This window comes from Schistocerca piceifrons, chromosome 1 (genome assembly GCF_021461385.2).
Source record: "Schistocerca piceifrons isolate TAMUIC-IGC-003096 chromosome 1, iqSchPice1.1, whole genome shotgun sequence".
In the NCBI taxonomy this organism is placed as follows: Eukaryota; Metazoa; Arthropoda; class Insecta; order Orthoptera; family Acrididae; genus Schistocerca; species Schistocerca piceifrons.
Window position 1 is genome coordinate 121,638,464 of NC_060138.1, and position 132,662 is coordinate 121,771,125.

The 132,662-nt window shown below is 39.1% G+C and overlaps 1 protein-coding gene across 2 annotated transcripts; it reads right to left on the bottom strand.

Moving 5' to 3' along the window:
* Nucleotides 1-17,341: 17,341 nt before the first annotated feature.
* LOC124789185 (1,5-anhydro-D-fructose reductase-like) lies at nt 17,342-76,498 on the bottom strand. Of its 2 annotated transcripts, none has more exons than XM_047256489.1 (8): nt 76,331-76,498; nt 76,022-76,189; nt 55,687-55,890; nt 51,685-51,935; nt 36,895-37,057; nt 27,360-27,457; nt 18,625-18,771; nt 17,342-17,534 (listed from the first exon to the last, which is right to left on the bottom strand). In XM_047256489.1, exons 1-7 carry the CDS (start codon nt 76,391-76,393, stop codon nt 18,639-18,641), a joined length of 1,080 nt encoding a protein of 359 aa, XP_047112445.1. In that variant the 5' UTR covers nt 76,394-76,498; the 3' UTR covers nt 17,342-17,534; nt 18,625-18,638. The 2 variants fall into 2 exon arrangements, with proteins under 2 accessions (XP_047112445.1, XP_047112438.1); XM_047256482.1 differs by having other exon boundaries at nt 17,342-17,521; nt 76,331-76,495.
* Nucleotides 76,499-132,662: the final 56,164 nt, after the last annotated feature.

A 132,662-nucleotide genomic window follows, 5' to 3' on the forward strand; every position in this document is an offset into this window, starting at 1 on the left:
ATGAAACCTTTCCAATGGTTACTTGTAAAGTATGATGAGTTGTCCATCATCAGTATTTCCAGCTTGCCTACTCTTGGTAGATAATTTGCTGTAATTCTTCTGATGATAGTGCACACAGTCTCTGACAGCACAACATAATATTTGACATAGTTGGAGAAAACACTGTATAGAGGAACAACACACATTACACCTCCTTTCCCTTGTGGGTATGATCCAGCCAATCTGCAATCGGCACTATCCTATAGTAACACATCAAAGGCTCTTTGCAGCCATTGACATTTTTCTCAGTGAAGCTGTCTGAGCCACAACAGCAGTTGGCCGCATATGACTATAAACGTCTTGCTGTGTATGAGGTGATAAAATATTTCCACCCCTCCGCTGAAGGGTGTCCCTTTACAGCATTCATTACAACCAACCGCAGACCATAGGTTTCTGCAAAAAGACAGCAGCCAAATTTCCCGTCGGCACTTTCACCCACAAGAATACAATGTACAATTCACAACTGATATATAACATGTGGCAGACATTGACAATATTGTTACCAACTGTCTTAGTTGTTTCTGCACCATTGAAGTCACCCTAGATAACACTGCCCTGCCTTGGCAGCTGCCCAAGCACCTAACCCCACATTTGAAAGACTGTGCAGCTGACCCCAAATTTCGGACTGAGCACCTGATCCCCCAACATCGGACTCACCCTTCAACTGTATGTGATACCAGGTATGGTATCATACATTTGGTGTGATTTCCTCAGGAGTACTGACTGTCCATATGTTCCTAATGAAACATATGCCCCTACGTACCCCGCAACTCCAGCTGGCCAGCTTTTGAACATGCACACAGTTTGTCTCAACCCAACATTCTGGCATCCACAACTGTTGAGTAAGAATACTTCATATGACCCAGGATGCAATGGGATTGGATTGTCTGGGAATGCTCTTACCTCCCTTGTCAATGTGCCAAAGCAGGCTCTCACATCTGCTCTCCAATTGCCTTGTTCACCCAGTTGACTGCCATTTCTCCCATGTCCATGTTGATCTGGTTGGACCCTGTCCACCACCAAATGCCCTCAAGTATATACCTACTGTCATTGACAGGCTCACCTGTTGGTTCGAGGCCACCTTCATGGTGGATGTGGTGGCTACAGCTATTATGGACAATTGGGTCTCACATTTTGGGTGCCCCGACCACAGCTGACATTGGACAACCGTTCACATCAGACCTATTTAAAACATTAGCCACAACATGCGGCACACTAGCTCATTGCACAACCAGTTACCACCCTGCTGCAAACGGCATGGTGGAGAGATTCCACAGAACACTGACAGCTACCCTCACATGCCATAATACAATCTCATTTACCACCCTACTGCTAGTTCGCTTACATTTGTGTGTAGCACACAAAGCCAACCTGGATGCATCAGCCATCAAAATCATTTATGGGCAAACACTTGTCATCCAGAAAGACTTCATCAAGCGCCAGACTACGCTGACCACCAGCTGAGTTCCAACCTTCGCTCAACAGCTCCAAGACTGTAAGGCACACCTTTTTCTGGTACCCCTGTGATGCCATGGCAAGTACGAGTCCTCAGTGCACAAAGAACTCTGCTTGTGCACTCATGTTATGATCCGAGTGGACACCTACCAGCCACCTCTCTGTCAACAGTGTTCCAGTCTACACCTACAGATCAAGAGAGCAGAGAAGATTATTTTCCATCCAGCTCCACAGTAACCGCACCATAGTCTCTGTTGACCTTCTAGAGCTGGCGCGTACACTGGACTTTCCCAGCCAGTGCGCACCATCCAACATTGAGATTGAGCTACCATTGGCTACTGTATACTATACCCTGGCTGCCACCATCTACCTGTCAGCCAACATGTGGGCCTCCGAACTAGGTGTTACACTCTTGCCTCCATCACCCCTACAATGGCAGAGCTCCCCACAATGCCTGCTGCTGCCACAACACAGACATTGGACCCACACACTGCCATCTTACCTTGGTTGTGGGACACTTGCACTACACACCCGCCACCAACCTCTTGACACCAGTTGACTCTCATGTGACAGCACATGATTCATTGCTTCTGCCAGACAGTGGCAGTAGCACACTATGGCATGGAGTATACCTCCGGTGAGGGGCACAGTGAATCACCCGCCTTGTACCACCTTCCCAGGTGCCAGCAGGCTGCAACACATTCCGCAGCCCATCTGACGCCACAATTTAGTTGCAATACTATTATGCCCCCCTTCGTGACTGGCACTGCAACATGTGACTCCCCCCATGCCCAACACCAGATAATGCTCTAGAGACTCCCACATACAATACCACGCGCAGCCATCATTGCACACCTTTGAGTGCTGATTGATACTGGCTGCAGTCACTCCATCCATCAGCCGATCGTCACCTCTCTAGGAGGGAACTATGGGGTGATGCACAAATCCATTTTTGCACTTGCCACCCATCTGATATGACAGACAGGCTACCACCGAGCAGATGACATGTTAACTGGTACGCACAGCATCACAGACAGCACACAGTGTCAAGCAGTCATATATATTGCACCTGTCTCTTTGCCAACCCTGGGGTTTTTACCAAAAAGCCACATGCCAGCAGGAATTCTTCTTGGTGATACTTCCTGCTGAGAGGCCTAGCATGACAGTGGATGCTTTCCCAAGTTTTGTTAATGATTGTAAAACTAAGTTTGTTTGTGTGATATTGAACATTTAATAGTTTACAAAGTGATTAGTTTAGGTCCAAGCCAGAACATGATGAGCGGGTAGGTAGGCTTGGAAAGCATAGCAACACAGCAGCGTGCAGCATTTACCAATGAGAGCCTGGCCGCAGATAAACGAAAGGCTGTAGGTGATATCGTGGGTGCAGAGGAGCACACACCAGGGACTATAATTAAGTGTATGGAGCAGCTGATTACTGCAGTCCACTGAACTGAATTGATGGTGTACATTGCACTCTAAATCTTGTATCAGTTGGGAAATAGACAATGTGGTAACACACCTGTGCACCTGCTGTACTAAGTAGGCCCCTCTATGAACACACTGGACAATGACGATGTTAGAAATTTATGAACTAGGAATAATTAATGACCAAGTGGCCTGATGGGTACTATCCATTGAACAATATTATTCTACAAGCAAGTTTAGTAATATGTGTTAAGGTCAACTAAATACATTGCTCCTGAAAACAAAGAGATCAGTTGCTATAGACACTGCAAGAAACCATTGTCTGATGAGCAGTCTGGAGCATTAATAATATATATTTTTTTGTTTTAGCATTATTTGTTGTATGCCAATGCTGATTTCAGAACTAATGGGATTTTAAAGTTACAACGCTCTCTATGCAGCACCAAACATTTGCTTATTCAAAATTAAGCTCAGATTATTATGTCAGCCTCAAAGTGACCACTTTAACTTATCAATGAGATTCTTTCCTTTAACTGAATATACATATTTTCAATAAAGCAGATAGCACTGCTTTAGTAATTGTAATCACAAATGTGCTGTATGGAACTTTGCAGAAAATAATGTGTCTCAATGCAGGTTACAAGGTGTGAACACAATTGCACAAAATATTTGATGGTGTGTCTGAAGACAAAGTTTACAATCTTTGTTTACATTTCTTTAGTTCCATAAAGGCTCCTGAATACGATATTCTGACACATATTTTGAAATACAAAAATCTAAGGAAAAAAACTGAAATAGGAAATGGCTGAAAATATTGTAAATAATCCAGAACTAACTGATCTTTTTGAATTGTAAAATGTTAGGTACACTACCAGAAGACTATTTTTCATTCGTATCTAATTGGATGCTAATATATCTAAAAACAAAGATGATGTGACTTAGCAAATGAAAGCACTGGCAGGTTAATAGACACACAAACAAACACAAACATACACACAAAATTCTAGCTTTCGCAACCAACGGTTGCTTCATCAGGAAAGAGGGAAGGAGAGGGAAAGACGAAAGGATGTGGGTTTTAAGGGAGAGGGTAATGAGTCATTCCAATCCCGGGAGCGGAAAGACTTACCTTAGGAGGAAAAAAGGACAGGTATACGCTTTATTCCAGTTTGAAAACACCTCTACCTCATGAGGTTTTTTCTCATGTATTTATTTCCTTTGAATATCTACATTTTCACACATTACCCAACCAGATAGTGAGCAACTGCTCATTCTTTTATTTGTTATAGAAGGGAGTTCAAAGTGTTCCTACATCACCACTAGCTATTGTAGCTCTATATATTACATCTATCTCAAACAGGCCAACTCAGACAATATTAATTAAAAATATGCAATGAACATCAGTTCCCTTTGTTCAGTGATACCACTGTCGAACCTAGATATATCAAAGGCCTGTCTATATCAAATATTTTCCCCATTCCTTTCCCTTGGAAGCCCAAAACCTTGATATTTTGTGATAACACATCATTATATCGAAGTTTTTGGAAGGCCTGAGAAGTGCAGATTTCACTTCTATGTATCAAAGTTCAGTTGACAAAAACTCTTTATGTTGAAGTCATCTGTATGTATCAAAGTCTTTGTATGGTAACCCTGTATATTGAAATTTGCACAAACGGAAATCCCAGACCTACCTCTCCCTGCATTGATGCGGGTCAGCTAGATCTGCATCACATTGCAGTTTCCACACCCTCTGTGCAGGTGCAATTTGAGGCAGCATTATATATTAAAAAAGATGCTGTGACTTTCCAAACGAGAAAGCACTGGTAGATAGAAACAATAAAAAACACAAAAACACACACACAAATTTCAAGCTTTCGCAACCCACGGTTGCTTCATCAGGAAAGAGGGAAGGAGAGGGAAAGACGAAAGGATGTGGGTTTTAAGGGATAGGGTAAGGAGTCACTCCAATCCCGGGAGCGGAAAGACTTACCTTAGGGGGAAAAAAGGACAGGTATACACTAGCACACATATCCATCCACACATATACGAAACATTCCACGTGGGAAAAATATATCTAAAAACAAAGATGATGTGACTTACCAAATGAAAGTGCTGGCAGGTCGACAGACACACAAACAAACACACACATACACACAAAATTCAAGCTTTCGCAACAACTGTTGCCTCATCAGGAAAGAGGGAAGGAGAGGGAAAGACGAAAGGATGTAGGTTTTAAGGGAGAGGGTAAGGAGTCATTCCAATCCCGGGAGAGGAAAGACTTACCTTCGGGGGAGAAAGGACGGGTATACACTCGCACACACACACATATCCATCCACACATATACAGGCACAAGCAGACATATTTAAAGACAAAGAGTTTGAGCAGAGATGTCAGTCGAGGCAGAAGTGCAGAGGCAAAGGTGTTATTGAATGACAGGTGAGGTATGAGTGGTGGCAACTTGAAATTAGCGGAGATTGAGGCCTCATACGTCACACGGTTGGACGAGAGGAGTGCACTTTGGAGAAATGACTTTTATAGTGCATGTTGGTAACTTCTTATCGTCCTGGAACATCTCATCGTATAATGCCGGGTTCGTTTGCCCACCCCAAGAGTCGATCAGAAGGAGAAATTCTTTCTTTTGTACGTATGGTTGCCAAGCACTACGCAAGAAGTCCATGAACAATCCCGTTGTTAGTTTACCGGATTTGGAGGATGTAATAACAACGTTGGTGTACTTCTTGGCGTACTCGTCGACTGTCTTCTGTACTCTGGGTCCAAACGTACCTGTGGACTCTTGGAGGCATACAAAAACAAGTGGCAAGACTCGTCCAGACATCGTGATTGAATATTGTGCCGTATACGAATGCGTCACCTTGTTCATGTTGTGTGTGTGTGTGTGTGTGTGTGTGTGTGTGTGTGTGTGTGTGTGTGTGTGTGTGTGTGTGTGTGTGTGTGTGTACATTTGTATTACAAAAAACAAATAATAAAAAACAGTTGCCTGGCGCGAGATTCGATCCGGCGACCTTCGGATTACGAACCCGAGCGCTTACCGCTGCGCCACGACGCTGTAGGAAAGTATTAATCGTAGAGAGTATTTCACCGCAACGGTTTCTTTTAACTGTCAATTTTCTCGACAACGGCTGAGAAGTACATCTTGGTGCTTTGCCACATTGCACCTCTGGCCATGAGCTTTTATTAAGCGCAGTATGAATCGAATCTGAATTTCACAATTGGCGGCCTCCCCTTGTCAGTAAATACTCAACTAAATGAAAAATAGATGACCAGGGTGCTTCATTGAGGAAGGAACTAAGTGTGACTTTAAGTGAGAATCTAGAAACACAGAGTGCAGTTTTAAATGTTCAAAGTCTTAATTTAGATTCAGTGAATACTTAATTAAATAATACATTGGATGTTCAGAATGGAAGTTTAGGATTGCTAAGTGCTAAGGTAGATTCACAAAGTAAAGACTTAAGTAATTTATGTGAAGGCACTGGAAATTTGAAAACTGAATGTGATGCTTTAACTACTAAAGTAGAAAATTTTAAAATAGAAAAGGTGAACTAACTAGTTCTTTAAGCAGACAAATAAATCAACTGTTCACGGACTTATTCAGAAACAGAATGATCAATTTCAGGATTTAACAAAAAAGTTAGAATTTGATATTGAAGATAAATATAATAATGTAGAATCAAAACCTATTGAAAATTTAGAATCTTTAAAAGATGTGTACAATAATGAATACAATAATGTAAAGACAAGGTTTAAGTACTTTGAAAGAAAGTGTAGATCAGCCTAAGGAATTAACGTCGTTTATTCAATCGCAAATTATAGGTGTCAGTGCGCAAGTTCTCGAGTAGGTAATGTAGAATGAATTTCAAAAAGAATATATCTGACTTTGATATTATAAATGTATGTATTTTGGAGGAACCATATGATGAAACGATGGGTCGAAGAGTTGCCGCGAGAGTAACCTCCAGAAACATTTCGACTATTGCTTCTTACAAACTTAGTAATACCAGCAAGGTTACAGACAACTTCTGGATGGAATTCGAACTGATCCAAAACAAAGTAGAGAAAAGTGTATTGTCACCTAATGTTGTGTTACCTAGTGAAGTGGTGATTGTTTTGCAGTGGGGAGACTTTCAAACAAAATTTAACGAGAAGTACTGGTCTGCACTTGCTCAAGTGAACTTAATATCAAATCCATGGGATACGGGCAGAGTTATCTATCCCTCAGGGATGTTAACCCTTGGTGTTAATGGGCGGAATGACGACCATTGGATCCCGAGTTGTTTTTGGTGTTTCTTCTGTAATAAAATTTTCCTGCACTGAATTCCCTTCAAATCTTAAACTATTCTGTAATCTATTCCTAAAATCTAAAACTATGCTATACTGTTAGCACTTAGAAAACTGGATAAGACTGTATAATAAAGACTGGTTTAAGAGAATCACATATAAACAGTGATCTCTAGATGAAATAAATGGAGTAAGAATATTAAGTCTGTGTAAAATATAATGTAATGTGATGAAGTGAGCAACAGTTATACTGTAGTGTATAATTTTCTAGTTTGTATAGAATGTTTTATACCTTTTGTGAGATGTGATGTAGACAGGAGGATTTGTATTGATTTCGAAAGGAGTGAGTAGGGTAGGTAAAAGCATGATTTACACTAACAGATAAATCATGACTAACACAAAACACACATCACACCTTTCAAACAACCCTCACAAACAAGTGTGCCTGATTCTTCACCATTTGCTGTTTCCATAGCGCTGCTAAGATTTTCTTTGTGGGCCTCAAGGGTGACAGGTGGGAATTTCTGTTCTGTAGAAAAAAGATTAAGAAAAGGCAAACCTACGTTTCTAGCATTTGTAGACTTAGAGAATGCTTTTGACAATGTTAACTGGAATACTCTCTTTCAAATTCTGAAGGTGGCAGGGGTAAAATACGGGGAGCGAAAGGCTATTTACAAACCAGATGGCAGTTATAAGAGTCGAGGGGCATGAAAGGGAAGCAGTGGTTAGGCAAGGAGTGAGACAGGGTTGTAGCCTCTCCCCGATGTTATTCAATCTGTATATTGAGCAAGCAGTAAAGGAAACAAAAGAAAAATTTGGAATAGGTATTAAAATTTATGGAGAAGAAGTAAAAACTTTGAGGTTCGCCGATGACATTGTAATTCTGTCAGAGACAGCAAAGGACTTGGAAGAGCTGTTGAACGGAATGGACAGTGTCTTGAAAGGAGGATATAAGATGAACATCAACAAAAGCAAAATGAGGATAATGGAATGTAGTCAAATTAAATCGGGTGATGCTGAGGGAATTAGATTAGGAAATGAGACACTTAAAGTAGTAAAGGAGTTTTGCTATTTAGGGAGTAAAATAACTGATGATGGTCGAAGTAGAGAGGATATAAAATGTAGACTGGCAATGGCAAGGAAATAGTTTCTGAAGAAGAGAAATTTGTTAACATCGAGTATAGATTTAAGTGTCAGGAAGTCGTTTCTGAAAGTATTTGTATGGAGTGTAGCCATGTATGGAAGTGAAATATGGACGATAACTAGTTTGGACAAGAAGAGAATAGAAGCTTTCGAAATAAGGTGCTACAGAAGAATGCTGAAGATAAGGTGGGTAGATCACGTAACTAATGAGGAGGTATTGAATAGGATTGGGGAGAAGAGAAGTTTGTGGCACAACTTGACTAGAAGAAGGGATCGGTTGTTAGGACATGTTTTGAGGCATCAAGGGATCACCAATTTAGCATTGGAGGACAGCGTGGAGGGTAAAAATCGTAGAGGGAGACCAAGAGATGAATACACTAAGCAGATTCAGAAGGATGTAGGTTGCAGTAGGTACTGGGAGATGAAGAAGCTTGCACAGGATAGAGTAGCATGGAGAGCTGCATCAAACCAGTCTCAGGACTGAAGACCACAACAACAACAACAGGAGACAATTTAACATCATACCTCCTCCGGCTTCTCACTCAAGTACTGGTGAGGTATGGATTGTGGGGAAGTGGGGTGGGAAGGGTTTCCTGTCTTTGGGGCTGTCTTCTTTCTCTTCTTCAATCTTAGCAACCACATCTACCTTTTTTCCTTTCTTACTTCTCGTTTGAGGACCTATCTATTTTTCCCTCTTTTCCTTATTCATCTACTAAGATTATAGAAGTTGAGAAGTGGAAGAGAACTCTAAGGTATTAGAAGAGGTACTAAGAAGTGAGAGTAAAGTGTAAAATAGATTTCATTTTACCAGGAAATATTTAATTATAGTGTACATAAAGATGTATACAAGGGCAAGGAACCATGAGGCCTATTCATAAAGGATAAGGGGGGCATACCCGGCATTTGCTAAGGATATAGGGCAGGCATACCTACAGAGAGATAGGATGACCTGTGGCCTGATGAATAGGGATGTTTTATAAAGGGGCGTACCTACCAGAATGGAAGGAGGAAGTGCATTCATAGGGTCAAAAAATGTTCAAATGTGTGTGAAATCTTATGGGACTTAACTGCTAAGGACATCAGTCCCTAAGCTTACACACTACTTAACCTAAATTATCCTAAGGACAAACACACACACCCATGCCCGAGGGAGGACTCGAACCTTCGTCAGGACCAGCCGCACCATAGGGTCAACCCACATGTAAGATATAGGTACTGATCCTAGGGGAAAAGAACAGTATTGTGGCAAAAGTCACACATTTAATAGGAATTATTCTGGTAAGTTTGAATTCTATGTATCACTAGCCTTATTATGTTTTATGTGAGTTTACAAATGGCAAAAAGATAACTTTCAGTTGCCCAGAGTTCCTACAGACATAAACTACGAGCGTCACTCCAAATGAAACGCACACTTTTTTTTTTTTAAAAATCTGTATTTTATTCTACATGTTTGAAAGTTTTACAGTGTGTAGATACATCCTTTAGGAACAATATTTTCATTTCTCTACATAATTTCCATCCTTCTCAACTGCCTTATGCCATCTTGGAACCAGCGCCTGTATACCCGCAAGGTAAAATTCTGGACCAACCTGTTGGAGCCACTGTTTGGCAGTGTGCACAAGGGAGTCATCATCTTCAAACCTTGTTCCACAAAGAGAGTCTTTCAGTTTCCCAAAGAGATGATAGTCACATGGAGCCAGGTCAGGACTGTAAGGCGGCTGTTTCAGTGTTGTCAATCTGAGTTTTGTTAAGCCACTGTCAACATCCTGGGAATTCACCTGGCACAAACCTTTTTAAAGCCAATACTTTCAGTATTCTGCAAACACTTCCTAACCCTATCCCAATGTAGCATAATTCGTTCACTGTGATGCGTCTGTCAGCAGTCACCAATTTGTAAGCTCTGCACATTGTCTGGAGTGTGTGCAGTACGAGGCCTGCCGCTCTAGTGCTTCGAGAATTATCGCATAAATTCTAGAACCACTTGGCCTTCCTCCATCTCGAACACACAATATTTTAAAAAAAGTGTGAGAGAGATGAATCCGACCTATTGCGCATTGCATGTTTGTGTGTGCAGATTTAAAAACACTCACAAGCAAAGTGTGGACGCGGCGGCCGACAAGCACCTGCTGTACAATCCATAGAGTTTCACTGTAGAGAAGAGCATGTGCTACTCTTTGCTGGTTTAGTGACTGCGATGATTGTTAAGGACAAATGAAGAAATGAGATTAGATTTTCATGTAATTCATGTGTTGGACTTGCTAGAAGCAAATATGTTCATATTTTCTGGTGGTTATTAAACTAACCCTGTTGTAAATGTATCTTAATAGAGTCTAATGTTTGACGACTTGGTTGACTTGCATGAGTTTGAATATTTATTTGAGAAACGGTGAATTTGTTTTTGTGGAAGTTGAAATATACTATGACTGAACTAAAAGTATCCTTCAAGTACCAAATTATTTCAAGACTAGAGAGAGAGTCTGATAAATTCCCTTAACCAGCATTATTCTTCGGAGAAGAAGTTTTTGGAGGTCGACGTGGCCGGCTCTCCAGAGAAGAAGATTAGCTGTGCATGCCAAGTAAGTCAACCTATGGAAGAGAGGTGGGAAGTTTGCAATCCAGCTTCACATTGCTTCTTGTCATCTAAAGCGTTAGAAGTTATAAGAGTCAAGGGGCATGAAAGGGAAGCAGTGCTTGTGAAGGGAGTGAGACAGGGTTGTAGCCTATCCCTGATGATATTCAATCTATATACTGAGCAAGCAGTAAAGGAAAACAAAAGAAAAGTTTGGAGTAGGAATTAAAATCCATGGAGAGGAAATAAAAACTTTGAGGTTTGTCGATGACATTGTAATTCTGTCAGAGATAGCAAAGGACCTGGAAGAGCAGTTGAACAGAATAGACAGTATCCTGAATGGAGGATATAAGATGGACATCAACAAAAGCAAAAAGAGGATAATGGAATGTAAATTGGGTGACGCTGAGGGAATTAGATTAGGAAAGGAGACACTTAAAGTAGTAAATGAGTTCTGTTACTTTGGGAAGCAAAATAACTGATGATGTTCAATGTAGAGAGGATATAAAATGTAGACTAGCTATGGCAAGGAAAGCGTTTCTGAAGAAGAGAAATTTGTTAACATCGAGTATAGATTTAAATGTCAGGAAGTCTTTTCTGAAAGTATTTGTATGGAGTGTAGCCATGTATGGAAGTGAAACATGGACGATAAATAGTTTAGACATGAAGAGAATAGAAGCTTTCGAAATGTGGTGCTACAGAAGAATGCTGAAGATTAGATGGTTAGATTATGAACTAATAGGGAGGTACTGAATAGAACTGGGGAGAAGAGGAATTTGTGGCACAACTTGACTAGAAGAAGGGATCAGTTGGTAGGACATGTTCTGAGGCATCAAGGGATCACCAATTTAGCATTGGAGGGCAGCATGGAGGATAAAAATCGTAGAGGGAGACCAAGAGATGAATACACTATGCAGATTCAAGGATGTAGGTGGCAGTAGGTACTTGGAGATGAAGAAGCTTGCACAGTATAGAGTATCACGAAGAGCTGCATCAAACCAGTCTCTGGACTGAAGACAACAACAACAAGAACAACAACAAGCGATATGAAGAAAATGACCAGAACTGTGGCAAAACCACTTGTGGAAATTGCATCATGGTAATGCTCTCGCTCACACCTCAGTGGCTGTTCATGATTTTTAGGCAAAGAACAAAACTTTTAAGTTGTCTCAGTGATTGTATTTGTCAAACAAGCCCCCTGTGGCTTCTTTCTATTCCTGAGGCTGCAGAAAACCATGAAAGGGCATTGTTATGCCACCACTGACGACACAAATCAGAATTACTGAAGGAGCTTAATGCCATAGTGAAAAGGTAGTTCCAGCAGCATTTCCAAGATTGTAAAAATTGCTGGTATCAAAGTGTTACATCTGAGGGGAATTACTTTGAAGGGGACAAAGTTGTTAATAAAAAAGATAGAGATAATTTTAGCAAAACAAAATTTCCCATTACTTTTTGAACTCGCCTCGTACATGTAGTGATGCGAAGATGTGCCTAGGAGAGTGTGTTGCTTGAAGACAAGTCTATACAGACTCTAAGCAGTCTCCTCGTTGCTGGAATGAGAACTTTAGTATTCGTCTCCCGAAATTGGGCTTCCAGAGGAACAACACTGATCCATATCATTTCATGAGACAGATAAGCTTTAAGAAAATATTCTTTGCACTTTAGTTCAATGATGGTTTGATGGCAGATCGCAGTGAAGAGGAACTTCAAGAATTTGTCAGTGATTTAATCGAAGAATTCAGAATTACTTCAATACCTGCTTCTTTTTTCTTAGGTCTGGAAACTGGTCAACAAGAGGCTGGACCTGTATGCTTACATCAAACTCATTACACAAACAGCACTTCAACATGAGGGACTGTAATGCTTTACCTACTCCTGCTATGAAGGACACTGATACAGAAGAAAATCTCATAATGCTGAATTTTCATAGAGACCAGCTGATGTTAGTTAAAAGGATCCTATGATACCTAAAAGGCAAACAAATTATGCACTTATTTCCAAAAGCAGATCTAAAAATTTGATTTTATAATGTTACAGTCATTCTGATCATGGTGGTACAGGGTGATTCACGAAGTTATGCAAATATTTTAGTATGTTATTCTATAAGTAAAACTAAAGAAAAAAAATCCAACAAACATAGGTCCGCATCTTGTGAATCTAATAAAACATGTCCCACACATGTATCTGTAGTAGTTTTTCCAGAACATTCAGGGAAGCAAAGAAGTAATTTCGTAAAATTTGTAATTTATTAACCACTTGGACCAATTTTGTTGTAGACAATTTACTTTTGAAAAAATGATGGTAATAATGTTAACTGAAACTGTGTGAATGTGTTAGATAACCTGCTTTTATTAGTACCATAGCATACATGACTTCATGTTAAACCAGAAAAAACAAAGCTCATTGTTAAGGAAGTGGTATAGTGTACACACAATTTCACAGTACATTCACAATAAATATTCAAATATGTCTCCACTGAGTGCAATGCATTTAGCTGCACTTGTATGAACAGATTTTGTTGCTCATTTCAGTTTCAAAGAGTTGCTCTTAATTTTGTCTATTGTATTGAAAATGCGAGCAAGTAATGCCTCACGTGAATTGACTTTGTTCTCATAAACTATGTCTTTCATCCATCCCCATATACAAAAATCCATTGGATTGCCATGGACATGTAGTACCATGACCAATCCATTTCTGGGGAAAATGTTCATTTAGATGTGCAGTAGTGGCATTGGTGAAATGTGGAGGTGCGCCATCATGTTGAAAATACATTTTCAATCACCTAGCAAGTGGAACATCTTCAAGCAAGTGGGGCATTTCCTCTTGAAGGAATTGTATGTATGTCTGGCCAGTTAGATGTCCTGGGAAAATGAATGGTCCAATAAAGTGTGTGTTGATTATACTACACCACACAGTTATGCTAAATTGGTGCTGGAAATTGTGTTGCACTGTTGCATGTGGGTTTGCTTCAGACCATACGTGCTCGTTATGTAAATTGTTTATATCATCTCGAGTAAACTGCACCTCATCAGTAAATAAAATGTATTTGTGTAGCTGCCAATTAGTATTTAACCAGTTTCACACCTCCAAGTGAAGCACGGATCTCCTGGATGTAAGTGATGCACTATCTGTTTATGGTAAGGATACAGATTATTGTACTTTAGTGTACGCCATGTCTTAGATTGTGAAATGTCTAATCGTTGAGAGATACGTTGTGTACTGGGACCCGGGCAACATTGAACAGCACCCATAATATCCTCATCATCGTCTTAATGTATTGAGAGCTCGTGTTGATTATGAATGATAGGTAGAGAGTCTGTCTCCTGTAACATTTGAAATACTCCTTTGTTGGTTCATGCATTCAGAATCCTCTGAGTTGGATAAAGTACGTGGCATTTGTTAATTGCAGTTGTAGCATTACCATCACATTTGCCATAAATAAACACCATATTGGCATATTCTTCTGTCGTAAATTTGAAAGGCATCCCTATTTCATAAATAATACACAAACTACAACTATGTGGTTTCACTTAAATACACTGTTGTTATTATGTTATTTAACTGAACAATACAAAAAACTAAATCATTTCGAGATTAGGAAATGATTGAAATAACTCACTAATGGTTGCTAACAATGACAAAAAACGTTTCTACATTCATAATGGAAAGTAAACAAATTTACTTGTATAATAATCTTTGCTTCTCTGGTGTTCTGGAAAACTACTGCAGATACACATCTGGGACATGTTTTGTAAGATTTACCTGATCAATAACAACAAAATAAATGGAAATCATGCTTTACTTTAACCTTGTACAATTTTGCGATGCCTTCATATTAGCGAAGTTGCTAAATTTCAGGCAAAATATTTGATTAGCCATAACTCCATTAACTAAACATTTGCAGACCTATGTTAATAGGAACTTTTTTCTTTGGTTTTCCTTCTAGAATAGCATATTAAAATATTTGCATATCTTTGTGAATCACCTTGTATATGCAACACAGCCCAACTCCGATGCAGGCATACAAGTACTCGCATGCATGCAAAGGATCAGTGAGGAATTTGTGCCTTTCTGATGTGTATGCAGTAAATGCAGAAACATGAAGTTGATGACATTGTTACCAAATGCATCCATACAGGACCAATGTGCTGTTATTCTTTTCTTGGTCAAAAGTCTAAGACCAATAGACAGTCACTGGAGCTTGAAGAATGGGTGTGGAGCAGCTTGTATGTCAAAAAACACCACTGTGGAATGGCGCATGACGTGGGGTGCTACTGATTCATGATAACACATGTTCCCACATTGCAAATGTTGTAATGCAGAAGTCATACCAACTCAAGCAGGCAATATTCAAGCACCCGCCCTCCAGTCGTGATCTCTCTCTATGTGATTATCAACACCTTTGGTCCCTTAAAAAGGGCCTTGGAGGGCTGATGATTCATGTCAGACGAGGATGTGCAGCAGGCAGTAACAGACTTTGTTACACAGCAAAACAAGGTGTTCTGCCAAACTGGTATCCTCAATCTGATGCATTGGTGGGATGATTGCCTCAATGCTCATGGCAACGATTCTGGACTGCACGGCCTTCAAACAGAAACTTTTTGATCACCCTTTATGTGTATTTTACATCTTTGGTGTTATTTAATAACTGAAGCCTGTGTATTACTTTTCCAGATGGCAAAGTTCTCACTATTTAATTGTTTGTTTATTTTGCTATCATTGTGTTAAGCCAGTAAATACTCCATTTAAATTCAGATTCAAAGAAATAAACTCTCATACCCATGACAATATTTGATCATAATTTTTCTCTTTGCATTTTGAAGCTTTATAACAAGCTGGTGGCTATTATTTTCACATCTTTTTATTCTAACTGGTCAAAGTCCCTGATAACCATTACACACAAACCTTTGAGGAACCACATTTATTAACAGTGGTAATCATAGTGCCTTTAGCAATGAAAAGGTTGTGACAGAATTCATCAGCTTTTACCCAAAAGGCTGACTGAGTACTGTCATATGCACACTGCATATTTGACATAGTCACTTCAGAAGTGGGCCGGCCAAGAGCTTTTATGAATGATTGCTTACATTATCAAACCAAATGTCTAACTGTGCTGACATCCTTTGCAGCACCACCACAATATTCTTCAGCCTTTCATGAATGTGAGCTGGGGTTTCACCTTAAACATGCAGGAAAGCTATCACTGCTAACTGTCTAATAAACATGTGCTGTGGTAGTACATCTAGGGGGAAAAAACCATCTTTCATCTTTTCCTTACGATCAGGTGAGACGTTTGTGTAAAAACGTTATTCAGGAAGTTAGTATTTAGAGAACTTTCCACGGAGCACACTTTGTGTTGACATATGTACAGAGAGGATGAAAGAAGCATGGGCACAGGGCATCATCAAAGTGCAAAAGTGATCAAGCGTCTCCATCTGCTGTGAAAGGGTCACTTATGCTTTGGCATCATTGCTTGATGGTGTTTTGGAAGGCAGAGAGAAAGAGGCATTGCCTACAATGTCAATGCCCAGAAACAATCAAACAAAGCAGAAGAGAAATGTCACTCTCTTCTGTGATGTTATGTGATTCACTTCGAAAATGTTGATCTAGTTAATATGAGATCTGCTTTGTATATAAATGTTTCACTAGAGCAACAAAATATAGAAGAATTCTTTAAAAGGCAGTTACGTCATTTTGCAGCTTGAATATTATACAGCTCTCTTACAGCTCTCTATTCTGTGCAAATAGAAACGAAGTCACATGGCGAGAGTTGGTGGCACTGCATAACAAGTCCACAGCATCAAGAAACTATGAAAAGGCAACTCTAAGAAAATAGTCAAGGTAAACGTTTATGGGCAGCATCACGGGACAGATCGTTGAAATGTAACAGCTAACTGCTAACACACATGCAAATGTCACCCATCTCTTCTCAAGATGCCAGCATGTTATTGCTGCTGTGTAGAAACATTTATAAATTCCTTCATGATATCTTTAATGCAGTATACTGGCCACTTTTAAAGCTTGAAAGTCTAAGTATAACATTTTAAAATACATCAGCAACCAAGAAACTCCTGTAAACAAAGCACCATTCTGTGATAAGATGCTGTGTTATTTGCAAAGAGAATCATTATCAGGACTGATTAGAAAGAGTCAACAATTTTTCCTTGAACTGTTGGAGGTGAATCTCTGAATAACTCTTTTTTTCTGGTACACTACATGACTTGTCAGATCTAAGAGCAAGAACATGGGTCATGAAGAGAGAGAGCCATTCACTTCTGACTGTGTGCGGCAGTCAATGTGTTAAATTATCGCTTTTACATGAGAGACTGTACTCTGTTTTGTGTAATGTTTCATCAATGAAGAGTGTTATGAAGGTGAAGTGTTCACTTATACTGCACATAACTTTGACAAGGAGATAGGTTTAAAACACTAAACAATTTCTGTACATTTATTTAATGCATCAGAAGAATCATTTATATCTCATTCATTTCTCAACAATTTTATGCCATCTATATATGTCTTGATTTATCTAATCATATAAATACCCTGAGAGAGCGTTCTCGAATGCCTGTCCTGTTATGATCCACTGTGATGAGCTGAAACATAGAACTGAAGTTCTTCATTCAAACATTTGCAAAGTATTCACAATTTTTATCAGTTCTACTTGCATAATTTCATTCAAAAGTTACATATTTGCTAACTTATTACTCACAGAGTGATTATCAAAATCGTTCAAATTGAGGGGAATGAAAGGGAAGCAGTGGTTGGGAAGCGAGTGAGACAGGGTTGTAGCCTCGCCCTGATGTTATTCAATCTGTATATTGAGCAAGCACTGAAGGAAACAAAAGAAAAATTCGGAGTAGGTATTAAAATCCATGGAGAAGATATAAAACCTTGAGGTTCGCCGATGACATTGTAATTCTGTCAGAGACAGCAAAGGACTTGGAAGAGCAGTTGAACGGAATGGATAGCATCTTGAAAGAAGGATATAAGATGGACATCAACAAAAGCAAAACGAGGATAATGGAATGTAGTCGAATTAGGTCGGGAGATGCTGAGGGTATTAGATTAGGAAATGAGACACTTAAAGTAGTAAAGGAGTTTTGCTATTTGGGGAGCAAAATAACTGATGATGGTCGAAGTAGAGAGGATATAAAATGTAGACTGGTAATGGCAAGGAAAGCGTTTCTGAAGAAGATAAATTTGTTAACATCGAGTATAGATTTAAGTGTCAGGAAGTCATTTCTGAAAGTATTCGTATGGAGTGTAGCCATGTATGGAAGTGAAACATGGACGATAAATAGTTTGACCAAGAAGAGAATAGAAGCTTTCGAAATGTGGTGCTACAGAAGAATGCTGAAGATTAGATGGGTAGATCACATAACTAATGAGGAGATATTGAATAGAATTGGGGAGAAGAGAAGTTTGTGGCACAACTTGACTAGAAGAAGGGATTGATTGGTAGGACATGTTCTGAGGCATCAAGGGATCACCAATTTAGCATTGGAGGGCAGCGTGGAGGGTAAAAATCGTAGAGAGAGACCAAGAGATGAATACACTAAGCAGATTCAGAAGGATGTAGGTTGCAGTAGGTACTGGGAGATGAAGAAGCTTGCACAGGATAGAGTAGCATGGAGAGCTGCATCAAACCAGTCTCAGGGCTGAAGACCACAACAACAACAATATTTTTTCTACTTACTTGTACTAAATTTCTCAAACATTTTGCACACAGAGGGCATTAAGTGGCTTAGCCACCTGTTTTTCTTCTGATGAGAAAACGTTGTTGACAGCATTATGAGTATCTTTCTTTGTTCCCTTGAAGGGATACTCAGGATGGTTTTCAACCCTGAAATTGCACAGACTTATTAGAATTAGATCATAACATACAATGTTCATTGTTTAATGATTATAAATAATGAAAGGATTTAAAGTAACATCTTACCATAGAGTTGAGATACTTAGTAGTCAATAAGCATACTGATAACATTGCTAATCTTTTGGGCAGGTCCTTCTTCAGAGATAAGTAGTTAAGAATAAACATACACATACATTGATACATTAACAGTAGATTCAATAAGTTCATACCATTATATCTGGTGAACTGATTTTCAGTTCTTAACACAGTCACAGTAGAACCTTGTATATGATTATAATGTCCTGAGCAGCTATATTGTACTGCACTTCAACTGGGGCTTAGTTAGTTAGTTACTTGTTTCATAGATCAAGTTCATGATAAATGTTATGATGTGGAATGTTTCAATAGAACAAACATAAAACACCTTGTTTGTAATAAAAAGAAGGACAAGACAGATTGTGATCATTGTTTACAGACTGGCAGATAGTGCCACATCTACAAAATGATTACACTTTCAACTCTAAAGGACCAACATTCACTGTGCCACAAAATGTTCATGTTAGTATAGCACCAGGTTGTGAATCCAAGCACTCAGATATTGCAGCATGGAGTTTTACAGGTCTCAGATGCAGTCCTGTGATAATACAGCCCACGCTGCTCACACCTGAGCATGCAGTTGCTCCAGATTGAGGGATGGAGATGGAGTCCTGATGACATGCTTCATGTAACCCCCCATTTTGCGATTGAGGGGAGAGTTGGCGATGTGTATGGTAATGGAAGAGTTTCCACAGCTGCAAAGATATGCTCAGGAAGTGGCAGAAATATGAGGACGAGCATTGTCCTGTTCAAATAGAGCATGGGGGTGGGTGTTCACGAACAGCAAAGCCACCATTTGCAGGACCTCATCCATATACCATCTGGCTGTCATGGAGCCCTTTAGGAACACTAATGGTGTAAAGCGAGCAACATGGGATGCACTATCGCAGGATTACTCTTGAGATCTCTATTACTCTATGCTGTGATGTCTGCACACTTGGATTTACAACCACAGGGGCCTGACACCATACTAACATGAACGGGCACCATACGATATTGCTTCACATGCCATTGCATTAAGCTGGCAGGACCTGTGATGAGAGACCACTCTTCGTGGCGCACCCCCACTGCACCTCCAGATAAAGACCTGCCTCTGAGGCATAAATGGGACTCCTCACTAAAGATGACCTGCTGTCAACCTGCAGGGGCCCGGGGATGGGGGAATGTTAGGTGTGCTCAACGATGAGTTTATCAGCACCCACAATGAAATTTTTAGGAAGGAATTCGGTTGAAATGGAGAAAATGTCAGGCAAGAAATAAAAAGTAATCTGAAATAAAATCGTACTCACTCTCTCCCAATTGATCAGTGAATACCCACACAACTACACTAGCTCACATCATGAAATTGTTAAGATGTTCTAAAACTGTTATGTGAATTGAAACAAGACAAGAGGAAAGCTACAATAAATACCCAGGACTATGTGGCGGGTGATCACTAAGAAGAAGCACGGATGAGCCAACCACCCCAATAACACCTTAAAAACATCACCTTGAAATTTTAAGGAACAAGTGAAACAGTTCACAAAGTTTTCAAAATTTTAACATATTCATTTGATAGTCAGATAAAGTAGGGGTCAAATCTGTTGACAAATGAATTGCCCCCTTTGGTCTGGAAATAAAACACAGACTAGTAAAATGTGGCATCCTGAGATCTATACATGAAGAGCACCACACATTGGAGGGTTCTCTCACCAGAGCTAGAAGCCACACATCATACAGCTGTGGCCTATGTGAAGGTGAATGAGGAGGACCTAATCCTACCTGCATGACAGGAAGAAGGTACAGCAGGACAGCACTGTGAACTTATAAGATGCAGCTTACTGTTGTCATTTACAAGTCACTATTCTTCCCATTGACACATGACTCTGCAAGGTCATAACATGTAACAGCATCACACACTGAAGTATCTGAAGACACGACATGCCTCCTTGGCTGCTACATCCACTTTTTCATTCCCCTAGTACCCATGTGCCCTGGTACCCAGCAGAAAGTCAGCTTCTTCCCCAGTCTGGTGACATCCTGGACTACTTTATCTGCTGGGTGCAGGTGTTGCAGAGGGTGAAGGGCACTCAGAGAATCTGAACAGACAAGGAATTTAGCACTCGAACCACGCTTCTTCTCCTCCAATGCCTGCAAGATCATGCATAATTCTGCATAGCAGATAGTAAAGACTTGAGACAGTTGGATCTTGAAGACATGATCAAGGAAATCAACAGAGCAACAAATGGAGTCCCATGTTTAGAGCCATCCATAAATGCAGCTACATAGTTATGGTGCTCAGCTAAAATGACATAAAATAATGTATTAAAAAATATGCAGGAATGCAACCACGTCACTACCGCAGTAAATCTAAAATTATTCTGGGCCTCTGCAGCTATCAGTGTCGTGACACAAGTCAAGTAGGGCACAACATTATGGGAGTGTGTGTGACAGGCATCATAAGAATCAGCATGCAGCAAACCCTACTTCATGCAACCACCTACCAATGGTACTAGTGCTTATGGGATGTTGCATAGAAGGCAGGACAGAACACTGAATAGCCCCCACCATAACTGTGGGATCTGTTTGCATGTGGTACACAATCTGTTGGTCCTGCCTGCTTGTAGTGCATATTGGATGTCCAGATACTACATGTTATGTGTGCGTTGCCACCAACAACAGCCAGTGGTGGTGTCTGTACGATTGGCATAGCACACAACACAACAATAGGAATACTCAGCCTCTGCAGCCCCACTATACAGCCTATGTTAAACTCTTCTAGCTGGACAATCAGCTGTTGAATGTGTCGCCTGGGCACAGTGCATGTTCAGATGACGCAATAGTGATGCTACCAGCTGTCCTACGGGCTGGCATGGCTGTTTTGGGGCTGACAGATCATTGATTTTTAACCTCATGAATTATAAATCACTTGACAGAGCTGGAAGTTCGAGAGAATTTTATTGGCATATATTTCTGCAAAAGCATGTACATGTATACTGTGAGTTAATCACACATTTCACAAGTGACTAAGAATGTTACAAGGTATAAAACTTTGCTTCCACCATTTGCCGATAGGTGGCGACAATGGTAAGTAGCGGTTGAAAGAAACAGATTGCAGACATCAGGCAATTTGCTTGGATCTTGGTCAACATAACCTCATTCAAACATTAGTCAATTTGTCTCTGCATTATAAAGTTGTTCTTGATTGAAAATGTTAGTTTACAAGCCTAATTCTCGTCATTTGCAGGAGGTGTTATTGTTTTGTTTCAGTTGAAAAAAAAAGAGCGGCTGAGTCTCATTGAATGCTCTCAAGTACATATGGTAAGGATGCTATTAGTGAAAGAACATGTCATGGGTGGTTTCAACACTTCAAGAACGGTGATTTTAATGTCATAGCATAGTGGTGGAAGAGAGAATGTTTTCGAAGATGCAGTATTGGTAACATTGCTGAGTGAAGACTCGCAGCAAACTCAAGAAGACTGGCATGATTAGTGGCAGTGACACAGCAAGCCATTTCAAAACGTCTCAAGGCTATGGGCATTATTCAGAAAGAAGGAACTTGGATCCCGTGTGAGCTGAAGCCAACAGACGTTGAATGGCGTTTGTGTGTTTGTGAACAGTTGCTTCAGAGGCAAAACTGGAAGGGATTTCTGCATTGCTTTTTGACGGGGACGAAAAATGGGTTCATTACGATAACCCTAAACGCAAAAAATCATGGGGATATCCTGTCCATGCTTCTATGTTAATGGCGAAACTGAATATTCATGGCCCCAAGATGATGCTCTGCATTTGGTGGGACCAGTTCGGCATCGTGTACTATGAGGTGTTAAAACCAAGTGAAACAATCACAGGTGCTCGTTATTGAACACAATTAATGGATTTGAGCAGAGCATTAAGCAATACAGCGAGAGGCACAATAAAGTAATTTTGCAGCACAACAACACTCGACCCCACGTTGCAAAAGAGGTCAAAACGTACTTGGAAATGGTGAAAATGGGAAGTCCTACCCCACCTGCCATATTCTTCAGACATTGCTCCCTCTGATTATCACCTGTTTAGATCAATGGTGCATGGTCTGGCTGACCAACACTTTCGATCTCATGAAGAAGTCACAAATTGGATGGATTTGTGGATTGCTTCAAAAGATGAACAATTTTTTCGACACGGGATTTGTACACTACGCGAAAGATGGGAGAAAGTAGTGGCCAGCAATGGAAAATACTTTGAATGATACTTGTGTAACAAATTTGTTCCATTAAAGCCTCAAATGTTGAAAAAAAATGGTGGAATCAAAGTTGTACACCTTGTACATATTATAGAGCCATAACTTTTTAGTGTCTTATTGGAAATTTTGTCCTCCCTACACAAACTTTGTTTTTGGAATGATTATGATCTCCCTTTTTTCAAATGGGGATGTGAGAATGTGAGGTTAATTTTTAATTCACTGAATGTCTGCTGCATTGCTTCATCAGTGCACTGTTTTACAGTCTCTTCTGGGCTATTTGCACCAATTTTCTTACCTATTTTTAAAAAGTAATTATAAAAAATATCTGCTATACATGAATCTCCCTTTACAATGTTACCACTCTCTTTAAAAGAAATATTACTTCTCTGTCTCACTTTTAACAGTACTCGATATTAATTTTATTACTTGAACTGTCAATTTCTGACAAGGTGTGCATACTCCTGGATGTTTTTCTGCAATTTTCGTAATACATTACGGTACTGTTTATAATAAGTAAGTATTTCTGCGTGATTAGTTGTTCTGAATATTTTGTGCATGCCATTTTTTTTCTTTGTGAAGAGACTGTTATGTTCGTAGCAATCCTAGGTTTCTTCAGTGACTTGCCATCAATGCATTTAATTACCTCCTTGGGAAAACTACTTTCGAAAATGGATACCAACTTTTTAAGAAATATGTTTAATTTAGAGTTAGCATTAGACTCAGTGTAAACTTACTCCAGTCAGAATTCTTAAGCTTTCTTTAAAAATCTTCTATAGTTCAGCCCTTAATCAGCCTCTTTGATTTCTTAGGGTATTTCTGAACTACAAACAGAGCTATCTGATTGTGATCTGGCAATCTGTTTACTACCAGCTAGGCATGTGTCACTTTAAATCCTACTTGTTGAATTAATACATTATCTACACTGAAGTACCAAAGAAACTGGTATAGGCATGCGTATTCAAATACAGAGATACATAAACAGGCAGAATACAGCACTGCGGTCGGCAACACCTATATAAGACAACAAGCATCTGGCGCAATTGTTAGGTCTGTTACTGCTGCTACAATGGCAGGTTATCAACATTTAAGTGAGTTTGAATGTGGTGTTCTAGTCGGCAAGTGAGCGATGGGACATAGCATCACCAAGATAGTGATGAAGTGGGAATTTTCCCAAATGATCATTTCACGAGTGTACCATGAATATCCTGCAAGAACGGGACTTACGATGAGTGAAGAGAATCATTCAATGTGACAGAAGTGCAACCCTTCTACAAATTGCTACAGATTTCAATGCTGGGCCATCAACAAGTTTCAGTGTGTGAACCTTTCAATGAAACATCATTGATATGGGCTTTTGGAGCTGAAGGCCCACTCGTGTACCCTTATTCCAGCTCAGTTACACTATGTCAGCGATTGCTGCGCAAACAAATTCTCCATGTACGCGTGCACCACCATTACTCTACCACGCAAACATAGAGGTTACACTCGTCTGGTGTGAGACGTTCCCTGGGGTGTCCACCGGGGGCCGAACCGCACAATAACCCTGGGTTCGGTGTGGGGCAGCGGAGGGGTGAAGTGGACTGCGGTAGTCACCGTGGGGTTGTGGACCACTGCGGCTGCGGTGGGGACGGAGCCTCTCCGTTGTTTCTAGGTCCCCGGTTAACATACCCTTGATGACTGCACGACACAAAGCTTTATGCCTTGCCTGGGCCTGTCAACACCAACATTGGACTGTTGATGACTGGAAACATTATGTCAGGTCAGATGAGTCTCATTTCAAATTGTATGGAGTGGATGGATGTGTACAGATACAGATAAACCTCATGAATCCATGGACTCTGCATGTCAGCAGGGAACCATTCAAACTAATGGAGGCTCTGTAACAGTGTGGAGATTGTGCAGCTGGAGTCATATGGGACACCTGATGTGTCCAGACACAACTCTGAGAGGCAGGGGCCTTACACAATATTACGCAGGTGTACCAGTTTCTTTTGCTCTTCAGCATATAACGACAGTAGTGACTGTCTTGAGCAACTTGCCTAGGGTAATTTATGACTGCTATCAAATCTATAAGTGGCTAGAAGTACCTCTGGTTACTTTTCCTCTCAGATTCCTTCAAGAATCACCCCAAATTAACACCCCCCCCCCCCCCTTCTGTCTGACACATTGTATTGGATGCAGTGGGTGAGCGGAGAAAGGAGGTGAGAAGAAGCAGAAAGGGTTGGAGGGAAAGGTGGCTGATGGCTGAAGGGGATGGCAGGTGGGTGTGGCGTAGAGGAAACAAGTGAATGATGAGACTATGGGAGCAGAGAGCTCAGCACAGAGTAAGTAGGAGTTGGATGTGGCAGGCAATGAAGTGAAGGAGTGGACTGAGAGGGGAAGATAGAACAGAGGAAGATGAAGACTTTGTAGAGGAGAGTATGAGTGTAGAATATGTGAAGCATGTTGCATGGGAACAGTGTTGGATGATGGTGTGGGACAAGAGCTAGAAGAATTTGAAGCCAGGTGGTTTGCAGGATTGATGGATATGTCAGAAGGACAATTCCCATTTATTTAATGTAGAGAAGCTGGTACTGGAGGGCTTAGATCCAGCCTCCAGATAATAGGTTGTGAATCAAACATTGAAGTTAAGCGTTATGTGCTCAGCACCATATTCACCACTGGATGGTCGCTGATGGCCAATTTGGCTGTGGTCATTCATAATCCATGCTATCTGCCCCCCCTCTTTCCCAAAAGAAGTTGCTCTGTACTGCATGGATAGTGATTCTCCTTACAACACATGCTTCAGTGCCACCATCCTGTTGGCCTCAGTCTCTGTAGCCCCACTCACATGTCCTCTTCCAGCCTGTCTACATGACACTCCCATACCCGCTCCACACATTCTATGCTCTCACACTCCTCTGTTTTATTTCCCCCTCTTGATCTACTCCTCCACCTCATCACTTTATCACGGGCCACACACATCTCACCATACTCGAAACAAGTAGAGCTTATGGATGCCACATTACTATTCCATACCCTTATGCTTTTCTCTCCTAGTAGTCAGCCACCCTTCCCTCCATCATGCTCAAAGCCTCTTTTCTCCCACCGCCCATTCCACCTGACACAACATGTCACCCAGATGAGCTACAGTCCCAATAAAGGGTGACCAGTGTACCCCTTTACACATGCAATTACTGCATTGTAATTTTAATAACACCTACACTTATTTGCCCAAAAGTCTGTATGCACACCACCATTATCCCTATACAGCTTGATATATCTCCATGTCCTCACCACTTTAACAGCTAAGCCCATTTTCATGTGGAGTTGCAATGAGCTCCTGCTAATTCCAAGTTCTGGAACACTCTTTCTGGTCAACTTGCAAGGTGAATGCTTCACTGACACACCAACTTCAGCACATTTCCCTTTGAGTTGATGGATGACTGGAGTGGGGAGCATCCAAATCACTTCCTAGGCAAAAATATTTATTCTCCCACATCATCAAAGACCTGTGACCTTGTGGTTCTTCACCAAACTGTTCACAAAACCTGTCAATTTTTGTCATACTTCTGTTCATGGACCCATGTGCTTGTTACTAAGTGCCTCTCCAAAAGTGAAGTCACTGCTATCTGCAATTGTTCTTACCAAATACAGAAAGGTGAACAATGAACTAATCAGTGCACAGACTTTATTCTCCTCCCTGGGAAGTTGTGTAGCATTTATGCGGCAATTACGTTATAAATTACTTGAGAACCACTGTTGCCATAACGGTGATCAGAATGAGCAGTTCAAATCTTATATATATTACTATCTCATCATGTCAGATACTTTTAGTTCAGGTGAAAAAGGACTGTCGGGCCATGTTTTACATTGTAGTCAGTCGGAATGAAGTAGCTGTCAATGTGTATTTTGTAATAATAAGCTCTGAAAAATAACACTGTCCAAAAGTTTAGCAATGTTTTGTTTGTGCGGCTGTTGGCTGTTCCATGCCTCCGGTTCTATAGCTCATTACTAGCCTTAATGGTCCCATGGTTATTGTACTACCATAGTGTTTCATAGTTTCTATCTTGAGGAAGAACACTTCGAAATGGGGAACAACTTTCCAGATAAATATCATCAAAGAGATAAACAACTTTTATAGATGACACTGATAACTAGAATTAATGATATTGTCTATACTCTATTTAGGCTTAAAAGGCTACATGCTAGCATAAAAGCTGCTGCCTCTTTACATACAGGCTGTGACACTGTGTGATATTTGAAAAAGTTTTCACAATCAGGTAGCGTAAAGACATACCCTTTGAAGAAGCCAAAATCCAAAATACGTCCTTGTTCTCCATGGTCCAAGTTGTTTAATATTTCCATCTCTTCTGGTGTTAATTCAAAATCGAATATCTGCGAAGGATAACATAACAACAAGCTTTTGTTTAAGTAGGTAAAGTATAGCAATGTAAGTATATATTTCAAGATAAACAGAAAAACAAAGCAGAGAATGTTAAAGATAAAAGTACAGTTAGTGATTACTGGTTGATATTAGAACATTTTTTCCTGAGCAAATATATTTTGAAAACTGTAGATACACTTCAGATAGTCTAGTTGATGGATTTTTTCACTTTACAGGACTGGAAATGCTAGTATAATGCCTGACACCAAATTTAGTAATGCTTACAATCATTAAAGTTTCTATTAATGTTCCACACCAAAAAAACAACAGTCAGTGACTGAGAAAGACTTTAAATGACAAAATTCTGTTAATTAGGGAAAGAATAGATTGCTGCCCACCACGTAGAGGAGAAGTTGAGTTGTGGACAGGCACAACAAAAGGACTGCTATACATTTTAGCTTTCAGTCAAAAGGCCTTCTTCTGAAGTAGAAAGCACACACACGTTCATACAACTACAACTCACACATGTGTGACCACTGCCTCTGGCCACAGCAGCCTGTGTCTGGAGCACTGAAGCCATCAAAATAAAAGGTGATTCATGTTTTGTTTAGCTACCTTTCAATGAACTACTTATATTTTGCAAAAATGTGAGATTCACTAAAGTGTAGTAATGTGCATACTTTTTTACAATTATTGTCAGCAAACCATTATGAGATACAGTTTTAGAAACCACAAATGGCAATTGAATAATGACTGCCTGAATCTAAGACAACAGAATCATTAAATAAGAGATTCATCATGTGCAAGCGACGCAGAACATTTTGATGTATTAGAGAAGTTTATTGTGGTGGTATAATACTCACCAACTGATGTCCACCATTCACTATCAAACACACTGATTATGCATTTTATGAACTTTGCATGTACCAGACCAAGCTGAATCAATAAACAGTACACAAACCAGTCAATTAGCCTGGGGAAGTTGCTGGCACATAACCTACGCAGTATCACAGCACAACTGCAGGCAGACTGCTTATGCATACAGACTGACCTACTGGGGACTACATGGCACTGGCTTTGTGAGATACTACTTCATGCTAACTTTTGTGCCAGTTTATTCTAGGACAGTATCTGACAGGTGACTGTAACAGCTGAGAGAGGTGCAGTGGATATCAAAGACAGAATCAGTTTCAATGACGGTACCAGCTCATGTAGATGTAACTAACAGATTTGTTCACAACAGGGAAAATATCAGTCCAATGTGGAGAACAGGACTGGCTGCCTTGATTAATAACTTGTACAAGAACATGAATAACAAATTTGAAAGCTTAAACAATGATTTAAACAAGGTGGTCTGAGGCATAGGATGAACAGTTTGAATATCTGAACCAAGTGATTAAAGAGTTCAGAGGAAACGAATTTTAATGATGCTGACAACAAGCAAGAAGATGTGAACGGAGTGTTTCCTACACTCATAAGAAGAACAGAGAAGAAATTTAAACTATTGAGTTTCTAATATCAAAAGACAAAGGGAAGCAGCTGCATCCAGCTTCATAAAATTAAAGCAAACAATGGATATTAATGATGCGAGAAAAGACAAATTGTTTAACAAGGACCATGTCTTTCAACAACAAATAAAGAAACTGGAAAAAGTTGCAGAGTTGTCACTGGACAACACAGCGTTAGGAAGATGATGGTAGCTGAATCAACACCCATTTCCATTGGGCTTCATGAAGATGCACTACACAACTAAGTCCAAGATCTAATGACAGGATGAGGATACATATTTTTGTGATACGAGAACTTTCAATCATGTTGGGCAAGAGGAATACACCATATGGGGCTGTAGAACAATAGAAACTTCAGGTTGGAATATCAACAATGCAAGGAAAAGACAGATTGCTACTTACCATAAAGATGACACATTAAGTTGCACACAAGCACAATTAAAAGATACTTACCTTTAGCTTTTGGCCACAGCCTTCATAAGAAGAAGGAAGAGAAGCACACACACACATTCATTCATGCAAGCAAGCACACGTCAAGCACATATGACCGTCATCTCTGGCAGCTTGGACGAGAATGTAACTATCACATAGAATGGACTGCTTCTTCCATTCCACATGACAGTTGTATTCTGGCCCAAGGTGCTGGAGGTGGCAGTCATATGTGCATGAGGTCTGCTGGCTTGTGTGAATGAATGTGTGTGTGTTTCACTTTCTTTTTCTGACAAATGCTTTGGCTGAAATCTAATGCCTAAGGGTCTTTTCACTGTGCCTGTATCCCACTTTACATGTCATCTTTATGCTAAGTAGCAATCTATCTTCTCTTTACATTTTAGATATATACATAATTCTGTAAACTATTTACTGATGAGAATAAGCGTCAAGGAAATGGGAGCATGTAGCTGATCACGATGAGTCGACAGCCTGAATACTAAGCTATTAGAATTTACACTGTAATGCAGGTATTGACCACTCTAGAGCAGAAAAAGTAAATGATCTTAGTGCCACAATTGGGTAATTAATCATTTTTCCTTTCACAGCAATCTGTGCACTAATACCAATGTAAAGTTATATGATCTGAGCAAAACTCGTGATGCCAACATGCCGCCACTATGTTCAGAGGTAACTGCACACCAAATAGATCAAATGCCACAGCAATACTTTAAGCCTCCATCTGAAATCTGTGTCTCACTGTAATGTGGTTTTGTTCTTTCAGTTTAATATTCAACTTGGATTCGTATTTAGTGAAACTGATGTCCAAGCTTTCAGTTTAACAGGCAGTGGGAAGGACAAATGGAATAGGAAGCTGGATCATGAGTTATGAGTCTGTGGGGAGTCCTACACTACTCAATAAAAACCTGTAACAAGAAAGCAGCAAAGCATGCACCAACAAATGAGGTTAACATAAATTTCTGTGACATCAGATCACATTTCAATTAAAGATGTCATAAATACTGCCAGGCCATCTCAAACCTAATCTCTGGGTAGGACAAAGTTTTTCTGACTTTGACAGTGCTACAGAAAAATTTGTGGACACTTAGAGGCTTGCTATTAGCCATGATTCATGACTGAATCACTAAAGAAGATACAAGAGTCATTTATTACAAGAAAAGCCATAGTGACATCCTTCAGAAGGAGAAGCAGTTTATTCTGAACTGAGGAATCACTGTCCATCAAGAGCAATAAGCATGCTCGCCTTCTGAAGTAACTTTGAGTGAAGTGAAGAAAAAGGACATTCACTTTATTTTTGAATTTTTAGGAATGAACACTAGAGTTTTATAACAGCATTATAAGTGCCTAATAACTTTTATGGGCTTCACAACTCAACAAGATCACAAAACTTTTATATGACTTTCAAAAATTGTAAAGTAATTGGATCTAAGTTTTTCAAAATTGTTACTTTACATGAAAATATGCATCATTCTCAACAGTTAACAAAAGAATAAATAAGGATCTTGTTTACACAGCTTTTTCCATTCTCTGGGAAAAAAAAGGTTTTTGGTATCTAGATAAATCAGGTTTTTCCACTCTGCATTTACTCTCAGGTACCTCAATGAAAAAAAAGCTTGTGGGAAACAAATGAGTTGGACTTGTACTGAAAGGGCAAGGAGGCGATAAGATAATAAAAGTTATTCTTCACATGTTTTAAACTGCACATGATAAAAGACAAGAAAGATATGATAAAGACTTGTTTCAAGAAAGTAGATGCAGCTCCTTCATCTTTTGCCCAGTGTCATTCCATGTGAAATCAACCAATAAAAAAATAAACTTTAATCTTAATGATATAGAATTTTGTAATACTCCCTTTTTCAGAAAAGTTCCAGGAAAGGTCTTTTTTATTTCTGAGTTTGCAATACTAAAAAGGAACAAATGTTGTTCCTATGTTACCTTCTATTGGGGGTGGGGGAGTCCTGAGGTGCAGATCAATAGCAGGGGCTTCTCATTCAAGGAAATTGAAGGACTACTCAATGATTGCAAAGCTTCAGTAGGAGGGGCTATAATCAATGCTCATCATAGCGAAGAGGATTTGACAACGCAAACTGAATATGAAGGTCCTCCATCACTGTCACGCAGAGGGCCACTGACAAGATCTAAATCTAGTATGATGTAGTTGGTTCCTATTTCTCCAGGAGAGGGGAGAAATGGCATGTGTTGTGCTGCATGTATAGTGGAGTACTTGTTGGCATCACCACATGGTGTGCTACGGGTAGCCAGTTCAGATCTTATTACCAGCAAATAATTGTTACTCAGTATTTCTCATTTCTAGAAAATTCTCAAAATTTCTTGTACTTGTAGTGCTTGCATATCCTGGAATATTTGATATTTGTATAAACAGCACCACTCTCCGTTCAGGAGGCAGCTCTGTTCTCTCTACATTTCAGTGTTTTTAATAAATGTGCTTTCAACACTAACAGGTGTTGTACTTCATTGATGACTCTGGTTTTGGATTTGGACTTGATTGTATATATAATGTGACAATATTACTCTTGCTACTTATCAAAAGTAATTATTATTGTAACATAAATTCTTAGAAGGTGACTACTGACTTAATTAATTTGCGTGTGGTTGTATGGTAATTTATTAATGCTTTCCATTCATAAACGGGATTATTGACTGGATACAGTATACAGTAATTGATATATTTTATGTGGAGAGATTCTTGCAATTTTTAGGATGATAATTTTGACAGATCTGAGAGTGTACAGCCTACAGATTCTGAATGCTTAAAAATCACTCTTGTTGTTGTGATCTTCAGCCCAAAGACTGGTTTGATGCAGCTTTCCACACTGCTCTATCCTGTGCAAGCCTTCTTCATCTCCAAATAACTACTGCAAACTCCATCTTTCTGAATCTGCTTGCTGTACTTATCTCTTGGTATTTACCTCTTGGTCTCCCTCTACAATTTTTACCTCTCACTTTTCCCTCCAGCACTACACTGATGATTCCTTGGTGTCTCAGAATGTGTCCTATCAAATGATCCCTTCTTTTGGTCAAGTGTGCCACAAATTTCTTGCCTCTTCAATTCTATTTAGTACTACCTCCTCATTAGTTATGTGATCGATCAATAATATTCAACACTCTTCTGTAGCACCACATTTTGAAAGCTTCTATTCTCTTTTTATCTAAACTGTTTTTTATTGTACATGTTTCACTATTAAACATGCTATCAGGTGAAAAATGAGTATAAACAGAGGTCACGAAAGTATATTACAAGGCAGATCAAAGTTGCTTGGGTGTACATACTCAGACATACAAAGAGGCACTGATGCAGCCTGTGGATAGCCAGTTTTGTAATACTAAATTTCAGTAGGGAAGGGATAAAGCTGGCTTCATGAATAAAAATAGCACAGCTGACCATTTGAAAGTCATGAATGAAATTATACAGAACGTTGCAGTGAGTAGGAATTACCATTTTGCCTGGATTCAAAATTTTGCCTGAGAAAGCTATTCACTCAGTCCCAACACAATCTGTAGTAACAGACCTTGAGAAAAAAAGGTATGATACAACTTATATTCACATACTGAATAATGTAGAGGCCTATATCAATACAATAACTTCCACTAGAATTCATAGGGAAACTAAAAAACTGAAAATGGAAATGCTGTACTAATGAATTTTTAAATGCTCTCCTAATGAATTTTGCAAATCCGTAGTTAAGTAATTTGTAAAAACTGTCAATGGAGATAACTTTTATAATTTAAGTCACGAACTGATAGGTTTAAAAAGTCAACATTTTTATCTTTGCTTTGGGATCAATTCCTTGATCATACAGTAATAATAGACTTTGTGAAAGAAGCCTAAAAAGGTGTTTTGTTTAATTGCTACAATATACAATGTTTCACCAAGAACTTACTGTTGAATCAATTAAAATGGAAAGAGGAGTTAGGCAAGGGTATTCTGTATCACTAAAAGTATTCTTGGCAGTCCTAGAGGAAGTTTCTAGATCCTTAAAGTGGAAAAACAAAGAAAGAGTATTTCTAACGAAATACAGACCATTAATGAGAAAACTATTCAAAACTGAGGGTTGCTCATGAAGCAATGGGACAGGGAACAGATGCGTGTGGAAGTTTTAATTATACCTACACAATAAAAATGTAATGAAGTTAAGCAGGACAAGCAGCCAGTGATTGAATTGTAGGTGGGCCAAGGAAGTTCTTTGCTGTATTCCAATGGACTAAGATGAGATGAAGCACTGTATGCCAAATGACTATAGAAGAAAACTATTGAAATGAATGGGTCTTTTAATTATATAAAGTTTGTAGCGATGGAAAGAAATTCAGACTTAAAAGTGGCAAAACCCCACCACCAACTTCATTGGGAAGAGCTCCAGAAGTGTGGTATTTTGTTGATAACATGGCTTTGCTGGAACTGCTAAACATAAATTAAATCTTTTCTATGACAAATCTCTGAAGAAACTGTGCAGAGTTTATTTTTTATAACTACTAGTCTTATATGGGAACCACAAGACTTTTTTTGACAAAGTGACAAGTATTTGTTAAATTTTGCTAAGTTTTGTACTAAAAGCAGGAAGAGTAGGGTTCAAAGCCCTGGCAATGACGCAGTCATTAGAGACAGAAGGATTTTACTGGAAAAAGTTTTGGGTCTCAACCAGATGGTTCTTGGCAACATATGAATACTGATTTTGCTGCTACTTTCTGGTCCATTATCATCGACATATACAGCAAATTCTATTTTGTGTTATTCCAATACACTCAACTGCCAGTGCTAGCATTGTCAAAGTACTCATTTCCTCCTTCTGCTTAGAAGGTTTGTCATAGACAATTGTTTCAGAAAATGGTCCTCAATTGTCATCATCAGAATATACAAATGGCACCATTGTATCTTCAATAAAACGGTGAAGCGAAACATTCTGTTCACACATTCAAGGCTCAGGTATACAAATTTTGTGCTTTCCATTTGAGGGAAAATGCTTTGTTGTTGTTTCTGAACACCTATGCTTGCTCATGAGAATTTGCCAGCATAAATCTTACATAGCCATCACCACTGCACTCTGTTGCATCTCTTTCACCCTTGCCATTCTGTTTCAGATCCTAACTTCATAATGAAGTTCCATACGAAAGACAAAGTTTTCTTTTGTATATGCAAAGAAACTTCGCAACTGGGAATCTGGCACTCAGACATCTGGTTGTGCTCATTATACCTTCATGATATGGTTGGCACCTGTTGATGGCACAAAGACCAATTTTGTTTCCATGATTTTTATAGTGATCCTGCTGTAGATTTTCCTTTTTCAGACATGCTGCCTGCAACCTAGCCTGCTGCTCCGAGCAGCCCTTGCTGGTGCCTTAGGTATGCATGAGTCTTCCAATGGCTCTGCCATGGAGGTCAACCTCTGCGCAACTCTACAGCCACTGTCACCACACCCATCATCATTTGCAGTAACAGCAGTAGTGGACACAAAGTTTTCTATCATGTCAATAAAAAGCCTCACAACTGAGAATATGGCAATGTCACTCATACATCTGGCCACACTTATACCACTCATGATATTCCTGGCACCCCCCAATGGTACAAAATCCAATTCATTTCTGTGATTATTGTGATACTGTTATAGATTTTCATTTTTCAGACACACTGCCTGCAACCTAGCCTGCTGCTCCAAGCAGCCCTTGCTGGTGCCTGATCCCGGGTGCATGGTGTCCCAATGGCTCTGCATGGAGGTCAACCTCTTCGCAGGCTCACGGCCATTGCCACTGCACCCATTGCCATTTGCAGTAACAGCAGTAAGTGTGGTGTCACCGCCAGACACCACACTTGCTAGGTGGTAGCCTTTAAATCGGCCGCGGTCCATTAGTATACGTCGGACCCGCGTGTCGCCACTGTCAGTGATTGCAGACCGAGCGCCGCCACACGGCGGGTCTAGAGAGACGTACTAGCTCTCGCCCCAGTTGTACAGCCGACGTTAATAGCAATGGTTCACTGACAAATACGCTCTCATTTGCCGAGATGATAGTTAGCATAGCCTTCAGCTACGTCATTTGCTACGACCTAGCAAGGCGCCATTACCAGTTAATATTGAAATTATAAAACATTACCGTCAAGAGCGATTTCTCCAATTATGGATTAAAGTTAAGTATTATATCAACTACGTACTTTATTTGCTACTATTAATTCCCTTAACTGTTCCAGACCTCGCGCCAGCCTGCGTGAGCTTAAGCGCGTGCCTTTCGGCTTCCTCTCATAGTGACTTGGCTGTCTTGCCAAGTCACAACAGTAAGGAACATCAAATCTGCATCAGCTGTCCAGCCTCTGATGTCCTCGGCAGCACCAATGCTGCACCCACCTGTGCCAATGGATGGGTGCCCTGCCTCAAGTTTCTTGGCAGATCTTCTCGGTAGTTTTCAAAATGAATGCCGGGTTGCAGATTGGTTGGCACCATCTCCCATTATTCCACAGGCAACCCTATCAGCAGCACCGTAGCACAGCTCCAACATCTGCCCCCCCCCCCCCCCCCCTATTGTCAACATCCTCACTATTTGCGATGGCAGTGTGCAATTTTGGGGAGGGGAGGCACTGTAGTATTATCACCATCTCCACCAACTAAACCCAACATGTTGCTCACAGCTATGTGACAGATGACACTTTGTAATCTCTCATTAGTGTACGGCTGGGTGAGGCTGGCCTTCTACTGCTCGCTGTGTGCAATGAGGGGTGTCATGCATACACACCACTAAAGGATGTAAATCATCTGCACACATCTCTGATAGGCCAGTGCATGGTTTTAAGCCACAATTTTGAGCTTGTCCCCAATCAATTTAGTCTACAGAACATTAGTGTGGAGGACTGCAGTGGGGAACACTGCATCAAAGTAGCAAAATACTACTAAGCATTACTAACATTCAAAAACTTATATACATAAATTAGCATTCAAGACTGTTTCATTTTATTGAGTTAGCCCCTCTTCCCACTACAATCTATCATAGATTCTTATATGCATGCCAGCCTGCCCTGACTTGCAAAGGTAACTTGATAACTCTTAAGGGTCTCCATCTGTGAGCCACTATGTCTTCCCTATGTGTATGAAACTCTTATCTCATTTTATGAATGGTGCAGATTACCAGCTTTTGCTATCATGAGATTCATTTTATGGTGTGAATCTAAGAAATCAAGTAGATGACTATTTTTAACTGTAGTCCAACTTCCTATTAGCAGTACACTGAATAGTCAGTCCTGTTCATCATATTAGCTGTCAGTTAAAAGGAAAGGAACTCCAACAAAGAAAAATACAATGCTGAAAATAATACCAAACTATCATTCAATAATAAAGTAAGAATCGTTACCAATGTCTAGAAGTGACTAACAACAGTATGATACCTTAAGGTGATTGCTGGCTTCTTCCCAAAGACAGAAATGTACATTGTTACAAAAATGTAAAAATTATGATGACATTTAGGAAACTCTTCATAAATCTTCAGCTTACCTTAAAGTTCTGCTTTATTCGCTCTGGACTGGTACTCTTTGGTATGACAACTATGTGTTGTTGCACAAGGTGCCTCAAGAGAATCTGGGCAGGTGTCCTGTCATGTGCATCTGCTATTTGCTGCACTGCTGGGTGACCCAGAAGATCAGGAAAATTTTCTGGGCTGCCACATATTTTAAAGTTAACAATGTTAGTTGTAATACGTGAATTATAGTTAAGCCTATTTAAAGTTATTAATTCTCAGATGACTAACATGCTGGTTCCAAAATCTAACATTTGTGACTGCATCAAGGGAAATTTCACTTCAGAAAACTATAAGATTATAAGACAGATATCTGACCAATACCTACCTTCTCGAAGTGAAATTTTAGTAATATCAACAGACGCATTAAAAAAAAAACACACACCTATCTTTTGTTCAGGATGGAAGGAGGATAACTTATTAACTTATAACAGAGGGGCAGCTCACTTAGATCACAGGTTGAGAGGAACCCATCTCTTGCTGTCATTTAGATGAAGGTGTGGACTGGCAAGCCATTCTCTTCCATCCCTTTGTAATTTGTTGTCACTTCAAAAATAACAGCAGTTTTCATTCTATATCTTCATGCATAATTTTGTAATTGAGTAAACGAATTCTGAGGTCAGAGGAAGGCTAGGTCCTATAGCCTACAATAAGACAAGAAAAAGTAAAGTACAACTGTTACAACTGCTTTGGTTATTATTCTTGACTAATGGTTTATTCTGTGATTTTCCTGAGATGAGACCAGCATTATTAGCTGTGGAAATAATCAATCTTATATATATTTCTCTACTTTACACAAAAAAATTTCCTATGTATTGCTTGATCAAACTGCATATCAAATTTTTGTGTAGTTTATTGCCTGATTAGTGCTGGAATATGGAGAAAAATTGTGTCACGAAATTTTAACCCTTGATAGCTGATGCCAGTAGGAACAAAATTACTAATGTTGTGTAATGGAAACTTGGCACCTCACACTCCGATTGTGCCCTGTCAACACATGACTGTGAATGCTTTGCCTGCCAGAGATCACAGTGTATCCAAGGCAGCCTGCACACTCAGTGGTAGTGCACCAGCCTTCAACTCTGGGGGCAAATCTGCTGGGGTCCCGAAACATCCATTGTAGTTTCATGATAAGACAATGTACTGGGGACAAACCCATCAACAGCTGTTAGTCCATGTACAGAAAGTCTTTTACAAATTGTGTCGGCCCTGAAAAGGGCCTTTTTTACTTAAAGCAGGTGCTGAAACTGGCGACCCTCTGACATGACAAAACCTTGGTAATGTCAAATAGTGTTTTGCCGAATTCTTTCAAAGATTCCTGGCATTGCTCTGATGTGATTGACGACACATTGACACCATTGACTCCTCTTCATTTCTAGGTGGTTCACATCTGGGAGGTGAACTAGAACCTAGAAGAATCCCCACAGGAAAAAGTCCGGTGGCGTGAGGTCTGGTGATCATGGGGGCCATGTCCTACGAGCACCCCTGCCAATTACCCAGCAGTTAAAAAGTTCATTTAAGTATCCACGCACAACACGACTGTTAAGTGCAGGTTCCCCATCGTGCTGCAATCACATGCGTAGCCATATGTCCAGGGGAACACTTTCCAGCAGGCCGGTTACAGTTTCTTGCAAAAAGTGAAGGTAATTTGCCCTGGTAAGTTGAGGAGGTAGACAGACAGGTCCAATAGATGGTCACCCACAATGCCCGCCCAAATGTTGAGCGAAAATCATTCCTGATGTCCATGGACGTACGTGACGTGAGGATTTCCCCTTGCCCATTAATGAACATATTGTGTTGTAAAGGCCACCCTGATGGAAAGTGCACTCGTTGGTAAACAACACAATGGCGGGCAAGTCGGGATCTCATGCAACACGTCACAGAAACCACCAGCAAAAGCCTACCTTGTGTTCATAGTCTGCCACAGAATTTAGGTCTTGGACAGGGTGAAACTAAATGGACACTGGCCGTAATCCCTCCAAACCTCCCAGACCAACCGATGAGTGAACCCCCGTCATGTCCAACCGCTTGAGTACTTGTCGTAGGTACTCCTTCGAAGTGCTCGAGAACAGACTCTTCAAATGCAGCACTACGTTGTGTTCGAGGTCCTCCAGCATCACCATGATACCCTACTAATGAGCCTGTTTCGCCAAGTTGCTGGTGAATTACTGTAAACATTTCCAGGTATGGGTGGCATCTTGCTGGGTACCATTCGTCATACAACCGTCAAGCTTCATGCACACAACTGGCGGATAGTCCATAAACGAAAACCATATCTCATTGTTCTTCAAACAAATACTGTGGTGCCATGCTTACTGTACGGCTAAATTGCAGGTCATGTGTGTGGGCTCCGAAGTGAAACTTACATGTGAATGCCTCTGATGTGAGGTGGAGAGAAACAGCAAATCCTATTCATGTAGAGGATTTGGTGGTCTGTTGCATTGCTGATAGATTCATTCCTATTCATGTGCGTATTATGTTGGGGCAGCGACAGGGCGGGGGACGTTTGTATGTGTGAACCGACAACCATAGTGCTGCCCATCAACCAATGAAGAGCAACAGGGATCCCACGGCCAATCAGAGTGTGTTGCGCCAAGTTACCGTAATTTAAAAATGGTGCAATATCGACCTATACAACTTTAGCAATTTTGGTTCCTACTGGCATCAGTTATCCAGGGTTCAAATTTCGTGATACAAGTTTTCTCCACTCTGTGTGTGCGCGTGTTTTTTTTTTTTTTTTTTTTAAGTAAAGAGGGACCCTTGCCTCTCATGGGCAAGTGCTCTACCAACTGAGCAACCCAAGCATGACTCATGACCTGTCCTCAGAGCTTTATGTCCGCCAGTATCTCATCTCCCATCTTTCAAACTTCACACAAGCTCTCCTGCAAAACTTGCAGGACTAACACTCCTAGAAGAAAGGATATTGCAGAGAAATGGCTTAGCCATAACTCGGGGGTTGTTTACGGGATTAAATTTTCATTCTGCATTGGAATCAAATATATGACTATAGTTAACAGAAGTCTTCTTCCTATTGGCAATGCACCGAACAGTCTGTCCCATTCAGTTAGATTAGCTGCCACTTACCTACTAGAGGGGAAAAAGAAACTCCTATGAAGAAAAATGCAATGCTTAGCTTTTTAAAGAAGAGAATAAGACTAAAGTAATTACAATGCTGTCTGACAATCATTCAATAATAAACTTGTTTCCAGAATGAAATTTTTGCTCTGCATTAGACTGTGCACTGATATGGAGACTTCCTGGATGAGTCGTGCTTGGGTAGCTCAGTTGGTAGAGCGCTTGCCCACAAAAGGCAAGGGTCTTGAGCTGAGTCTCAGGCTGGCACACAGTTTTAATCTATCAGAAAGTTTGTTATCAGCGCATACTCCACTGCACAGTGAATATTTCATTCTATAACACAAATGTGAGCAGCAGTTAGAATACATACAGAATACAATAGTCCCATACTTTGGGAATGAGCATAGGGTGAGAAGATGCAGGAATCCCACACTGCCACTCATGGCAAGGTCCTACCAGAGGCAGTGTGCCCTTGCCTTCCACTGACCTGTTATGTAGTGTCAATTTTGTGCCTGCATCGTGGAGATGATTGCAGTAAGTGTTTGTACAGTGTTTTTATGGGTGAAGGAAGTGAGAGGGGGAAACCTGGTGCCCGAAAATAGTTTACTCTTCTCAAAAAGCCCCAAGCGGGCCACTGAGCTTAACATCTCCATCCGATGGATGGATCACCACCAACAGTGTCACATGCCCCCACTTCATGAGGCACTGTGGAGAGTTTTGGAATGTAATCCAGAACATTGGTGTGAAGACTGGCAGTCAGAAAGTTTATGCCAACACTTTTCCTCCTCTGGCCCACCAAATACTGGTGGTGAAAATTTCATCCACCACCAGGATTTGAGCAGGCTTTCCTCAGAGTTGAACACCACCACCTAGGCATCTGTGACCCCAGCTACAGAAGCCGCTAGAAGGTACATAGCAGCGAATAAATCACAAAAACTACAACCCCACAAATATTTGTATTGGAAGTATACCAGACTTACATATGAACAAGATAAACAAATAGTAAATAAATTCACAATATTTTATATTCCAGTTGTCCAAGAAGGTACTTATTATAGCTTAGCTTATGGGAAATAAGGTACGACTGTAGTTTCAACTTCATGCAAATGTTAAGACCAAAGCAATCTTTCATAGTGGAATCACCCGTACAGAATTTCTTTTTTTTTTTTTTCATTTATTTTCTATCATTTCATATTACAATGGCTTAAGAAACATATTTCCCTGTCAAATAATGGATGTCTTACTTAAATTTATGCAGTGTTGTTTTATGCATGAAATTCTGACTGTCCTCTTATTTTCTAGGAAGAAGTGAAAGACAGCAGCTAGCTCTCGGATAATGAAATTCTCTTCAAAAGTTGCTTCAGGATTTTTCACATAGTTGGTAATAATAAACACTTTACAAAAGTCAATATGTGATACACACACTAGTGCTTGAGTGTATACAGGAAATTGGCAGACTGCTATGAATGTATGACAAATTCTGTTTATCATATGCACTTTCCCTTATATTTTATTTGCCTGTAATACACATCTTTTTCATTATTGCATGTAAATGACAAAATATAGAGTTCTGGAGGTGGTGTAACAAAAGTAAAGAGCAAATCTCTGACTTGGAAAATACCAATAGCTACTGCTCTAATTAGAAAACAACATCTTTAAGTTTTTTTCATCTATTCGCCCATCAGCATTTTACCTTCTGTTGGTCTGGCCTTAAATACTTGTTTATGTTCCATCCGAACTTCCATTATAGAGAAAACTTTTATTGGGACCATTAGATTGAATTATGAGTTATAAATTTATAACCGCATGTAAAACTAAGATAGGAAAACTTTTATTGGAAAAGTTTGCAATTCTTTTACAAAAACTTTCTTTTTTAGCTTTGTGATCGACTTCATTCTTCTTTGGAAATTAAGATAAACTTTAACACAGAGATAGATCTGAAGGCAAACAGCGAGAGAGAGAGAGAGAGAGAGAGAGAGAGAGAGAGAGAGAGAGAGAGCATGGTCTGAATTGACATGAATATGGAGTATTGAGTGACAGTATGTGCAACTCCAGCAAGCACTACTAGTGACCAACAGGACAGAGAGACCTGATGCATTTGCAAGCAACTGAAAATTATGAAAATAGGATATGCAAAAAGGGTATATTTGTATTGTCTTAAAAGCATTATCACCACTATTGGGGGGAGGGGAGTCAATTTGAAACAAACTGCAACAATGAAAACCATAATTGTTTGCACAATGAATGACAAGAAGTGAACATGAAGAATCATGAGTTTGATGTGGGTAGCAAATGACATTGCTTGGTGGTAATTTATTTTGCTTCATGAATGAAGTTAGCTGGTATTTTGTTTCAGCAGAGCTGTTAGGTCCCTCCCTAACCACCATCTCGGAAGTCACACATAGAGGGGGGGCACCCGAATATTTGTGAAAACCAAGATTATAAGTTTCATTGCTGCTTATTTCACTTGCAGCAATTTATGTTATGCTATTAGATCCCAATCCAACCCTCAACCTCTGAAATCATGACATATTTTTAAAAAATACCAAATATTTGCGAGAACCAAGATCTTTTTTGATTGAGCAATTCTCAATGGCTATCATAAATTATCATCTGATTGGCTATGACCATAAGTTCAATTTGTGCACTTTCCTTCCAAGGTCAACCATCCTGTCACCGTACACATTTTTTCCAACTATGCAAGGATGGAGAAAAAGTAGCTACTTCCAACAGCAGCAGACTGGTAAATATGCACAATGGGATGGCTTTCAGAACCTTGACACTGTTTCTCTGTCCTTCTGAAGGAAGGAAGAGGATGGTAATCCAGGAGCCCTGGTTAAGTAATACAGCACAATAGGTTGAATTAGAAGTAGAAACAAAATGATAGACCAAAGACTGAAACAAACAAAATGAAAAGATAGCAGAGACAGAGAGGGCCTGCAATAAGTGAGACAAGGCCTGAAGATGATTGTAAAATATTTGTGAAAAGAAAAAAAAAGACAGACAGAGATCCTTAAAAAAGTGTGAATGTAATGGCAAGATGGATACCACTTTTGGTATGTTGTACACTAAGCTGTAATAACAAAAACAATCAATTACTGACAAAATAATTTTGACACTATTCTGTAAGAAGGATTATTCAGTTTCAGGTGCAGACATACTGTCTGTATACACATTCCTAACATAGTTTTGTGATTGAGAAAGAGAAGGCTGAACAGTGATTATTATGATAAAGTGTTACAACTATCACTGTATAACTCTCCCTCTCACACAGACATATTATTAATGACAAAATATGTAAGATGGGCCATATATTCTCTACCTATATATGCTATGATTCTCAAAGTTAAACTAATAGCTTGTTTTCCTTTCAGTTCTTTGGTGTCTCACAACAGAGGAAATACATCAAAACTTCATTCGGGTATCACTTGACACTCTTCTGCATATCCCACTTTGAATTTATCAATTAGTTGTGCAATGAAATTTTGCTCACATTACTAAGATTCTCCTTGTAATAACTTTTTGTCAATTTCATGAACACATCTTAAAAGTACATTTACATTCCCTATAAACTGCTTTAAAGAAGTTTTGCTCCATCTGCTTACCTGAGCAAATGTTTGGGCTTACATTTGAAGGAGTCAGGGAATGAAAGAACAAGCCCTATGAAACTAAAAATTAACTTTACCATGAAATTAAAAAAAGAAAAAAAGAAAAAAGAAAAAAACAGTAACCAAAATAAACACAATCTGTGCAAAAGTGCACATCCATGAATCAAAAACTGCTGCTGGGTTACATTCAGTACCATTTGCTCCACCTCACACTATTAACATGCTTAGATTTTTCTGAAAATGATGTTCTCAACATGTTTGTGGTGTCACCCGTTGAGACTGACACACTCTTTGATGATGAACCTTCTGAAGTCATTTAGGGTGCAAAAAAGATTCCTGCGATGATACACCACAAGTTACAACCCCATGCTTAATAGGATCATTCATGTCAGTAGATACTTCAGGCAATTACATTTGAATGATTCCTGCCGCGGGGGAAAAGGTTCGACAATACTGGCACTGTGTGCCTGTATATCTTTGCCTAAAAAGGTGAACCTGTCACCAATATGTTGGATGTAGGGTTATACAACAGACAGGAGGCTCTTGTTCCAATGCAGCACAGCCTTCAAATTATCCTCAATTGTGAAGAGAGGTGTACAATGTCTGTACGTAACTGGCCCATCCATCTGCTGGACCTGAGGAACTGATACCTGAGATGTGCCCCTACAATCAGCTGATACAAGACAAATCATACAGTCATCATCAGTAAAGAGAATCTGACACTGCTTATCCACATTCAGTTTCAGATGGTCCCTTGTCAACCTATGAGTTGACACAGCCTTCCCAGCTGCCTCCAAAATGGCAGCAAACAGATCTTTTGTGTTTTCCTTGGGGTACTTACTAGCCATTAGTTGCAGGTTGATCATCAACTGAGATAGTTGACAGCAGGCAACCTCTACAAGTAAAATCTCAAATGTTTTCTGTCTCTCAATAACCCCCAAACTTCAAATGATATCAATGTCGCAGGCACCAAATGCAACAGGAAGCTTCCCTTGCTTGCAAGCCTTGTTGCTATAAAGTGACAGAGTCTAAGCTTGAAGTTACCCTTTGAAATACGATGACAGCCTAAACAGTGTATGCAAGCAGTGTCATCCCATTTGTTTTGCATGTTGGTATTCTGGTTGCTATAGGTTTATTTATCAATTGTCATTTTTTGTTTTTAGTTCACTGTTGCTATTTGAATTCACATATTGCCATTTGGAGATAGAGAGTCGAGCTGTGGACACTAGAAAATGGAGTGCCAAGTGGAGAACTCTGAATATGTCTGACATATTCTTTTCTTCTGTTTGAGTTCTATAGAGGGGTGACAGCAGTGGAAGTAGCCAGAAACATTTGCATCATGTATGGGGATAATGCCATTGGCCAGAGCATGACTAGAAAATGATTTTCTGATTTTAAGGAGTATCGTTTTGACATTGTAACTCTCCATGTTGTAATCTACCCTCACTCACATCATTTGTATCCTTCACTGAAGTAAATGAGTGATGATGTTGAATAACTACGTAGAAGTGTATAAAGGACAGGTTTTAAAACTAGCAGCAGTTTCATGTGATGAACTGAATTGCTCAAAACACGTTTTGCACCAGCCTCATGACTTGCATAGTTTGTGTATTTTGCTCCAAAATCTCTGTGTCAATATTCTTTTGACCATAGGAAATCACTATACACAGCCATCTGCGTAACACAGGTGAAAGACCAGCTACAGTCTCAGTGCAATTCCGTAGTGTCTGCTGTGTTCAACCTCCGCTAATTTCAAGTTGCCGCCGCTCATACCTCACCTGTCTTTCAACAACATCTTTGCCTCTTTACTTCCGCCTCGACTGACATATCTGCCCAAACTCTTTGCCTTTACAAATGTCTGCTTGTGTCTGTGTATGTGCGGATGGATATGTGTGTGTGTGTGTGTGTGTGTGTGTGCGAGTGTATACCTGTCCTTTTTTCCCCCTAAGGTAAGTCTTTCCGCTCCTGGGATTGGAATGACTCCTTACCCTCTCCCTTAAAACCCACATCCTTTCGTCTTTCCCTCTCCTTCCCTCTTTCCTGACGAAGCAACCATTGGTTGCGAAAGCTAGAATTTTGTGTGTATGTATGTGTTTGTTTGTGTTTCTATCGACTTGCCAGTGCTTTCGTATGGTAAGTCACATCATCTTTGTTTTTAAATATATTTTTCCCGCGTGGAATGTTTCCCTATTATATTCATATTTTCATATTCGTTATTAGACTTATTACTGCATTACACATATTGGATTTTGTGTTGATAACTCTGTACACATCTGACCAGATGTTGTGTTCTTGTTGCCACTGTATTTTGAACATTACCAACATATCTAATGTCAGCCACTTCAGCCAGTCCATCTCCCTTTGACTCCACCTGGAGATCTGAACAGGGAACTATTTTATCTCGAAAATATTCTAGCTGAGAGGATACAGTCATCACTAAACCATACAGTTGAGCTGCATGCCTTTGGTAAAAAGTAATGGCTGCATACTCTAATTAAAATTACTTTGTGATTGAGATTTCAGTGAGCTGAGTGGCAGGAGCCAGGCATCATCCTATTGCAGCTGTTTCTCTGGTTCCATGTACTCACTGTGTTGCCTGATCTGTGAGCACAAGCTTTCTGAGGTGACACAGCCTGAAGAGGCTGGGAGGGGGCCAGGCAGAGCTGGCTGCAAGGGTGGGAGGGAAGGGAAAGGACCACCAAATGTGTGGTGATTTTTGCTTTCTGGCACTATAGAAATATTTTTATGCCAATAAGGCAAAAACATTCCTGAATTGCCAGGTACATTTTTGTACTTCAGGAATACAGAAATAGAAGTGAGTTAAGGTTGACATAAACAGGAAGTGCAGGGAAACTAAGGTGAAATGGTTACATAAAAAATGTGAAGAATCAACAAAGAAATGATTGTCAGAAGGACCAAATCAGCATATAGAAAACCCAAAAAAATCTTCAGTGAAATTAAAAGCAAGGACAGTAACATTAAGAGAGCAATGGGAATCACACTGTTAAGTGCAGAGGAGAGATGAATAGGTGGAAAGAGTTCATTGAGGGTCTCTATGAGGAGAGGTGACATTACGGTAGGAGAAATAGGAGTTGATAAGGAAGAGAGAGGGGATCCAGTATTATAGTCAGAATTTTAAAGAGCTTTGGAATACTTAAAATCAAATAAGATAGAAGGGATAGATAACGTGCCATCAGAATTTATAAAATCATTGGGGAAGTAGCAACAAAACGATTATTTGCCTTGATGTATAGAATGCATGAGACTCGTGATATACCATCAGACTTTTGTAAAAACATCATCTACACAATGCCCAGGACTACAGGAGTTACCAAGTGCAGTAATTAACAAACATTCAGCTTAACAGCTCATGCATCCAAGATGCTGACAAAAATAATATACAGAAGAATGGAAAAGGAAACTGAGGATGTGCTAGATCACAATCAGTTTGGGTTTAGGAAAGGTAAAGACACCAAAGAGGCAGTTCCAATGTTGTGGTCAATAATGGAAGTAAGACTGAAGAAAAATCGAGACACATTCATAGGATTTTTTGGTCTGGAACAATACGAGTGGTACACAAAATCGAAGTGTTTGATTTAAAAATGGTGGAAAACAGGGATGCAGTCTTTTGGTCCTGCTGTTCAGTCTATGTTGAAGAAGCAATGACATAAATAATAGAAATGTTCAAGAGTCGGACTAAAATTCTCAATGTTAAGATTTGCTGATGACACTGCTATCATCAGGGAAAGTGAAGAAGCATTACAGGATCTGTTGAATGGAATGAACAGTGTAATGAGTACAGAATATGGGTTGAGAGTAAATAGAATAAAGATGAAAGTAATGAGCAGTAGCAGAAATGAGAACAGCCAGAAACTTAACAACATAATTGGTGATCACGAAGTACATGAGGTTAGGCAACAAAGTAACCCATGATGGACAGGGCAAGGAGGACATGAAAAGCAGACCAACACTGGCAAAAAGAGGTATTCCTTGCCAAGAGAAGTCTATTAGTATCGAACATAAGTCTTAATTCCAAGAAGAAATTTCTAAGAATGTATCTTTGGAGCACAGCATTGTATGCCAGTGAGACAGACTATGGGAAAACACAGAACAGAATAGAATAAAAGCATCTGAGATGTGGCACTACAGAAGAATGTTGAAAATTAAGTGAACCGATAAGGTAATGAATGAGCATGTCCTCCAAGGAACTGGCAAAGAAAGAAATAAATGGGGAACACTGACAAGAAGAAGGAACAGGGTGATTGAACATCTGTTATGAGATCAGGGAATAACTTCCATAGCGCTTGAGAGAGCTGTAGAGGGGTAAAAATTGTAGAGGAGGACAGAGGTTGGGATACAGCCAGCAAATAATTGAGGATGTAGGTTGCAAGTACTACTCTGCAATGAAATGGTTGGCACAGGGGATGAATTCATGATAAGTCTCATCAAACCAGTCAAAAGATTGATGACTAAAAAAGAGAGAGAAAGAGAGATAGATAGATAGTTAGAGAGAGAGAGAGAGAGAGAGAGAGAGAGAGAGAGAGAGAGAGAGAGAGAGACACAAAAGTATGTCTGCTGCTGATGCTAGTCTTTGGTAAACATTTTAGTTTCTGCACAAAAATATTGCAAAGAATAATGTCAATTACACAATACAAAATCTTTCTCACACAATAATACATAACTACTCGTATTTGGTTAAAAGCTTCGACTCTTTCTCAGCTTATAGTCTCACATTGTAGCCTCTCTTTTAGTTGCTCTGAAAAACTTTAGTTCATATGTTGCTGTACACAAAATGCAGCCATCATACTGAAATTGTTTTTAAGCGTGGAAGGAGAGTCGTATCTCACTACAATGTAGAGTAAATGTAATAAGCTTACTGTTATTTTTCTCTAAGAAAACTGTGTTCTCCTCTTAATGAGTTCATAAAATTAATAGCTCACATATTAATAAAATATTTTTATCAATGTAGAAAACTTTTATTTTATTTCTACATCCATGAATGTATAAAAGCAGAGGGTTTATATAAATCATTATTCCTTGGTTTTAGTTGTTGATCAATGTGTACATCGATGGCTATAATTAAACTTCTGCTACTTGAGAGGGCTCCCATGGAAACAAATGACCATAGGATAATGAAACTTTATGGGAACATTTGTAAGGACATGTAATAGAGAAATAACAAATAAACCTCACAAACATCACTCAGTGTGATGACCGTCTGCATCCATGATAGCCTGTAACCAAACTAACATTTGCTCAACTGCTGCCCGAAACATTTCAGGTGAACCATTTCAGGTTCAGCTGTAACGGCACATCTCATGCACTGCTGGAAGATTGCATATTGTACCCAGCATTTTCAGCCATGGCAACAGGAACTTCTTCAAAAATTTGTGGCGCAATTGGTTGCTGGCCTCTTCCCAAAGACATTTACAAATCACCAGTTAATTTGAACTTGTTTTTTAAACCCTAGGGGTTTAATTTGTCAATACTCATGAAGAGCAGCAGCACTATTGCTGTTATTTTGATGAGGCAGCTTTACAAGTAAAGCCCTGCTCACCATGTCCAGGCTTGTGTTGACTTTCTGCAACTATAAGGCACACTGATGCTTGTGTTTTGACCCTCCATCTCTGTACCAGTAGTGGCACCTAACTGCAAGTCATGGGATTGACATTAATAACAATGCAAATCCTGCAGTGCATAATCTGAGCGTCATTCCTATAAGGTTTTGCAAGTCCATCCTTTCGACTGGAGGTCCTGGGGACCACAGCTGTTCACTTGAGTAAACCTACAGTAATAATTATGGGAAACACCTCATGTAATTTGTTTATCCTTCGTGAGGCACCTATAGTAGCTTCCAGAAACAGACATTATTGACTTGCTACAATAAAACATTCCCATACCACACAACTATAAAAAGGATAAATTACTGCATCTTGTGGCTTAGAATAAACCTCTCAGTCTCTGCTGTAGATGAATGGGCAGAAAGTATGGCCACAGAGTCCTCAATCACCATCATATAACTGTCATTGAACTCATGTGGGCTTGGCTCAAGCTAAGGGTTATGTGGCACGGACCAACAAAAAATGTACATTCATCATCAGATGGCCACGGTGTTGTAAGAGACACAAAGGAATTAATAACTTAAGTACGAGAGAATGAATGTGTAGTGGAAAAGAATGTACAACAACTTATTGTTTCAGTAAATTCTGACAACAATGCTAGTGATTATATACGTGATAGTGAAAGTGATTCCATTAGTAGTACATCGTGTTACCAAAAATTCAGTTGTGTTCACCCCTTGCAATTTTTTTCCATTTATTTAGATAATCTGTTACTCTGTGACACACATGTGACTGAATGCTCATTTTATTGCTTTTATCTGTTTATAACATACGATTACAGCATCTTAATACATCACCATTGCCACAGCAGCAGTGTCCCCCCCCCCCCCCCCACGTCCTTTCTACAATCTACAAAACGTTGGCAGCAGTCAATAAAGTAGATAACGTGTTTGATTTTTGGTGCACATGCAACTATCAATTGCATGAGTATGTGGCTCACTGCATACAAGCCAGTGACTCTGATCCTCATGACTGCCACCTGTCAATCACGAAGTAATTTTAATCAGAATATAGTTTCCCCTTGATTTTAGCCTAAAGATCTGCCCAATAAGCTCTGAAACATTTTTAGAGTGATCTTCTTCCAGATCTTTGTATTTATAGCACCTAGTTGTGAAGTTGTGATAGTGGTTGTGCTACCACTATACTACCATGTTAAGAGCTTAAGTGCAACAGTGCACCAGTAAGAGAGAGAGAGAGAGAGAGAGAGAGAGAGAGAGAGAGAGTGAAGGAGGAGGAGGAAGATCTGCACTGCAGCATACATGGTGGATGCTCCATCATAATATCCCAGTAACAATCTATTCATACAGCTTAATGTGCAGTGCACCAACTTGCACGATGTATTCCCAAAATGAGTCTACAAGGCAGACTAATAACCACTGATCTAATACCATCTGATCTCATTGTAGATGTTAATCAGCACACCACATTTATCGAAGGAGCTTCTCGATTGGTTTCCAATCTCTTTACAATTTTCTATTTAACTGTCTTGATCACAAATATTTTTGAACAGAATTGCTGGTTTCAGTTATACAAGAAACATCTTCGGAACCTCTCATTCTGCTGCACTGCAGCGAGTCATAACTGTGTAGAAATAAAGTGAGTGCAGCGGAGTGATAGATTCTGAAGATGGCTATTGTATAAACGAAACCATTAACTCTGTTCAAAAAACTTTGTGATTAAGACATTTAAGAAAAAAAATATGTACACCATATGATCACTTTCTAAATTACCACCTGATGTCAAATTCTAACCAATATCTTCATCAGAAACAAAAATCACCAACACTCTCAGTACGTCTATATTCAGAACAAAGTTTACATGAGTCATGGGAAGATGGTACACAGGGCTTTTCTTTGTAATGATATGTAATGTTCTTGACAACACAAAAGGCACCAAGCACACAATTGCCAAACTGTTGCTGGACCACTACCCAGCACAACTTCTCGTCACAGATACGATGAACTCTGGAGAAAAGAAGAAGTGGAATAGCCTAGTTATCTCTTGGGTGCCACGACTTGAGTATGGGCTTGTTTTGCACTGGACGAAAAGGACAGCCAAACTATTTAATAAGTCTATATATTGTCTGAATTTTAACATTTTCCTCTGCAACAGTATGTCAAATAGAACCAGCTCTTCAGTCTTTAAACATAGCCACCAAGAGTATGGGAGATGGATCAATTTCATTTTGTTGCCTCCAATGATAAAACCAACTTGTTTCAAAAGTAACTTTTCTGAAACAAACTTCTTCTGCAAATAACATTTACAGTGCTAACTTTATAATTGACACCTAACAGTTAATGCTGTAATAAACAATGAAACCACGTAATATAAATTAGGAAGTTTGTTTGCCGAGGCTCAGAAAGTTTAATTTCATTACAACAAAATTTTTTGCTAAAAGAAATTGTTGCATTACTCAATGTATCATCCTCATAACAATATTACAGTTGATAGCGAGCGCCCATACCTGTAATTATATTTCTTCTGCCAATGTTGCTTAGCTCCTGGTGATCCCAGTGGTGAATATGCTGTGACCACAATTCCATTCGTTTCACAAAATATTCTTAACTCTTTTTGTTGCAAGTATGCGTGCATTTCCACCTGAAGATTAGCTGGATGGATACGAGAATTTACAATCAAACGTTCCATCTGAGAGATGTTGAAATTTGATATTCCTATAGCTTTGGTTTTACCAGCATCAACTTGCTCTTCCATGGCCTGCAGGAGGAAGAAGAAATAAGAAAGATATACTTGTTATATAGTGGACAGGCACAGGCAAAGGAAACACCAAACAATTAATTTTGAAGTCAAATAATTTATTTACAAAAAAGTAGTTCACTTGAGAATAAAATAAAGTTGTGCCATGAAAAATTAGAAGACTTCATCAGGATGAATGAACAATGAAATAAAAATAATAATAATCATATGCTGAAAGTCACTGTGAAGCGAACATTGTTGCATTATACAAGTACATTTATTAGTGGACTACATAAAAAAAATTTATGACATTTGCCACAAACTTTCACCTATTTCACCATCTTGAACAGTGAAATCTTTATTGTATTTCAATACCTATTTAAATAGCCTTTCTTGATGCCATGTGGCAGCCCAGTCTATGACAGCAGCTTGTATATCTCATCATCTGCAAAATGTTTAACAACCAGATGTTTCTTCGTCACTGTGTCAGGTGCAGTCTAAATGATGATCACATTCCCTCTGGTGGCATTCATCATGCACCAATGTTGGTGTCTATCTGATGGAATGCAAGTACACTGTGTGATGGTTCAGTACAATGTTACACAGAAACCTGTCCATGTGGTAGTTCTGCATGGATCACTAAAGATACCAAAATACCACCATCATCAATATTTATGGTTATTTTAAGGAGAACAATGCCAATTAATACAGCCACTTGATTACACCATCTGTTTCCAGATCCATCTATTTTTAGAATGAGGTAATTTATTCAAATTTATGTGGTTTTCTGCAGAATAACATGAGGACACATTGTGGGCAACAATTTTCTTCTCAAGATAATAACCTGAATTCCATTTTTCATTTTCAGTGTTAAGTTTTGCCAATGAAAGCCCTACATAACGTTCACAAAAATATCTAAGCAACAGTTGTTCTTGCAGATAAATTTTCATACCTGGTATGCTCACAGTGCACAGTCAATTATTAATACAAACATCTAATGCCAATTTCATTCACAACTGTGTGCAATATTTCTGGGTACTGGCATGAACTTAAATAATCACAAACATCTGCTTCAAAGACAGTGTCAAACTTTTTTTTCTGTGTACCCGTGGTGGCAGCAGATCACCTCTATTAATGAAAGAATATAAGTTTCACAACTACAAAATGCTAAACAAAACTCACAGACCTGACATTCATAATATGTTTACTAAAGAGTGCTACAATTCTTGAATGAGTGTCACCATATCCAACATTTTCTGCATGCAATATCCAAATATTCTCTTCCACTTAATGATCAGAAGGCCTTGAATTTGCTGTGTTCATTGTCACTGCTAGGTCTGGAGAATGTACTGTACAAGAATGATCTCTACACCTGCCAAACATGGAAAATGAATTCAACAAACCTGCTGTACAGGGACTTCAATCAAATATTGTTCACTTTCTGAAGAGTCTTTGGAATATAGAGATGTTTTCGTGATAATGTGTTGACCTTCAAAGGCTGACAGAGAAGATGTTTGTCAGCATGAGTAAATGTAGGAATATTTACATGAAATGTGCAAATATTCTTATGTTAAAAATATCAAAACTACCAGTATCGGCGTATTTCATCACCTATCAAAGTTTTGAGCCAAAATAGCTTAAGTCTGACAGGGGAAGATAACATTATTATGAAACCAGTTGGGGGACAGGAACTGCTAACACATAAGGACACATCATGCAGGGCTGGTAGCAATGAAGATATCCCAGAAAACATTCCACTGCAGAGGAACAATGAGAACTTTGTTAATGTGTTCATAAGCTTCACTGATTAAATAATAAGCTATTAAATAATTTGAAAGCCAAGAATAATTAGATCAGGCATTTGACTATTTATGTGTGAAAGCAGTGTGCTGATCCTGCTCCATCCACCCCCCCCCCCCCGCCCCGCTCGCATGCTGCATCCAAACGCAACCATTACCAGAGGATGACACAGTGTACAAAATGGTTCTCAAGGGCAGGTACATGGAGTCAGTATTTGGCTATTTATGAGTGGTATTCGCCATAAGATTCTGCAAACAGCTGTTATCATAAGCACGCAAACCACGACTTTTAGTGGATCTTTCTCTAGGAAAAGCTCTCCACAGTTCTCAAAGTTACTAGACACAGAGGAGCCTACATGGCATTAGTATATGGGTAAAATTATAGTGAACAATAACAATAAATCTGTAACATTTGTTAAAAAGCAAAATAAATAGCAGAAAGGTAAAAAGAACGGTTACAACAACCCTTCCTTTTTAAGAAGCAGTTTGGTAAGAGTTTCTAGGGCATCTAATGAACATACTCGTCATACCTAGTTACTTAACACTTCATTCAATATGTAGCATTCAATAATCAGCAAAGATTGAGCACAAAGCAAATTACCTGACATCTCCCTGATAAGGCACGCAGTGAGCTGCCTTCAAAATAAGTGAACCTATCACAAGAGCCATTACACTACATTGTCTGCCATGTAACTTGGTATGTCCTGTGACTATGGCAGAAGTTCTAGGATATTATTAGTGCTTCTTTAATTTCAAAAAGTTTTTTCTGTCAGGTGACCCCTAGCCTGATAGAGTAACTGTAGTATGCGACAAGCTTCTTCATTTTGCGAAGAGGACACCATCTTTACAGTAGATACTACTGACCTGCCCCGTGGCGGCTGGCTGCATACAGACAGTGTTTTCCACTCTCCAGTATTACTTAATAGCTCTATTTTGTTGTACTAGCGGCTGTGAAAGGCTGTTTTAATTAACATGCCTCTATTAACCGGAAACAGATATGGGTGACATTTTTCCATGACAGACACTTGTTCTTGCTAAAGGGCTACAGCAGTAACCTATATTTGGAATACTCTCAACCTTCAACAGTAGCAAAGTTATATGGTCTCCAATGCTAAACCCATTTTCTCCAGCCTCACTTGTTAGTGGCTGGATGACATAGCAAAACTACTTCATTGGTTGTCTTTGTGATCAGGTATTTGTGTTTCATTCGTCTCGTAACATACATTGTATAGAATATCTTATCGTACTGCACAGAAGACAATCAACTTCTGACATTTATAAGAGAATAAATCAAATCAATGTAGAAAAGTGAATATTTAATTTTGCCATCAGCTTCTGTGCATTATTGAATACAAAGAAAAATAATCACTTTTAAAAAAATTAGTGAGGGATGTGAGTACTATGAAGGAGGCAATACATTCACAAGGAAAATTACTTGTAGGTGTATGGTGAATACTTTATGGCAAGTGTAATTATTCAGAGATGGACAAAAATGCTTATAGTTACTAAAACCGGCGACCCTTTTAACCTAATGTATTACAGGAATGTGGAAACGTAGATCACGTGATCAAATGACCTCTATTGAGTTGTAAACCATAAGTTTTTAAGTTCTGGGAGATCTGTGATTTTTTGGTGCCATTTCTAAAATCTGATTTTTTTTCATGTAAGGCATGTGCTCAACACATTTGAACTTTCACAAACAATAATAAAATTACAATAGGTCAGTTTTGATGATTGTGATGGGGCACATGGTATCATAGTTTTAAAAACCTGAACACAAAGCAATATATATTCATACAAAATATGTAATTGCAGTTTTCTGCAAAAAAGGAAAGGAATTTACTGTATATCTGTTGGCATAAAAGTCACAAGAATGAACATTATGTAACAAAACTAAGATTATAGTATCATTCAATACAATAAAATTAATAACAAATAATTATTAAACATATGTATGTCCAAAAATAGCGTACCTTCCATACTGCATTGTGATCTGTTTTAAGATCCAGTACAAAACTTCCATCTGCATTTATAGCAGGGACATCACCAGTAGCATCAGGAATAAAGCCAAATGGCATATGCACCAAATAAAGATCAATATAGCTCAGCTGCAATCGTTTCAATGATTTATCAAGATATTTTGGTACATCACTAGCACGATTACCAATGTGTGGCAGCTAAATAGAAATAAAGATTAGTTAACAAACATGCATTTATTTAAAAACAAAAAAACAGACAGAATAATGATAATGAATGCTTTATTTCTATCTGATTATATTTTTACTGCAGGTATTGTTTAACTAAAAGGTATTTAGTAACTGAAGTTTAGTAAATATACTGCATATTGTCAAACTTTAGACCTTTCTTAAATGATTACTCATTATAGAGCAATTGTGTAATAGCAGATTTAGCCAAAGAACAACTGAATGGGTGCAAACAATAATCTCAAGTGACTTGAAGAAAATTAAAAATACACGCAAACATTCAGATGTGTTGAGTGGTACTTAAGATAGGTAAATAAATTAGTGAAATCAAAGTGAAATAGAAATTAGAAACTAAATGAAAAACTTGGTTTAGTTTAGAAGAATTACACACTGGCAAACAACGGACAAAGCAGCAGTGGGAACGGCCGGCGCTTGCAAGTCAGCACAGCACGTTCAAGAGAAACTGTCGAATCAGCCGTCAGGGCATTGCCCGACCGGCTCACGTCAAGAAGATTTTTCGAGAAGCTTTTCACGTGACAGAAGAAGCCATCGCCCTCCCCACATAAGCGGACGCTGTCGATTCAGCCGTCAGGGCATCGCCCGACCAGCTCACGTGTTTCTCAGTTGTCACATGTGAGCAAAGGCCCTTGCCTACATTCCAAGAGCCAATGACCGATGTTAAGAAGATTCTTCGAGAAGCTTTTCAACGTGACAGACGAGGCAATGACCATGAAGTCGTTCATCTCCAGTGAACTGAAGTGGATAAATACGCGAGACGCAGTGGACCCGATAAGACGAAGAAGTGAAGAAGAGTAGCAGTAGTTTTCAGTCAGTTTCGGTGCTGAAGACCGTCATGCAAGAAGAGACTACATCATGCACAGACGCACCAAGTCCACCGCTGTAATGGAATAGCAAGCAGCAGCCTCGGTGCCAGAAGACAGAAGTTAAAAGGTATTTGAAGACGGATTTTTACATACCCGGGTGACTCGTGAGGACGGGAAGGAGACGGTCTCACATCAGCAGTCACCTGTGAGCTGGGATGAAGATCTGACAGCCAAAGACTGGCAAGCGGGAGTCTGTTGTTTGAGTCCGGGACACTGGCCTTCCCCCGCTGTGCCGCTCTGCTGGCTGACGCACAACACACACGGTCGCTTAGAGAAGAGAAACACTGGGACGCCACATCCAAGGTATCACCATCCGATGCACAACTTCACACGCAATAATTAAACGGGCCACCTCGCACTGCGCGTCTCCAGTCAATTGGGCGAGACGGCGACACGAGATACACACCGCCACGCGTAATCGGACGCCGCCGCTGCCACAGCAGAAGGCTTCGCAAACGACACAGCTGCTGCTCTCCGAGCCAGAACATCGAGTAAGGAAACAGTTGTACAAATCTTCAATAAAAGTTATCTTATGTAAAAATGCTGTTTCATTCTACCTCATACCCGAGCCAAGGAAGAACCCACCCTGCCCACATGTTGTTAAGAGAGAAAAATTAATTAATTTAGTATTTTCACCTTGACATAATGCTTTAGAATCAAATGTCCTTTGCAGTAATGCTCATCCTGACAATTAACTAGCATCAACAGAGAAAACCCAGTTACATTTAGTGGCAGAACTGTTACATTTGGTGTCAGAGAAAAAACCCTTGGCTCAATATGAGGTGTGAGCGACAGTCACTAGAGGTCCACAGTTAGTATTGTTTAACGTGTGAAAGGCTAGAGGTTTGCACAGCAGTCGTAATATTTTCTTTATTTATAAGTGTATTCTCCCCCTACAACTTTAAGAGATTTTCGAAAATATTTAAACATCTTTTGAATTCAGTGTAGTAAGATTGTGTAACTAGTAGTTTGTAAAATGATGACACGAAATCGTACAAAGTCAGAGTCAGCGCCACAAGCGGTTTCTACTGAGGAAGCTATTCAGAGCTTAGTTAATCAGATAGCACAGCTTAAAAGTGATAATAATGCATTATTTAAACAGTTGAGTGAGGTTAGGCAAACCAGTTCAATCCCTCCCACCCTAGATTCCTCAGCAGCAGCCTAGGTAACTCCTTTTTCAGGTAAACCTGGCGAAGACATAACAGCCTTTTTTGATGATTTAGTAGCAGCTGCAAAGTTAGGATCATGGTCAGATGAACAGCTCATACAAATGACAAAGTTAAGATTGATAGGAGAGGCTAAAGCACACGTATTATACCATGTAGGATTATGGAAGGCTCCAACATTTGAGGAATTGAAGAAAGGATTACTTAAACGTTTTCAAAAACAGAACAGCTGTAGATTTTATAGAGAAAAATTACACACTATCACTCAGAGGCAAAACGAGTCAGAAAGCTTTGTAGATAGGATCAGAAAAGTTAATGTTAACACCTATCAGTTGACAACTAGTAATGAAGTAAATAAAGTTATTTTACAAGAGGCAGAAGATAGAGCTCTGGATACATTTTTACGTGGGTTACCTCCTGAAATGTCCTTTCGTGTCAGGGCAGAGTTTCCTAAAAATTTAGCAGAAGCTGTATCTGCGGCGACGGCTTTTGAAGAAATTGACATTGCCACCAGATACAAGGAGAAGCGAAATGTATTCTCAGCAGGAGTACGATGTCTTAGGTGCGATCGACAGGGACATATAGCAAAAAACTGCAGGCAACCTCAATGCACTAATTGTCAAAGAATAGGTCACACATTCAAGGAATGCAGGTCTAAGAAAGTTTTTGGAAATAGAAATCAGTTAAACTCAAACGGGAATGTCGGAGCCGCCGCCAGGCATTCCCAATAAAATTTCATGCCATTAAGGCGAATGTGAAGGCAGAATGCTGGTTATCTGCTACCATACAGGATAAAGAGGCAAGGATACTGGTGGATACAGGCGCAAACGTATCAATAGTGAGTAATGAATGCATTGGAGAAAAGAAATATGATGCTCCAAGGTATAGATTGAGAGGAGTAGGAGGAGGTACAGTGAAGTCATTAGGATGTACATCACTGATTTTCTATATTCACGGTGTACAATTTCAAGAAGATGTAGAAGTGGTAACAAAGGTAACTAACAGGTACGACGCGATCCTAGGACTGGATTTCCTGAATAAACATCACGCTAAAATCGACCTCAGACAGCAAATTGTAGAACTTAGTGGAACAGTGTTTCAGCTAGGTGACACCGCTGCAAAGGGCCCGCTGCCGCAAGATTTCCCCAACCGGAAGGCGAAATCAACTACACTGCGTGCAACGTCCTTGAAGGTTGATTCGCGGGATACGATACCATTTGGCTCAGGAAAACTTTTCTGGATGACCGTTGACCCCGAGGTACCTACAGATACAATATGTCTAATAGAGGCACTAGAGGAAAATGAGGAATTAGATTATCACATTGTTTTGTACAAAGAAGTGTTGTACGGGTTCAAGACGTTGAGTGAGAAAGAAAAGTACCGGTACATACTGACAATTTCGGAGTGGAGGACAAAGAGTCGCATAAGGGAATATTAGTAGCTACAGTCAGTACTTTTGTAGAAGAAGATTTCATTTGGTCAGATATTACTGATGGTCAGAAACTAGACGCCTATAAAACCGCATTACGCCAGAAGATTAAGCATTTGAAAGGAAATGATTGAGACACGATAGAAGCAGTTTTAGTTGAGTTTCAAGATTTATTTAATGCAGAAGGTCCACTGCCAGCAACAGACATCACACAGCATAGGATCCCAACAGGAAATAGCTCCCCAGTTTATAGGAAGCCTTATAGAGTTCCACATCACTTACAGCCAGTACTGGATGAATTTTTAGAACAGCATCTAAAAGATGGAATTATAGAATATTCTGATTCGCCTTATAATTCAAATATTGTAATTATTCCAAAGAAGTCTCCCGATGGTACAAAACGATATAGATTTTGTTGTGACTACAGAAACCTTAACAAACAAACTATCTCAGATGTTTATCCTCTTCCAAACATTACAGATATCATTGACAGTTTGGGTAACAGTAAATACTTTTCAACAATCGATTTACGTAGCGGATATCATCAATTGGAAGTTGCACCTGAAGATAGGCATAAAACAGCATTTTCTACCCCTGGAGGCCACTGGCAATTTAAAAGAATGCCTTTCGGTTTGAAAAATGCACCAGCAACTTTTCAAAGACTACTCGATGGAGTATTGCGAGGGCTCAAAACTCAGCAATGTTGTGTATATCCAGACGATATTACTGTATTCTCCAAAGACATTAATGAACATGCTGTGCATCTGCGTAATGTTTTTCAGAGACTCAGAAAAGCTAAATTAACATTAAATATGGAAAAATGTAGTTTTGCATTGACGGAGGCTACATACCTAGGGCATGTCATTAATGAAAAGGGAATTAAAACAGATCCTCGATTAATTTCGGCAGTTAAGGACTTCCCAACACCACAACGCATTAAGGAGGTACAAAGTTTCATTGGTCTCGCATCGTATTACCGAAAATATGTTCAAAATTTTGCTGAAATTGCCCGACCCTTAACCCAATTATTGAAAAAGGATGCAAAATTTCATTGATCTGAAGATTGTGAATCAGCATTTCAAACCCTTAAAGATAAAGTAACACACAGTCCAGTATTAGCCTACCCAGATTATAATAAAGATTTTATTTTATCCTGTGACGCAAGTGGTCATTCAGCAGGAGTTGTTTTGAGTCAAAATATTAATGGCGCGGAACACCCCATAGCCTACGCTTCGAGACAACTAACAACGGCAGAAAGAAATTATTCCACAACAGAGAAAGAATTGTTAAGTGTTATTTACGGCATCAAATACTTTAAATGCTACTTGTATGGTAGGAAATCCAAGGTCATTACAGACCACACAGCTTTAAAATGGTTGCTTGGGTTAAAGGATCCATCTAGTCGTCTCACCCATTGGGCCCTATGTCTTTCCGAAATGGATTTCAAAGTTATCCATAAACCAGGCAAAAAACACACGAATGCAGATGGTCTAAGTCAGAAAATAGCACTTTTGGAAGCAACAGGCCGAGATACTGAGGACTTGAGAAAGGCACAGAATGCAAAAAATACGCAACTCAAAAACAATTTTGCTTTGAAGATGGTGTATTATGCCGTAAAACAAAACTTGGACCGCGAATTGTTGTTCCCCAACACCTTAGACAAGAAATAATGGCAGAGGCCCACGATCATATCCTTGCAGGACACGGTGGACAGCAGACAACCGAAAGACGTGTAGCAGAGCGGTTTTGGTGGCAAACCAGAAAGCAGGATGTTGCGCAGTATGTTCGTAATTGCATTGCGTGCATGCAACGAGCTGAACTTTTTCGTTTAAAAATACCCTTACAGGGGCTCCCCGAGGCTGCATGTCCATTTCAAATCTGCGGAGTGGATCTCTACGGGCCATTTCATAAAACACCTACTGGTAATAAGTATGTTCTTACAATTATAGATCACTTTTCACGCTATCTAGCTATGGTGAGTCTCCCAGATCAGCAAGCAAATACAGTTGCCCAAGCTTTAGTTAACAACTGGATACTTAAATTTGGCGTACCTGAAGCTGTTATCACAGATCAGGGATCTAATTTTATGTCTGAATTAATGAAACAGCTATGCCACTTACTAAAAATACATAAATTACGCACAACTCCGTTACAGCCTCAGTGCAACGGGCGCACAGAAAGAGTTCATCAGACAATTGGCAAGATGCTTAGTTATTATATTAACGAACAACATTCTAATTGGGATACGTATTTACCAATAATCATGTTGGTACACAACGCCAAAACGCATGAAGCAACTGGCATGTCACCTTATGAAGTGGTCTACAGGAGAAAAATGCCGTCCCCTTTTGATGTAATCAGGCAGAAAAATGGAAAAGTCAGAGAAACAGTAAGAGATTTCAGTCGAATGATGAAAGATGTATGGAAAAAGGTTCAAAAAATCTAATACAATGGCTTTGGAATGACAGGAAAGATTAGGTAATGCCCAAGATAAATATCCAAATTACAAAATCGGTCAGTGGGTGATGCTGTCAACCCCATACATTGCGAAAGGAAAAACGAAGAAATTTGTAACAAACTACAGAGGTCCTTATCAAATTATTGAGATCACGTCACCAGTCAACTTTAAACTGCAACTGCCCACCCGAAGTACTATTGTCCATGCAAGTTGTTTAAAACCTTTTAAGGGCGCTCCGGATCTAATTCCTTCAACAATAGGGTCTGCTTTTCCGAAGGGTGGAGGAAGTTCCCGAAGAGGAAAAAGAGTGGCCACGCCAGCACAACATACAGACATGGCACCATACAATCTTCGACGAAGGGTGCGAACGTCCTAGTTGAATCTTAGTAGACTGTGGATAATATACAAATGTAAATAATTAATAAATGATAATGTTTTTTTTTATTTTTTTTATTTAAGAAAACAAGTGAACATAGATACAGGTAGATCTTGTAGTTAACAATGTATTCCTTCTTTTCTTTGTTTTTGTTTTTGCTCGATGGTAGGTCCATAACCATGTTGTTTGCTTTTTTCAGAAAACGCCATGCAAGCATTTCCTACACAAAACCTGTCCTACCTCAATGACTCCCTTGACAGTTGCCTTCTGAAGTCATTAGATACGTCCATAAACTCACAGCAAGGCAAAATTGATGCCAATGTTATGATGCAACATGTCTTAAAATTAAAAAGTAAACACAAAACTAAAATTATAATGCTAGGAAAGGGAATATCTGCAACCTTTGTGTTGGTGTTTCTGCTTTGTACAGTTTTCTTTTATTTACGACAAAAAAATAAGCCAAATAATAATATACAACTTCATCAAATCCCTGTTACCTGGATACCACACTCTTAACTGGTGTACTTCAGTGGTTACTTTTGAGCATTAGTGTATTAATTTTGTTTATGTACTTCAGTTCTTATTAAACAGTCTCATGTTACAATAAACAATACTGTGGAATAGATATTCTTGCATTAATATAGGGTAGATTAAACAGGTGTTGCTATATAATTTACTAAGTGAAAAATCTATTTTTGTTTATTTATTGTCATCAAGATTTGTTACACTTATTACAACGATTTATGTGTGAACTATGTGATTCATGAGCATACAGTGCTTTAGTACAGTGATAAAGTATTTTCAACATACTTAATGTGAAGCGTGTGTAATCTTCTAGGTCGAGAGTTTTCATTGCTTGTGTTAGTGCTTTTGCCATGTGAAGAGTGGAGGAATGTTGAGTGGTAAATTCGAGGGCGAATTTCTCCGAAGGGTGGAGGAATGTTGAGTGGTACTTAAGATAAGTAAATAAATTAGTGAAATCAAAGTGAAATAGAAATTAGAAACTAAATGAAAAACTTGGTTTAGTTTAGAAGAATTACACACTGGCAAACAACGGACAAAGCAGCAGTGGGAACGGCCGGCGCTTGCAAGTCAGCATAGCACGTGTAGGAGAAACTGTCGATTCAGCCGTCAGGGCATCGCCCGACCAGCTCATGTCAAGAAGATTCTTCGAGAAGCTTTTCACGTGACAGAAGAAGCCATCGCCCTCCCCACATAAGCGGACGCTGTCGATTCAGCCGTCAGGGCATCGCCCGACCAGCTCACGTGTTTCTCAGTTGTAACATGCGAGCAAAGGCCCTTGCCTACATTCCAAGAGCCAATGACCGACGTTAAGAAGATTCTTTGAGAAGCTTTTCAACGTGACAGACGAGGCAATGACCGTGAAGTCATTCACCTCCAGTGAACTGAAGTGAATAAATACGCGAGACGCAGTGGACCCGATAAGACGAAGAAGTGAAGAAGAGTAGCAGTAGTTTTCAGTCAGTTTCGGTGCTGAAGACCGTCATGCAAGAAGAGACTACATCATGCACAGACGCACCAAGTCCACCGCTGTAATGGAATAGCAAGCAGCAGCCTCGGTGCCAGAAGACAGAAGTTAAAAGGTATTTTAAGACGGATTTTTACATACCCGGGTGACTCGTGAGGACGGGAAGGAGACGGCCTCACATCAGCAGTCACCTGTGAGCTGGGATGGAGATCTGACAGCCGAAGACTGGCAAGCGGGAGTCCGTTGTTTGAGCCAGGACACTGGCCTTCCCCTGCTGTGCCGCTCTGCTGGCTGACGCACAACACACGCAGTCGCTTAGAGAAGAGAAACACTGGGACGCCACATCCAAGGTATCACCATCCGATGCACCACTTCGCTCGCAATAATTAAACGGGCCACCTCGCGCTGCGTATCTCCAGTCAACTGGGCGAGACGGCGACACAAGATACACACTGCCATGCGTAATCAGATGCTGCCGCTGCAGAAGGATTCGCGAACGACACAGCTGCCGCTCTCCGAACCAGAACATCGAGTAAGGAAACAGTTGTACAAATCTTCCATAAAAGTTATCTTATGTAAAAATGCTGTTTCATTCTACCTCATACCCGAGCCAAGGAAGAACCCAACCTGCCCACATGTTGTTAAGAGAGAAAAATTAATTAATTTAGTATTTTCACCCTGACATAATGCTTTAGAATCAAATGTCCTTTGCAGTAATGCTCATCTTGACAATTAACCAGCATCAAAAGAGAAAACCCAGTTACATTTAGTGGCAGAACTGTTACAGATGATACCTTTAGTCAATGCTTTATCCTCAGCAAATTAGATTAGCTGAATATGTTGTGAAAAATGAAATCCACAAATTCTTTTCCAAGCTATCTCATCCCCAATTTCATTTCTTGCTTTTGTAAGACAATGTAATTGTTGCTATATGCCTTCTTCTACTAGTTCAATGTGTTTGCAGTTAGTTGTGTCATTAAACAGTTAATGAACATGGGGGCATGCAAAATTTTTCAACAGAGTCATGTGTTTGATTTTGCTCTGTTTGCAATTTTTCAGCTTTTAACTAATTTTGGGATCAATCCATTAAGGAGCTTTCATTTTATTACCTTGGACACTTCTAAATAATTATCTTGTGTTAAAATAAATTGAGTATTAATTATGTATGGATAAAATCTCTACTTCTAACAGTATTAGTGGTAATAGAATTGAGAGCATCACCATGTGGTCAAAAATCTCCAAAAATTCCACTTTTGTGCTCTGTACGACCCCAGTCTATGACCCATCATTGTGTTCCTTTCTTTTTAAGAAGGAATCAATGGAAAGAAATGAGCAAAATTGATAGGGGACTTCAAATTTTGGTATTCTCTCAGACAAGTTCTGTGATGTTACTGTGAAATGGAAACAACGTGGAAACACTAAACCTAATAATTAATCTAGTAATCTTTGGAGATTAACTGATTAATTGAACAATTAATTAGAAGATAAGAGAGCTAAGCATTTCTTGCTAAGCTATTGCCCACAAGCCACTGCATGAGTGACAGTAAAATGTTCTTGGAGTGGTGTGAACTGTGGAACAGTGAAAGGTTTGGTGGAATTATAAATAATGGTACATGGTGTGACACTCAGATGGGGTTGTGTGAAGGTGGTGGATCAGTATTTGCCCAGGTTTGTTGTAGTTAATAATATTCACGAAAAAGTTTTAGGTAATAACGCTCTTATCTCACCATAACAGCTGTCTGAAATCAGATTTTTAATGTATCTGCTTGAAAACAACTTGTCAACAAAGATAAATCTATTGCATCATGAATTGAAGAAAATCAAGTGGCTCTGTCAGACTGTAATAAATTTGGCCAAAAACCCAGAAACAACTATTCACCATTTAATGGAAAGCATTTCCTAAAAATCTAATCCAATAATAGTAGTAAATGAAAGGAGGACTAACATACATGGCATCTTGGGAAAAGCAATGAGTTATTGGAAATTTTGATTATGTAATCTAACGATGTGGCATTACCCTTACTCCTGAAACAGAGCTTCTTCCATCATTTACCTACCTGGCTCTATCAAACTACACTCATAAGCTCGAGGAAACATGTAAGATCATATCGGCCTCATGTGGGCTGTCTAGGTGATATTCTTTCTTTTAAAATATTTTAAGTAGCAGTATTTCCCAGCAACTATCACTAGCTTGAACAAATTTAACAAATTAGACCAGAGATGCACACTTCAAGGCAATTTTGAGTAAGCTGATAAAAGTTAATACATGTTTGTTTTGATGTTATACACTTCACACTTTACTTCACAGACGTCTGAGACGATCTTGAAGACCTCTGTTCGCATCTTCAAAAGTGTGTATTGCCAGCTCTTGCACCAATGATGGCATTCAATCTTCCAGGCATGATCCTGATTAACGCGGTAATGTCCTGTTGATGAATCATATCCCATTCTTCCAGGAGGGCATTTTGTAGATTCCGTAGGGTCTTTGGAAAGTGCTGGAAGGCTCTTCTCCACAGCCGGTACAAAAGATGCTCAATATGATTCAAAACGGAGCTTAATGCAGTTCAACCCATAGCATGAATCCCTGTTCATCCAATAACTCTCACAACATGCTGGAGTGCACTGTCATGCATTGGTGCAGAATCGTCATCAATAAATGGAGGGAAAGTCACAACATGGTTCAGAAGGATTTCCTCCACATACTGATGTGCAGTATGTCTCCCATGCTCCACGAAGACCAAACCCATCCTCACAGCTGTATTGATTCCTGTCCGCACCATCACAGAACCACCCTGAAAAGGCATCCTGGATGAGAACGTGCAGGGGTAATACCTCTCTCTCTCTTCCATCAGGTGATCGGAAGCCAAATAGTTACTCATCAGTGAATAGCACTATATCCCACTGCTGTACTGTCCAGCATAGATGTTCTCTTGTGAAATGTATTCGAGGTGTGCAATGTTCTCTGGTGAGTTCCAGACCTGTAGGCCTTCTGGACTGAGGATTGGCTTCTTCCAGTCTTCTTTGAACAGTTCTTTCACTAACAGGTGACACTTCGAAGGTGGTGGAGTCTATTTCGTACTTCAATAGTAGTGATGTGGCGGTTGGGGAGAACTTGAAGTTCTAAGAAGTGGTCATCTTGTTTCAATGTTGCACTTTTTGGACCTGTTCCTGGTTTCCTTGCAAAGCCTCCAGTTCCCCTGTACCTTTGTTCCGTTCTGGAAATCGTGGAAGGTGTAGTCCTCAAAACTTCTGCAACGTAATGCCTGCTGCGGCCATCAACAGAAAGATCCTACAAACATGTGATTGAAAGGGGAAGAATTCAGGATACAACAATAAGTGCTAAAAGAGCGGGAAAACATTATTCACTCACATTCAATGATGTGTTTTCCAGGTTGCACAGGAAACAACAACTGAGGCTAGGTGAATAAATAATCAACACTTCATTGTTGCTCGCAAAACAATCCCAATAACAAACCGTATCAAAACATTGGTTGGAGTGCTTCACTTCAATTAAACAAATAATTACACAATGATTACACATCATTTTTGGGTGTTGCATTTTTTGTGCCAGTCAGTGTAGTATTAAGCCTCATGGGACTACTTCTTACACTCCTCAGTAGGCAGGACATGTAACAGAATACTGGCAGAAAGAGTTAACCATAAGTTATTTGATGCTGGTTTACCTACACAGTTCTGAGCAGAGACAACAAAAACAGCTGTGCATCACATCAACAGGTCACTTGCTAAAGTGACTAATGGAAAGATGCCTTTGGAGTTATGATCAGACGCAAAACTTGATTTATCAAATATGAGAATTTTTTGGTTGGAATTTATGACATTAATTTCCCAGGAAAAACACCAAACATACGACTCCAAGTCCAGGAAGCTCTAGTACTGTCAGCTTTAGAGAATCTACCAAAAGTGTCTTGTTAATATTTACACACACAACATCATTAAGATTAGAAACATTGCGTTTTTAGAAAATAGGAAACTGTGATAGAACATACTTACATTGTACATTTGAGTGAAATACTGAACCACCTGGTGAAATTGAAGAGAAGAAATCAGAACAGGGCATGTCAGAAATATATTGTGTGATTCTACAAATGATAATGAACTGTGGCATTTTCCATGACTGACGCAGAATACATAGCAATGGCATCAGCGGCGAAGCTATTTGGCTTCAACAGTAGAAAACTGAACTTGACAATGATATGCTAATCATATGCTGTGACAATTAAAGCAAAACTAGCATCTGTAGACTGTTATCATGCGATGATAAGAGAAGTTGGCAGGGTCGCAATTATGGAAGATTTTGTTATAAATCTTACTGAAAGTGAGTCATCTGTATCGGACAGTGAATACAATGGCTTGGATTTCTTCTAGTGAAGCAAGCATGTATTAATTACTGGTACTTATGACATGGTATGACTATGTCTGCAGCTGCATTGTAAACTGTTAATAGCTCAAGTATTCATATTTAGCCTAGTAATAATGCAGTTTCGTTCATAAAACAATTTTTTACAACTACGAATTATTTAGTAATAAAGAAGACAACTCACCAAAAGGCAGAACTGCTGCATCATCAACAAAGCTTACAGAATGAAATTGCTTTCTCAAGCTGTAGGAGAAACATCCACACAAACATACACAAGCTTGCGCATGCGCGTGCGCGCGCGCGCGCACACACACACACACACACACACACACACACACACACACACACACACACACACACGCTAACTCACTCACTCACATGCACACGTCTGTCTACCTACATTGTGCTCAGTTGATTGCCAGTGTAGGGACTGTACCTTTCATTTGTGTAACTGTTGATGACACACAACCTCTGCCTTTCATTGAGTCATCTCCTTTATTCCTAAATAATTCGTTATTCTCAACAAGAACTTTCCGTACATTATTTTTTACAGTTAAATGCATATACTGTAATGCTGTAGCAAAAAGAAAATTAGCTTTTAGTAACCCGTTAAGAGATCTGTTTCTGATATCTTCAAGGTCACACATTTTTACAGCTTGAAAATTCGATCACTGTGGATGCCAACTGTAAGCAGTGCGAAAATTCATTTGATTAACAAAACAGATTGTTATTGTTTAAAAGGTTGAGCGTTAAACAATGTCATTATTTATAGGAAAAAACTAATTCATGATTACTGACAAATTAATGTGTGAGTGTGTGTTTTGTGTGTCTACGCATTCACATTACGAAGAATATAGTTCACTGCGAAACAATGTGTCTGCTACTGCACAGACAGCTGACAGTGCATGAACTGATGGAAGAATATTGGCAGCACTGAAATGGATCCCATTCCTCTCTCTGTGCAGAACACTACATCCACCTTCATAGCTGCCCTCCAGTCTAGCACTGACTGGCTCTGGGGTCACCACCATTGGAGTGCTGTGTGAATGGCAGCTAATGATACCAAATGTCCCCTTTTTAAGAAAAATGATACCAAATGTCCCCTTTTTAAGAAAGAATTCTTGACTCCGCACTCATCACTGTACTGGAAAATACATCTCACAGCTTCCTGTACATGGTACTATGAAGTCAGAGGTAGCCATCCTGCAACTTTGGTGTTAACTAGTTGTAACAATGGTATCAGACGTACTTAAGAGTGACACTGTAGAGTGATGATCAGTGGCATCACCTCAGCATGATGAGTGAAAATGAACTGTTTTACACGTGGTGGGTTGTACATGCACTGTCTAATGTTGTGAATAGAAAGGCCAGGAAATTACCCCAGATAATGTAGGAAATGCTCATAGTTTGTGCTCAGATGTAGAAAATAGAAGTGTTCAGTAGCAGAAAATACTTGTATGTCTGTTGCTTTGGTACTGGTTCCATTCATTTTAAATTTGTCCTTTTTTGGACACAAGGTCTGCAAAGAATAAATCAAAGTGGAATGCACTGAAAGAGGATGGGAGGGATCAGTCCTCATCCAGTATGGTAGCTCCCATCCAAGACTCCTAACCTAGTCTCTCCTTTTCTGCAGAAGGCAGGAGAGGACATGTTAGTGTCCACAGGTAACCTATTAATAACTGAAAAGCTGGGATGTTTGTCGGAGGAATAGCTTTTACATAAGGCAAAATTATATTTGGTGGGAGGTGTTAAGTTGTATGGAAGGCATCATGAGGAGTAACAGAAAGAGTCTACAATGGAATTTCTGATGGCAGGCTTCGTGCAGTGATACAGAAGTAAAAAATATCTGTAGGTACTATAGCAAACAGTTCGACAATGTGTCACAAAAGTGGGCGGAGAGGGATTGGGGGAGAGAAGGAACAAGATGATAAGCTTAATGTTAACACATGCGAGTTGATGGACTAAGATGATGCCCACATGGTCCTTCTGGAAGAGGTAGAACAGAGGCATCATCAGATAAATTTCTGTGTTGATTGTCATGTGTCTTAAGAATAGTATGGCCAGAGTTACCAAAGAATTTAGCTATTGCTATAGCAACTGTGACAGCATTAGAAGAGATAGACATGATGACCAATGTGGGAATAGAAAAGCAATATTCATCATGGGAGTTACATGTTAACAGACGTGGACAAGCTAGTCACATATGTTATATGGTAGGAATACTGTGAACTGCAATGTAAGAAAATTGGGTGAATAGAGCACCTGGAGTGAGACTGCAGACGAAAGTCTAATGGGGCATAGTAAGTGGACATTGGGTGGGAATAGTAACCCACCATTAAACAACAATTAGAGCTCCAGAGCCGAAACCTGACATTCCCAGTAAAAATAAATACAATCAAAATTTGTGTACTGGTGTAATTTTGCTTAGGCAGCTTCAGTGGTGTTCATTTTTTGGTTTGGGTGATAAAAATTTCTAGTTTACCATGGAAGTTTTGTTTTGTATAGACAATAGTTACTGCACAATTTTAGGGTTACATCTCTAGCTTGAACATCGCACCAGACTCAGCCTCAATCAGCACATGGTAGAACTCAATGGCATATCATTCCATCTGGGGGAAACAGCCAATTGTGCCACACTGCCACGCGGTTCATCTCTGGCATAAATGAAGCTACTTAAGACCATGTACACATCCACTAAGGATCACTTTGCAGGACAATATATCACAAGTTACAGGAAAACTACTGTAGGTGATCATACAAACTAATTCATTGGTAAACATACTGTATGTGGTGGAGCAGCTATAGGAACACGAAAAATTGCAGAAGTGTTGTGCATTTAGGAGTAGCTAGATGGTGAGCAGATAGTGCCCATTAAGATACACAATCTTGGGACTGTAGATGTTGAATTGTCCACGGGACTGATGGTTGCCAGTTTGGAGATCTTGCAGAAAGATGATTCAAATACAGCAAATTTGACCCCTATGCTCAAGCTAGTTGCCAGGAGCAGTTATTGTTAGAATATGAGGATCTGCTTAATCCTTGTGGGCCTTTGACAGTGACCCAGGGGCACAGCCTGGATTCCCAACTGGAAATGAACTGCCTCTATATCACAAACCATAATGTATACCATATCACCTGCAACCAGTCTTATAACTGAAGTGTGAAGATGCATTCAGTGAGTTCAAAGAACTGTTAACAATTGGACTGATATCAATTTTCCCAAATTAACAGAAGGAATTTTGTGCTGTTGTGTGATGTGAGCAACCATGCACTCTGTTGTGTTAAATCAGGAAACAGACAAGGCAGAACTGTCAGCTTCCTATGCCTCACAACATCTGATCAGAGTAGAAAAAAATTGCTCGACAATGAAGAAAGAGCATAATATATTTTACATATTTTACATGTTATCTGTGTGAGAGAAGATTTCGACGCAAAAATTGATTAGGGCTTGTTTTGGGTTTAACTCTGTATGAAGAACATTTATAATGGAATTGGGATGACCAGTTTCACTGACATGCAGCATACGAATGTTAGCACAAGAATTAATGAAGCAAAAAGATCACTTGAAATGAAGACTACCGCAGTTGGAGAAAATGGGTACATCAACTGACCATAGTATGTTGAAGAAATCAGCCCCTACTTTGCCTCAAGCTATCAGTAATACTACAGAATACTTAAATCAGGATGTACAAGTGGTGAGGCAGGGATTGAATCAACCCTGGGTGTAGCATCTCAGTGATCATACAGGTATGGTCACTTCTGATGGAACATACAGCAACATTGCTTAAACATTTGAAGACTGTTTAAGAAAAAGTATGGGTACACTTCTATCTAGATCAGCTAATATAACTTATGGCTTGGAAATTCATCTATCAGCTGGTGTCCAAGCTATTCACAACAGTTGGAGAAGATTCTAATTAATCTTCGATTTAAATCAACATAATCAGTTTCTCTTGCTCCGCAACTTGGCACTAAGCAGCGGGATCAAAACATTAGACCATATTATTACCTGCTCGACTAACCCAATGCAATCTTTCATTTAACTGAACTTCAGAACCCTTAGTCATATCCAAATAATTTCTCTGATGTGGACTTCTTGTCAGAATTAACACCAGACCTCTCAATTATGGTCTGTTAGTTCAATAACAATACTGTTATGCCTCTGTTTAGTTCCATGTGATGCACAGCTGGACTTCACATAATTGTAGAAAATTATAAGATCGTGATTTTTTTGTCAACTACATCTGAGAGTATCCCTTACAAAAATTTTAGAAAAATGCATTGCATTTAACAGCATTCAGCAGAATATAACTAGACCATTCTGAGACCATTCTGTTGTCATTTCTACATTAGGTAAATGTGTTCTTCCAGAAGGCTAAGCCCTGTGTAGATACTGTAAGATGTTGATTACCTCTTTTGGTGGGCATGGTCACCAGATCTGACATCCATCAAGGATGCCATGTCTAGTCTGCTTGATCATCTGTGACAACAGGTGGAAGCTGCATTGAAGACAATGTCCGAAGGGCACCATATACTGCATCTGTGATTGTCTCTATCAGTGACTGCAGGAGCACATTGTAGGTAAAAGCTATACACCGTTATGAAAATGCTACCAGAGACAGTTTGTCCATATGTGCCTGTTGCTATTTATAAACAACAGAACATCCTTCTGATAGGACCATTGTTACAAGACTCCTATATTCCTTTTTCCAGCAGCACACAATTGGTGATTTTATAGAATGAGTAACTGACCACCAATTTGTGTTTTGCCTCTCCCATAATTTAATTTTTAGAAAGATAAATAATATTATCTATAATGGGCCTATGACAATTGCGGTTATAATGAAATGGAGATTATTTGTACCCTGAGTTTAGTATTGCCAATATTTGTTTATTTGTGTGTCTTGGCAATGTTCATTTATTTGTGTGTCTTGGTGTTATGGTTCCCAAGCAGACAGAGAAATGCACAATAAATTTATTTCAGTTTCTCAAACTGTGCACAAGGTGGCATACACCACATGTCAACTGATGTGCCTCCTTTCACTGTAGATCCTAATAATTACAACACTAGGAAACAAGTCAGTTTACCACACTCGACATTAAACCCTGAACTTTCTAGGGTCACAGCTTGTGAAGTCAGACCACCAGGTACGTAGGTTGATGATAGATCTCACACTCAGCAAATCATAAATTTCCGGACTTGTGTAAATGACTGCAGTATATTTTAGAGTTCTTGTCAGATTTGTTACGTACTTTATATGTTTTTGCACTCTGGTAAAAAAAAACTTAAAAAGCTGCCTCTAAAAATTAGACAATTTCTGAACATTGTTAAGTCAAAAACACAAATTGTACAGATGCCTGTAGTTGAATGTGTAGTGTGGTGCTTTCGTAACAGAATAGGCCCAGTCTTGTTTGAACCTACTTTACAGTAATTTTTTATTAAAATTCTATATTTTTCATCACGGGGAAATTATAATAAATAAATACTTTATGCTATTTTCAATTATGGTCATATGAAACAAAATCTGACACAGACATTTGAAATGACTTCTATAGGCCCACATTAATAATACTCCAGAATGAATTTTCACTCTGCAGTGGAGTGTGTGCTGAAATGAAATAGCCTTGCAGCTTTAAGTCAGACATCCATTGGCAGCAGTAGGTACCTGATAGCAAGATGTCACGAGCTGCTACCCAAGAAAGCTCATGATGTAACCTTGAGTTTTATCACATGGGCGTTGTAACTATCAATCCATATTTTGCTAATAGACTCGAAAAGTGAGGCCCTCAAAAAAACATTTTATCACAGCTGTAAGGTATTATTGGGACCACACATGCATATTTTGTTACTAGACTCGAAAAGTGAGACCCTCAAGAAACATTTTATCACAGATGTAAGCTATTTTTGGAACCACACAGCCCTCTATCTTCAAGTAAATTATTATATACCGTGCAAAAATTGGAACACTTTTTCGTTTTCTCAATAACTGCAAGCAACCTGGACGATAAAGTTCATATGTTATTGTTATGTTCCCTTATGAAACTTTTCCTAACAGGAAAAAGAAAAAAACTCTCTTTTCCCAAGAAATATTTCAATACACTTGTAAAACATAGTAAAAAATCTCATATTTAATATTTGAGTAACTTCAGAATGCTAGCGGGTTAGAACACTGACATTCTAATGAAAATGATTAAAGAGAATTTGCAGAAGAATATTATACTTTTTTGTGAAAATGGAATGAAAATCCCCATTTTAACGTTTTTACAAAAATCGACGGCTTTGCTCTTAGTTTGTACACTATTCGAAAGCAGCAGGAGAATTAAATTTTATATTCTACGACCTGGTGATGGTACATTATCACATGCAAAGTTTCATATTTATCAGGTACCTGCATCTGAGGAAACAAAACGCTAAATTTCACATTTTTTTCAAACGGCCGTTTACCCGGCAGATTTTGATTCAAATTATTGACATGAAAATTGCTCATGAAATCTTTTTTATTGTTATTTTACGCAAGACAGTGTAAAAAGTTGTACAAGGTAGCCTCGTCCTCATTCTTTCAGGAAAATAATACCGACTGGGATCTCTGACAATTGCCGGAAGCTCGGAGATGCACTGTTGAAAGCTGTTACGGGATCAGACAAATACTACACCTCGGCAAATAAGAAGCTTTACCAATGTTTATTAGAAACGTATGCTTATGTCCACAAAAAATTTCAACGAAATACATAATGGTCATGAAAGATTCTCTAGGCCATGTGGCATGGAATGTCCCATGTACGACTAGTGATTTGATGAACATGATAAATGGCGTATATATTTATTGAATCAATGAAAGCAAATCATTATAAACACGCCGTCTCTGAATTAGTTAAAATACGGTACAACCTCCTGTAACAACGAAATCGAAGTGTTCAGCTTCTATTAAAACAAAACGCTGAAGACAGTCCACCAGACTTAAATTTTTCGCAACATCTAATATCACTCAATTTAACACCGATTCTAGCAACATTTGATTGTAATGCTTTCGTGCAATGAAAAAATACGTGAATCAATAAAAATATTATAAGCTTGCAGTCTTTTCAACAATGGACCTCTGACGTCAAAATTATAGCTCGTCGGCTGAACTAATAGCGTTCTACTGATAAAATTAAAGGCTGTTCAGGAGGAAGTACCATGATTAAAAGTTTTTAAACAGGTCCTCCATAATAATTTAAAATGTAATATTTTGCTGATAACGAGGTATTACTTCCAGCCACCAGTTCAATGCGTCAGTAAAAGCTGGTTGCTAAATGATCATAATACTGACGGACATAGACGCAAATCGGTAGAAGTTTGCTCGCTGCTGCTTGTACCTAAATAAAACTGAAACAAAGTTTTCCTTCACCCTAATGATTATTAAAATCGTTTTTCCAACTCTCAGTATGTCCGAACACATATTAATACAGATTTTCGAATACAATTCGCAGTTGTATATATTTCTACACACGTTACTGTTCTCTATTAGTGCCACACGATGAACAACAACCCCATTAATTACAGAATGATTCCCAGTACCGGTAGTTGTTCTATTCGAAAGAAAATATGCAGTTAACATAGAATGTTTAAGTAATTTTATATTGTGTTGCAGAAAAGTCTTAGAAACAACAGTGCAATACTGCAGCAAAGCTAAATTAACGGTTACATTTACAACGTCAACTACCCGGTTCCCCTTTCCTTGATGTCAATGGGCATCAGTGATATGTAGCTCATATACCTCTAGTACTGGTACAGACATTACTATTGAGCAAACAAATGATGGCGATTATAAAAAAAAGCAAAGCAGAAAACACTAGCCGAATCCCTCGTTACGTCAAGCTGATTCCGCAGTAATTGGAAATCGGCAAGCATAAATACTTATCGAATATATACATAATTACTAACCTTAGTCACAATAAACAAGTCTTCCCTTTCAACTTTTCCGGCCTCTATCCATCGTTTTAACGTATTACCAATAGCTTCCTCATTGTTGTAGTTAAATGCAGTGTCGAAAAGCCGGTAGCCGGCTTCGAGAGCAGCCTCGACAGCTCGTTCAACTTCTTCAGGAGCAGCCTATGGACAAAATCTAAATGTCAGTTTCATTTCTTGTGCGGATCGTAAACTAACCTATGTCAACGGAATATTATGTGTTCCGTGCTAAGCCTTAGCGCATCTCATCTGCGACCGTCAGCAAGCAGTAAATCTGTTATTTACCTGCCACGTTCCCAAGCCAACCAAGGGCATTCGCTGTCCAGTTCGTAAAACTACAGATCCCATGGTTAAATTTAAGAAAGTCCAACTGCACCGCTGCTACGACAACATCTAGTTTGCGCACCACGCAACGGTTAGCTATTTTCAGAACCTTCGGGTTTTTTTCCTCTGCGTCGGCGGCGCTAGGTGAGCGCTCGGCGAATCGATTTCGGGTGACCTGCCTCAAGCGCCTGTACGTTGCGGAATACGCGGGTTACTTAAATTTCATTTTTGCTAAGATAACAATGCTGCCGAAATGCGTTATGTCTTTGTTTAGCCATCAGATAATTTGTGTTAAATTTCGCTGGAACTGTTCCTGGGAGCACTGTCACAAATGATAGTCAGGAATGGCAACCAGCTATAGAAGCAAAGAAAATGTCTGTATATTTGAGCTGAATAATGAAACAGTTACTTGGAATGTAAAAAGTACTTGGAAAATGTCGAATTCGTGACACTATTTTATACAAACTTATCTAATGAGCTCATATTATCATGGACAGCAATGTGTCTTTTCATTTATAGATCGGATCCGTCTATCAGCGATGATACCGTAATGTTTCGATTTCTGTGCTGGCGAAGTTACGCAAGTTCGGGACATTAAATCGTCCTACCAACCACAAAGTTCGTATCATATGAAAATGATCAAATACAAATTCAATGCATGTCCCTTAGAGTAGCCTATACATCAAAAAAATTGTCAAACTTGACTCGTTCCATATCCGTACAATTCTTTTGTCTACTGGATCAACGGAACACGAATAAATAAATAAATAAATAGAATAATTAAAGGCAGGAAATAGTGTAGCATAAGGAATCTATAAAAACGAAATTCAGTGTCTTCCATTCCGACAAATAGAAACGACTAACGATCACAATGATGCATTTGAACAACAGATCTGTATCACTGACGATTTAAAACATAATTTATATATCTATGAAAGAACTGCTTCTTTATTGGTTCTTGGAAGAATAATGGTAGCAGTGTAAAAGCGTACACCAGCTGCTCCAAACAGCGCGTTGGAACCTACGCTACGGTACCCCCAAAAGCCACACAGTAGTTCTAAAAGATCATTTCGAAAACGTACTATTGCAACGAAACGGAGCAGCGTGTTCGATTAGAATGGTGGCAGAAGAAATCGACATGTACTTCCTCGCCAAATTGATCTAACATAAACTAGGCAGCAGCCCGAGAAATACATCACGTTGAAGTTCGTTTATTTGGGAACTACTTGGATTTAATTTCGCTGCTGGAAGGCAGGTGTCTCAACGCAAGAGCAAACGCAGTACGGTAGGCCTACCAGAGTACTTTGTAGTTAGCAAGTTACTCGATATCATCGACACCTGCTCGACAAAGATGTTTGATCAATGACAAAATAATCAAAGGTGCATAAAATAAATCTAAAGCCATGTGGAATTAGAAGAAATGAAGCTACATATAAACGACCACAGACCAAGATGGCGTAATTTTAAGACATAATAATGGATCAAAAATTAGCTATTTGTCTCTGTTCCAGCAAACCCACTCAACATCGAATCTCCAATATGAGCTAAAAGTTCTGAGAACGATAAAATCATTGGAAAATAAAATGCCATCTAGCTTGGAAGAAATACTCATTTCTGTACTAATTAGTGTAATTTTCATACCTCTGTCACACACTAAAGGTGCAACTCTTTTACAAGACATTTTTCCAAACAAATTAAAAGCTTCCAACTGAAGTTCTCCACACAAAACGAAGATCGCAGTACACTACAAGAGGGTAACTATAGACCTATATCATCGCTGTCAGTCTTCAGAGAGGGTTTTCTCTGTTGGCTGGTTGTGGGTTTGGTGAACCCCTGAGCTGTAGACTGGTGAACACCATCAGTCCTCTACAATACGCTCTGGGCACGCTTCAATGACCACTGTGCAGTACAGAGGTGAAATGTTATGTCTATGTTGCAGGGACCTCTGCTGTTCTTGATCTATATAAATGACCTGGGTGACAATCTGAGCAGTTCTCTTAGGTTATTCGCAGATGATGCTGTAATTTACCGTCTAGTAAGGTCATCCGAAGACCAGTATCAGTTGCAAAGCGATTTAGAGAAGATTGCTGTATGGTGTGGCAGGTGGCAGTTGACGCTAAATAACGAAAAGTGTTAGGTGATCCACATGAGTTCCAAAAGAAATCCGTTGAAATTCGATCACTCGATAAATAGTACAATTCTCAAGGCTGTCAATTCAACTAAGTACCTGGGTGTTAAAATTACGAACAACTTCAGTTGGAAAGACCACATAGAAAATATTGTGGGGAAGGCGAGCCAAAGGTTGCGTTTCATTGGCAGAACACTTAGAAGATGTAATATCTCTTTATATTCGATGAATTATTCTTATACAATTCTACCCTTGAATGACGTTTACTAATTTTTTATCTTCATACTCGCAGAATCCATGCGCAAAGTAGTTTCACACAATAGCTATGCCATGAGCGCATAATTATTCTTTGTAGTACACTCTCTCTGGTTGTTGTTAGAAAAAAAGCTTGCGAGATTGTCTTCGTGCCGATTAGCCTGAACTTTGTTTGAAGAACTGTAATCTGATTATTGAGATTTATGACAGAAGATAACTGATACGAAATTGTTCGATTAAAAGGGAAAAATATATATATATATATATATATATATATATATATATATATATATATATATATATATATATATATATATATATATATATATATATATATATATATATATATATATATATATATTTTGCTCCTTCATACAAAAGGTGTGTATTGACATTTGAGAATTAATGATATTCATCGATATATTGCGTAGTTGTTAATCAGAAGGAAACTTCCGAAAGACTGGATACGAACCTGCATTAAATAATCCAAGAGCTCCATTACTTCTTCGGAAGGTTAAACTTCATCAAAGCCAAATATTCGCTTGATCTGAGGTTTCCCGACTGATTATACAATGCTCCCAAAATTACGAGGCATTTTATTTGTACAGATTAGCAGACTGCCGCAAAGCACGAGCCAGCAGAGAAATTTGTCCTAAATAATATATCTCTTTTTCCAACAAACAGCTCAGTTCATACATACAATACCAGGAACGAAAATGATCTGCACAAGGACTTAAAAGCACTTACTTTAGTTCAACAAGGGGTCCACTACTCAGGAACACTCATTTTCAATAATTTACCAGCAAACATAAAAAATTTAGTTACAAATAAAGATCAGTTTAAAAGGAGCCTGAAAGACTTAATAGTGGCCAACTCCTTCTACACCATTGACAAATTTTTTAATAGAAACAAATGATGTATTGTATATATTCATACTATTAGTATTGTTATTTCAGCTTAAAAAAAAAATTGACATGTTCCACATCCACGAGGATCTCCTCAACACGGATCTATGGAACGAAAACTAATCTAATCTAATCTAATCTCTAATCTAATCTAGAATCATCGCCTGATTTCATTCTAACAAGTAAAATTTCAGAATCATTTTGAGTGACTGAGCTATGACTGTGTTTCCTATCATGAATGCTTGATTGCTTGAACAAATTGAGAACTACATAAATAGGAGGAAAAATTACAAAGATGCAACAAGTTCACTAAAGAGACTGCTTACACTACACTCGTTCGTCCTCTGTTGGAATATTGCTGTGCGGTGTGGGATCCTTACCAGGTGGGATTGACGGAGGACATCGAAAGGGTGCAAAAAAGGGCAGCTCGTTTTGTATTATCACGTAATAGGGGAGAGAGTGTGGCAGATATGATACGCGAGTTGGCATGGAAGTCATTAAAGCAAAGACATTTTTCGTCGAGGCGAGATCTATTTACGAAATTTCAGTCACCAACTTTCTCTTCCGAATCCGAAAATATTTTATTGAGCCCGACCTACATAGGTTGGAATGATCATCAAAATAAAATAAGAGAAATCAGAGCTCAAACAGAAAGGTTTAGGTGTTCCTTTTTCCCGCGCGCTGTTCGGGAGTGGAATGGTAGAGAGATAGTATGATTGTGGTTCGATGAACCCTCTGCCAAGCACTTACATGTGAATTGCAGATTCATCATGTAGATGTAGAGGGAGCAACGATCTTGGCTAAATAAACCAAATTGTGGGGATAGTACAAAACATTATGAAATACTTAACCTCAAAGTGTTCTATGTGCTCACAGAAAGGATAGATTTTGAGGTGAAAAAGTCTCACTTGGGCAACCTCTGTAGAACTTGCCATACCTCAGTTGTATAGAGCTTACACAAGCAGGTGAGGTTCTATCTGGCTGGATCGTTATGGCCCTAGACTTGTGATGTACCAATGGAGCCTACTAATCCTACAAAAAGCAGTCTGCAGCAGATTTGTTGGGCCACTGGCAAACACTCACACCCAACCAATAATCAAAGATTGGTAGGTAAACCCACTAGAGGGACCCATACTGAAGACATCCGATATAGATCGTTGTTGAGGGCGCGGGCAAAGAGCGAAAGCTGACCAGTAAAATGAGAAAGAAAGACAGGTTAAAAATTAACTGAGGGAGATATGTGAGTTCTTTTAACTCTCGTGTTCCTATATCCTGCCACTGAGAAGCCTTTCCCTCAGCTTGTGACTGTGCATTACACACACTGTTGTTTAATGTCATTTCTCCCATTTATCATCAAAAAGAAATGAACACTACCCTATAGATGTCCATTGCCAAAGTGGTTTATGTGGCAACAATGTGTTTGGCTCACACACCTTGTTCATGTTTGATAGCAGAGTTCTTGCTGCTGCATCATTATGGTATTATAGGAACTCAAAGGTCAGCAAGCAGTTGCTGAAGCAGATATGCTCCTCATAAGACCTGACATTGTTGGATGAGGAAGACACAGCAGTGTGTATTATTATTATTATTATTATTATTATTATTATTATAGATTTTAGTGATCCTGATCACAACATAATGTGATAATAACTAAATGTTAACCATCCTCAGATCATGCTTGCACCAATTGGTACCTAAGCACAATGTTAACAAGAGCATCACTGCTAAGCATAACTTAGCAATACCAAAGGCTGCTCAAAGCACAATCTTAGGCATATAGAGCCATTAGGAGTGTCCATATGTGCGATATGAGGATGGTTGCTAGTCAACCAAAAATTGTTATTACAGTATTTAGTGGTTATTACACTGTACTGTGCTAAAGAGTATTAAAATTTATAAAAGTACTAACATTCAGTTCAAAATTGCATCAATAGTGACATATTTTCAAATAACTTTTCATCCCCTATTTCACCTCCTTAGTGATGGGATTTTGAAAAATCTCTTAATAAACTATGGTTAAAGTATAAGATCAACGTTCCTTCCAAATTTCAGGTTTCTATCCGTAGCGGTTTGGGCTGGTTGATGATGGGTCAGTGGATCAATCAAGCCCTATTTCACCCCCTTAGGGTCTGAATTGCCGAAACCAGTGAAAAACATATTATTTCATTTCAGACCAAGAAACCAAATACCAATTTTTGCAGATTTAACTCTAAAAATGCTTTCACAATGAAATATTTTCATAAAACATTTCGCCCCCCTTAAAGGTTGAATTTCTAAAAATACTAAAATGTGTATTTCTTTATTTGGAACTGAGATGTCAAATAACAGTTTACATAGACATAGCTTTAAAAATACTTTAGTAGTCCTTTAATAATAATTCATTTTCAAAAACAAACTTTCACCCACTATTTCACCCCCATAGGAGATAAATTTCCAAAATTACCGAAACATGTATTTTTTTTATTTTTGACCAAGAAACCAAATACCAATTTTCATAGATTTTGCTTCAAAATTGCCTTAATAGCGACACTTTTCAAAAATCTTTTCATCTCCCATTTCACCCCCTTAGGTGCTGAATTTCAAAAAAATCCCTTCTTAAACGATGCATATGGTATAAGGTCGACACCCTCCCCAAATTTCAAGTTTCCATTTTTAGCAGTTTGGGCTGGGCTATGATGAGTCACCTTTTATATATCCAGGGTGGTCCACTGATAGTGACCGGGCGAAATATCTCACGAAATAAGCATCAAATGAAAAAACTACAAAGAACGAAACTCATCTAGCTTGAAGGGGGAAACCAGATGGCGCTATGGCTGGCCCGCTAGATGGCAATGCCATAGGACAACAGATATCAACTGCGTATTTTTAAAATAGGAACCCCCATTTTTTATTACATATTCGTGTAGTACATAAAGAAATATGAATGTTTTAGTTGGACCACTTTTTTCGCTTTGTGATAGATGGCACTGTAATAGTCACGTAGTACGTGGTATCTCGTAACATTCCGCCAGTGTAGACAGGATTTGCCGTGTTGAAATGGTCCGTTTAACAATTGCGGAAAAGGTCGATTCGTGTTGATGTATGGCTATTGTGTTCAAAATGCCCAACGGCCGTGAGCTATGTATGCTGCTCGGTATCCTGGACGACATCATCCAAGTATCCGGACCGTTCGCCGGATAGTTACGTTATTTAAGGAAACAGGAAGTGTTCAGCCATGTGTGAAACGTCAACCACGACCTGCAACAAATGACGATGCCCAAGTAGGTGTTTTAGCTGCTGTTGCAGCTAATCCGCACATCAGCAGCAGACAAACTGCGCGAGAATCGGGAATCTCGAAAACGTCGGTGCTGAGAATGCTACATCAACATCGATTGCAACCGTACGACATTCGTATGCACCAGGAATTTCATGTTGACGATTTTGAACGTCGTGTACAGTTCTGCCACTGGGCACAAGAGAAATTATGGGATGATGACAGATTTTTTGCACACATTCTATTTAGCAACAAAGCGTCAGTCACCAACAGCGGTAAAATAAACCATAATAATATGCACTATTGGGCAACGGAAATCCACGATGGCTGTGACAAGTGGAACATCAGCGACCTTAGAGAGTTAATGTATGGTGCGGCATTATGGGAGGAAGGATAACTGGCCACCATTTTATCAATGGCAATCTAAATGGTGCAATGTATGCTGATTTCCTAAGTAATGTTCTACCGATGTTACTACAAGATGTTTCACTCCTTGACAGAATGGCGATGTACTTCCAACATGATGGATATCTGGTACATACCTTGGGTGTAGTTGAAGCGGTATTGGACAGCATATTTCATGACAGGCGGATTGGTCATCAAAGCACCATACCACGGCCCGCACATTCACCGGATCTGAAGTCCCCGCATTTTTTTCTGTGGAAAAAGTTGAAGGATATTTGCTATCGTGATCCACCGACAACGCCTGACAACATGCATCAGCGCATTGTCAACGCATGTGCAAACATTACGGAAGGCGAAATACTCGCTGTTGAGAGGAATGTCATTACATGTATTGCCAAATGCATTGAGGTTGACGGACATCATTTTGAGCATTTATTGCATTAATGTGGTATTTACAGCTGGCCGTGGTGGCCGAGCGGTTCTAGGCGCTTCAGTCCAGAACCACGCGACTGGTACGGTCGCAGGTTTGAATCCTGCCTCGGGCACGGATGTGTGTGATGTTCTTAGGTTAGTTAGGTTTAAGTAGTTCTAAGTTCTAGGGGACTGATGACCTCAGATGTTAAGTCCCATAGTGCTCAGAGCCATTTGAACCATTTGTGGTATTTACAGGTAATCACGCTGTAACAGCATGTGTTCTTAGAAATGATAAGTTCACAAAGGTACATGTATCACATTGGAACAACCGAAATAAAATGTTCAAACATACCTGCGTTCTGTATTTTAATTTAAAAAACCAACCTGTTACCAACTGTTCATCTAAAATTGTGAGCCATATGTTTGTGACTAGTACAGCACCATCTATCAAAAAGCGAAAATAGTGGTCCAACTAAAACATTCATATTTCTTTATGTACTACACGAACATGTAATAAAAATGGGGGTTCCTATTTAAAAAAACGCAGTTGATATCCGTTTGACCTAAGGCAGCGCCATCTAGCGGGCCAACCATAATGCCATTTGGTTTCCCCCTTCAAGCTAGACAAGTTTCGTTCTTTGTAGTTTTTTCGTTTGACGCTTATTTCGTGAGATATTTGGCCCGATCACAATTAATGGACCACCCTGTATAGATTAAATGTGATAAAAAACTGCTTAAGATCTAGCATGGTTGAAAGCAGCCTGTCAAAAGTCAGCTCTATGTTTTTGATGAAATGCAAAAAAGTTGCTTAACCTGTTTTAATTGGTATAATCAGTGAGTTTTTTCACTCAAAGCAAGGAAATGCAAAGTAAAATTATAATAAAATCACAATTTCTGGAAAACAGTATTTTCTTAACTCTTATTTCTTTGTTTCTAATTAATAATTTATGCAGTATTAATAATATTCAAGAAGCAAATAAAATATATTCTATACTATATGTCATACTAAAGCTAGTTTATGGCAGCTGACATAAAGAGGTATGGATTTCACTTAATTTCAATTTTTTTAGAAGAGCTTTATACAGTTTGTATACATTTAATTTGTGGTATGCTCAAAAAATGTTCAAATGTGTGTGAAATCTCATGGGACTTAACTGTTAAGGTCATCAGTCCCTAAACTTACACTCTACTTAACCTAAATTATCCTAAGGACAAACACACACACCAATGCCCGAGGGAGGACTCGAACCTTCGCCGGGACCAACCGCACAGTCCATAACTGCATGTGGTATGCTATATTTTTCATCAATATAGTTAAATAATTTAAGTAATTTTCTAAATCTACATAGAAAAAAGTTGCAGAATGGTAATTTTATGGCACTGCAGATTTGGCACTTTGGCCAGGGATGTTGGGTTACCTTCATACAACTCTGCTGACAGAGCATTGCAGTTATATGGAAAGTAATACATCATATTTGCACCTAAATGTATTTTTAGTAATAAAAATAGACCAAGGGACATATGGGAAGATGGCCCTGTTTTACAGCCAGAAGGTGTTAGTAACAGTGATAAATGAATGCTACAACTTCACTGAACTCAAAATTCACAAATCCAGAAAAAGCAGAATGTTCAAAAGCTGCTTGTAGAATGAGAGTAGACCCAACAAATGAGCATGCAGTATTAAAATCATAAAAAGCTTGTAACCTAAAATGGCGGCAAGAGTAGATAGCAAAATCAAGATGGCTATACAGATTACAAAGCTTTTGGATACGTTACCAACTTCTCATTTAGTGAAGGAGAGATTCCTAAAAGATTTCTTAAAAAGTACAAGGTATGAAATTGTTGATCAGTCCTTCACGATTCTCTACAATATTATAAAACTTAATGAAATACCAAATCAACAAGTTTGTAAATGACAATAATTTACTAAGAATAATCAGATTTCAGGCAGGTAAAAAAAAGAAAAAAGAAACAGCAGTAATGCACTACCCTGAACATTTAGTGAGAAATCTAGGAAAAAACAAAAGCATAGTAGGAATTAATTTAGCTCCCTCCAAAGCCTGTGTTACTGTCTGTTATAGCAAACTTTTACAAAGATTCGAAGCATTACAGGTAGTTGTTCACCGGCCAGACAATAAGCTATCTGAATTACACCTGCGAAACTGAACATTCCAGTCACAAAATCAATTTAGTATCAGATGCAAAAGAAGTGGAAAATACCACAAGGCATATTGTATTTATATAAACAACACATGCACCACAGGTAGTGTAGCCCATGCCATGCTATTCACAGATGATACTGTACTATTGCAAAAATAAGTGTGACAGAGCAATTGCTAGATACAGCTACTGATAAAGTCTCCAAGGCTTGGTTCAATACAAACAGCTTGGTGCTAAATTTCAATAAAAAAAAAAGTTACATGCAATTTTGAAAAATAAGTGAAAAAATAAATTTAGATCTGGCATTGCATGAAATAAATACAGGCAAAGTAAAATCTACAAAATTGCTGGGGATTCAAGTAGATGAAAACTTAAATGTTAATGGCCATGTAATAAAAACTTGCCCAGAAACTAAAGTCAGCCTATTTTGCACTAAGAATTACTCTGAATATTTGTACTGCAGATGGTGCCAGGATGACACACTTTAGCTATTTTCAATCTCTTGCAGTGTTCCATTTGATCTGATTTTTATCTGTTACTGTCGATTACATATTGTACAAGTAGGGTATATACAGTAATTGATGACCATTTTATTTATTGTTTATCTAATGTTTTACTTATTTTTTAAGCACAATTGGTTGCATATAACATTACAACCTGTAGTTTACTGGCATAAGTTTAAGTGAATGATTTTATTATAGTAGTAGAATAAACATTGATGCTGATGAGCTGATCAATGGCCTTGCTGCAGTGGTAACACCGGTTCCCATCAGATCACCGAAGTTCAGCGCTGTCGGGCTCAGCTAGCACTCAGATGGATGACCGTCCGGTCTGCTGAGCGCTGTTGGCAAGTGGACTGCACTGAGCCCTTGTGAGGCAAACTGAGGAGCTACTCGATGAGAATTAGTGGCTCCGGTCTCAGAAACTGACATATGGCTGGAAGAGCAGTGTGCTGACCATATGCCCCTCCATATCCGCATCCAGTGATGCCTGTGGGCTGAGGATGACATGGCGATCGGTCGGTACCGTTGGGCCTTCATGGTCTGTTCAGGAGGTTAGTATAGTTTTGATGAGCTGATTGAAAGCAACACTGTCACCATGAAGATGTCATTACTGTCAGGTCACCTGCACAGATTTGGTGGCTTAGTCGCCTGTGTTGACCTTCTGTCCGCAGCAGTGTGGCCGGCGTGGTCCTCCTTTTTTTGTGGGTGCCGGCTCCACGGGAGAGGAGAGGGATGTGGCGGTGCACCCACACAATCTGCCACTGCAGCATTTGTATCCAGCAGCAGTGGCAACTAGGCAAAGCAGCACCCCGGCCAGCAAATACAAACACATCAGGCTGCTGCAGCACGGCCTCATCCACTTGAATCTTCTCTGCCATACTCAAACGTTCTTGAGCCAGACTAGCTCCATACTGGTGTGCAGTCAGTTATCGGCGATAGGACTCTGTACTTATACAGTTAATAGTTGTGTTAATGTTTCTCTAACCTTGTCATTATTCATTATTTGTTGTGTAGTTATCAGCCAATACAATTTTTTGTATGTATTGGCTGTCAGTAAAGAGCGTAGATACAGCCGGCTGTAGTACAGTGATGATAGTAATTGATAATATCAGATGGAAGTTCAGACATGATGGACCATTCGTATTACCTCAGTTGCAAGAAATACTATTGGCCAGTGTAGTCACTTGGTGTGACAAGTGGCACGCTCATGCTGCGAGAATAGTGCTGTGGTTTGACTGTGTCCTGTAACGGCCATCTAGTCCATTACCTTCAGCTGGCATTCAACTTCCGCACAGCTGGATACCAGAGTTTACATATCTCTTCCCTTCAAATACCTTACTTTCAGATGTGAAGACAATCTGCTTGTGTCTATGGTCCAAGCCATCATCATCGGCATAGATGGACCCTCCTATGACATACAGCTGGTGCCAGTTGTCGCCGTACTTATGGTGCCACCACATTTGCCATGAAGCAGCATCTGCTGCCTGATAGCCTCAGCCCAAGGCCACCAGCACATGACACCATCACCATCATCCAGGCCCATCTGTGACTTCTTGACAGCTGTGTTAAGGGCAACTCTCACAGCATGCAGTACCGTATTCATTTCTTTAAAGTCAGTTCCGCCATTAGACTGTTGTTTATTTACAGTGTTACATTACACTTCCACAATCATGATTTCGGCTTCAAAGTGCCACTATCAAGTGTTTTAAGTGTTATAAATTGCCTAAGATGGCATACTGTGGTATTAAAATACACTATTAGACACATTGTCTAAGAGTCAATATTTCTGGCAGAGCCTACTGCTTTATTTCATTACTGAGTACACCATCTTCACTGAATGACAGTAGGCTAACTGTGATTCGGTCAAGATGGTGTACTCAGTAGGCTCTGCCAGAAATATCGACTCTTAGACAGTGTCTGTCTAACAGTGTATTTTAATATGACAGTATGCCATCCTAGGCAATTTGTAACACTGAAAACACATGATAATGGCACTTTGAAGCCAAAATCATGATTGTGTAAGTGTAATGTAACACTGTACTGCACTGTACTGACTTTAAAGAAATATATTATGACTGTGGCACCACATTATGGAAAAAATTATATACTGTATTCATTGCCGAGGTAGTCCTGCAAAGCTCAGTTGCCTAGCCTTTGCCACCACCTTTGTTCATTATGACCCACTGCTGCCTACTGTCTGCCTGCTGCAGGTGGATTGGTCTGCTTTATTTCATGTACAGTTGTTAATAAAGGGATTTGACAAGAGACTGCCTGCCTAGCTAATTGGCACCTCTGCCAACTACCAGCAGAGAACTACTCTCTCACACCTTGCCATTACAACAGCACATGGACAAATTAACTGATGTTGTTGTTGTTGTGGTCTTCAGTCCTGAGACTGGTTTGATGCAGCTCTCCATGCTACTCTATCCTGTGCAAGCTTCTTCATCTCCCAGTACCTACTGCAACCTACATCCTTCTGAATCTGCTTAGTGTATTGATCTCTTGGTCTCCCTCTATGATTTTTACCCTCCACGCTGCCCTCCAATGCTAAATTTGTGGTCCCTTGATGCCTCAAAACATGTCCTACCAACCGATCCCTTCTTCTAGTCAAGTTGTGCCACAAACTTCTCTTCTCCCCAATCCTATTCAATACCTCCTCATTAGTTACGTGATCTACCCACCTTATCTTCAGCATTCTTCTGTAGCACCACATTTTGAAAGCTTCTATTCTCTTCTTGTCCAAACTATTTATCGTCCATGTTTCACTTCCATACATGGCTACACTCCATACAAATACTTTCAGAAACGACTTCCTGACACTTAAATCTATACTCGATGTTAACAAATTTCTCTTCTTCAGAAACGATTTCCTTGCCATTGCCAGTCTACATTTTATATCCTCTCTACTTCGACCATCATCAGTTATTTTACTCCCTAAATAGCAAAACTCCTCTACTACTTTAAGTGTCTCATTTCCTAATCTAATCCCCTCAGCATCACCCGATTTAATTTGACTACATTCCATTATCCTCGTTTTGCTTTTGTTGATGTTCATCTTATCTCCTCCTTTCAAGACACTGTCCATTCCGTTCAACTGCTCTTCCAAGTCCTTTGCTGTCTCTGACAGAATTACAATGTCATCGGTGAACCTCAAAGTTTTTACTTCTTCTCCATGAATTTTAATACCTACTCCGAATTTTTCTTTTGTTTCCTTTACTGCTTGCTCAATATACAGATTGAATAACATCGGGGAGAGGCTACAGCCCTGTCTCACTCCTTTCCCAACCACTGCTTCCCTTTCATGCCCCTCGACTCTTATAACTGCCGTCTGGTTTCTGTACAAATTGTAAATAGCCTTTCGCTCCCCGTATTTTACCCCTGCCACCTTCAGAATTTGAAAGAGAGTATTCCAGTTAACGTTGTCAAAAGCTTTCTCTAAGTCTACAAATGCTAGAAACGTAGGTTTGCCTTTTCTTAATCTTTCTTCTAAGATAAGTCGCAAGGTTAGTATTGCCTCACGTGTTCCAACATTTCTACGGAATCCAAACTGATCTTCCCCGAGGTCCGCTTCTACCAGTTTTTCCATTCGTCTGTAAAGAATTCGCGTTAGTATTTTGCAGCTGTGACTTATTAAACTGATAGTTCGGTAATTTTCACATGTGTCAACACCTGCTTTCTTTGGGATTGGAATTATTATATTCTTCTTGAAGTCTGTGGGTATTTCGCCTGTCTCATACATCTTGCTCACCAGATGGTAGAGTTTTGTCATGACTGGCTCTCCCAAGGCCATCAGTAGTTCTAATGGAATGTTGTCTACTCCCGGGGCCTTGTTTCGACTCAGGTCTTTCAGTGCTCTGTCAAACTCTTCACGCAGTATCTTATCTCCCATTTCATCTTCATCTACATCCTCTTCCATTTCCATAATATTGTTCTCAAGTACATCGCCCTTGTATAAACCCTCTATATACTCCTTCCACCTTTCTGCCTTCCCTTCTTTGCTTAGCACTGGGTTGCCATCTGAGCTCTTGATATTCATACAAGTGGTTCTCTTCTCTCCAAAGGTCTCTTTAATTTTCCTGTAGGCAGTATCTATCTTACCCCTAGTGAGACAAGCCTCTACATCCTTACATTTGTCCTCTAGCCATCCCTGCTTAGCCATTTTGCACTTCCTGTCGATCTCATTTTTGAGACGTTTGTATTCCTTTTTGCCTGCTTCATTTACTGCATTTTTATATTTTCTCCTTTCATCAATTAAATTCAATATTTCTTCTGTTACCCAAGGATTTCTATTAGCCCTCGTCTTTTTACCTGCTTTATCCTCTGCTGCCTTCACTACTTCATCCCTCAGAGCTACTCATTCATCTTCTACTGTATTTCTTTCCCCCATTCCTGTCAATTGTTCCCTTATGCTCTCCCTGAAACGCTCTACAACCTCTGGTTCTTTCAGTTTATCCAGGTCCCATCTCTTTAAATTCCCGCCTTTTTGCAGTTTCTTCAGTTTCAATCTGCAGTTCATAACCAATAGATTGTGGTCAGAATCCACATCTGCCCCTGGAAATGTCTTACAATTTAAAACCTGGTTCCTAAATCTCTGTCTTACCATTATGTCATCTATCTGATACCTTTTAGTATCTCCAGGATTCTTCCAGGTATACAACCTTCTTTCATGATTCTTGAACCAAGTGTTAGCTATGATTAAGTTATGCTCTGTGCAAAATTCTACAAGGCGGCTTCCTCTTTCATTTCTTCCCCCCAATCCATATTCACCTACTATGTTTCCTTCTCTCCCTTTTCCTACTCTCGAATTCCAGTCACCCATGACTATTAAATTTTTGTCTCCCTTCACTACCTGAATAATTTCTTTTATCTCGTCATACATTTCATCAATTTCTTCATCATCTGCAGAGCTAGTGTGCATATAAACTTGTACTACTGTAGTAGGCATGGGCTTTGTGTCTATCTTGGCCACAATAATGCGTTCACTATGCTGTTTGTAGTAGCTAACCCGCACTCCTATTTTTTTATTCATTATTAAACCTACTCCTGCATTACCTCTATTTGATTTTGTATTTATAACCCTGTAATCACCTGACCAAAAGTCTTGTTCCTCCTGCCACCGAACTTCACTAATTCCCACTATATCTAACTTTAACCTATCCATTTCCCTTTTTAAATTTTCTAACCTACCTGCCCGATTAAGGGATCTGACATTCCACGCTCCGATCCGTAGAATGCCAGTTTTCTTTCTCCTGATAACGACGTCCTCTTGAGTAGTCCCCGCCCGGAGATCCGAATGGGGGACTATTTTACCTCCGGAATATTTTACCCAAGAGGACACCATCATCATTTAATCATACAGTAAAGCTGCATGTCCTCGGGAAAAATTACGGCTGTAGTTTCCCCTTGCTTTCAGCCGTCCGCAGTACCAGCACAGCAAGGCCGTTTTGGTTAATGTTACAAGGCCAGATCAGTCAATCATCCAGACTGTTGCCCCTGCAACTACTGAAAAGGCTGCTACCCCTCTTCAGGAACCACATGTTTGTCTGGCCTCTCAACAGATACCCCTCCGTTGTGGTTGCACCTACGGTACGGCCATCTGTATTGCTGAGGCACGCAAGCCTCCCCACCAACGGCAAGGTCCATGGTTCATGGGGGGAAATTAACTGATAACTTCTCCATTAACGATACATTAATCATTATTGGTGGCACAAATGGCACTGAAATACCTCTGCGAGAATTTCGGAAGAACATGATAGAGTCTTTGGAACATATACTTAAACTCACACAAAAAATGAATGTAATAATTCATCCAATACCGCTTAGACATAAGACACAAGATATAAAATAAAAAGTCAGATCTGAAAATCTCATTACATTAGGAAAAATCAACACTGCCACAGGCGTATGTAGGGAGAGGTTATCTGTGAATTTCGAGATTGAGTGCCTGAAAATAAATGCATATACAACTCATGGTTCACATCTAAGCAAACAAGGAAAGATTTGCATTTGTAATAGGCTTGCTTCTTTCATACACATGGCGAAAACTGAAAAACCAAGTACCAGTACAGGGAAAAAGTATACGCAAATGGACCATCAGAAAAAAATGTGCCAGTCTCAAAGTGAAAGTGCCACCCACAAAAAAAAAGAAGATACTTATGGACCAGTATATAACAAAAAATAAGCTCACAGAAAGTCAAAACAACACACTTACTACGTTAAGGGGGGGGGGGGGGGGATGTAATGGATTTTGGTCCAAAACATTGATTTTTCATAAATATTATTTTCTTGATCTACACAGTTTAATCTATGTTATGCGTGAATTTTATCGTGACAACAGCTTTAAAAATGCCTTTAAATTGTTACACTGATTAATTCTGCACTGGTGACCACTCCCACCCTTTCCGACATTGCTTCAGCGGAATTTTTGTCAGTGTGAAAACTTCCTTGCATGTGGCTTATTTATGTTTTGACAATACTAATACATATTGGTAGGTGGAAGGTTGAATTCGCAAACCTTTACATGGAAGTCAGGATTTATGCATAATGGGTGGCATAAAACTGTTTTTAGGAAATGGGGGTTTCATGGAAATCAGTTCAACAACAAAAAAGAGGAAGCAGCTCCAAATGCAGAACATAAACTCTCAGCTTCAGCTTCAAAATTTGGGACAGGAGAATTATACATTTGCATAAATGATGTTGATATGGATTCAGACTTATTGATTTAGAACTTCTCTCCCAGGCTACAAAGTTTTCATGTTCATGTGTTAGCTGTAAAAATACGGAATGCATGATTGTTGTTGAAGAAAAAAAGAGTGGGAATAGCTTGTGATTTTAAATTAATTTGTTATTCGTGTGGCTGTGACTTTTCATTTTCCTCCACTAAAAAAAACACACTGGTACCTATGAAAGCAATTTTAGGTTAGCATATGATCTGAAATGCCTTGGAAAGGGTAAGGAAGAAAGTAATTTATTGTGTGGCTTTCTGAACATGCCTCCACCTTGTGCAAGGTTTGAAAAAATAAAGAAATGTCTGATGGTGTATGCGATACTGCCAAAGTTAGTATCAAGAAAGCAGCGGAGGAATTAATGGAAATAAACCAAAAATAAATTGATCCTGGGGTATAAATTCATGACAGTGAACCTCCTACAAATGTTACTAACCTGTGTGTGTGTCTGTAAATGGGACCTGGATGTAAAGGGGTCATACATCTCTGCATGGAGTTGCATCTGTTATTGGTATTAACTCAGATAAAGTTTTAGATGTAGAAATTATGTCTAAATACTGCCACCAAAGTGCAACAAGGAAAATGCCCAACAATGAAGACTGTGAGAAACTGCGGCAAGAAAAGCATGCTCTAAAAACTATATGACTCAAGTGAGGGCATGGAGGCTGCTGCAGTTGTGAGGATGTTCCTCAGATATGAGGACCAGTATGGCGTTAGATATACTAAATACCTTGGTGATGAGGACTCCTCTTCGTTCAAAGCTGCAACAGATAAAAATCTGTTCAATACAACAGTAGAAACATTGGAATGTGTTGACCACATCCAAAAGGGCTAGGTGGTAGGCTTCACTGTTTGCTAAAAGAGAAGAAAGGTGAACTACTTGAGTATGGAAAACTACTAGGAGGAAAAGGCAGGCTTAATCTGAAAGAAACTGATTTTCTTCCATTATTTTATGGGAAAGCTATCAGGAAAAAACACACATAATTTACAGGCAATGAGGTGTGCTGTGTGGGCAATTTTTTTTTTTTTTGGAGACTATCCACAGATCAAACACAAATGCACAATCTGTGTCCGAAGGACGACGTGTAAGTTCAATAACAGAGATGAGATGTATTCACATAAACACTCATTACCAGAACCTGTTGTGAATGCAATTAAGCCCACATTCAGGTTTCTTGCAAATACTGATTCTAGTTTGGAAGCATCTGATTCTACTGATTGCTATTGTAATTATGGAGCATTTAATGATTAAATGTCCGATATTTCAAGTCACTGAGAGACAGCTATTTTTATGGTTTTTAAGTCAGAAATTGTTCATTCTCTAAACAGAAATATGACACGATGATTTATCAGACAAAATCAAACATGCACATGTTCTAATTGGTATTGTTAATAGAACTGTAATTATGACTATATAGAAATGTAAAATCTTACTCATACAAAATTTAATTAATTGAATCTTTCACCAATAAAACTAATCACTATGTTCACCTGAAAATGATAGGATGATTTTACTTTAAGTTAGTAAAATAATATATGCAAATTAATGAAATAGATTGTTTTAATGATAAAACGTAATTTATAGTCTTCATAGAAACAGATCCTTTCCTGTCTTTGCATGAAATTATTCACTGCTATTCCATCGAATTCTCTATGTGTTGTTGGGAATATGCATCTAAAAACTTTAATTGTTAAATATACAAAATTCAGTATGTAACAATAACAGTAATTGTTTAAAATCATATAAATAGAGGCTATTTGTATGCTGCCATAGGTCAGTCTCGAACCGAATTTTGTATCGACAGCATGTAGTCAGACTTTGTGGTGGGTGCGTGCGTGCGAAATAAAATTCTCTGTGAACAAGAAGTACTTAAACTTAATTAAAACATTACATGATTCCCATGTGATGATGCAGTAACATCAAGATGAAGCTATGGCAGCATCAAGAAGCAGCACCCTGGAATGCACAAGATACATATTATATTTTTGCTGGAGAATATCCGAAATAAGACACAGTGTATTGAACATTGTTTTTCTTGTGTTAAGCAACGATACACATTCCAAATTTCACTACAAAAAATATTTTCGCCAAGTTATATTACACGGTCTACTTCTTGATGCTGCTATTGCTGCCAAGGGTAGCTGTGCAATCTGGGGCGCCAAGTCACGGTTCACGCGGTTCGGAGGTTCGAGTCCTCCCTCAGGCATGGGTGTGTGTGTTGTCCTTAGCGTAAGTTAGTTTAAGTCACATTAAGCCTAGGGACTGATGACGTTAGCAGTTTGGTCCCGTAGGAACTTACCACAAATTCCCAATTTCCAAATTTTCCTGCTATTGCCTCATTGGTGGCCATATTTTTGGGTAAATCAGAGAAAGATGTGTTCACCTTTTTTATAGTTTACAAACAGTGGTGAAGTTAGAGATCTGGAGTAGTGAGCAGTTGTTAAGTGTGGCTGGTTCAAAATTACTAAGGGATGCTAGAACATACGTAATATGCAATGAGAATTTGTGGGATGGCCAATCTTTTACAGAAATTCAGGAAGGGTTAGTAGATCACTATAAAAGAAGAATTCAGATGTATAGTACAAAAACATGGGGAATCAGTACAAAATTTTGTAGACAGTATCAAGAAAATTAATGTTAATATATGTGAATTGACAAATGATGATCATGCCAGTGAGGCTATTCTGCAGGAAGCAGAGTGATGGGTGCTTGACACATTTTTAGGGAGCTACCAGCTGAGATGTCATGAAAATTTTGCATGGAATTCCCGAAAAACTTGGAAGAAGCAGTAGCAGCTGCAGCAGCTTTGTCTGAATTTGACTCAGTGACTATGCCAAGGGAGAAGTGGTAGTTTTTAATACTGAGGTCATAAGATATCAATGTGGCTCTCTGGGTCATATTCAGCAGTTTTGTTGGAAATCACAGTATGGCATATGGGCCGCTCACCCAGAAGACCCGCAATCCCCCTCATACCTGTGATATGCAAGCAGCCTAACCCATAAGGGATTACATCAGCTCAAGAGAGAACCTCAGTTATGCACATTGACTAGGCCAGCAGGCAGCAGCACAAGTGCCACTAGAGGTTGTCGGCCTGTGGATCTGTTTGCTGCCATAGATCATTCAATTGAAAACGTTTCCTCTAGGAGCCCTTTGCGGCCTAGGTATTTAGGGGCACAACACCACTCCAAGCCAGTCTTCCCTCGAGCTATGGATCAGGCATTGCACCCACAGATCCACAGTCAGAGCCTTATTTGGAATCTTCATTGTCAACCACAGCCAACCAGAGGTCTGCCAGTGTCTGCAATTACCATCACCAGGACTTGGCCTCTTCATCAGGAGTGGCCAGGCTGTTGGTATCAGCTGTCAAACTTATCTTCGTACATCATTCTTGTTCTAAGTGAAGCATTGAGCGTAGCTTGTTCTGTGACCAAGCGAATAGAAAACTTTGACTGTTTAACCATTAAGGCCTTTACTCTACATTCAGATCATGTATATTCAGTGCTAATCATGAACCTCCATAAAATATTGTAACTGATTAATTTTTGTTGAAAGAGGAGCTTCTGATTGATGCACTTATTAATAAAACTTTTGTACATTGTTTACATGGCCTGAGTTTCAATGTGCCTCAACCAGTGGAAGACTTATCACACAGTGTCAAAGGTGCAAACAGTTCGATCCCTCCATTTAGAACCATCCACAGGCCCATGGAAGATGGAAATCAGAGTGATACTCACACATCACCACTAAATGGGATGGGGTGTTATGGACACTGCACAACTCTCCCGGTTAGTTTGAGGATGGGATATCTTTGTGAGAAATCAGTGGCAGACATACATGTGTACCGCTGTGTAAAGGGCATATTGTGTAAGTTTTTGTTGGGTACAGGATCACAGGTATCTGAAGCTACCCATAGTGTATTTCGTTCCATGAACTGAACCCACCATATTGTAGACTAAATGATATGGGTGGTGATACTATTCACTTGCTCAGTTCGGCATTGTGAGGTTCACTGGTGGGGAGGATAATCTTGTGGGTGGGTGGAAGTTCTCCTTACTGTAGGCATAAGCTATCATGTCATTCTTAGGCTAGACTTCGTAGTTAATCATCATGACAAAGCTGATGTACAACAGCACATAGTGGAGCTAGATTGGACATTGTTCTAACTCAGTTTTACTGCTTAAAGAACTAAAATGTCACAAGGAGCACCTGAGATGAGTAAGCCAATTAAACTGCTTACATGCTCTCTTAGACTTGACTCATAGGATACAATACTGAAACATACAGGAAGGCTGCTTTGGTTAAACACAGCAGCTCATTGATGCTTTGTGTGTAGTAGGGCCCTTGCCCCTGAATTGGATCAGGCAAAATGTTTCACACAAAAAATATTTTGTGCATGAAATTGGTGGAAGCCAGGCAGTGCCCATCATCATAGACAATTCTGCTTCAGGCGAAATGAGGCTATGAAAAAGTGCATTGATAGCAAACTTAAAGTGTTACAGGAAGATGAGTTGAATAGGGATTTTGATGTAGAATACACTAATGGGAAAGGTGTCACATTTGATCAGATGTGATAGAGTGGACTTGGAGATTATTGGAGGTATACACAGAGTTATTTAACCTGCCTGGGTCACTGTCTGCAAAGCCACATGTGCAGCACAGAGTTCCCTCTATAAGCCACCTGTGTACAAGAAACCTTATCAGGTCATTCGTTGTCTACAACCGGTGATGAGGAGTTTAATCATTAACAGCTGCAGGGTGGAGTTATAAGAGGAAGTGCCAGTCCCCAGTCAACACCAGTTGTTGTCCACCCCAATAAATCATCAGATGGTATAAAGCCTTATAGATTCTGCTATGACCATAGGTATTTCAACAAACAAACAACAATTGACACATACCCCTGCCAAACATTACAGAGACCTTAGACAATGTGGGGCAATGCTGTTATTTTACCACAATGGATTTGTGAAGCACATACCACTTATCAGAAGTAGAACCAGAGGATCAGCCTAAAGAAGTGTTTTCAGTCCCTTTTCTTCATTCCAGTATTGTTGGATGTCTCTTGGTCTGAAAAACATACTGCTGACTTTCCAGTATTCGTTAGATGGGACAGAATGGAGTCTACAACAGAAATAATGCTTATTTTACTTTGACGATATTGTTTTCTACATCAACAGTCTGGAGCAGATGGTGTGTCTATGAGATGTGTTTGGATGGTTATATGTGGCACACCTGACCCATAGGATGGAATAGTTCCAATTCATATTACTGAAGGTCCGCTATTTATCGGGTACGATAGTCTATGAAATGACCCTACACATTATGCACTTTTTATCATTTCTGTTTCATTTATTCTGGAAACTAACAAACTCACATTTTACACTTGGTGCCATCTGGAATAGTCTTCTCAGGTTCCAGTACTTGACAGCTAAAGGCTAATAAGCACTTGGCCGAACATCATGTCATATCATGTCATGTCACATCAACACATTCCACAATACATTTCAAATTGAGGCATTCACATAGACTGTCAGCTTCACAGATACTATATCATGTCACCATCAATGTTTCTTGGGAAGAACATCGAAGGCATAACTTTTTATTTGTCTGTTAGCATTGGAAGTTAACCTAGGTTGAGAAGATCAGACCAGCATGTGCATAGAGTTTCAATGAAGCTCACAGTTTCCAGCATTACCCCAGCAATAATCTTGGTCCCCTTTTCTGAGTCAAGTGTAAGGACTGAATCACAGACTTTGAGGTTTCTGTAACAATAGAGGCTGTGACCCTGGATTTGCACCATCGGCTTGAGAACTGTAGGGTTCCTATAAATGGGTCAGGTGTGCACTACACATCAGATGCTGCTACCCAGTTAACTGACTGTGTGCGGAGTGCACACATATTTCTTTTAGACTGAGGAATTCTCCATCCATTCCAGATAATGACAGCTGTAGCAGCCCCAGAAGTAAAAATGTGAGGTCCAAAAGAATTCCACCTACAACAAGAGTATTAAAATCCTAGTATTCAACTGCCAAAGCATTTGGAGCCAGGTACCAGACTTTGAAGTGCTCCTGAAAAGCAGTGAAGGTGATATAATACTAGGTACAGAAAGCTGGTTGACACCTGAAATTGATAGCAGTGAAAGTTTTGGGGAAAATTTAAGTGGAGGTGGTGAATTTGTTGCAGTAGACAAGAAACTCAAATCCACCAAGATAGAAACTGAAGTTACATGTGAGATTGTTTGGGCAAGACTCAGTATTGAGCATGGGCATAAAATGGTAATTGGATCCTGTTCTCCACCAGACTCACTTCCTCATGAAACAGAAAACTTTAGAGAGAATCTCAGTTCACTTGTATGTAAGTTCCCCAATCAAACTTTAATCACTGATGGAGACTTTAAACATCCAACAATCAATTGAGAAAACTGCAGTTTTGTTGGTGGTAGGTGTGATAAAACACCCTGTGAAAAATTACTAAATGCGTTCTCTGAAAACTGTCATGAAAATATATTAGACCTGACCTCTTTGTGGATGTCTACATCAAAACTGGTATCAGCGACAATGACATGGTTGTGGCAACAATGATTACCTTAGTACAAAGGACAACTGAACAAGTAGAATGTCACTTCAGTAAACTGGTCAAAAAAGCAACAGTGACACAGGGAAAAGAGGAACTTTAAACTTTCTGCATAAGACAGGAGCATGTACAGGAACTGTGGTTCAAGTTTAAAAGAACAGTTGACCATGCACTGGGTAGATATGTACCTAGTAGAAAAGTTGACAATGGGAAAGGGGTGGGGGCCATAGTACATAGTCACTGAAAGGAAGCTTCTAAAGAAGCAGAGACTATTGGATAATAGATCTGAAACAAAGCATAGAGCTATAGATAGATGGATGTTGATGAATATGTTTGGCTGGCAAGAGAACAATGCATGAAGTCTCCCATGATTACTGTAGCAGGATATCCTCAAATGATCTTTCACAAAACCCAAAGAAATTCTGGTCATATGTAAAGGCTGTTAGCTGCACCAGAATTAGCGTCAAGTGAATGAGACAGGAACTGAAACTGAGGGTTGCAAAGCAAAAGCTGAAATGCTTAACTCCATTTTAAAATGCGCTTTACAAAGGGAAACCTAAGACAATTGCCCCAATTTAATCCTTCTACCACTGACAAGATAAGTGAAATAAGAGTTAGTGTCAATGGCAGGCGCGGCTCGTGGTTTCTATACTGGGGAAGGCTGCGGTATTTATCGATCGGAGCCAACATAGACCTCGAGTTACGCTACAGATTAGTCTGACATAAACAACTAAGAATTCAGGGGGAGGGGGGTGGCGTATCACTCTCTACCCATAATTTTACGCACTGTATCTTCTATAATCAGGTATTAAATATCATTAGAAGCTAACTTCGAGTTAAAATCTTTGGTTAGTGTTTTTAAACGTCATCATTACATTTTCTGACACTTTGCAGCAAATCACATGAAAAGACGCGTTTCGGAGAGATCTTTAATGCGATGAATGTTAACTTTGCGGCTGCTTAATATTTTAGGTGTTTTCAGTTCTAAACTGAAGGCGTTTATTGTGGTTTACCTCCAAAGCTCGAAGTTTACGAGTTCGCATGACGATACTGTGATGTTTTGGTGACGTCACAGGTCTTGTGCAAGTAAAACTCATTAAAATCTTGCAAAATACACTCCGAAAAAGAAACTTGCTAATATCACACGATATCAACAAAAGCAGTCACCATCAGCAAGCAAGAAAAGTAATGGGACAAATTTCGCGCGCTTTGTCCTCTAGTCACTTATGAAAGTCTCGCTAGATGGCAGTACTGTTATGTTACTGTAGTCTAGTGCACTCTGGCGGGATATTTGCAAACTTATTCTAAATGTGGATAAAATAGCCAGTGGCAGAAACAAAACAACTATGTAAAACATTATCAAAACAATAATACTAAACGTCGATTAATGACGCATCGAAGCGTAGTCGAGATGTGCAGACAGAGATTGGATAGCGAAGTTTCGGCCACTCTACATTTCTTTATTACATAGATAGTGGAACGTGAAAAACGTGTGGTGGTTGGTATGACACCCTTAGGCTGCAAGCTCTGAGCCTTCGGGTCGCCCAAAAAGAGCAGTACTATGTAGAAGCCACGCCCCGAAACCGCTACTACATGCAGCTTACGGACGTTCCAAGGCGCAGCCTAAACACTACTAACCGTTCGGAAAACATCTATCGATACAAACAGTTCCAAAAACGTTGACCATCGTTATTTTAATCGGAATGGGAATTATGCGAAATTCGTTCTGATAATTTAAATTATGTAATACGTTCTTGCGAAATTTGCTTTAACATATATTTTGGGGCGGCTCCGCCTCAGAGCCTTTAATTACGAGCCGCGCCTGGTCAATGGTGTTGAGAAACAGCTGAAATGGTTAAAACTGAACAAAGCTCCAATTTGAGGCTGAGTTAACCCCACCTTCTAACAATAATCTATTGTAAATTCATCAAACAAAAACTGTGCCCAGTAGTTTAGAGAAGGCACAGGTCTCACACATTTACAAGAATGTCATTGAAGTGACCTACAAAACTACCATGCAGTATCCTTAACATTGATTTGTTGTGGAACCTTAGAACATATTCTGAGCTAAAAAATAATGAGGTATCTTGAAGAGAAAGACCCCCTCCATACCAACCAGATGAATTTCAAAAACATCAGTAATGTGAAACCCAGCTCATACTTTTGTCACATGACATACTAAAGGAATTGGATCAAGGAAATTAAGAAAATAGAATATTTCTTGATTTCCGAAAAACATTTGACATAGCATCACATCCACGCTTATTGTCAAAAGTACGATCATATGGGGTATCAAGTTACATTTGTGACTGGACTGAGGATTTTTGGTAGATGGAGAGCCATTGTCAGATGTAGAAGTAACTTAGGGTATGCACCAGGGAAGCGTGTTGAAACCCAAGGTGTATATTAATAACCTCGCAGGTAGTAATAATAGTAACATCAAGACTTATTGCAGATGTCGCAGTTATCTATTGTGATGTATTGTCTGAAAGAAGCTGCATAAAAATTCACACAGATCTTGATAAGATTTCAAAGTGATGCAAAGACTGGCAATTTATTTTAAATGTTCAGAAATGTAAAATTGTGCACTTCACAAAATGTAGTATCCTACGACTATAATATCAATGGGTCAAAGCTGGAATTGGTCACTCCTACAAGTACGTGGGTGTACCCTTTACAGTGATATGAAATGGAATGATCACATAGGCTCAGTTGTGGGTAAAGCAGGTGGTAGACTTCAGTTTATCGCTAGAATACTGGGAAAATGCAATCATTCTACAAAGGAGATTTGTTACAAATCACTTGTGTGACCCATTCTGTAAATGTGCTCTAGTGTGTGGGACCTGTACCATAAAGGAATAACATGTGATACTGAATGCATACAAATAATGGCATTACAAATGGTCACAGTTTTGTTTGATCCGTGGGAGAGTGTCACAGAGACGCTGAAAGTGAATGAGACAGGAACTGAAATTGAGGGTTGCAAAGCAAAAGCTGAAATGCCTAACTCCATTTTGAAATGCTCTTTACAAAGGGAAACCTAAGACAATTGCCCCAATTTAATCCCTCTACCACTGATAAGATAAGAGAAATCTTGATAAGATTTCAAAGTGATGCGAAGACTGGCAATTTATTTTAAATGTTCAGAAATGTAAAATTGTGCACTTCACAAAATGTAGTATCCTACGACTATAATATCAATGGGTCAAAGCTGGAATTGGTCACTCCTACAAGTATGTGGGTGTACCCTTTACAGTGATATGAAATGGAATGATCACATAGGCTCAGTTGTGGGTAACGTAGGTGGTAGACTTCAGTTTATCGCTAGAATACTGGGAAAATGCAATCATTCTACAAAGGAGATTTGTTATAAATCACTTGTGTGATCCATTCTGTAAATATGCTCTAGTGTGTGGGGCCTGTACCAAAAAGGATTAACATGTGATACTGAATGCATACAAATAATGGCATTACAAATGGCCACAGTTCTGTTTGATCCATGTGAGAGTGTCACAGAGACGCTGAACACACTGAGCTGGCAGACTCTTGAAGATAGATGCAAACTATCCACATCTACATCTACATCTATACTCTGACAACCAACATAAGGTGCATGGTATAGGGTATGTCCCATTGTATCAGTGTTTAGGGTTTCTTCCTGTTCCATTCCCATTTGGAACGTGGGAAGAATGATTATTTGAATGTGTCTGTGCATGCAGTAATTATTGTAATCTTATCCTCAAGACCCCTGTGCAAGTGATATGTAAGGGGTTGTAGTATATCACTAGAGCAATCATTTAAAGCCCATTCTTGAAACATTGTTAATAGACTTTCTCAGGGTAGTTTATGTCTGTCTTCAAGAGTCTGCCATTTTGGTTCCTTCACTATCTATATGACACTCTCCCACAGATTAAACAAACCTGTGACCATTTGTGCTGCACTTCTCTGTACACATTCAATATCCTCTATTAGTTCTATCTGGTATGGGTCCCACACATTTAATCAATATTCCATGATGGGTCACACAAGTGATTTGTAAGCAATCTCCTTTGTAGACCAGTTGCACTTCCCCAGTATACTACCAATAAACCAAAGTCTACCACCTGCTTTACCCATGTATGAACCCCATAGGATCGTACTTTTGACAGTGAGTGTAGATGCAGTACTGAGTCATTGCTTTTTGGAAATCAAGAAACACTGCATCTACCTGGTTGCCATGATTTAAAGCTTTCAGTATGTCATGTGAGAAAAGTGCGAGTTGGGTTTCACATGATCAATGTTTTCAAAATCAATGCTGGTTGGCATTGAGGAGGTCATTCTGTTCAAGATACTCATTATGTTCTGAGATTCTACAACAAAGCGACATCAAGTAATTGGAGGGTAGCTTAGTGGATCACTTCAGTAACCCTTCTTGTAGACGAGTGTGACCTCAGCCTTTTTACAAGAACTGATCACGGTTTTTTATTTGAGGGATCAATGGTAGATTATAGTGAGAAGAGGGGCTAGCTCAGCCTCAAACTGCCGGCCAATGTGGCTGAGAGGTTCTAGGCGCTTCAGTTTGGAACCGCGCGACTGCTACGGTCGCTGGTTCGAATCCTGCCTCTGGCATGGATGTTTGTGATGTCCTTAGGTTAGTTAGGTTTAAGTAATTCTAAGTTCTAGGGGACTGATGACCTTAGATGTTAAGTCCCATAGTGCTCAGAGCCATTTTTTTTTCAGCCTCAAACTCAGTATAGAATTTGACAAGGATTCCAGCTCAGTTTTATCGATTTCAGCTTATTCTCAACACCACTGACACTAATACTTATTTCATTCATCTTTTCAGTGGTACAAGGATTAAATTGGAATGATTATCTAGGATTTTTTTAAAGGAAGATTTTCTAATAGAGTTAAGCATTCCAGCTTTTTCTTTGCTACCCTCAATTTCAGTTCCTGTCTCATTCACGAGGGACTGAACACTAACTTTAGTGCTATTAACAGCCTTTACATATGACCAAAATTTCTTTGAATTTTATGAAATGTCATTTGACAATATTCTGCTATGGTAGTCATTGAAGGCATCATACATTGCTCCCTTGACAGCAAAATGTATTTTATTCAGTATCTCTCTATCTATGTCAGGATGTATTCCCACTGGACATCATGTCATATCACATCAATTTGCCGAAAAAGCAGTGGCAGAAGTATGGGGATAACAGCTTGTGAAATGTAGAGCACACTGGTTATTTTATCCTGCAGAAACACTGAATGTGACCATGAGTTGTAACTTCTGCATAATTTTCGTCTAGCAAAACTAATTACTTAATAAAACGTTCTCGGGTTTCAAGCTGCGTCAAGTGGTTTACTGCCCATGAGCATTCGGCAGAGATCTCCTCTGCCATTGTCAAATGGATGACTGTCATGTGGTTGTCATTGTCGTGCTTATATAGCCACCCCGTCGCTCGTGACGTCACTGGTACTTGGTCCCGCATCATATATGGTAATAAAATTACCAAATATGCAGCAACCACTCGCAAAATCATGTTTTATTTATTCACTTTTGCAAATCAATTTCAACTGATTGAAATTGAGCTTATGTTTGACCTCTGCTTAAGAAAGTATTACTACTCAGGGCATGTATTGGTTGAAAGCACCGATGATGGCTGTTAATCAGTTGAAATTGATTTGCAAAAGTGAATAAATAAAACATGATTTTGTGACTGATTGCTGCATATTTGATAATTTTATGGTTTACAGTCGCTGCACAACTTGGGAACCACATGGAGCCCACCATTCATATACGGTAATGTTTTTGCCACGCGATTGCCGGGCCCACTTCAACTCCCTCAACACCGGATCCCACGCTGTACTCAGCTGCAATCCACCATCTCTATTGAAGGTGTTGTCAGGAATTCTAATCTCTATGGCCTCGTTTATCATGCTATCCCAGAAGCCATTAGACCATTTAATAATAGACGTCTCATCGAATGCAATCCGGTGTCCGTTTTCCAGAGCATGTTCTGCTACAGCTGACTTTTCGGGATAGCACAGTCGGTAACACGTTTCATGTTCTATGCGGCGCTGTTCAATAGCATGAACAGTCTGGCTGACATAGAACTGCCCACATCCACACGGTATCTTGTAAATTCCTGGTGTTCTGAGGCCTATATTGTCTTTCACAGATTTCATTAGTTGCCAGATCTTTGCCGTAGGCCTGAAGATTGTGTCTATTTTATACCTCTTCAGGAGCCAACTAATCTTCCCTGTTGTCGAAGCACAAAACGGTAAGAATGCAACCTGCTTGGTGTCTTCTTCAGAGGTCTTCTTCCTTTGAGGCTTGGATGACACTACTTGTGAGATCTGTTTGTTGTTGTAACCGTTTTCCTTAAAAAATTTGAGTAAGTGGCTCAATTCTCTCAGCAAGTTTTCAGCATCTGAGAAGGTTTCAGCTTGATGTACTAAGGTCCTCAGAACTGACTGTTTCTGTGCTGGGTGATGGAAGCTGGTGGCGTGCAGATACCTATCTGTGTGGGTAGGCTTGCGGTAAATGCTATGACCTAGAGATCCATCGGGTTTACGACGGACAGGCACGTCCAAGAACAGCAGGGAAACTTCTGTTGTGAAGCTGATGTGGTTGTGGATACTGTTGAGGTGCTCCAGGAACTCTTCTAACTTTTCTTGCCCATGGGCCAAATGCCGAAGGTATCATCGATGTAGCAATAGAAACAGCTCGGCTTTGCAGGAGCCATGTCCAAGGTGATGTCATCCAAATGCTCCATTAAGAGGTTCGCTACTACTTGAGCTGATGGACTTCACATGGCCACGCCATCAGTTTGGTTAAAATATTCTCCATCATGTAAGAAATATGATGTCAGAGCATGCTTAAATAAATCCACGGTGGTGTCGTCAAAGAGCTGGGATGGATATCGCCATGAAAGCATGCATTCATACAAAACTAATCACCTTGGCGGTGAGCTCCCCAGCCTCATCAGTGATCTGGAACACAAGGGTGCCTAGCCCTTGCAAGGATGCACTGGAACATAAACATAAATCTTGAGTCATATCAGAGTAGTGTAAAATATTGGCATTCAATAGGGCTTCCTCTTGCCTGACACTGGTCAGTCCATATCCGTGGGTTGTTCTTTCTTAGAAGATTTAACATGGAATCGCTGTTAAAATGATATTTGGGTAAAAATTTTCTAAAAAATATACTAGTCCTAGATATGCCTTTAGCTGCTTCTTATTCTGAGGTGCAAGACAATGTTTGATTGCATCATGTTTCTGTGGCCTGAGGGTTACCTTGTGGAGATGTGGCCAAGGAATTTAGCCTTTTCTGTCCCAAAATGTAATTTCATGAGATTGGCTGTGACTCCAAACTACGAAAACCTGCATAGGACTTGCGCTAATAGTTTTAAATGCTCTACTGAGGTGGGGGTGGCTCTCAGTAGATCGTCAACATAAACAGTGACCCTGATAAGTAATTCAGGCCCCAGGACTCAATTCAGAATGGAAATGAATACACCCACACTTACATTCAGACTGAACAGTAGACACAGAATTTACAACTTCTGCCCCTGCACACAAAGGCTGTATATTTTCGACTATCCTCATGTAATGTGGTCTGGTAGTACAAGGTTCTCAGATCTATTATTGTGAGGTATTTGACATTATGGAATTTTAAAAATTGTTGCTTTAGGTTATCAGGGCGTGTCTTAACTGGTACAATCATTTCATTTATCATTTGGCTGTCAAACATGAAGTGGACACTACCATCTGTCTTACCAATAGCCAAGATAGGACTACAATATGGAGAGAAAGAAGGCTGAATAGTTTTCCAATTTATCATTCTATTCATTTCCTTTCTCACTGCCTCCTTCTTCATCCATGGAATGGGGTATGAAGAGAAACAGAAAGTATTGCGGGGGTACACCTCCATTTTATATTTATATCCTTTTATTGTGCCAGAGTGTCTCCCAAAAACATTTGCATATCTTTCAGTTCCTGTAGCTCCTCTTTTTTGTCTTTGGTCAAACACATAGATTCACTTACCTTGTTGTGTACGGTGTTAGGATCTATGTCCTCTTCTGGTAGCTGTTCTACATTTTGTATATTTAAAAAAACATCTGGATAAAATAATACTATTTGTATATTTGAGGTGTGTTCTTGTTTATTTTCATTGGTGTTTGTGTTAACCTAATCTACTGAGAACTGATGGACATTTATTGTAAAACGGCATTTCCCTTTTCTTATATCAATTTGTGCTGATATTTTCTAAAAGTGTCCATACCAATAAGGCAATTTACTATCAGTTTCTCAACCACTAGGAAAATACATTGTAAGGAAAATTTTCCAATTTTAACAGGGATTAATGCTTGCAGTTTGACTCCCTTAGCATATCATGTTAGTCATGGCGCCAGTGTCTAGTACCATAGGTACATTTAGACTGAATATTTGTGCGTTAACTATTGCTTGCACTGTTTCCTCAACTTTCCTTTCATGGTTAGTGATATTTTCCTGGCACAATTCACCATTGATATCTCCACTCTGATCATATCTAATTAGCAGTTTTTAATTAGCCATACGTCCCCATCCCCTTCATTGGTTGTCAAATGGAGGCCTATTGAGACCTGTTAAAGTTTTCCTGGTTAACCAGAATATTGACCTCCTCATTTGAAGTGATGTCATCTAAATCTACGTTGTGGGTTTTCTTGCTCCAATTGCCGGCTTGTGCAGCTCTCAATTAGAAATTTCGATGGCCTTGCCCTCTATTTGAAATGTAACGGTGGTTATGTTGACTATAATCAGCAATTGGTGGATTGTTTGATTGCATGTCTGTGTTTTGTCCTTGTCAACTGCTACACTGGTTATTGCCATCAGTCGGTGGTGCATTGTGAACCTTCTGGCTGTACCCTTTCTGATCAGTATAGCCCAATCAGGTAAAATTTTTTCCTTGGTTGTTCTCGTAGCCTTGTTTGTATTTTTGGCCTTTCCTGTTGCCAAAGGCCTTCCTATTACCATTGTTGCAGGTTAGGTATGGTTGCCAACTATGTTGGTTATCATTACCACCTCCACCTCGCTGTTCGCTAAATCTTGGGGGGTCAACACGTGTTGAGATTTTGTGTTTACACTGTCCCTTCAGCATAAATAAGATCAATGGAATCAAGTACTGATAGAAAATACTCTGTGTCATGTTCTGGAATGGTAATTAATGTGGTTAAGCACACAGCTTTCCAAAATCTTTAACACATCCACATGTTGAATATAAGATGGCGTCGAAGGTAAAAGTTCGAAATGTGTCTCTCCACAAAAACGTAAATTTTGCGACAAAAAAGAAATCGTGTGAAAACTGCAAGGGCGAAATTAAGAACCTAAATGAACGAATTAGTAGCCTACAGTTCGTAATCAATGCCCTGAAAATGGATATTACTAAAATTCAAGAAAGAAAAACCGAAGTGAACACGCCACGTTTTCTGAAAGATAGTTCGACAGTTTCCGAAAAGTGGACAAAGGTGAAGTGCAGCGGCCGCAAACAAAATGTACAAGATCAAGAGAATTGTGAAATAAATGTAAGCTTCGTGCACGACAACTTATTTCAAGTACTTTCCACAACAGATTGTGGAAGTGCAGTGTTTAGTGATAATGCTCATGAACCATGTGAAAAGCTAAAGGATCTTGTAAATAAGCCAGAACAAAAGAATTCGTTGACGCAGAAAAATAAGAAATCCGACGTAAATTTAGTAAACAAACATCTGCCGACCTTATGTAGTTCCGATGGATTATCGGCTTGTGTGAAAAAGAAAGAGGAAATAAACAACTCACTTAGGCCTACATTTTGTAGCTCCAAAACAATTACAAAAATCAAAATATATTCAGACAGCCAAGGGCGAAACATAGCTGCTGACTTTCGTAATAAAAGCAATGTGAACTTAACTTCCATGGTGAAACCAGGTGCGAAATTCTGCACAGCAACTGCAATAAGCCACGAAAAAATTCCCACATTAAGCAACAAAGACTTTGCCGTTTTCCTGGCGGGAACAAACGCCGTCGCAAGAAACGAAAAACAAGATCTGTTGCTTTCACTAAAAAGGCGACTGTATGAACTAAGATGTACTAACGTCATTGTATTTTCAGTACCACATCGTCATGACCTAGCGGAATGGTCCTGCGTTAACAAAGAAGTGGAAAGCGCAAATAGTGAGATGAAACAGATATGCAAACGATTCGAAAATGTGACTTTCATTGATATAAGCAAACTAGGAAGGAGATTCCATACTAGACATGGTTTCCACTTAAATAGATCAGGAAAAAATTTCGTAATTGCAAAAATAATAGAAATAGTAAATGCCAACACGAAACTAAGTTGTGACACTTCAAACGTAATTCCCCTCAAGGACAAGACCCACAAACTACTTGGTGAATCTGAAAATGAAGCATCACCACTACAAGACAAGTGTGATGTTCTGACATTGCAAGAAAACACACAAATTGCTAGTAGTTCACAAGGAAGCATATCAAAAACAACAGAACCAACACCTGAAGTATCAGAAACAGATACACCATCATCATCACCAACAGCAACAACAACAACAGAAATGACAGCATCAACGACACCGGGAGCTACACCAACAGCAGCAGCAGCAAGCAACTCACCATATCCCAGTGAACGACCTACAAGGTGCAGAAAACCTGTCCTTCTGGAGGATTTTTGGTACCTCGCCAGGGCAAGGAACAAAGTATGCCACCACAAAATACCTTATTTAAGTCAGTAAAGCAGAGAAATCTACAACAAGGTATTTACAACTTTAAAATAATACACCAGAATGTACAGGGCTTTAGCAAGAAACATGAACAATTAGACGTGTTTGTAAATGAAACTATGCCTGATGTGCTTGGTATTAGTGAACATTGGCTATCTGATGCCAAATTAGAACTTTTTAAACCTCTAAACATGGTACTAGCTAATAAGTTTTGCAGATCTACTATCAGAGGTGGGGGTGCATCAAGGTATGTTAAGAGCACATTTGATTTTAATTCTGTAAATGTAAGTAAATATTCATTAGAAGGGACAATTGAATTATGTACAGCATGTATAAAGATACCAAATGGTGAAATTTATGTTATATGTTTATATAGACCACCAGGTGGAAACTTCGAAGTTTTCTTAACAATGTTTTGTGACATGATAGAGAATGTTTCTATATCACACCTGAACAAGTTAGTAATTATAGGAGATTTCAACATAAATGTATAAGCAGATAAGTTACACACTAGACTATTCAAGAATACTCTGCTTGAATATAATGTAAGATACCTGATAAACACTGCAACCAGGGAGACTGAGACATGCCAGTCTGCAATAGATGACATAATCACTGGTATTCATCTTTACGATCTTACATCTTCTGTTATTATAAGTGCTTTGTCAGACCACCATGCAGTAGAACTAAGTGTGCACATAAAAAAGGTTCCTACACACAGTTGCTATAGATATATTAGGGTGAATACAGACCAAAATATAACTCAGTTGAATAATATGCTAAGGAATGTGGATTGGAACAGTGTTCTAACAACACGTCATAGTTATGGCAAATTCTCATGTGAACTATTCTACATTCTTAACCAAGCCTGCCCATTAATAAAAAAGAGAATTCAGCCACATGCTGTAACCCGAAACTGGATATCAAGTTCAGTCACTGAGGCTAGAGAAAAACTAAGATGGTATGAGTATGCTATGTTAAATGACTTGAGCAATAAAAAATTAAAAGAAGAATTCAAAAAGTATCAGAAATACTATGCAGACCTCCTAATTTCAGAAAAACAGAAACATTTTGAAAGTGTCATTCTGAACTCAAATAATATCTCCAAAACATCATGGTCACTAGTAAATAGAGAAATAGGTAAATCTGGGAACCATACAACCGAAAATCACTTGCTGATAAACGGCACAATAGAAACTGATCAGAATAAGATAGCAGATCTATTTAACAATTACTTTGCTTCTGTTGGCTCCAGCATAAACAATCACCTTAAAAATCATAAATACAAATTCAGAGGAACACCAGTGTCAGGAAGTATATTTTTGATGCCAACAAGTAAAGAAGAAATAATTAAAATAGTGAGTAGCTTAAAGAATTCCCATGCAGCAGGATATGATGGTCTTAGTCTGGACACTCTTAAGAAATGTATACATAAAATTGCATCACCTTTATCAACAGTTATCAATTCTCATATGGAAGATGGTTTATTTCCAGATGAGTTGAAAATTGCCCAAGTTGTGCCTATTTTCAAAAAAGGAAACAGGAATTTAGTAGAAAACTTTCGACCCATTTCTGTTCTTCCAATAATATCCAAAATCTTTGAGAAATTAATATACATAAGAATCTGGAACTTCCTGGTATGCAAAAAAGTGATTTCTAAGGGGCAGTATGGGTTTGTCAAGGGGTCATCCACCATTACAGCAGCAACAAACTTAATCAAAGGTGTCACTCAAGCAATAGATAATAAAGAACATGTATGTGGCATCTTTCTAGACTTACAAAAAGCATTTGACTGTGTTGATACGACCATATTGCTGGACAAACTGTGGAACTATGGCATTCAAGGCACAGCCCATAATCTGATGAGGTCCTACTTGACAAATAGGAAGCAGTTTGTGTCTATTAGCACTACAGAGGGAACATACAAATCAAACACCACTGACATAAATTTTGGTATCCCACAGGGATCAATATTAGGACCACTCCTTTTTATTATCTATGTAAATGATATTTAGTCCATAACAAACCATGCAACAGCTATCTTATATGCAGATGATACCACGTTAATATGCAGCAATCCAAGCTATTCACAGCTCGAAGTGGAATCCAATACTGCAGCAGGCTTAATTCTGCAGTATTTTAATGAAAACAAACTAAAATTAAACACAAATAAATCTTTCTATATTGAATTTGATCTTGGGAGGCAAAAAACTCATGAAAACCAAATCTTAATGGGTGATGAATACATTAAAAAACAATACTCGACCAAATTTCTTGGCCTGACACTAGATGCAGACTTAAACTGGTCTGATCATGTGAATGATATTTGCAAAAAGCTATGTACTACCATATATGTCCTAAGAAAACTGACACCTTTTTGCAATATCACCACTCTGAGGCAAATATATTTTGCACTATTTGAATCCCATCTAAGTTATGGGATAGAGGTATGGGGATCCAGCAGTAAAGGTAATATGAAAAGTGTACTTACCTTACAAAAGAAGGCACTTAGAATTATGGGAAAGAAATGTGCCAGGGAGTCCTGCAGAAATTTGTTTAAAGAATTTAAAATACTAACTGTTCATAACCGGTATGTGCTGAAGATACTCATTATGGCAGTAAACAGTAACAAAACACTTAATAAAGAAATACACGATCACAACACTAGAGGTAGAGAGAGACCCCACATCATCTCTCATAGAACAACACTTTATGAGAAAAGCCCTCACTATGCAGGCATAAAATTACTGAACTGCTTCCATCCTAATATCTCCAAATTGCCCATTAGAAAACTAAAAATGAAATTAAAATTATGGCTCCTAAACAATCCTGTATATTCAATAGATGAGTTTCTAGATTTAGTTCACTCGTATGATGGAAGACCATCTATCTAAAAATATATGTAATCTCAGGTCTTAGACTGTGTCACAAACTGTAAATATTTGAATGTCAGATATGAGTACTGTTACAAACTGTAGAATCCTTAAACTAAGTATGGCAATAACAACTTTTTTTTCTGTATAGTCCATATATGTAACTCTGTTCTCTCAACTAAATTTAGAAAAAGTTGTGTAGATAAAAGTGCCAGCCAATAATATGTAACCCTAGTAAGTAAGGCTCTGACTTATCCAGAAGACTGGAACAAAAAAAACCTTTTTTTGTAATCAGTTGATGTTGGATCAAAACAAAATAAAATAAAATAAAAAACTCATTCAATATCCAGTCTTATTCAAATACTTCTCAAAGTATTTTCTTAGGCCCCCATGTTTGCTACTGAATGGTGATGGATTAAAAACTACATGGTGGAACCTCTCTTGTACTGGGGCAGATCAAAATTCATCCAAAAACGCTCTCTCAAACAGTTCATAGCCCGTAGCAAGACATCACCTCGCATATATTCTACAACAGAATCTTTTATCTCTCCTTCCAGTTTCTACGCAACACATTATCTCAGGCCTTTATGAACACCACTGGTTTCATTCTTTTGCCTTCCAGTGAAAAAATAGGGAATTATATACACCATAATAAACCTTCATCTGCTAATAAGGTGAAAAGACATGCAGCACTGCATTTTGCTGGTGTGGCATTGTTTTGGTACATGGGATTATATTCTCAACTTTTCTTCACTGTAACTACTCTTTGCTTCACTCCGTTTTAATTTCCTACATCTTTCATTGTCTTTCCCATCTACTGGTCACCACTCCCTTCCACCTCTGTTACATACAATGCACTTAGCTTCTCACTCTTATTAACTCATGCATGATGTTTTAGTAGTAATCTTTGTCATGCATATTACCCTGTCTTCCACTTTTAAGCTCTCAGGTTTTCAAATCTCATCTGATGCAGTCCCCAAAAATCAGTCATTTCTTCTCATCATGTCAGTAAGTCTCCCCTGATCTGGGTGACTTTCCCAAAATCTGCCCCTTTTCCTATACCTCTCCAGTCCTTTTCCTTCACCCTTCTTCCTTCCCCTTCAGCCCTTCAGCCTGAAGAAGGAGCATCTGGCTCCAAAAGCTTGCCAATCACAACAGTCTTTTAAGTGTATGTTCTGCCACTGCGTGTTGAGTAGATTTTTTATCTATCCAATTAAATAGCATTATATTCTGAGTATTCCTCTGCAGCAGGTATAGTATTCACAAGCGTCTGCTGCATCTTGTAGCTCCTATCTGCTTTGTCTGACAGGCTTGAAACAAACTGTGGATAGGTACCAGGATTATCTATCAGGTCTAATGGCACTTGACTGCCTAACATTGGATTTTCTTATACTACTTTTGCAACATTGATTAGGCTACTCTGCAACTTTTCCTCCACTGCTTTAATGCCTGAATCTATCTTGTCCAATAGTTCATTTCCTTTTTCCTTCATCACCTCCACAACTACTTTCAAGTAAGTTCTATGTTCCTGAAATACCTTTTGCGCAAGGGTACTACCTCGGTCTAGCATACGTACTTCACCCTTATCCTTTAATTCCTTTACATCTTTGTCAGTTCTTTCCTGCTCCTTTTATACAAACAGTGTTTAAATTGAAATTATCTAGTTGCAGTGACAAATCCTGTACCTCTTCTGGTAAACTGTTATGTACTGACTGCAACTCGTTCACACCACCTGTCAGGGCATCCCAATTCATATATATTTGTGAATGTGCTCGTTTCATTTTAGTTTGTACATCACTTACACCTTTTAACTTAACTGCCAGTTGTCTTTGTGGTCCATCTACTGATGATGCTCTTTGATTCAAGTTATTTATATCCTGAGATAAGTCAGGGAGCAACTATGCTTTTAAGTCCTTTCTGATGTTTACTAGTTTAGACATTAAGTGACTGGGCAGGTCAATATGTGAATTCTGACTAAGGTCATTGAACTCATGTGTTACATTAACTTTAAGACCATCAAACATTCATTTTTATTCATTTGTAAGTGTGTTAAAACTTGGTGTTTGTTTTTCAGCATATTTGCCATACGTTTGCTTCTTTTCCTTTGCAAAATCATATTTTAAATCATTGAACTGTTATGTTTTAGTATTGAATTTTGCATAAAAGTATCCTGTTATAACTTACATTAATTGCATCATATTTTGGGTTGTGGGTGTGTCCATCATGTTTCATTGTTATATTCCCATCAGGTGTCTGTGTCACAGGAAAAGTATAATTTGACAAAACCTTGATATTGCATCTTTCATTCTCACCATAAAAGAAAATGCTTGGCAGTGAAAACTGAGAAGCTGTTACATCTACTGTAATCATGGTCATCTGTGTCCATAGTATTTAAAGGTTGGCAGTCATCATGGCAACTGACATTTTCAACTTCTCTGTCATTTGTTATTATGTCCATGTTAATGACATATTGTATCTGTGTATTTGCTAATGGACTACCAACAACGGACCTATCTGATGTACTCGTTTTTGCTACTTTCAGTAAAATAATTGAACAACTGAAAACTGTGTAATAAAATGTCCTTTTCAGAATTGTAATACCACTTAACAACCTAATCTGTAGTGGGTCACTGGCATATGCACGACATTTCATTTCATTACAACTCTTAGCATGACCTACATGGATGCACACACTTGTCAACATCAAAATAATTTCTTAACATAAATATCTATCTTTTGACAAAGAAGCTTCAAATTGGGATAAATTTTATATCATAAAGTCACTCTTTTTGGTTTTTTTTATATTAATTCTCCAGTTAATCCTCTCTGGTTCATGCATACCATATATCTGCCTCTCCTCCTCTATGATGGCAATAATATTTCAACCATGAAACAAAAAAAGGCAATGACATGTAATGAAAGATTACAAAGCATACAATTACATAATGTTTAAATAATAACCTGATTGTTTCTCTCCATGGATCTGCCCAAGGAGTGCTCACCACTGTATAAAAATACAAATCATTTGGCAAGAGAGAAAGGTATGATGATAGTATCATGCTTAGCAACTCCTGTCAATTGGTACATCTACATGGTTAAACTGCAAAGCACATATAAGTGCCTGGCAGAGGGTTCATCGAACCACCTTCACAATTCTCTATTATTCCAATATCGTATAGTGTGTGGGAAGAATGAACACTTATATCTTTCCGTACGAGCTCTGATTTCCCTTATTTTATCATGATGATCATTTCTCCCTATGTAGGTCAGTGTCAAAAAAATATTTTTGCATTCGGAGGAGAAAGATGGTGATTGGAATTTCGTGAGAAGATTCCGTCGTAATAAAAAATACCTTTTCTTTAATGATGTCCAGCCCAAATCCTGTATCATTTCAGTGACACTCTCTTCCATATTTCGTAATAATACAAAATATGCTGCCCTTCTTTGAACTTTTTCGATGTACTCCGTCAGTCCTATCTGGTAAGGATCCCACACCGTACAGCAGTATTCTAAAAGAGGACGGACATGTGTAGTGTAGGCAGTCTCCTTAGTAGATCTGTTACATTTTCTAAGTGCCCTACCAATAAAATGCAGTCTTAGGTTAGCCTTCTGTCACGTTGAACGATTCCCTTCACTCGTCATTGGTCCTGTTCTTGCACCATCTTCTGGCCGCAGCGATGTCAGAGATACGATGTTTTACCGGATTCTTGATATTTATGGTACACTCGTGAAATGGTCGTAAGGGAAAATCCCCACTTCATCGCTACCTCAGAGATGCTGTGTCCCATCGCTCGTGCGCCGACCATAACAACATGTGAAAACTCACTTAAATCTTGGTTACCTGACATTGTGGCAGCAGTAACCGATCTAATAACTGCTTTTTAATAAAGGATGGGGCCCCTCCACGCCCACACCAATATGGTGACCAAACCCAAAGTTCTACTGTCACCTCCGTATAACATGTTAGTTTTTGAATCAGGAGTCACAGGATGAGGGCTGTGATGTTATCCATGCGTCTGGGTAAGGTTACTCATTAACATGGTCCATTAGGAGATAGAAAGTGGACGAAAGCGATCGAAGGGTAGCGGTTGTAAGGGCAGAGGAAAAAAAGTGCCAAGGCAAGCGCCATGGGAAAAAAACCTCTGCGACAGTAGGACTTGTAGTAAGGGCAGTAGCGGCTTGCTATCTGCGACAGTGCATGCAAGATGTGGTTATGTTAGTGCAAGGTATCGTGCATTGTTACCTTTGTCGTTGCTGGAGCTCGTTGCGGGGCTTGCTGCAGTTGCTGCGTCCCTGCAACAGTTCAAGGTCGTTGTACATTAGTGGGCGATCGGTCATAGATCGGCTCACAGACAGTGTAGGGGGTGTGTGTGGTTGGTTTGCGTGCTGTGTACAGTACGGTTTCCCTGCGGTTGCCTGTTTTTCAGCTGGTCGAACATCTGGCGTCACCAGTAGTAACTGTGTTGCAGGGGCTCGCCAGTACTGTCGTGTTAGCGTGCTATGGACCATAGATATTTAGTTCCTAGCCAGTAGTGTCTTTGGTCTGTTATGCTTCCATCTATGGTTGTGGTCGTAGTTACCCAGCGAAAGGATAAACGGGTTGCGCGAGTGTCTCGTGTTATTGTACAGTCGTGTGGAGAGTTTTTGGAATACCTGCAAGATAGTATCTAGCCGGTATTCCCGGTGAAGGTCCGCAATGCATGTGTAGCGTGGAGCTTTGCTTATGATTTTGAGTACTTTGTTCTGTATGAGCTGCAGACGGCGCAGGCGAGTTGGCGCAGCGTATCCCCAGACAGGGGCTGCGTACGTCATCAAGTGTCATGTACATGGACCTAGACACCCTCCTGTTCAGTGTGCTACGCCTGTTAAGCATAGGGTAGAGTTGTTTGAGCCTCGCGTTTGCTTTGTTGGTCATGTGTTGAATGTGGTCCCCCCAGAGTAGTTTCCTGTCCAGCCAGACACTGAGGTATTTGACCTTCTCGCGGAAACGTATTGGGCGTGTGTGTAGTGTTATTGGGTTGCAGTGCTGATGCTTGCGCAGTTGCTTCGGTCTTTCTAATAACTGCGCCAGACACTTGTCTTATATAGGCGTTGCCACCCGCAGCACCGTCTTCTGCCTGTTTACATACCTCTGTATTTCAATGCGCATACCTATACCATTTTCTTTGGCGTTTCAGTGTATAATGTATGTATGAATGCAAGTTTTAGACACATGGTTGACATAGCCTAATGGCTGCCGGCACGGTAGCTCAGCGTGTTCGGTCAGGGAGTTGATTGGCCTCTGTAATAATAATAATATAAAAAAAAAAAAACTGAGTGGAACGATCAACAAACGAACTTGATCGGACGTCATGTGACGTCCGCAACGACCAAACACAACAATTGTGACGGTACGTCACATAAATGGACATTTGGAGAAAGGGAAAGGAATTTTTTGTTCTGCGACTTGTGAATTATAAATTATTTCAAGACTGTACATGTGTGCTCGATGTATAAGAAAGATTAAAAAAGTTAAATAATACCACCAAAAATCACAAACATGACCATAGACTATTGCTTTATCGAAAGCTCTCCTGTTTTTGTTTCGTCTAGCGCAGTGATCTCTATAGTTAGTAATTATTACGGAGATCACTGGTCTAGCTGTAGGCCACCATTGTAGTGCTGTCTCATAATTGATGTAAGTTTTATCTGTATTTTTGAAAAATATAATAGAAATTGTTATTAGAAAGTGTGTATTATTGACTTAGTTGTCACCTCTCACGTTCGCAACCATTAATTATAATTAACAAATTTTTTACAGAACTTCGTAGTGCAAGGAGTTCATCTCCCCTAGCAGGATTTAGTCGGCCGTTACGCTGACTGTATTATTTAATTATAATTTCATGTCATAATATTAGATGTAAATGCGAGAGACTTCTCAATTTTGATCTTTCGTTAATTTCAAAGTTAAACAGAATAAAAGTAGATTTCATTTATTAAGATTTAGAGCACTGAATGAGTTCAGTATGTTTCATTTTGGCCACCTAAATAATGAACAAGAAATATTGAAAATCATTACATTCCGCAATATCTCAGTTAATCTTTATGTAGTTTGGTACATAAATAACCAGTAGTCTCTGAGACCCATGTTAATAATTACAGTTTACGTAAGAATATGCATATATCTAAAAAGCAGCGCTCACGCAAACTATTTATTAGAAGGCGATGAGTCGCGCGTTGTGTTTGAAAAATATATTATATCGTACGCACTTCGAGGCAACCGATGTCCGTACGAGTGTTATTGCGGTAAAAGTTAACTAAAAGTCTCATGCTAGCCCACAATATTTAAAGCCACCCCAACCAAAATCATAAAATATATAATTATAAAAACAAAAATATATAATTATCTCGTGATAAAGTGGCCACACACACATACATATACACTTATACCGTGATACGATAAAAAAAAAAACGGTAAGGAGACCGCTCGTAACAAGCGGGAAATCCGGGTTCGAGTCACCATTCGGCACAAATTTTCGTTGTCGTATGTTATTATACAGATATTGGTTGTCCGTATTTGCAACTCAAATACGTTTATTACTTTCTTTATTTATTTATTTATTTATTTATTTATTATCATCCCAATGATCACATTTGTGATATAGGATTTGTCAGGGTACATTTTAACAACTATATAATATCTTTACAAAATTTGTATCTGAGCTGAATTCATATTAATTTATCTTATGTTTAATACAATATACAACTAATAAGTGTTTTTATAACATAATTTATTATGCACTGATGTAATTTCATTTGCCACATTAACTTAAACATATATTTTATACAGTTGCGCAGAGATATTTGCTTATGCTGTAATAGCATTTGTCAAGCATGTGGTTCTTTAGAACAGTTTTAAATTTTTCCTCATTTTCCAGCTCTTTGTACTACAGAAGATGACCTTTCTGCACTGCAAGAAGTGACAAATGCATACTTAATGAGAAAGTTTGGGAAGGTATAAGGCTGAATAATTCCAGATTCTTTGCATTTTCGCTACCACAAATTGTGCTAACTTCTATGTCGAACAGAACAGTATCATATCTTTTTATTCCACCAGCCCTGTCGGTAATAATGACGGTGTCCCGAAAAATTCGCGCTCATACATTCCTGATCACTTCTTTGCTCAATCCAGATAGAAAGAAGAAGAGTTTAATATGGCCTCGGAGGACGAAGGGAAATTGGAGTGGACTGATTCAATCCTAAGTAACGAAATCATATCTCTGCTTGGTGAAAACTCGGAGATCATTGTCGAACAAAATGGTTTATCCTTCACCACGTAAAATTCCATATGTTGTGGAACACAACAGAAACTGTATTATGCACAGTACCTTAACATTATGCGCTATAGACGAAGAAAAGAGATTAACATGCAGGATTAATGTATAAAATATGTCACATTAACGATAAAAAATGAAGTATGCAGAATGCATGAATGTGCTTCCAATAAGGTCAAAATATGCAAACATGCACAGAAAAATAATGGTGATATGGTGTTGTTAGGCCATGAAATAAATAATGTCAGAGTACGAGAAGTGTAACCAAAATACACAAAAACATGCATTTGCATGGACATCTTGGCTTTAATAATGTATATAATCGAAGTGAGTTTGTTTGCAGGTTACACTATAAATATATTAATCTTTGAAATTTATTTACAATCAAACATAAATTTTAAGTACTACTTCAGCAATTCAAATAAGTAAAGGAGAAAATCATCAGTTGACTCGATGACGAAAAATACAGGGGAAATAATGATTTCACAAAATATTTGAAAAATCATCAACCTTAGATAAACATGTGTTTGAATATGTTATCGAGATACCTAGACAGGTAAAGAAACAAACTGAAAGAGACAACAATACAGAGGACTTCTCCTGAAGTGCACTGTAGAAGAGGCATACTTCTATCAGCAATAATTGGACTCATTTCATATCTGGAGAAGAAATTACATCGAAACCAGGATTTCGTATCTTCAGTTGAATTAATGGAATCCATTAACTGCAATCAGGGGAATTTTGATAAGGTAATCGAACTGAAAGTTTACTTAGAAAATAGGGTATTGCAAACCGAAGACACATTATTGCTTGAGAAATAGTGTTACCAAGACAAGTCTCTCCTGGCTTGTGGTATTTGTATGTGCACATATACAAACTTAATCTCAAGAAAATTAGTGACTAATTCAATTACAGCAAAAATATTTAATTATCTAAGAAGTCCTTCATTCCTGTAAAACAACTAAATGGTTGTTTAGTTGATAGACATATCTGATCTTCAGTGAATGTTCTGGTTTTATACGACACGTATAATGTAAGGAAATAATATTTTCATTTCCTTGTACAACATTAAAATACGATCAAAGACAAAAGAAATGAAGCACCACGAAGGCATTATCTGGATGGGATGGAAGTCGGTAGATTGATGTACATACACAGACAAACAAATGATCACAATTTCAGAAAAATTAAATGATTTATTCAAGAGAAAGGGCTCCCCAAATTAAGCAAGCAATAATGAATTGGTCCACCTCTGGCCTTTAAACAAGTAGTTATTCGTCTTGGCATTGATTGATAGAGTTGTTGCATGTTGCTCCATTAAATTTCGGGAATGCAGCCGCATAAATTCTGCTTCTTCTTCTAATATTTCGGCTGTATATCTTTCAGCCATCTTCAGAGAGAGCCGAACGACATGCATGTTATCTTGAGTGATATCATGCCAAATTCTGTACAACTTCCACGTTAGATTGTCAAAATCCCAGGATGGTTGGAGGGCCCTGCTCATAACACTCCAAATGCACTAAATTGGGGAGAGTTCTGGCGACGTTGCTGGCCAAGTGGGGTCTGGCGAGCACAAAGATAAGCATTAGAAACTCTCGTCGTTTGGAGGCGGGCATTATCTTGCTGAAATGTAGGCCCAAGAGGGCTTGCCATTGTCTGTAGAGGGCAACAAATCAGGGCGTAGAATATCTCCAGGTACCACTGTGCTGTAAATGTGTGGTGGAATACAACCAAAGGGTGCGGAAAGAAAATGGTAATACAGGCCATATCTTCTGGTTGTTGGGTCATATGTTGGGTGACAGTAAGGTTGGTATCCCACCACTGCCTGGGATGTCTCCAGACACGTCTTCGGCCTGGAATCGCGTTTAGTGGAATAGAATTGTCTTCAGTGATGAGTTCTGCTTCGAATTGTGCCCCAATGACCAGAGGAGACGGTGGCGGGATACCAGCTTGACTGTCACCCACCCAAGGACCCGACAACCAGGGTTGGTGGTTCAGGGTGAAATTTCTTTTCATAGCAGGCACCCCTTTGGTTGTTCTACTGTGAAATGTATTATTCATAATATCCTTGGACTAGTGAGTCCAGGCATCACAGCTCTTCAGTACTTGTAAATAAACATCATGCAGGTATTTTTGCAATTCATTTTATGCACTGCGAGAGGTTGTAGAGGGGACTTACTAGATCAAGTTTTACGTAGGAACTAAGGTCTGGTAACATCATGCAACAACGCTCCAAAGTGTCAAAGTTATAGGCCCCAGATTCTGTAAATGCATATATCTGCAGGGTGATCCCGTGATAAAGTTACAAAGTTTCTAGGATGATGGAGAAGGATAAATATATGAATTTGATGTAAGGGTCCCTGTACCGGAAGCGAACGAGTCGAAAGCTTCAAGCGAAAACCGTCTGATACCTCTGGCAGTGATATACATGTACTAATACTGTTGTTGCTAAGATTGTAAGGTAGGCAACTTTCAGAATTGGTAGTATGGACCAGACCAAGACAAAATATCCAGTAAATATGGACTCTTAAATGCATACCTTAAGGGCTATAAGTACTTGTTCAATAAATACATGAGTTTCACAGTAGTGAAGGTGAACAAGTGCTCCTTCTCCATCATCCTAGAAATCTTGTCCAGAAAACGCAGAGAGATCATGAGGTTGGGTTGTAACAACATACTTGTTTACGTTTTGGCACAATTAACTCAGAGAATGCCCCTTGATTGTTCTGTTTTTCTTTCAAACAACTTAATTTGAGCACATTTCCCACAGCTAACTTTGTAACGCAATTTCACAGTGCCCACATATAAATTTTTCCTGCTTTATTATCTATGTACATTTAAATTAAGCATATAAATATGTTGTGTATATTATTGTGGTGTACAGGGTGATTATAATTAAAGTAAAACTTTCAGAATGCTGTAGAAATAACATCACTGGTCAGAATGACGTCAAATCGTAACGGAATATTATTGGAGAAAGGGGAAAACTTATGGCATAAGAAAAAAATTGTGTGAAAATTGATCAATGGATGGCGCTGTATGTGTCAGAATACATAAATGAAAACATCTGTCGTGCGTACGGCCCATTGTAGTTGGTATAAACACGCCAGGTACATGGCTTTTCCTCCTTTTGCACCTAGGAGGTTCGCCAAGATTGTCTCAATGCAGGATCGCGCTCTGGTTGTAAAGTTGTATTACAAGAATGATGACAGTCCACACATAGCTCTGCAGAAGTTCCGGATACTGAAGGGTTTGAAAAAAAGTCATTTGTCTGATGACTGTCGTGGGTCTGGAGAAAATAATTCAGAAATTCGAAAAGACGGGTTCTTTTTGTGTGCAACCTGGTAGAAGGAGGAAACGAACTGATTCGGCGTCAGTGGAAGCAGTATCCACAGCAATGCAGGAGGAGACAAGTGGTGGCGTGCAAACATGTAGTGCATGGAGAAATGCCCGAACATTGGACATACCTGTGAGCACGGTGGGTAAAATCCTACAAAACATGCTTCTTTCCTATCCATTCAAAATTACCCATGTGCATGAGTTGCTTCCTGTTAACCTGCCAGCAAGAGAGATCTTTACTTTAGAATTTCTTGCTCACTTGGAAGTGGACAATGGATTGGCCGTGGAAGATTTTGTGGACAGACGAAGCCCACTTCCATCTGACAGGATATGTCAATACACAGAATTGTCGAAATGGCAAGGGAAAATCCACACGCAAATCAATCAGTACCACTTCATCCTGAAAAGGTCACTGTTTTTTCGACGAGACAGGTGCTTCCGGTCCTGTTACCTATACCGTCACTGGCAAGCGACATGAGTATCTTTTGCGCTACCATGTCATTCTAGCTCTCCAACAGCGTGGACGTGTGGTTGGGATCGTTTTTATGCAAGATGGTGCACTTCCACACATTGCAAATCCAATTAAGCAGTTGCTGAAGCGCCATTTCGGAAATGCTAGAATTATCAGCCGCCATTTCCCTACAGCCTGTCGTCCCGATCGGTGTGACTGCTGGCTGTGGGGCTATCTGAAATATGTTGTGTTCAGTGTTCCGATTGCAAACTTAGCTGCGTTGACGCATTGCGCAACACATTCTGAATGTCACCTCGGGAACACTTCGATCAGTTGTGGAATGTGCTGTTTCTCGATTCCAGCTTGTTGCAGAAAACCGTGGACAGCATATCGAACATGTTTTGCGCCAGTCACACGGAAATTAATAATCCGATTTGATTTTGATTGATGCTTTTTATGCGGTTTTTGGCCTTGGGACAGTTAAAAACCGATGTGAGTGATCCTTTTTGTGCGGTTTTTGACCTCAGGACAATTAAAAACCGATTTTTCCCATCTGATGTGATATGACCTTGCTGTGGTGGATGGGCGTACGTAATTAATTGTATCACACCTGTACACCCATGCACACTGAGTCGTACAGTTTGTTTAACGTCAAACATACACCTTAAGCATTGTTGTACGGTTCATTTCTCATTTGCAGTCGACCACTATTGACTTAGGATGCTTACAGCACCACCTATTGCTACATTTTGTAACTATTTATTTTTCTTCTGCAATATGTTTTCCCCTTTCTCTGATAAGGTTCTGTTGCAGTTTGTCGACATTCTGAACAGTGGTGTTATTTCTACAGTGGTCTGAAAGTTTAACTTTAATTATAATCCCCCTGTATATATGTTTTAATAATTTCCTGTGTGCAAAATAACCAGTGAAAGAGAATGTAAAGAATCATAGTAGACGCACTGGCCAAGTCAGGGAATATCGTTATGTAAACCAAAGAGGTTATTGTTACTGTCGTACTGTCCCTGGGTGCAAGAGCGCGGAGCAGTCGGGCAGCGTTAGCAGGAGGTACTCGAGAGTCAATTAGCAGCCAGCGAGCGGGTCGGACAAAAAGGATAAATTCTGCTGCGAGAGGACGCAAGGATTGTTTCATTGCAAGATCCCAAGTACTGTACGGCCAGGCATAATGTGGAGAAGTAATTGGGCACAGCGCAAAGCATCAATGTTAACCAGTGTTTAAGAAGAGTGCTGGGGGCCCAAAGCTAATTGTGATGAAGCGCCTGTGGCCTTACATTGTATGCTATGAAGTAAGACCCGACCAGTTTATCATTTAGAATTTAAAAGGCTTGCCAGTGTTAGTTGCGAATTGTTCAATAACAAATACTTTAGCAGTTTATGTGTGTTAAGGTGTGTAATCCTAGGTAACAAATACCCAACAGGATCCTCTCTGTATCCATGATTAACCAAGTGTATCATTAATGAACTGAAAGTAAATGATACGAGGTATGAAGTTTATCGAATTGATTTATAGTTTAAACGAAAGTGAACAAAAATTTAGTTTTTTTGGACTTGCTAATTAAGTGCTGATCACTGACATGTTAGGAACGTAAAAATATATCACCTTCCGATGATGAGTTTGCAACAATAGTGGAGAATGTGCTGAGTATAACTTCCGACCAAAAGGAGGAGCTGTATGATATTTTAATTAACAACAAAGAGGTATTTTCAGATAAACCTGCTCTGTATGTGAATCTGAATATAAAATTGTGACGATATCCTATGAACCATTTTTTAGACCAGTTTATCAAGTACCAATAGCTACGAGGGATGTGGTACAAACAGAAATAAGCCACATGGATGAGTGGGGCGTCATAGAACGTTCTAAAAGCCAATACAACAACCTGCTTGTTTTGGTGAATAAAAAAGATAACAGTATGGGTGTCGCGAGAGATGTGCCCAGTCTTAACAAGGTTGTGAAGCGTGGGACGGATCGTCCTGAGTGTTTAGATGATGTTTTGCAAACGTTTCACAACGTGCAGTATATGAAAAGCCTCAATCTGAACACTGGCTTTTGGCAGACAGCCTCGAAGAAGAATCACAAAAAATTGACAGCATTCCTGTTTGCTGGGAAATGTTATCAGTAAAAAGTTATCCCTTACGGATTGAACACGTCAGTGTCGATTTTCATCTGAGCGCTTGATAGTGTATAGGGCAAAGAACTCGGCGCCAGACTACGATCTATATTGACCATATGTTAATACCAGCGTCTTCATGGGAAGAGCATTGTGAATTATTAACAGAATTTTTCAAAACACTGAGACATGGAGGAATGACACTAAAGTTAAAGAAACATGAATTTGTGAAAAAGGAAGTAGAATTTCTAGGCCATATCACAACAACTTCAGGAATAACTAAAGATCCAAGAAAAGTAGAGGCGATAAGATACTGTCCACTGCCCGAAGCCAAAAAATAATTGCAGGTTTTCCTTAATCGTTGTAATTTTTATCGTAAATATGCAGAAGGGCAAGCTTTTAATGACCCAGATTTAAAGAAAAACAGAGCGTTTATTTGGACTTAGAAATGTCAAATAGCGTTCGGTAAACTGAAGGATGAACTAGCAAAATATGTAGTATTACCTCACCCAGATTTGACAGTGCCAATTCACAAATATTTCAAGAAATAGAACAAGGGGAAAACAAAGAGTGTCGCTCCACTGCTTTTGCTGGTAGGACTCTGACAAAATACGATAGCTATAGTATAGTGATTTAAAAAATTTAAAGATTCCTTATGGGAGCACAAACCTATAGTGCACACCGACCACAAGGCCTTGACAGTTTTGAAGAATCGTCGGTTATTGCACGATAGGCTGAAAAGGTAAGCATTTAATGTACAACAATTTGATTTCGAGATATGTCATGTGAGGGGTGTAGACAACTATATAGCCGACACATAGTCTAGACTGCCTTATGATCGTGGTGGAGTAATTAACAAGGAGGGTGGAGAGTGAATGTTTAAAATAATGTACTTCAATGATGTTGACGGAAAAAGGAAAATAGAAAACTTGTCTAGAAACATGCGTCGTTACCTGAACGAAGACGGAAGTTGAGGTTGGTTAAAACTGAGTCTGATGTTAGGAATGGCAGGGGTTATAAAATCTATGGTGGTATCCTACACTCACGGAAGAATACAAATAAAGAAGAGTGGCATGTGAAGTGGCCATAAGAATATGTCCCAAAGTTCATCGATTATTTACATCTATCTTTTGGTCATAGTGGAGTGAAAAATATGTCGATAAGATCGCTGAATCTGTGAGTTTTGAGAATATGAATAGGAAGGTCGCTGACAGTATTCGAACATGTGATAGGTGTCAAAAAGTTAAGGACTAGTCGTGGTCCTATGCAAAGTATACAAGCTGAGGATAATTTAGAGATTCTGGTAATGTGTCTTTGCAGTGAATTATCTAAAACAACAGGTAATTTTGCGTACATTCTGGACGTATAGGATACATTTTCAAAATTTGTAAAGCTGTATAATTTGTGTAAGGCCACAGCTAAAACGTTGTTTAGCAAATTTCGTGAAAGTAGGAAAACCGAAGACGGTATTATCCGACAATGGGCCGCAATTTATACCCAAGGTAAGGAATGAAGGCATGAAAGAAAGAGGGGTAGAGGTTATTCATATCTCGGCTTACCAATCATCGAGAAAACCTTCAGAAAGCCAAATGCGTGAATTGGGTAGATGTTTCGGAACGCATTGTCATAACAACCATAGGGCGTGGGGCAAGTTTGCAGCTGATATTGAAAAGATCATGAACTCGTTGTCTCATGAGAGTATAGGCTTCACACAGGAGGAAACCATATTGGGTATAACATATGAGATAATCGTTTTCCCACCACAACAAGAGTTAGACATCAGTCAAAAGAAAGAGATGTCAGGGGATAATAGGAGAAAACGTGCTGAGCCACGAATTAAAAGTCACAATGACAATTTAAAACCAGTAAAATTTATGGCAGGTGACAGTGTTCTCGTCAAAATGCACGCGAAATCCAGTGAAACAGATAATGAAATTTCCAACCTCAAGTTTATTTATATTGAACCATTCAAAATTGAAACCATTCCTCCCCCTAATGCTTACTCTCTGGTATACCCGCAATCAGGTAAAATATTGGGTGTGCAGAATGTAGTAGACAAAAGCAGTATCAGAGACAAATTATGTTATTCTGCCTTTAAATAATTGCAATTAATTGAGGACTTACAAAGCTACTGAATTTTTTTATTCAGGATCACACAATGTGGGTGTAATGTTGAAATAATGAATGTTTAATTAATTATATAACTCATAGTCAGAATATTAACTTTACTATAATTAGTTTTAGGGGATGCATAATGTATGTAACTGATGACTTCTCATGAACTCGGACTTGTGATTTAGGTTGCAGGTACAAACTTACAGGAAACTAAATGATTACATGACAAAAGTAAAAAATATTATGAAAGATGCGCCTGTGGATGTGGGACAGATGCAGGCACACACACAAAAATAAAAGCTGATGAGGACATGCATGAGATAGTGCACCAGTTTCTGCTTACCAGGAAAAGGAGGATTATACAAGAAATGCTTATGAGTAAGCAGTGCATATTTAAATAGTATGTTGCAAAAAAAAAATGTAAATAGTAATTCAAATGGTACTTGTGTGGACACACATAATGTAAATGCTGTGTGAAAAATAATTTTTGGATCACTTTTGAGTAATGAATACTAATGATGTTTGGTTTACGAGAGTTATAGATTTTATGTGGACACAGATTTTTAAAAGCTGTGTGAATATTTCTTAATCATTTTTAGGGAGCTTTACAGCAGGTTCTTGGGCTGAAAAATTTCCCATATGATTGAATGTTTTGTGTACATGATTGTTTTTGTAAAAAGTTATTTTCTGATGAGCTATATAGTATTAGCAAACAGATTTCAAATGAGTAATTAATAGCATGTTTTGGATGGTGCCAAATAATTAATTAACTTTTAATTCCATGGTACTAAAAGTTGGTTGGTTTAGGGATTGGTTGTTGCATTTCTGAACGATTTCTTGAGTCTACATTTGCCAGTATACATCAATGTAACGTGGAGCATGTGTAACGCAACAACACAGTCCTCACATATAAATTTTTCCTGCTTTATCAACTGCATACATTTAAATGAAGTATATAAATATGTTGTGTATATTATTGTGATGTATATATGTTTCTACAATTTCCTGAATGCAATATAACCAGTGAAAGAGAATGTAAGGAACTGTAGTAGACGCACTGGCCATGTCAGGGAATATCGTTATGTAAACCAAACAGGTTATTGTTTTGTTGTACTACCGCTACACGCAGGAGCGCGGAGCAGTCGGGAAATGTTTATCAAGAGGCAGTCAAGAGTCGGTTTGTAGCGTGCGAGCGGGTTGGACAAAAAGGAGGAATTCTGCTGTGAGAGGAAACAAGAGTTGTTTCACTCCAACATCCCACATACTGTACGGCCAGGCATAATTTGGAGAAGTAATTGGGCACAGCGCGAAGCATAAATGTTAACCAGTGTTTAAGAAGAGCCCTGAGGGCCCAAAGCTAATTTTGGTCAAGTGCCTGTGGCCATACATTGTCGTGGTATAATGAACCTAACAGCACCACTATCAAGTAAGATCCAACCAGCATATCATTTAGAATTTACAAGACTAGCCACTGCTAGTTGCCAAACGTTCAATAACAAATTCTTTAGCAACTTTAGTGTGTTAAGGTGTCTAATCCTGAGTAACAACTACCTGACAGGATCCTCTCTGTATCCATAATGAAGCGAGTGTGTCATTAATGAACTGAAAGTAAATGTTAAAAAAGATGAAGTTTATCGAACTGATCAATAGTTTAAATAAAAGTGAAGAAAAAAAGTTTTTTGGAATTGCTAATTAAGTGCTAATTATTGACAAGTAATTTGACTAAGTAGTGTATTTAACAATATTTCATGTTTAGACAATTTTGTATGAGAAGTAATTTACTTAACAATAAGTCAAAATAGCGTACTCCATAACATATTATAAAATCAGTTATTATTGTAGAACAGTCAATTTAAATACTAAAAATATTCTTTTCGAAAAATTTACTTAAACAATTTAATAGCAGTTAACATTGCAGTGAGAAATGCAGCTCAGTTGTTACGTAACTGGTAGTGTAAAGAACTTGTAAGCAATTTCATGAAGTAGTTGCAAGTTTTCTTCTGTCCATGATTGACTTTTTTTGGAATGATCATTGTGTTTTGATAATGAGCGCGAGTAGTTGTCTTTGCGACTGTCTATGTCTGCCAACATGCTAAGTGAGTTGGCGACCGTTCATTTACAGTAATTTCCAAACAGAGTCAAAATTAATTCATAATTTCGGAGCAAAATTTGACTTGCCAGTTTCCGTATTATTTTGTACATTTTTATTTCTGCCGATCGTTATGGCACGAAGTAAATAGCACAATAACGGTCAAGTTGTGACAGCACTAAACTTCCTCCAGCTAACACTTTCACTTCGGATTCGATGCCTTATTCCAAATTAATAGCAAACCATTAGCAACACCGAAATTCTTTGTTTAGTCTGCTACCTGGAGAGGAAGGGGTCTGTTAAAAGTTCATATTTCTGGGAAGTAGCGTAAATCTTAATTTGTTTGATTTAGAATCTTTCACACTTATCAGTTGTTTATGTTCTGTTTGCGTGCAATAAAGTTGCACTCTGTTGTGTTTGATATTCAACGTATACTGCAGTTGAGTGAGTGCTAAATTCTTGTTGTAAATGGAAATAGATAACTTTTTACGTCGTATCATACTCTTCAAGTGCTAACTTGTAGCCCTAATTTTTTATCTGAAAACTCGTGTAATGTAAAGTGTGTTAAGTGATTTAATTCTGTTTTGAAGTGTGCTATCTGTGTTGCAATGAGAGATAAGTGTGGATGTTGTCATAAAACAGTCAAAGAGGGAGGAGTGGTATGTGTAGACTATGGGTTGGAATTTCACCAGGGTATCTGTAGTGGGAAACTGAATAGGGAATTCGAGGCTCTCCCATGGAACTGTAGGCTTTCTAAAAAAGATATGAGAATCGCTGAGCAGGAGGTAAAGATTTGTGCCCTTCAGGCTGAATTAAATCACGCGAAATTTAATGTAGATCGGTTGAAGAGGGGAAAAGTTCTTGAGAACTGGGTAAAGATGAGAAGTAATGGGCGAAAGAGTAACAGCTTTTCAACTTGATCGACATTTGAGCTAACAGTATACAATAAATGGCCAGGTTCTGCGGAAAGTGTCATCACTTCTGTCTCTAAGCTGGTCGTAGGTTGCGTTCTAAAAATGAACATCATAGAGACACTTTCTGCAGGACCTGACCATCATTTTTCAAGACAATGCTCAAGCACGTACAGTGCAAGCTGTTACTGATTTGTTTAAGTTATGAGTCTGCTAAGTGCTATACCACCTACTGCACTCCCTTGACTTAATCCCTGGTGAGTTCAACTCGATTTCTAAGCTGAAGAAAACACTTCACGGCATTCGCTTCAGAACTGCTAAAAATTCGTCGGGAAATAGACCGCGGCGCTCGTAATGTCAACATAACTGGCACTGCTAAGAGTATCCTACGACTTCCACATCGCTGGCAAAGAGTTATACGCAGTGCTGGTGACTACTTTGAAGGTCAGTAAAACTCTGAAATACGTATCTATTTTGTAAGATCTGTAAATAAATAGTTGCCACTATTAAAGTTCCAACCCTCATATAATCATTTATGCTGATATTTAAGTTAAGGTAACAAAGACGAATATGTTATCCCCCAAAAAGTAATACTTGACTGAACCCAGTACAATATTTTATTTGTTTATGACGTAATGACTTACGGAGTATGTTGCAAATGAGCAATTCAATTCCTGTTCAGATAGTAGAATAACAGATAAAAACGTTACCAGATTGTAATCAGTTTGAAAACAAGACCACAACATTCACATAAAATAAACAAGGCAAGTAATTAAGAATTGAGTGTCGAACAAACGAAACAGATTGTAATAAAACGACGAATATTTATCGCGAGAATGAGGTACAGGGGCAAGACCCGTCTTCAGGCTAGTATAATCAAACGTCACTAGATCACGGGACGAATTAGAACTTGAGAATCAGATAAAATCATGATTTCGATCATTTGTTTATTTATTAGTTGGCATTGTTACGCATGACTTGCACCCTAGAAGATATTTGAGACTGTGTTCCACAATTA

What these genes read in the sequence shown, in the direction of transcription:
- LOC124789185 (XM_047256489.1), bottom strand. Translation starts at nt 76,393, where the DNA reads ATGGGATCTGTAGTTTTACGAACTGGACAGCGAATGCCCTTGGTTGGC. An exon ending in TTGGCTTGGGAACGTGGCAG is followed by an intron (nt 76,190 to 76,330) that starts GTAAATAACAGA and finishes TTTTGTCCATAG; the next exon opens with GCTGCTCCTGAAGAAGTTGA. An exon ending in ACTTGTTTATTGTGACTAAG is followed by an intron (nt 55,891 to 76,021) that starts GTTAGTAATTAT and finishes ATTTCTATTTAG; the next exon opens with CTGCCACACATTGGTAATCG.